We start from the raw sequence: 104,995 nt of genomic DNA on the forward strand, positions 1-104,995 counted from the left end.
TGAATCGCCCCAGGAATTGACGCCAAGGTATGCCGACGCGTACTCTCGGGCGCGTCACTGGTAAATGGTTTACATATTTTGCGTTGGCCACCGGACATGCCCTCTACTCATGGAGCCCACCGCCTTCGGGCGATGATGGTCGCCGCCGCCGCCGTCTTCGACACCTCAGTCCGACACTTTCGCGCCGGTGCACGAGATGCGTTACAGAAATGGAATAATTTATTTCTATCGACACGCGCCACACGCCGTTTAGCGGACCATTTCGGCGTCCTCTGGCGGACCAGACCTACGCTCGGTGTGTTTCTATTTCGCCGAAGCCCACACTTCGCTCCGGATACGTGTGTGCTTTGCATTCTTCCACTAGCTTTCTGGGACCTCCTCCTGCTGCTGCTGCTGCGGAACCTGAAACATTCTTACGCAAAGCCCCTGGAGTCCGGAACGGGACCGCTCAGAGGTGTTCTCGACTCGACTCGACGATGACTTCATACTTCCGCGCACCAGTTTTGAGGACTGTTTAGGCACACGGCAAGGAGGCCCCGTTCTGCTCTGCAATGACCTTTTGCCCACGCCCGAAGAACCTGAGAGAGGAGACACCGAACTGCCACCCTCCTAGATCCGGCCCCGGGCCCGACCTAGTTCTTCCGCCACTTCTAGTCCGCAAAAGGGCCGGCTGTGACTAAAGTTGGGAATTAGTTAAGGGGTCTTTTTGGGGATCGCCAACACACACCGGTCTGGACGTGGTACACGGCCATGAATTTCGCGTCCCAACCCTGGCAGCCGCTATTTGAGCGATGGCTGGGTTTCTGTCACCTCCAGCGGACCATGAACTAAGTAGGTGTCGGCGCGTCACGCCGCGCATAACTGTTGCCGACTCGCGGTGACTATGTAAATGGGCAAATAATTCATGATCGTTTCCGCCTATAAGCGACTCTCTGGCGGGATATCGGAATGTGGCAATTCGGAACTGTCATGTGTCATGTGGAGAATTCGCTGTGTCCACAAAACGCTCGGGCACGGGACGTGAAGCGGATGTGAAGTAAACGCTCGACGACGACGGCGGCGACGGGTCTCGACTGGGCAGACTCTTAAGGAAGTTGACCTCATCGGGTCGACGTGATGACGGCGACCCCCTTGAAGGGTGTGGTACACGTTTAATGAGCTCATTATTGGGGGTGAGATCTGGCCGGGCCGGAGTGGCCTCTAATCTGCCCCGGACGGTGCGTAGCTTTCTAACGCCAGATCGCTTAAACTGTACTTAAAGGTAATTTATTAAATTATGGTGATCGAACCATCGTGTGGTTTGATGGCATCCCTAAGAAGCCTAAGAGATCGACCAAAAACTGCCCGAAGGCTCGGGGTACCCGATCTGACATTAAAGCTTGCTGTTTCGCACTACACGGACTTTCGTTGTTCGCTAAGTGATTTTATAATCGCCCGTCCGCGGCTCCGGACAAGGCCGCGGGGCTCGCGATGTTTCGCAGCAAATAACAACAGGCGGGCGAATAAATGTGTTACGCATCATCATCATCATCATCACCGGCTGGGTTCGGATGGTAGCTTTCTTCCATTGGTAGCGAAAGTGTTTTACACGTGGCAGCGCTTTAGTGGGCAATTTGCAGATCCAATTGAATCGAGCTCAACTTAACATGAATGTAATTTTCTCGAAAAGAAGATGCAAAACGTGGCCTAGCTGAAATCGGTATCGGGGTGGGGTGTACCGGAAAATGGTGTCCGGTTTCATCGACATCCACTTTCAATCCGTTTTTGCCAGTTTATTCGATGCGTGTCGTATTTTACCATTTTAAATTTGAAAACGAATTATGCATGACAGAGAGAGAGTTTGCATAGCAAAAAAAAATCAAATGGCTAATGATGGCGATAATCGTTATTTAGGCTACTGCATTATGTAGGAATTTTTACGTTGAAGATGGTACAAAACGCTGAGAAAACTCATGAAAGTGACACGTATCGTGTAAACACTCGATGGTGAGTCATCCGAGCGTCCCGATCCGACGACGATCACCCCGATCGCCCCAAGAAAACACCAAGCAACACAATCTCACGCCATCTCAAGGGGTGGTAAGCACCGGGTGACCCAAACCGATGGGCCGGACGATGTCTGCCGATGCCGCACGCTCATCGGCCGCACGAATGGCCATAAGCGAAGAGCGGCCAAGAAACCCATTTTCGCAACCGTCTCGGCACGCACGGCTTCTTGGCGGCCCTTAAAAGGCATTCCGAGGGCAAACCACCTTTTTAAGACCCGCACCCTAACGAAGTGTTGTGGTGGCTGGCCGGCTGGGCCGGGGCAGACCTCGACCAACTTGGACGTCCGGTTCTGCCGGAGCCGAGCACCGTGACCTCTCCGAGGTTGGAAGAGTCCAATACGTCAACTCTCCGGCTGCTTCCGAGGCTGATCCGGGAGGGCCTACCATTTTCGGACGAAATTCTCCCGCCGGTCAGCGCTCCCTGGGACGTCAGACCCCAAGAAACCCGCCGACCTTCCAAGCGGGCAGATGGGCTTGATTACGAGGTGCGAGGTCTGTGGCGCTGAGCGAAATCAGAATAGCGCCAGCGCAAATGAAGGTCAGCAGAGCCAACCCAGGCAGAGCTTCTGCGTCCGGAAATGCGTCTCCGTCCGCCCGGGTGGCGAAAGAATTATTGCCGCGGTTGCCACATTCTCTGATGAGTTTTCTTCTTGCCACGGCTCTTGATTACAGATCTGCCCTACGAGTGTGCGCCCGGTGCCCGTTATCTGCACATCTGCATTGTGGTCCTTCGCCTTCGTCCTCGACACCGTCCACGGGTAAGTTATCGGCGGGAGCCGGCGCACTCTCTGTGTGATGTCAGGAAGTGCGGCGATTGAAGTACTACGTCCCTCGAACGAGCGAAGGGGCGCTTAAGTGGTTCGTGGGGTTAATTAGCTTGTCGCATGCCGGGGTAGGATGGATGATGAATCGGTTTCTGCGCACGGCAAGGCCGGCACGCAAAGGAAAAGTAACGCGGAAGCACCGGTAATCCATTCATTCAGTCATAAGCGATCATGTGACGAGGCTCTGAGGGAGGCTTCTGAATTTATCGTCCCGTTTCGATCATTTAATTTGAGTCATTTCATTTGAAGCATTTTCCAAAATTCACCTAGAATGGATTTCCAAGCATTGAATGCTTTTTCTTAGACAGTTTGCTAATTTGCATGTAAGCACATTGCTGCTAATCTTTTTCAACACGTTTTGTATATAGCTTATGTACTTTTTGCTTATTTCGTAATAATGTTTCTAGCCCGATTCAAATCTGTATTATACTTGTTATTTTATTTACCTTATTTCCCCATTTGCACAATCACACCACTTTAATGTTTAAGGTTCTAGGTGACACTTACGAAAAATCCGCACCTGTGAGTTTCGTAATTGATTGGTATTGCATCTGTTGATATTTTAGCTACTACGCTTTTAGTTCCAGCTTGTTTGTACTATTTTCTTTTTTTTGTAGTTTTCTACTTTTCTTTTGAATTTGTGCAAGCCAAGTTTTGTTTTTATTCGTTCATTTTTGTAGTACAACTATTTTTTTTTGTGTTTTCCACGTTGTTTTGGGCATTTTGGCCATAGGTGTTGTGTTTTTCTTTAAGTTTTATTACTACAAGCTTTTCACTTTCCTTTCGTAAGGAGAAGATTTGGCGAATTGAGCTACTGTTTCGGGTCTTGATATACAATCATTCGACGATTAATCAATGCCCGCCCGCCTATGACACAGTACATGCCCTTTGGTCGGGTTCTTACTTTTCCACTTTAATAATAATTGCTCCATGTTTCTCTCTTTCTCCTTCTCTCTTTCTCTCTCCCTATCTCTCTCTCTCTCGCTCACACGCACCCCATGTGTCTGATGTTCGTTCGTTCTATTTCTTTTCGCCTTTTTTCCTCTCTCTTCCTTTTTATATCGCACGCAGTGAACTTATGAACTAGCGAAGAGTTTAGGTTGATCGTTGGGCGCGATCGCGGGTGACGCAATCGTTCGATCGGTCTGTGTGTCCCGTGCGCCGGTGACAATGACCGGCGGTGGTCCCGATACCTACACCGCCGCCCGTTAGCGATAGTGCAGTTTCCTGGGCGTGAGAGTCTTGGGCCGAGATGTCGACGGCGGTTGCCGATGGCGAGCCGGCCACAGTAACCCCGGCCGGTAACGGCTCGGCGAGTGGACCCCGTGTCTCCTTCAACCGAGACGTCCATGTGAAGCGTATCGGTTAGTGACCTCTGACCTCATCATTTGCCTCAGCTCCTGTCAGCTATCTTTCTGTATCTTGTTCGTCTGCGTCCTGATGTGTGTACTTCAAACTAAAACGCCTGCGCGTGCTTTTCGTTCTCTGTCTGTGTGTGTGTCTGTGTTAACTATTGGGGTCATTGGAACGAGGTGATAACACAATCGGTATAGGCCAGGACGTGCGAAGAAGTTGAGTAACACACCCGGTGCATCTGGAATGGCGTCGCCATTCCCGCACCCAGCGACCTACTAATAGGCACCGTAATGCAATCCATGTCGGCCGCCGAGCCAGACAACCAGATCTAACACAATGTGCCCACACCCAACGCGCAACGTAACCAACACGATAACACACTTACCCTGTCCGTTGTAACCTGGCCTGGCCGAGTGGTCGATTGCGGAAGTGCGCAACGAAATGTCACACCTGCGCGTGATAGCTGCAGGGCGTTTCGGGTCGTACGTACTGAACCGGTCCCAGAGACCGCGGACTGTCAGCGGTGCACACCCTACGCACACCGGTTGCCAGTTAGAAGTTCTACTCCGTTCGGCCATGGGCTGACCGTGATCCGGACAAAACGAGAGCGCAGACTGTGGCGCCTACGCACGGGAAACCCAGAACCTCGTCCGGGATGAGTCCGTTTCCTTGTTCGATTCGGAGAGATGCTTCGGAGGTTACGCGTCCGGTGGCGTCATGCCTACGCGCTCCGCTCGGGGTGGCACCTACACACGTGACCGCGCAGCTACTTTGTCCGGTCCGGCGCAGGGCGCGATCTTCAGCGCGCGAGTGGGCGCCTAGCGGGATGGTGCTGTTTTCGGCACACTTTTGCAGAACCACGCTGGCGGGTGTCTGGATGATTCCGGTGAGACAGTGGGACACGGCCACCGTTTTGGGCAAATTGTTTATTCTACAACTCTTGTGTGACTCCAGTTTGTCAGTTTGATGACGGTGGACGTAACCAGGGTTGTGTATTTTATAGTGTTGAAATCAGAGAGCTGGCATTTTCCAGTTTTCGAACATATCTGTCGATCCAAGTGCCGAACTTTTAGTTGAATGTCTGCCATTTTATAAAATGAATCGCTCAGCAAAAAAATTACGTGTTAAAATTTTTAAAACATGCTACAAAAGGCACAAACTACATTTTTCATTTGGCGACTCATCATCGAAACATGACATAAATCAACGTTCATGTTATTCGTCAAGCTCGTGTTATTAGCTTTTCTAAAAGTTTAAATTCATTGTACTACACGAACATGGAGATGTTCAACTCGGAGTTAGAGTCGGAAAAGAATCGTATCTTGAAAACTATAAAAGGTCCGATTCGTGGCCAACATCCCACTGTATCGGTCGGCTATGCTTCCTCTTCAATGGCACTTCAATTTTGGTTTGCGATTCCGTTTGACAACGGGGCAATTTCCGAACTGAACTGGCATGGCGTGCTCCGCAAGGATGTGTAACCTTTTAATTTAAAATGAAGCTTTGTTGTGCCGTTAATAGCGGTAATCCTACGCATCGATTCGAAGAACATGGCCATCGGGCGCCCACCTTCTAACAGAGAGTCTGCTTCGACATCTGCTGACGGGCTTTCCTGTGGTGTGTACTAAATCGAAAATTAAGTCAGTCTCCATGCCCTTGACCGGTGCCTTAATTCGATTATCAAATGCACCTCTTGCCACAACCGCCGATGGTTCAACCTACATCACCTTTTCGTGCCCGTGTTCTAGATGGCCGACTTCGTTTCGATGCTCGCGAACGGAAACGGAAGCTCGCGCGGCCGAGCCGTCACCGTGCGTGCCGTTTTTTCGAAAGCTAGGGCTTTTCTCCCACGTACCCCCATACACGTGCGTGGGGTTTCTCTAGTCTCACCGTCAAGGGTACTCCACCTGCACGATTGAACGATTTAATTATCATAAGCGATGCGGACACAGATCGTCGTCACGTCGCGGTCACAGTCCAACACTTCAAGAAGCACAAACAACAGCAAACATGTGTTTCCGGTGACCTTTTGGTGGCGGTTCCAACCTACAGTTAAACAAACGGCTTCATTCCTGGTCGTGCCGAGTCGTGGTCGGCACCACACACAGATTCCGCGTGGCCATCGTCTAGGGATGACGTAGAAGACCCAAGTCGCACGAGTCGCCACCGAAGATCGGCCTCACGATAGGGCTAGAGTGTCTAGCAGTGGGCTCTGCGGTTCACGGAACGCTCGACTCGGGAGACGTAACCACGGATTACGCAAACCGCGCTCGCACTTATTCATCCAGAAATATTGTAATAGGCACTCCAATTGGCCCTTGTTCCGCCGTAGCCATGAGATTATTAACTGATCCCCGCACAGCCGGTCCCATTAGTCGCTGTCCTGACAGTCCATTACGCCCGGGAAGCTTCTGCCCTGCGACCAGGCAGTTGGGGTGGGGGTTCATTTTGTCACACACGCACCCCCGCATCCTCAGGACCTCCTCTGGGCCGTTGGGCATAATGGGCGGTAACGGCGTCACGGTCATCCGCGGGGCATCCCTTCGAAACCGGGGCTGCTCACCAACCTGTCACAGGAAGAGGCACGATCGAAGGCCGACGCCGCCGCCGCCGCAACAAAGTTGCAATCAGTGCCGCACCGATTCCATTTGTACCTGTCAGTTGCAAATTACAGTTGCCACGCCGAGCATCGAGGGCAACCGAGGGCTCAGGGGTTCGTTCTTTTTTCGGGGAGTAGAGGTGAAGGTCTGGAAGGTCTAGAGCTCTAGAAAGGGTTTGCCCTTGCGGTGGCGTGCCGTGAAGACCTTCGGTAACCTTGGGTGCACGTAATTCCGCACCCAGGGAGTCGGTTTCCACTCGGGTTCGGGCAGAGGTGATGATTGTATTGGTGGTGGTGGTACTTGCACTTGCACCAACCGCTGCACTGACAGCAAACGATCAGGCAAGCCGATTATTGTGTGAGAATTTCACGCAGCAAGTGTGCGGTGTAAATGTCCTCATTCTTGACAAGGAGCAGATTTTAAGGGAATTGGATAGGCATTGTTTGATTTATTTTAGCTGTTATCTGTTATCTTCTATTTTCGTATTCGTACTATGTCATAATTATCTTTTTTTACTATTGTATTTTATCTTGTAATTTGTGTAATGAGTTTTTCTGGTCTCATGATCTGATTATCTTATTAGAGTGTTGCCTCTGTTTTGTATCGCTTTCTATTTTTTCAACGTAAATTGTTTCAATTCAGTTTATCGTTTTATGTGTCTTGATTTGTACTTGATTCGTTCATGTTTATGTACATTTTGTTTTATCTGTTCTGTTCCGGTTTTGCTCACCATTACTATTCGATCATGTTTCCAATTCGTCTATTAGTATAAAAGGTTTATATTGTTTTACATAATTTAAAATTCAACTAGCGTTCTTAATGTAATATCCCCAAGAGCGAAATAGTGTAAGCGAGAAGCAAACAAATCGATCGTAATAGTGATCACCTCTACCACCCACATGATCACCACCGTTCAGCGGTGCCTGATTATGACGCCATCATTTGTTAGCCTTCCTGGCCCCCTGCTGAGCGTGTGTGTGGCAAACATGTGTCACAGGAGAACTAATCAACCCTTATCGATGCTCACGCAACCCGCTAATGCGCCTGGTGCTGCGCCGCGGCGCGCGATTGTGCCCCGAATGCGTAAAGTGGGCAAATAAACAATCGTTTCAACATCCGTCCGTCGTGCACAATAGACCGTGGAGTAGTAGGTAGTGCGCGGCATCGATCGCCACCAGCGACACCAACGGAACGCCGCGTGGACCGCGGTACACGATGTTTACAAATTTCGCTCCAACACAGGGCTCGTAAATTAGAGTCAAGTGCTGAGAGGGGTACGTGTGCACGCGGCCTTTGGCTCGGTACTCGGCACGTTCCTTGGGCCACGAAGGCGACGGCAGGTGGCACCGGAGCATAACGCGCAGCTCGCGCAGTCAGGCGAATAGGTTGTCCGGGCCATTGATTGACCGTGCCCCGCGAAAGGTTGTCCGCGGATTAAGCAGCATTAGCGCTGCGTGTAAGCTAGGATACCTGCGGGCTGTCTATGCGGGGTCGGTCGATCGCGGTTACGGCGGGAGCACCACATTTGCATAATAGCACAGCATAGGGGTGAAGCGCTGCAGTAGAAGCTGTACATCACGCAAAGGCGCTCGGCGTAATTTATGCGCAGGCCTCCCCGACGCAGACGCTTTGATGGACAAGACGGGATTTGTGTTTTCTCGCTTCTCAAGAGAGCGTCTCGCTGAGAGCCAAGAGCCAGATCCACGCGGTCCAAGAGTTTTTTGGCCCCACAGATATCGGCATTCCTGCCGTAGTTCCCGTTCCCGTGGCCGGCCACAGTGAAAGGCACCAGGCTCCGGTCCGTCGCAAGGTCGTCCACGACCGGCCGGCCGATGGCTTGCTTGTAGGGCACTCTAGGAAGTGTCCGAATGCGATCCGAGTACTGCGATCCGCGTGCAGCGTTTTATTCAACGCCCGGCGGTATTGGATGTGTAATTAATGGAACTAAATCGAGCCCGAAGTTTCCGCATTGTCTGTAGCTGTGTAAAGAGCCCTCTGCGGCACTCGGCTTAGACTAACTTCTGTTGATTGTTTTTTGTTTGTCTTCCCGATCATGGATTAACGATGTTATATTCCAATTAATAACAGTATGACCTTCACAGACCGGCACAGGGGCCCACGATGGAGTGGAAGCCGATAGCAAATGAACTGCAGCGCCCGATAAGTCCATCGGTCGATAAGTCACGGGTCTGCCACATAAATGTCAGTCAGTTGATCAGTTTTTGAAATTGTTGTCAGATTAACAGATCAGATCTTGTGTTCTGGTGAACACTAACCGTCTAACGACTGCACCCGGCGGTTTGTGTCACTCGGACATTTTTCGGCCAATTTGTCTATTTCGCACCCCTTCTTATGGATATCGATGGATCGATGGGTAGAACAGCTGATAGTGTGTTTTTATATAGAATCTTTAAAATGCCATAGTTCCAAAATTACTGCGGCGGAAGAGTATTTCACGACTCTGATGTGGAGTAGCATTTGACACCTCGAGCAGAAGAGTCTAAAACATCAAACTAAAATCTGTTATTGTGCAATGGGTGGCTCTAGCATCATGCATAATGTAATATCTTAGCACTCAATATACCACCTGTCATATGGAGTGAGATTCCAAATGAGAGATAATGGAGAGAGATTCCAAAATGCCTGGACACAGCTCTGTGGAAGGAATAGAGTTGTACAGTTTGTTGAAGTTAATTTTGTCACGCAAACTTATCGGCTTCATATTATTAGCTTAAGCATGTTTTCTTCTCTGTTTGGTACGGTATACCCTCTTGATAACAATCTGATCTGATATTTTGGAGCTGGCATTTCGATTACTAATTATGACGTAGACTCTGCGCCCAACTCTGTAGTAGGTAACGCAACGAAACGCATCTCTCATACTGTAACTGTAATGCTCTGTGGAAATGGTGGTGTCTATTCCTATAGACTCCCTCGGGCCTGGTGTAGTGGTGTCATTGAGTGCGCTTGATCGCTTCAGTTTCTGCAGCGCTTGGTTGCTTATTTCGTAGAACCGTACGACGTCGACGAACAAGCATCACAACAAGTCCAAGTCGCATCTCTTCGCATATAATCCCTAACACACTGGCCTACTGCTAAACCGTGTTCCCCGTTTGCTTTCGTTTTCTCCTTCTTTCTCTCTCCCGTCTCTCTCTCTCTGTCCTGGTTCCATCGTTCTTCCCGGTTGCAGGCCCCCGTACCGAGCCGACCCGTGTCCAGACCCCGAACGGCGCGGTCCGTAAGGAACTCCCGGAAAACCTCTCGCAGGAAGCGCTCCGCAAGGAGGCTGAGTTTGTGCTTGCCCAGGCCGACAGAATCGACCGTCGGACGCGCTCCAACAGTGCCGGAAGTCCACTGTCGTCGGGCGCACCAGCCGCCAACCTCAGTTCAGATCGCTTCAACTCGCTCCCGTCGCGCACGAAGTCTCGCACGAAGCGAGTGACCCGCTCGTCGAGTGACGCCGCGTCGAAGAAGCCACCGGCCAGCGGCAAGGGAGGTCTGTTGAATCTATTCGGCGGCCGGAAGTCGGCCGCTTCGGCACAGGATGAGCCACCGTTGAGCGCTCCACCACGCTCCACTACCAACCTTGGGCGGAGCAAGAGTGACGTCGGTAGTTCGGCTGGCGGCGTGAGACCACAGACGCCGGGTCGGGCACAGCAACGGACACGGGTGCCTCGCCGGGCCACGCAGGAGTTGGGTGAGTTGCGATCGATCGGCGGGAAAAGGCATGATCCACTGACACCGATCATCGAGGCCGCAACACCGCTGGAGAACGCACCCCAGGTCGATCCGCTTACGGCGTTCGTGCACCGTGCACGGGCCGTGTCCGAGGAACCTCAGGGCGCAGGGCGAAGGACCCTGGCCAATAACGCCTTCGCGCACCACGGCATGGAAGCCGGCTCGAGGTCCGTGGGGAACTTGCACAGCTCGCAGCTACCGCCGGAGAAGCCGCACCTCACGAAGGGCGTCACGGTCGAGAGTATCGTGAAGCGGTTGTCCAGCGAGCGGCATTCATCGCCCCCACCGGCCCAGATCGTCAGCGGAGGCTTCTCCTACACCCGGCACACGCCGGCACCAAGCGGCACCGAACCCGAGCCCTCGTGTCGGACCTTTACTACCTCCGAGCGAGAATCGGCCAAGATGAGACCCTCGACCGGGTTCCTGGATGCGACGCAGCGGCCCAGTCCGCCGCTGCCCAAGTACCGACTGGACGAGGCGGACCACTCGCCGCGCTCGTTGTTCCGCACCGTGCGCCACACCAACAGCGACGAAGACGAGGGGCTCGGCGGCATCGACTATAGCCGCCACGGCCATGGCCCAGTGCCGCGCTACAAATCCTCGGCCTACCTCAGCACCTCAGGGCCGGGCCTATCGCAGTCAGCCATACCGCCGCCACAGGAGCGTACGTCTCCGAAGGCGTTCTTCAGCGCCTCGGACGAGGATCATCTAATCACGCCCCATATCCGCTCGACGCCGGTATTCGGCGAGCGGGGCAGCTACACGACGAGCAGCTACACGATGCACTACCGCGGTCAGGCCGACGGCAAGGAGCACCTGCCGGAGTTCCACGAGCTGGCCCAGCGCCGCGAGATCCTCGAGTCCCGGATCCGGTCGCGGATCGGTTCCCGGGATCTGCTCGATCGGTTGTCGCCGGAACGGCCCGTACCTATCCAGCTCCAGACTGCCGGGAGCGCAGGAAACGGAGTACATTACCGGACCACGGTGGACCGGCTGCTGCAGCGTGAGTCGCCCCGCCGGACCTTATCGCCGACGTTCCGGGAGGTGGATACGGCCGCCCAGAATGGCCTGAGGGTAACGCGATCGTCGACCTCCAAGAACTCGTCGGCCGGCGGGTACATGGAAACGCACGTCACGAAGACGGTCGTCAACCGGGACGGGAAGCCGGTGTCGGAAGAGTATGTCGAGCGACGCAAGTACCCGGGCGAGGCGGTGGAAGCAGTCAGCACGTCGAAAACGATCTACGATCGCGACGGTTCGGCTGGGCGGACCGAGGTGAAGCGCTACAACCGTTACACGCCGGTGCCGGAGCAGCAAACCGGAGTGGGGGCCCGGCACGTCGCCGACAAGGGTGACTCAGGGATTGAGAACGACTTCCGGAAAGACTCGTTCAACCAGGAGTTTATGGTGGGGTAAGTCCGGGAAGTGCCCCGCGGTGTTCGGGGAGACCTGGAGTTCAAACTAACAATAGAGAAATGCTCCTCCACAGGAACAGGTTTACGCTGACGGAGAACGTTGGCGCCTGCGAGGACTTCCTGCGCATGGAGCGCACCCACACGAACAGCTGCATGCGCAAACCCCGAGCGAAGTACGCGTACCGGGAGCGAAGCATCGACGATGGATCGAGGTACGATCCACGTTTGGATGACATTTCGACCAGCCGCAGCTACACCCGCGATCCCGCGAAGCCTTCGCTGAAGGCCGAGAAGAAGACGGGCAGTCTGGCCAAGGTACGTGAGGTTTTTGGGGAAGTTCCTTCGCAAGTCGTAATCGTCCAACGCGCATCCAAAACAGGTTAAGCAGTTCGTCAGCTCAACGCGCAAGAAGTTGACACGCCTGGGCACCGAGGACAAGCGGGAGCCGCGTTCCGGGTCACGCTCCGGAAGTCTGCGCTCGGACAGTGATCCGTCACGCGTACCGGACATCGCCACTCGGCGGCGTCTCTCGACGCCCAAGTCCAGCCCGTCGTCCGCCAAGCGGTCACTTTCGTTCTCCCGGAGCTCCAAAGTGTCGACGGCCAATAGTGCGGCGACGTCGCCGGACGTGCAGAAGCCACCGTCCACGAAACCGGACTGGTTCAAGTCGTTCGATCGGCTGTCTCGCAAGAAGCTCCTGTCGAGCTCGAAGACGAACGTAAACGGCGGGGACACGAAGACACTTCCTTCGCCGGCCAAACAGACGAAGAGTTTGCGCTTCTTCGGTGACACCGACACGGAGTACGGCGAGCAGCCGTCCTACCGATCGGCACGGTAGGTCAAGATCCCAGGCCCAGGAGTTCGCCGATGATCAGTCTGACAGTCTTGGTGTCTTCCACAGGAGTAATCTTTCGAAAACCGACAAGAAATATCGCAGTGCCCACGATCTGGACGCAGCGCCTAGGATGCGCGAAGCTGCCCGCAACCGCTCGTCCTCGTTGCACAACCTGGACGAAGAGGATGAGCTGAATCTGCGGGTTAGTTCGGACTGAGGGGCCATCCCTATAAACGACCTCTCGCTAAACTGCTCCATGTCCTTCGCAGGGCCCAGGATACCGTACAATGGAACAGCACTCCAGCACCCTGATTCGCACGAGATCGCCATCGCCGCCACCGTTAGCCCCGTACAGTCGGCAGGAGCGGAGCATGTCGCGGAACCGGACACACCACCGGTCCCGTGAGACGAACATTGATGTGGTGGACACCGACCGACAGCGATCCCAGACACCGATGCGCCACGGCCGAACCAGCGAACACAAGAAGCCCCCGGTGGGACCACCGAAACCTGCGCGCACCTTCGAACGGCGGGACAGTTTGAACAGGTACAGCGTCGGGTCTGGGCCCTGCTCCTTTGAAAGTATGGCCTAGTAGATACTCAAGATCACCCCTTATTTTTCGACCGCAGGGACATTGATCGGATTTTGGACAGCTCGGGAACGGAGGGAGAATCTAGTCAGCAAAGTCAGCGCAGCGTAGTCTTTCTGCACGCCACAACTGGTAAGTGTGTCCGGTGTGCCGGTGGGTACTGTAGGCGGGCGGGCCACATTCTAATGTGTCCTTTTGGTTTTTCGGTCCAGTTGGAGATATTCCACATCCGCAGATCGCGAATGCCCGCCGGCGGGCGTATTCCCGCGAGTCCCTCAACCAGTCGGTTGCCTCGTCGAAGAAGGTTCAGCCTATGACGCGTACCGTGTCCCGCTCCATTTCGGTGCTGGCGCCCTGGAAGCCGAAGAACGTCCGCGAGGGCTATGAGATCGACTACCACAAGGAGCAGCAGACGAAACCGATCTCAACGCTGCCACGTCCGGGAACGTTGAACCGCGCGAATCGTGATCGCCGTCAGCCGGCCCGGGACGATCCGGACTCGGACAAGAGTTCGGCGTTCGAGCAATCGGCGGGACGCTCCAGTGTCGCCTCGGAGCAACGTCGGCCGATCGGTGGCGGATCGGGAGCCACACCGTACGCCTCGACCACGTTGCCTAGCTCGCGGCGCGTGAAGGACTCGATCGCCCACTACCCATCGCGTACCGGTGGCAGTGGGTCAAACCTCAAGTACCGTCGATAGTCGACCAGAGCACAACACTCAACGGAGGCGAATATACTTTATTGGATTTCACTGTGACGGCGTACTGGAGGATTACGGAAAGTAAAAAAACGACAAGAAGTTTGATGTAACCAATACGAAACGTAGAGCAGGCCGGTTCCGCCGTGTTCCGCTATCTTCAACTCCCGCACTGTGCCCCGTTTAACAGCACTTAAACAAACAAAGTCTAACTAGATATTGGTTTTCGCGCCACTTACGACTGACCCCTTAGCGAAGCGTACCCGAGATGGATAAAGTTTTCCTTTCTTTTTATTTTATTTCGTTCAGGATTCTAATAATCTAATAAAGAAATATGTATCGCGCGACCCGCAAACAATTATCCTGCGTTGATACTAGTGTTTGATTTCGAAAGAAGACCCTTCCCGAAAGGTGCAATGTGCAAACAGAATAATCGCAAAATTGTTCGTAACGTCCATTTTGAATGTTTCCAAAACGTACGCAGCCATTCGAACCCTGTTCAATAACGCAGCCACCGGCATCGAAACTGTCATTGATGTGCTGGGTCTTTGTTATTGTTTTGATTCGGTGAAATTCAGTGTTAATACGCGAAAATACGCGGCTAAAATAATGAATTCGCCAGAAAAAGTAACCGAAATCAGGCCGGTAGTGGATATGCTCTCGATACTAAGCATACTGCTCGTCGCTGTGATGTGGGGTGCCACCAATCCGTTCATAAAACGAGGCAGCATCGGGTACAACGAACTGAAATCGGACAGCAGATTGGGACAAGTTTGGTTGGAAATACGGTTTCTTATCACACGCTGGCAGGTACGGCCGCAGATGGGCGATTTGTTGGTGGGTTACCAATTTCTTTATATATTCGCTTCGAACTTTAATCATTGCAGTACATTTTGCCGCTGATTGTGAACCAACTTGGCAGTGTCGTGTACGTGCTTACCCTTCAGCGAACAGAGCTATCGCTCACCGTGCCGATGGCAAACTCGTTGACCTTCGTTATTACCGCCATCACGGCAAGGTTTCTGGAGGAACGACAGTCCGGCTGGAGTAAGTACCTTCATCCGCTACAATAATACCGGCAAAACTATAAAAGCGAGGATTATTGAAGTGAACCATTCTGCTTTGCAGAAATCTACGCAGGCATGACGCTTGTAATTCTGGGAACCATCATCTGCAGCTTAGATAAGATACTGTGATACGTAGCTTATAGTATGAATTTAAAAGCCAAACACAAACTAAACATTGACAAACTGGATTTTCCAGCCTTAGTTAGTGCAAACACGTTAAGGTGTACTGAATAAAATAATTGTTGAGTTACCTTGTAAATGGTACAAATAAGAAATTAGTATTAGTACAAACCAAGTTAAACATTTTTACCATACTCTGAGATGGGCGTTTAGTACTGAAAGAAATCGTTCAACGGAAACAATACTTTGGGTGTTGGAAACATTGAAAATCAAATGCTGTTTCTTTTAACGACCTTCCCATGTGAAATTTGTATTTTCCACACCTTTTTATTGTCTTCTATTAATTTTTCGCAATATTTGGAAAAAAATTACTTTGGGAACACTTGGGAAACAAGCACAGCGATCATAGGTTAACAAAATACAGTATTAGAAGGCTGCTGGGCGCATTTCTCATCTCATCTCAGAACTCATCGTGTTTGTTTCTCCTATTCCCTTTGCTCAACCTCAAAGCCCATTAGAGTCCAGGAAAGTCCTGCCTTACTATGTTACCCTTGCCATCGATGTTGGGTCAAAAGATTTATTGTTATAAACATTATAATAATATTGCTAAATAATTCAATATTGTGAAACAACAAACAGAACTGCAATTTTACGGAAGCAATTTAACAAATACAAAACTCTATTTGGCAGAATTTGGAAACGCCCCTGAGGCATTTTCTCCGGTTATTTCGCCAAACCAACCAAAAGTATGCAGAAGGCCTTCTGCATTATATTCAAATCACACATTGTCATACGCTTTAAAAACAAACGAATTCATCACCAGTGCAGAGTTCCACCGACCGAGGACTCGGTGGCGCTGAAATAAATTTGCCATCTCATCGCCCTGACCCAATTATGCGATGCGCCTGGCAGCGAACAGTTTTGCCAACATTGATTTGCAAGTTCTGCTACGCCCACTACACACAGGGCGCGCAGCAGCACAGCCAACCGCACTGTTCCGGAGGACTCGCATCCGCCGAGACTGTCAGGGACAGTCGGTCGGGAATGTCAGGGAGTCCGCTGAGCGCAGCACCCCGGAACCGGCCCGTGGAAACATGTATGGACTACGGCAGCGCTTAAAGGGAAGTAAAAGTTTTCTCCTCGAGAGAGGCCCACTTGCTGTTGCGGTGGCGGCTGCTACGCAGTGGAGCACTGCGCCACGGTGCCTACCGGTCTAAACTAGTTCATCGCTAGCGTTTGGCACCGCAAGACGGTGGCGGTCCTCTGCGAACGTCCCTCTGGACGGCGGTCTGGCCATGAATAAGAAATGAAATCGACGAATCGCTTTGCGGTGGGGCTGGCGAACTAGAACTCTAGTGCAGGGGTCGTCTATTTCAGAACGTTTCAAGTCAGCGCCAGAGAGTGTGGATACCACGGGCATGGCTTGTGCCTTCGCTTACAAGCGGTTCTCTAGTTATCATAATCGCCGTACCGATCCACCGGCGCTTTTCTTGACGAGGGTGAGTTCCGTTATTCATGAGGCTGGTTTTCTCGCCCTGGCGTGGCTGGTCGCCCCGCACCCATCGCGAGTCGAGTCACGGCCCCTCAACAATGATCTGCTTGTTTAGCTGTAAAATTGATGGTACGTGATTTTCTGGCCGCGCCGGATATTTAAATGAAACCGAGCTCCGAATTTTGAATTTAACTTTTAAATTTGTACACTCGAACGGTGCAAATGGGTTTTCGGAAGTTCTGTTGCTTTGGTTCGTCGAAGGCACGTCGCATTTGGTTACAGGCCAAGGACGCTCCGCTGCTCTAGCTTTACGTCTATTGTTGTTCCGTAGCCGCTCAACACACTTCTATCCCTAGAGCATTCGAACACGAGATGGATCCGAAAAGGATCGGTGCGTCCACGGTAATCGACACGTCGGCGAAGCGGAATGCCAATTCATCATTATCTTCATGACTGTTTTTGTAAGTGCGACCGCGTGATTGTGCCGAGCAAATAGAAGAAAAAGCTCCGACTTCAAATATTAGGTGTACGCTAAATTCTTGACGTTTCACATTCCATTGTCGCGTGATTCAGTTGTAATTCACTTAAAATCTGAAGTCTCCATGTCTAATTGGTCTCTCGTTAGGTTCCTCTGGTTTTGCTCTCTGCCGCAGTAGGCGAGGATGTTTTGGTGTTCAGCCACCACGGGAGGCAGCTCCGGAACCGGAATTGCGGTGCTAGGTGTTGATAGTGGGCTGGGCTGAGTATATCATAAAAAAAACAACGCCATACATACACATTCCATTTCGAAAACGATACCTTTGGGGCAACCGATTGGATACGTAGAGCCATCGCAATCTACACGAGATTGAGGCCTCCCGAAACTGGTGTGCGTGCGCAGTGTCCGACGCGTGCCGACGGTTTGTTTATGATCCGTTTCGGCCCCACTCCGGGCACCCGATTCCCACCCACCGTGCAGCCCATTGAATGATTCACAAACAACACATACACACACACACCCGGACAGGGTGGACCTCCATTTGGTTCGGATCATTTTGCGACGACTCGGTACCGGCACCGCTTCTTATGAATGAATCGAAGCACACCACGCACGCAAGGACTCGGCAGCGTGATGTGAGCGTGTGTGTGGCTAGTACCAGTACCTGCACTGGTATTGGTGCCAAGCGGAAGAAAGGCGACCGTGAAAAGCCCCAGTAGCGCGGAACAGATGGTATGCGACGACGACGACGATGATGATGACGACCGAATCACAGCCGCAGACCCACAACAACAACCGGAGCAGTTTCGGGAGCTTTCGGCTTCCGGAGGACGCACACTTCGGCAGCGTGTCGCAATCGGCAGCGGGGGCGCGCCTTTGTGTGTGTGAGGAAAACCGGCACGCCGAGTCGCCTTTTAATACGCACCGTTCTCCAGTGGTTCGCCTCACAACGAGTTCGAACGCCGAACGATTCGGTCGCCCCGGGAGAGAGAACTGTCTACTGTGGCCCGTGTGCCTGTCTATACTATCCGCGCCCATCCGCGATACGGTTGCTTGACGTGCGACGGCCCCGCGTTAGTTCGGTGTGCGGTTTTGGTCCGGAGTGCCGTGACTGCTCGGTGAAGTGCTGTCGCCCGACCGGAGGGGCCTTGTGCCACTTTGGACCACAGGAAGGTGTTGTGCGCTATTTTGTGTGGTGCCAACGGCTGCTGATTGAGCGCCTTTCCGGTGGCTCCGAGATCCTGCTCCGACTCGCACCTCCTCGCCTCCGGTAAGTGTCCGGGTTCCGGTTTGCAGAGTGTCAATCATTCTGCGGTGACCCTTTCGACGCGGTGTCCTCTTACGTACCCTAACCCTACCCCGTGCACAGTAAGCATTACGATCGTAATCATTATCTTTATCACTGGCGCTGCCGGACTCGGATCGTTATCGGTCGTAGGATGTGACCGGACGGCGTTTCGACGGAGATCCGTTTTTACAATTTGTGGCTCCACTCCGCGTCCTGAGCCGGGGGTCGAGGGATTCGCTTTTGGTGTCCTTCCGTGTCTTCTTTTAAAATTAAACATCTGAAGGCAAAAGGTTGATGGCAAAGTAAACACTAGACGGAGAGGCCTTTTGTGTTCTCACCAGTTTCATTAACAGAATGTATCTTTTGGGAAGGACCCAATCTGGGTCCATTACTTAAAGTAGCGATGGGCTCACTCTGCGTGTTTGTCTCCACTTCCCAACAAGCCGCTACTGTAATTAGAATACCGTACTCTTACAATTCCTCAAAAGGTCGAAAGGTCTAAGGTACAGACATAGTTTTTCGAGAAAATGATAGAATGAAATTGGTGTTTATAGAGATGTGGATAATTCGTCTGGTGTTTCTCCAGTAGTTTGTAGTGGAAGCCTCTGAGCCGAGCAACCTAGACCTTCTGGAACTTTCCTGGAATCCGAAATTGATCTACAAAATCACATTTGTGTGATCGCGATCAGCGAATGATAGCTCAAGTTGGCGTCATTTAATACCTCAAATGTACACTTCATAAACGGCAATACTGGATAAATTATTGAACTTATGCTCTAGATACGTCAAACTACGCCTCAAAACTAGAAAGATAGTTTATCATAAACATGAATATGAATATCTAAATTCCCGAAACAAAAATCCAGCTCCAAGTCAAGGACAAAAATTAAGACCAAACGTTTTTAGTATAATGTTTCAACAACTTCACTACTAACCCTGCTTTATTTGATACAGTTCCATGTTATCACAATGGTTATCGAACCATTCTTATACTAATGGTCTAGAGCAGAATGATAGTGTTATCCTCCATTGAGTGCCCCTGTCACTCGAGTGCGCAACAGTGGCAGCAACAAATGCTTTTCGCTCCACATTCCGTGACTGTTCGTTGCCGAATCACTGTCAGATTTCGTAAATTACCATTGAATAAACGAGTGTTTTCGTTCTGTTCTTCTTCCTGCTGCCGTGTAATTGGTCTGCCGAGCGACAAAAGAAACTACTCATCGGGTGGGGTAGCGGAAAAAAGAAAGCGCAAAATGCTTTTGCGAAAGCGTAAACAACTTCTGCCAAGACAACCGGCGGCCACACGGCCGATTGTCAGCAAATGGCTTCCACGACGACAGCCTGCTGTCGAAGCGAAATCATAGCATCCCCTACTAATAATCGGCCGAGCTTCGCGCGGGTCGATTTGAATTGGTCGTCTTTCATTAGTCATCGCCAGGGATGGAACCCGGCCTATGTGTGTGTCTGCGAGAGGCTCGCCATTTGTGCCACAGCTTAGCTTAGCCGGGGAGACAGACTGGTAGTCTGTCGTCCGCAGGAGCCCTTTCAAGATTACCCGGAAGCCGGTTGGCGACGGCGTGGAAATACACGGCCAACGTAAGCAGCAGCAAGGATAAACGGATCAGCCGTCAGGCGTCAGAGCGGAGCGTAGATGACGACGATAGTGAATGCGAAGCTTCGATTAGAATCGTCCTTTGTAGGAAGGTTATGCACGAAGATGATGATTTGAAGACCAACGACGATGGCCTAAACGCTACGGTTGTCGTTTGACCCACACCAATCGCTGGACTAATAACTGGATCCAACTGGACTCGGCGGCCAGACGGTAGATCCATTTCATTTGAATATTCACACCTAAATAATGTTGTTTTTGGTAAAAAAACCCAGAATGGTTCACCTCTTTCGACGGCTCCATTTATTTGTGCTAGCCAAGGTAAATAGCGCATAGCTGAAGGTAAGGTGGCGCATAAAGGATGGCAACATACGTGCTGATGCTGGTCGGGCGGACCAAGAGCACACGGTGCAGGTCCGGGGTCCGTCCGTAGTCCGGATCGATAATGTTCCTAATGGATGACGGTATCGCCTCGTGGTACGTGGCCAGCGAATTAGCAAGCAAACACACGGGGAAATCATGTTTTTCATTCCCCAATAAAACAATGGTTAATGGACGCAGGTACCATGTTCGGGACGGATGTGGCAGGTGTTAGCTGACTAATTACGGTTCTAATCCCAGGTATTGTCGGCCGGTTGATTTTTGTCCGGTCCGGGTATTGGTCACTTGATTGATTTGAATAGGGCGACCGATAAGTCGTGAATCTTACTGTAAGAGAGTCGGAAGAAATTGAAATTGTAATTGTAAGGGCTTAGTAATTGCTTACAAAGACAGATTTAAAATAACCCAGTTGGTTTACCGTGTTAAATAATACCGTCACTAATACCGTTTACCGTCATAAATAATAGTTGAAAATTCTGAAGAAAAGTCACAAAACCGGAGTCGAATGCAAGAGGAGACCATACCTCGCAAGCATTGCTTAGTTCATATTGCATACCTTTTGGCGTGCTTCTTCGAATGGAACACGAAACTGTTTGAAATTTTGATTATAATATTGATCGCTCCAGGAATAGCAACCGAAAAGCGACTGCGTGTTGCGTGGAACTGTTGGCACAAATGTGTCTGAATATTAAATTGAAACGATAGGCGGATGTTTTAGTGTACAAATTGGAAAAAACATGATCAACGTGTTTTTGGCTAACCGGCGGGGTCGTATTTCTTGACTTTTATCGATTCTCCTTTTACGTGTGTAATTCATGCGTAGAGTCTTTTTAGTACCCGTCATCAGATTCCTTGGGGCAATCAGACTTCTGGAGGCTATAAATATTTAAATTTACTCCGAAAGGCATGAACGTAACGGTGCGTTCCTGATAGTCTTTTTGGTTTTTACGATCAGAAACAATTTGTAAAATGCAAAAAGTATCTTCTTCTTCTTCTTATTTGGCTCTACAACCGCTGCGCGGTCTTGGCCTGCACCAGAGACAATGTTAATCTCTGGTGCTCTCTCTAACATTTCATTTTTACGGGCGGGATTGTTAGCCCCGCGCCAACCCCCCTGTCACGCCGGTATCGGGAATCGAAACCATGGCCGGTTGAGTGACAACCGATCCCGGGATTCGAAACCCAGGCCAGCTGCGTGACAGCGAAGAGCACTACCGACTGCTCTATCAGCGGGGAATGCAAAAAGTATGCAATGTTTTATTGAGTGAAAGCTTTAAAGTATCTAAAACAATGACTTATAGTTGAACGATCATGAAAAGCGCTCAAAGAGCGACCAACAACTCAATTTTGTTGATAGCTTTTGGAGTTGTTTAATACAATTTATTCCAAAAAGTTCCTCAACTTTACTTGGTGATGTTTTATTGCATTTCAACACTAGCTAAATTTGTAGAACATTGTATCCCACAAGTTGGAAAAATGTTCGCGTAGCATTACCGGATACATTTGATTTTCGGAATGTGCCTTCAATAATCATATCGAAACGAAACGTTCGGCGGACACAAAACAAATATTTTCCCTTTTAAATTGCTACCGAAGTGACGGTCTCTTTCGGTTGCATCTTGGCGGCATTCGCTTCACCGATCGATCGTTCGATTGATCGTTTGCTTATTTGGTTAATCAGAAATGTAAATTACTTCGCCGCGAAAATGCGCAAACCATCGGAAGGTTCGTAAACTAACCCGGATGGCCGAGCCGCCGAACCGTGCACCGCACCGTGGTTGAAAACACATTAAAAACTGCCAAAGCGCGTCCCGGAAATTCGGACAGCCAAACAACATAAATTCATCGATTGATCCGCCAACGATGGCAAACACATCTTCACTTCCGGTCGACGGTCAGAGAGTCGCTGGTCACTGTCAAACTTTTACCCCGCCTTTGGCCTTTGGTTCTGGTTCGACTCCATCAAAAAAGCTAGCCATTTGCCTAACGAACCGTTACATCTTAATTAAAACCCCAAACCCGGTGGGAGTTCCGTGTCACTCCGACCCGGCGTGTCATTTTCGTTGCCCTCCGCGGAAGGAATGTCTCTCCCTCTCGAGAGAAAGAGATGCTACAATGATCATTTTTGTGTCCGCTTCCCGGCTCGAGGATGAGTCACTCTTTCTTGGAACCGATTTGTTGTGCGAATTTGCAGCACAAGGCCGCCGGCCACGTTGGTGAAATGGTTGGCGTAAACAATCTGTTGGCGTTGGCCGGCCCCGACCAGCCCACTACTTTTGTGACAACGATACATATTGCATTACATTGGCCATATGGAATCAGATCGGATTGAGTGGAGCAAACGAAAAGCTATGGATCAGATAGAGACCCACCTTCCAGAGAGAGAGAGATTGGGAGAGATAGATACAGAAAGAGGACAACGTCAATTTAATGTTGAGATTCTCGTGTCTTGCTTAGAGTAGTGGTTGGCGTTGACTTAAAGTATGTCACAGGCCTGAGTCCGAATCTCATTTGAGTGTAAGTAAATTAATACAGATAGGATTAATAATAAAATCGGTTTGACAATAATTCGCCGTTGCAGAAAATTGAGACATTTCAAGATGTTCTTCTTTTCTATAATGTAGTAATTTATTGTTTGTGTAAAATATCGTCAAAGTAACTCTTTCAAAGTCTGTTTACACTCCAAATGGTTGATATTTTTCCATAACACATTTAACACTACGCAGAGCTGTTAGAAGCACATATTGATTTTACGAGGTGAAAGCCGCCAGCTCATGGCTGTGTTGAGGTTTCAACCACTTCTTTCCAACCGGCACCGGCATGTTAACAACTCCAGGTCCGAGACATCAGAATGCAACAACCATCAGCAGATTTGGTGGTCGTGCGCTCGGTGGTTGATTATTTATTTTTCGTCTTCCATTCCTGACTACGTGACTTCAGCGAAGCATCGAGATGATGGCATCGGCGATGTTTACGTCCAAATTCGAACGGCTTCGACAGAGACAGAGAGAGAGCGAACGAAAGAGAAAGGAGAAAGTTTTCCACCTTTTATGAAACCACGTGCGGGTGATATCGATTTTTCCCCAGAAACCGCCCCCAGAAACTCGAATTGCCGTCCACCGTTCTGTGATTAACATTCCGTGTGACCAACTGCGAAGCATTCGGCCTTCGTCGACATGTGGTCCGATTATTCTCTGTAGCACTGTGTAGGTCTTTCATCTTTTTTCCGAGCTCCAAAGAAAGCTGCAATTAGCCGCGCGTAAAAAAAACTCCGCAAAAAAACGTGTAACCGAAATCAGCAGCCGAGCAACGATGGCCATCTTTCAACGTTCGCGGCCGGTGGTTGCTGGGTATGCAAATTTATGATTTGTGGGAACGGATTTTTTTTCTCACCGCGGATGTAACCTCCGCAAATTCGTGAGAAAATCATGACGTAACCGGTCCATGGTACAAATTTTGTTTGCCGTTTCACGCGACCGCGCCAATTTGGCGGATTAATAAATTTCGGCCGGCCAATAAAACAAGCCGTTTCCGTTGGGTCATGTAGGTAAATATTTATGCGTGCCGGCCACCGTACGGGAAAGAGGCAATGTTTTGCTACCGGCATCGGGAGCATTGTTGCAGTGGGTTGAAGGGGGTGTTTTCAGGGTAGTTCCATTTCAAAATTTTTGATCTCTTCATACTACCGAACCAGCAGCAGCATATTCCTAATGATCTTCGAAGGGAAACAATTTTCATTTCAGTACCGCAATGTTTTGGGCTGGTTTGGGTTCGGGAAAAATCTGCTTACAGTGTGCCGTTTTTTCTCACTTTGTGAAGGTTCTGATTGTTTCCTGTCTCATTCAATCCCATTGTGCAACTCATTGCAATGTGGTTTCAGAAAAAAGGCGTAAAATGGTCTGTTCTTCTCTTCGTCGGCGTATGGGATGTATTCAGTACTTCAATACAATACTTCATACTGAGTCAAAAAAACTTTAAACTGTTTGTAAAGGTTCTATAGTGCGAAATCTATGTGCTAAAATACTTATCCAGTGATATTATGACTTCATAAAACACATGGGTTAATAATTCTCTGTACAGTCTTAATGGAAACATAGTTTTTATTCAAAATAGGTTTCATTTATCAGGATTATCAGGATGAAGGACACAGCTTACAGATATTTTCAAGGAGTCTCGTTGTGAAAGAAAATGAACATTTTGTCAAAATGAACCTTTCTGATGCAACTGTCTTCATTCGGTTGACATGGTCGATGGTCGCGTTGCCCGAATGTTGATCCATCGAACCAAGATGTTTGCTTCAGTGTCTCTCGTTCAGTCTCGCTCTGGTGGCTGCTGTGAGAACAACACGATCCTTTTTTTTCCTGTGCAAAATCAGCTTGATACGCACGTTTGTTTCCCACATCGCAAATCAATGGCAAAATCATAACGCCGCCGATTTTGCTTTAAAAATACTTCTCCACATAAGAAACTCCGGTTTATTGTTTCGGTTTCGTGTGGAAAGAAATTCTTCGTCTTGTTGCGCTCCAGTCGCTCGCGCGGGAATATTGGCGTGCCATTCTGTCACTATCATTACCCAACAATATACTTCGCGTATGTCCCCCGAGTGTCCTGGCCCGTCAGTGACCGTGTAGCACAGTCCTTCACTCAAGTGTGGCAGCTCTGGGACACTGTGGTATGTTGTCTTCCCGTGTTTATGGTTCGCTTTGGCCGATGCGTTCGTGTCTGGCGAGGAAACCGTTCCATTGCAGAGTTATCTCTGGCGAATGGCGATGGAGAAGAAGAAAAAAACAGGCCTCTTGTGTTTTCCTCTTAAGCGGACTTGAAGCTCGTTGAAGCCGGACCGACTGTCGGGGTTGGTAGAATTTTTTTTTGGGAAGTACTTTTGTGTTCTTCTCAGCGCAGTCTCCTCGACGAACGGCTGCGCCCTATGAATTATCGGCATATCGATTTTGCATCCCTCACAATTTAGCCTTGCGTCCATGTCGCGTGTCTTGGCCTAGCAGGTGGTCTCCTTCTGGTTTTCCGTTGACGTTATTCTAGAGCTGGGGAACAATGAACCGAATGGACATACTATTATGTTTAGAAACATATTGTTACTTCGGCAGCTTTGTGCTGAACATTCATTACCTGTCCCAGACACGGGATGTGACAATTAAACAAAATCGTTTCTTCGTGTAATATAGAATCCAGGTAACTCGAGTTAACATTTTCAAATCTTTGCAAAATAGTAACAGAGCATACCCGAAGAAAGACAACATTTCATTGCTTCTATTGCATGATATAAAGCGAATTTGGACAATGTTTATGTTTTGAGATACTGGGATTTGGTGTCATGATTGTGGTGCGCCTTAAGATATGCAACAGGAGTGCTCCCGATGTCATCCGGTTTCTTTTGTCTCAGTTAAGAGGTCACAACAAATCCCTTGCATGTTTAACTCGTTTGTCCGGTATATTAAAAAAGCTTATTTTATGTTTTTCTACAACTACTGATAATAAGCAGCCTATTTCTATGCGGATCTGAAAGGGCCTTGTACTAATACATCAACCAGAAACGTTCGCGCAAAGGCGCATTGGAAATCACCTACCTAGGCTCGCTCGGCTCGATTGTCCCCCCGAAGGAAGTGGCCCGTCCACCGTACGTACGTCATTGCTATGCATTAACGGAGGCGCTGTCAAGCAGTCACGACTCAGCACGCACTGCCGAAACTGCCTGCGAATGGCCTTCCGTATAGAACGGGCGAATTATGCTGGAAATAAAGTGAAACGCTTCGATTTTCTTGCCCTTCGCTGGTCGCACCTTATGCTGGCCGCTGCGGGCATAGTTTCGGCGAGAATGTGACGGCGAATACGCGACGTGAAGCAATATGCCGCTGCCGTTGGAAGTCCGCAGAGACCAACACTTTGGGGGCCGTTTTCATTACCGATAACTTTTTGCCTCGAGTTCTCGTCGAACGAAAATCCACATAAAGCTCTGGACGGCGGACGGCGAAACGGCTGCCGGATGCCGGGGACTGAACGATGGTCGAACGGAATTTCATTATCGCAACGCACCTTCGCTCCCTCTGGCGAGGCGTATGTTTATTTATTTTCTTTCCACCTCACTCGCCAGCCAGCCAGCCAGCCAACGAGCCAGCCAGGGACCGTCCGCTCCAGGTGGACGCCAGCAGCATAGGCTGGCGCCAGAGCTGGAAATTATGTGCAAAAATGGAGGCCACCGTTTTTTCGCTCTTGCCCGGCAACAGAAACTGCGAATAACCATATAAAATTTTTACGTCCTTCCCTCGAGGACGGCCGCGAGATATTGGTAATAAATTTCCAATTCGCCACTAGGGCCCCCCTGGAATCGTTTGAGGAGTGGTCTGAGTGGATTTTGGCACGTGCGTTCCTCCCAAAAACCGAGTAATTCCACCACTCGAAATGCGAAACATGTTCATTATGGGCCGCGAGGTGGATAAATTCCACGTAGCGCCGTGATAAGCTGCCATTGGGACTCGCGATTTGGCGACACCCGTTTGCCACTGCGTAATGGCCGGTCGTTACGGGCAAACGGCAAATTTGCGCCAAGGTGAATTATTGGCCGAGGCTTATTAATTTATTAATTTACGTGATTTTCATCGACCCGTGCAGAGGGTGCGAATTTTGAAGGACGGCGATTTTCCTCGGGCCAACACTAGAACACTGGGCAGGGTAACATAAACGATTAGCGTGCTGTTAATGATTGATTAGAAAGTTGTAGATTTTACGGTCTCGGTCTGCAGATAAACGATAACTGGACCAAAAGAATTCATGGCGGCACCACCATCAGTAGTATCTAGGGTCAAAGGTTAACACGAGGGGACTACCAGCTAACACGCCATTCTACAGCCTGAAGAAAGTATTTCGCTCAACGTATTCCAACGTTCCGAGAATCGATAAGATTATTTTTCGATCTATATTATTTTTAAAAGTTAATTAACATTTATCAATTGACACGTTTAATGGATAATTCGTTAACCGTTTCCAACGGTTTTAGTTTCTTCCAAATACAGTTTTACAGATTTTTTCATTGTTTTCAGAAAAGAAACATTTGTCAACGAAACAACATACATACATCTTTTGTAACATTTCTGATACCTTGGTTTATTTTACAAATCATACTCTACTCTACTATGCTTTTGGTAAATTAGAGTTAGTATTAAAAATAATAAATATAAAGTTTCGTTTGCTCTGGCTTTGTTTTGAAGATTTTCCATTCTTTGCATAACAGAAAATATGGCAGACATCATATTGAATTGGCGGACTATAATCGTTTTGTTGTCAGGTCTCAACACCTTTCACTTCAAAACAACTACATTATTTAAACATTCTTTAAACAGTCTTAATGCTTGTTAAAAGACGGTTGAGACTGGTGTTTGGTTGAAGGAACTACCTACATTACATTTTCCTCTCTCGTTAGCATCTGCTCAGTACCTTTCGCCAAATCAACAAATCAATCCTATCTATTGAAGCCATCCGCTTCCATCCGGCACACTCATGCTCATGAATAATACATTCTGCCAGCACACAACGCATCTGTCGCTTCTGCTCTCGTCGTGATTTCAGTTTCGCAGCTGCCGGTTTATTTTAATCATCATACTCGTACACGATAACGGTCACACGTGCAACATCTTTCAACACACACACACACACTCGCACATGTCGGTAAGGATCGTGGCGCGGCACCCAATCTTGGCACTTGGCGAAGTGAAATTGAACAAAGCACCAGGCGCCTCCATCGGCGGGTGACTTTCCGGGCACCAGGCGTCTCCACCGTGAGCAAATCTGAGCTCCGCGCCGTTGCATACACGGGTTTGGGGTTTTACTTCCCACTGCAACGCAAACGAGCACCTGCAACGTTGTGTGGCAGCAGTGTGCGAGTTCGTTAGTTTGTTAAACTACTGCCAGGACCTAGTGCCCGGCCAGTAGCTGCAGCAGTCCCGGGAAAGTGATTCAAATCAGGCGGATGACTTTTGGGACGAATGCCGGAATGTGCTCGCCGTCGTCGCTGAGAATGTAATGCCGAGCGATAGCACGAAATACGATGCGTCGAGGATGTGCTCGAGTTGAGTTTGTTAAATTTGATTGCCGCAGTTAGGAACCGGACCTGGTGCTTCGGTGCCTACCCGTAGACTATTAGAAACACATTTCACGCAAAACCATACACCGGAAGGAATCTGGTGCTTAACTGCACCAGAAGCACTTCTCGGAAGCGGCAGTACGGAAGCGTGTACCGTGTCGAAATTTATCAGCCTGACGGTAGCCGGCGAACGTTGGCTGCGTATGACTCGGAGCGAACAGCTTTTCAGCTCAGCCGAGCGTGTTTGATTCGTAATTCTGCAAAACACGGAGCTAATTTCACAATCACAGCGTGCGTCACTGTTCCGTGCGTTGTTACGGGCACACGCTACACATGTTGAAACAGGGCCCAATTATTGCAGGAGATAGGCGCCCACGGAAGGCTCTCGATTGGTTTCATTAAATGCGAACCGGGAGCTGACCTGGTTTCGGTCCAGAAGTAAACTCGGGCCGAGCCTAGCCGAGCCGAGCCTAGGGGATGGGTTTTATATTGATTTTTATGGCGTATTCCCTCGTGTTGGAGGTCAGTGTCATTGGTCGGTGTGCCATTTCTATTTCCACCCTCGGAACCGGCCCTACTTTGGTGCTACGCAGCTTTTATTCGTTTTTCTTTCTCGCTCCTTGTGGGACTTTTATTCTGAGCCCAACGTGCCGTGCGACACACGATCGAAGAGACTCGCGGGTACTCAGAAAACGATTAGACACGCGAGGCGTACTGATCGATTGAATTGATCCGACGGCTTCAGTGCATTAGAGTCTTTTTCTTCATTGATAGGGCTTTTCTTTATTAAGAATGGCAGTAAAGTATCATCTAGTGGTTAGGTTTATGGCGGTTTATTTATGAAAGGTTTTTGTTACTGTAAGGTTTATTGTGGGAAGACCGGAAAAGGCTGAATCCGATCCAAAAGAGCAACTCACGAATGCGAGTTAAAATGTCAAGTTGGTTAGGAACTTCATTAAACTTTTCTTATATTGTTCTATTTAGATAGGTTTAATTCAGCTGTCAACATAAATATTTAATGGTGTAAATTCAAACGAAACACCATAAAAATTGGATTGTGAAATAAACGTGAAATAAAAGGCTGATTGTTATCTGCTGCAAAGAATGGTTTATGATCCGTTCCATTACTCAATCGGATATTATTTAGGCATTACAATAACTGAGTGTACGCAAAACGATATCTCATCTGGTGTAGTCCTACAGTTCGCTTCATTCACTTCCTTCGATGGCTCAATTCTCGGGGTCACAATTAATCAAGTCACTCATCGGCTCGTTTTTCGGTTAATTGTATTACCGGGCAAGGGCCACCCTCGGCCGGGTGGGCCGAGTTTCTTCCTGCGCCGATGTGACGATGATTGATATGCAGGAAATAAAGATAGCGAGCTTCTTTGGCAGGAGGGGGCAGTGCAGAGAACGGGAAAACCATTCCACCACTCGATATGATTCAGCACCTAATGAGAACGACCTTTGGGGCCGCCGCCGCCTTCGTTTACTCAATTATGTCATACGAGCGCACCGACAGTGCTGTGCAAACTGTTCGCCGACAGTCAACAACTTTCCCGAAACAACCGAAAAGAAACGGGATTCCCAAATGGAATTGGTGTTTCGTGGGTTTGTTTGCGGGTTCCCATAATAGATGACAAAAATAATAATATAGGGTTTTCGCAGGCGTTACTCTGGTCTTTCGCCGGGTCTTGCGATGGTGATGTGTCCCCCGGGGTTGTTGCGTGTCCACAGCTCCAACCGGTCCGGTCCGGCATCTGACCGTCGATTGCGTTGAAAGGTCCGACTAATACCCTTGAGCCACAGTTGACAGGCTCCCGAGTTGTCCGACTTGACACCAGCGATTCAATTACCCAACCCGACGTGGGCCACCGTGGCGCCGATTATGAAAAATCACTTCCTTCCTTCCGGCCGGGCTCCGGGTTCGTCCGGCTAGCTTCCGGGCCCGGAACCTGGTTGTTGCATCGATTGGAATCAAAGCGGAACCATGCTTGGTTCGCCGTGCCGTGTGCAAATCTGTGCCGGGAGTAAAGAGTGCCGCCCCGAACAGGAATGTCAAGTCGGTGTGGATGGTTATCTGTCAACCTGGTCTGTCGTGTCTCGTACGCCGTGATCGGTTTCACTCGATAGAACACATCCATCATGCTAGAGTCTACCCATTTCGGGGAGGTGGCACTCTCTACGGCGCATGAGGTACTGCGAGGATCGAGGCTCGTTTACTCGAAAGATTGTACGCCTCTAGCCGTACACGACAGCGAGAAGACACGACCGTCACTGAAGCGTGACAGGAAGCGAGGCTTTTTATTGTTATTTCTGACTCTCCATCATTTCGTTTTGCCGCCCATTACTCAGCAACAATTGGACGGCGTTTTTGGGCATGAATCTATAGAAATTCGCAGAGGCCAGGGTTAGGAGCGCGACTAATGCTTTGCTCGGTGCCAATTGTTGCCACCCGCCAGTCAGTGATTTGCAGATAAATTAGATGCTAATTTCATGGACTAAATTAGAGCCTTCCGTAGGGTGGAGACGTCCACGCAGAATGGTATGCCAGTACGGGGATATCTTGGAATGCCCTTTTATCAACGAGCGAAGCGAATCTCAGCTGAAGAATATCCCGTTTTGTTCTTGGACAAAGTGAAAGTGTAGACAAAGTGAAGCGATGATTTCGCTCGTCATTGTTTCGAAGCATTGCTAATGTTTATTCCATTGTTGTTTTAAGTGCTGTAATGCCGTCCATGATAAGGTTTGGTTAAAAATATCGAAAAGTACTGTTATTGTACCAATTGCATAATTCTAGGCGAATCTGATTCACTCGGTAATTGGTGTAGAAATATCGAAAATCGAATTCAGAAAATGTGAACCAAAACGGCGTGAGACTCGTAGAGCCTTTTTGATAGTTTTTGATCCACAAAACAGCTTTAAAGAGAAAACGAGTAGAAGTGGCTTTCGTGAAGAAAATCACAAGCAAATTAGATCGATAAACTTATAAACCAGTCGCAGGGATACCGATGGCCAATTGTTACAGCATTATAATCAATCGTAATTAAATACTCTTGATCGTAAATAACCTAATGCCTCGGTTTGCAGGCTGAACAGGGAAGGGCGAAAGGAAAGGCAATAAATTGACTTATACCTTGCTACTGCATACATTCAGGCGTATTTGTAACTCGTTGGATTTCATTTCAGTTTCATTTCTTATTGTTGCCTAAGGTCGGCACATCAAAGGCCAATCTTTAAGTCATGACCAAATACATGATACGGTACTCCAAAAAGCTCGCGCTCTCTCTTTCCCAAAACGATGGTCGATAAAACTACGCTGGCAAACGGGAAAGCTGCATCACGTAGCGTATGGTTTCCATTAACACCTTGTTAGCTGGATAATTAACGCACGGTTCCACGGAACCAACTATAGTTGGGAAAGAGAGCTGAAGACGATGAAGCCATTTCTCACGCAGCCGAAGTTTTTCGCACTCTCAACGACAACGGCCCCCAGGAGAAGATTTATCGTAATGGTAATCAAAATTACGTTACTGGCCCGTTACCCTTATCGGCCGTATTGGTGAGCCCTCTCTCTTTTAGTTTTTGTTATTGCCCATCGCCGTGCTTCAGCTGAAATCCTAAACCCCCGACGGGGCGGCCGAAGTTGGCGAATCGATGAAAATAAATCATGTCTCCGCCTCCGCCCCGTGGCTTCCGTGGCAGCGCGACTCCGGTCGCTGCCCGGTTCAAAAGTAATCGATGGATCATCAATTACAGCCAATCCTGATCCTACCGTTTTTTTGTTCGCACTGCGCTAGGATCGACCGGAAGCGACCGGTCCTAACGCTAGATTCTTGCTCTTCTATGAACGGAAGCGAAACGAAATGGGTGCAAAAAATCAAACGATGATCATTTAAGAATTCTAACGAACACTTATGTCGCGCCGTGCGCCATGCAGCATCGTCCACTCATAAATTTGTCACCGTACCTCTCTTGTGTGAAGTGATTTTCACGCGCAAGCTTTCGTCATCACACCACATGGCTGAGGCCATTTGCTGGACCTCCGGTTCTGCTATGGGTGCTAAAGTTTTAGAGCTCGGTGGCCGTTTTTATGATTTGCACTGGTCCCAGGCCACGGGATTTGTTCGCCGCGCTGTCGGTGGGATCAGCACTTTTGCACCATAAAACCTGCGCTTCCAGAGAGACAGAGAGAGAGAGAGAGAAAGCGACCTGCTGTGCAGGGAACGGTACTTCATAGCCAGACCAGAACCTCCGGGCTTTTGAAGGGAATCATTTTTGTGGAAAATCCCGTTCCGTTCGTCCTCTTCTTCGTCCTAGACCCCCCAGCTCTCGGTAGCCTGCAGTGTGCAAGCTGTAGCAGTTAGCATTCTGTTGACTTATGCTGCCCACCCGGCGATGATGGGTGCGCAGTGCAATGCCTTTGATAGTCTTTCGCTGGCCGAGCCGAGCAACGGGCAAATAAAAACATAAATCTTACATGCATTTTACTGTGCAGTTTTCCAGCATGGCGGTAGGTTTCTGCTTCGTTCTCGTGTCGCGTGTCAGGTAGGGAACAAATTTATTTGCACCACTGCGCCACCACAACGGTGCTTCTGCCGCTCTCACTTCCGCTTCCGGTTTACCGGATGGCGTGAGGACGTGTCCCTTTTTTCGAATAGAACGATGTGTGGGAAAATCCTTTTAGTCCGTAGTTGACTCCGAGCAGCGTCCCGTATTCGCAGTCACCACACGGGATGGATGTTTGCTGTCTTTTTCTTCGTTTTTTTCCACGGTGGACAACCTTGGAAAAATGCACCGTGGTCGCCTCCTGTCTTTTATTCTTCACTTTTGCTCCATACCACACATTTTGAAACAATTTTACGACAGCGCTTTCTGCGTGCTCGTCGACATGTCGCAGTGCTTCATGCGACAATTTGCTCACATCTTCGGAAAGAACGGGGAGTTTCGGCATATTTGTGGGAGCTTTCCCGGAAGGACAGCACAATATTTGGTTCCCTCGTTTTTCGGTGGACAAATAAAATATTGACACACACAGTGACGCGCAAATGATAATCCTTTTCTGCTTCACCGGCAAAAGTGCACGCGAATCGGCACGGCTTTTCGTGGAAAAACAGCAAACGGACCGAGGGTAGTGAAATGTACGGCACCGGGGTACTTAAACCGGCCGTAGAAACGTCGACCGTCGGAGTTTCGGCGAAGAAAGCGATCATTTTCCCGTTTATCAGTGGCCGCTTTCGTTAAGCTCATTACGGGATTTATGATGCGCACCGGACGCGGCCGCTCCGTACCGGAGCGCATTTTCTTTCCGAGCCAGAGGAATGTGAAAACTTTTAACAATGCCAGAACAGTTCGCGTCCCCGTTTGTCCGGGATGGGAACTTATCGCGGTGCCACTGTCGTCGGCGCCCATTTTCCGTGCGATCGGCAGACTTTCCTTTTACGCCACACCGGTAAAAGCGTATCTTAGTTTGACGGAAGGAAGTTCTGCGCGCGGGGAAGTTACGGGCTTTACGGTTAAAATTGTCGTCAAATTGAATTTTATGCTGCAAAGAAATGGTTCACGGTGGTTTTTGGGTGGGTATTATAAGTGATTGTATTTAGCTGGTTTTACGGTACATGAAATGAAAATTGTGTCTGCCTATCGCTGATCGGGGTACCTGACACCTTGGAACACTCAACGGACGCTCATGGTGACAAGGGACAAGCTCTTGCCTGGTATCTTTATATTTTTTGGAAGGTTAAAATAGTTTGGCATCACGGGACTCAGCTAATTCGTAACTTACTTGAATGCAGTTTGTCGTTCTTCTACCCCACAAAAATACTGAAAAGTATGTAAGGGTAATGGAGAAAATTCTCTCTAATAACTATAATCATCTACAACTGTTACAATCATCTCGTTTTCCTTAAAGACTTAATCCTCTTATACTGTTTATACATGATGTCCTGGTTTTATTGGTTTGGCATGATGAGTAGAGTCTGCAATAAGCTGATTGCGAAGCGGCGACACATTTTTATCATGTAAAACATTTCTATGGTCAGGTGCTGGTCGCTTCTAAAATGTGTAATTGGAGCAAAATGATGCTTTCACCGGACACCCACCCATATCAGCGCCAAGTACTCGTAATGCAGTTTGGTGCCAGTCCGCCCAGTTGGTTTCCAGGGATTCTTATCGGCCCATTTGCTCCAGCCCATTCCACATGTCACATGGACTTTCATTAAAAATGGGTCCCACCCATCCCGGTGCTGCACAACCTGCTCGGAGTACATTAATGCTCCAGGTGTGCTGAATGATACGTTTGCCAGCGGTGCACTAGAAACATGTTCACACCGTACCACATCCGCCAGGAAATTCTACCGAAACGTGAGGCACAGTTGAATGCGCTTTACGCGCGTCAACCACACCGAGGTGTTGCAGTTCTACTCGAAATGAATTGCCGCACCCCATTAGCAGCGACACACACAGCGCGGTCTAGTAACGGTGTGGCCCGTAAACTGGCAAAATGATAAATGACGGTATACGCCTCTTGCTAACTGTCACCAACTTCCCCGCCACCAGTTCGGCCTCCTGTGCTAGGGAAATCGTATCGCTTTTGCCGCTTGCACGAAAGGCCTCAGTCGTCCTGAGACGGAAATGAGTCAGAAATTTTGCACACGGCAGCGTTGGTTCGCGAAGTTGGCACGCGAATTCGAGCTGCTCCCAAAAGTAATTGACACAATTGACAGTGGAATGCCACAAGTGGAATGCTGGTCCCAAATGGAAGGCCCACTTCGGAGGCTTCGAGAGCCCGGCACGAGCTGTTGCACGGACACTCCTTGGGTGGAGCGCTGGTGTTCCCGCTGGCTCTGCCCGCGATGTTGCCGTTCCTGCTGACCTAATTGACACCATGTAGCGAGTCGGTTGCGTGACTGAAATTGAAATCCGTTACACCCACTGAAGCGTGCGGCCACTTGGGTGCTTCTCGTGCACTCCTCAATGACACGAGAGCAACAGGATGACGGAGACGGACGGGGAAACCGTAAAACGTTCCTCCGTCGCAATGCCCCCGGTTGCCAATTGCCCGAGTGTCCGGCGTGAGGAAGGTAATAAAAAAGCATGTCCTTCGTGTAGCGTGACGCTGGGGAATGTGAGGATCTAACGTTAAACGGTTCTGTTGAAAGATTTTATTGCCTAACAAACATGGTTTCCGTTGTTTGAAAGTGGTAATAATTTTGCTGGCTGCAAGTGGAACATTCAGTTTGTTGTACAGTCATAATCGTTACGCCTTAACGTGCAGCCCATCTGTTTTCGAATGTCTTACAGCTTTTCGATTAGCTGTGCTGACCGGATTCGGTATCCGATTTTGCTCTGAAAATAACACGAGTATAAAAGTGATAGAAGACCGCGCTACGGCGTAGAGATAATTTTTTGGAACTAGTTGCTTGCTTTGTGGCGCATAAAGAAAAAATTGCTAATCATGTTCCTACAAATGCAATCGAAATTTTATTTGGACCTGTTAATTTCGAAACGCCTAATAGTATGCAATAGCGACCTACCGACCCAACTTAAGTCCTTTTGTTCGTATAGAAGATATTAGACACTGAGTACTAACCGATTTCAAATAATTAATGGTTCAACAACCTACCAAACACAATGAGTTCAACTCAACTTTCACCTCCCCTTGGCGCGACCCGACCAATTAATTGATGACCCCCCTTTTTCCGGTTCGACAGACTGGCCCCTGGCCCACAGTATATTTGATTCACTCTCACGCAGCGAACGCTGCTGGTGCACTGCAGCTCAATTAACTGACAATCACGGCCATTTTGTTCATTTCCACACACAAGAACCAGAACGGCTGAACAGCAATCGGCAACGGCCGGTTCCCGGTTGACTGCCAACGGAGTCTGCCCGAAATTAATGTTGAATGAACGTGTCGATAAAAGGCTTAGCGTTGTGTTGTGGGCGAAACAGCGCGGCAAACAGATGGAAACTGTGGGTCGAACGTTGGCAGCACCCACAAAGGACATCCCAAACACATGCACACACACGCACGCACATACACACACGGTTTTGACGCACTTTTCGCAGAGCCAGCGCTTTGGTGGAGGTCGCTACCGTAGCTGATGAAGCGTGCCCGAGGGCGCTTGATACCTCTGTGACACTGGCGAAACTTGAGTTCGGTAATGATGGAGCGTGCGAATTGATAGGTTCCGTGATGTGTAACCCCGAACGTTTTGGAGTTGTATGAAAATATTAAATTGATTCAATTTCTCGTAAATAGAAGATGATTTGACTTTACATTGAACATAGAAACGGTCAAATGAAATACCTGACACATAGTGCGTTAACAAGTAAAACTTACTTTGGGTTAAGTGTTTCGTAATTTCGTATTGTTCGTATATTCAGAGTACACTGCTTCAATCGGTTATCGAGCCGGTCGAATTAAACTTGAATCGGTTCTCAACTGAATCTCAACCCCCATCAATTCTGAACCGGTTCTAGTTACTTGGTTGTTCATTAAGTTTCGACGTTTGATACCATAGGACGCTGCTACAAGCCTAATTTAGTTTTGGTATATTGGTACACTCTTCAAATGAACGTATGTGAAGTTTCATTTCAATCGGTCACTTAATTTTTTTTACAAGTATCGACGTGTCACAGTATTTTTGAAGTATTTTTCTGATATTGAAAACTGTTCCACAACTTTTCTACTCAAACTTCCTTTCAGACACTTATCGATTTGCTCATTAGGCGAAGAGGTAGCGCCAGCGCCTCCGTTCCTCCGTGTCGACGGCGTCATTCCGCACACGGACGGGCGATCCAGATTGAGTTGGGTCATTGAAAACTGTCAAAATCTCCGAAATGAAAACATACGTTGTAATTAAACTTTGTTGCCCTTTCGGATTATGTTTGCCACACACACACATACAATCGCCAGGGGAGAGAGCGCCCTTCAGCGTGGTCTACTTCTGTTAGATGTGATAACAGCTTCAAGCAGGGTATGTTGAAGACTCGACCAGTGTAATCTTGGCCAATAATTGGGTTTCATCATCGGTTTTGTCCTCCGCTCGGATCCGCTACTGCAAAGCGTGGCACTTTGATTACTGTACATTACGGACGTAAGTGGGCACTATTTGATTTTATCTCCTGCTGGTACTGTGTCCAATGCGGAGGGCCACCCTGGCACTGATTACAATCGACTGTTTAATCACTTCCGCAATACAAATTCGGTTTCTAGCTTCGTGTGCCAAATGGCAATGAGGCGGTGCTGCCATTAAAAATGGGGCGAGCTTTTGATTGCTCTTCGACGGTTCAATCGTCATCGTCCGGATGTTCTTGAACGGTGTGCCCTTAACAACCTTCTCTCCGGTTGGATCACGATTTCGTTTATAAGCTTTTACGATCGGTAATTGGTTTTGGAAAGTATCGAATTAACATTTTATATATGATCGTGGCCTCCGAGTGACCGTAATTATGAGTGACGCCGGTGAACAATCTCAAGCCTTGGCTCGGGGCACACATTAAACCAAAGGCAAACAATTAATTTCACTTAAACACTTCCGCAAGCATACTAGCGGCCCGAACGGCGGCCGCGACCCGAGCGAGCGTCCTGCCGCGTTTGAAGTTGCAATTCGTTTCCTTGCCATCAGAACGTAGCGTAGTGGCGTAATAAAACGCGTAATTTGTCGGGCTCCCAAACCTCGGTCGAGCGGGTGCGGGCTCGTCTGTAATAAAACATTTCGCATGAAAAATCACGCGCTCCAACCAGCGCGGCCTTGGGTCGCCCGAAACTCGAGAGCCGGGTCGGCTGGGCAACAATATTTTATGATTAAATTTTATCACAGCGACGTCTGGGCGGCTCGACTTTCGAATTTCACTCCCAACGTACGCGAGCGCGCGCGCGAGTCCTTCGTTGCCGATTCCGAGGCTCCGGTGTTGCTGAAAGGGCTCTTCAAAAGGGGTCGGAAAAAGACGAAAATAGGCCGCGTGCGCACGCAAGACGAACGTCGGACGACGGAACGTGCTTCAAATAATATTCTGACGGTTCCGAGTTGTGCGTCTTGGGCGTACAAACAAACAGAATATATGAGAAATGGTAATCGAAAGGGATCCTAGAACAAATAACTCATCAGTACAAGTGTCTACAGCTGGCCGCCGTGAACGATTTGAAGAACGCTTTCAGAAGAAACGTTACCAATTGTCAAATTCTAAAGCAATCGCGAGGAAATGCTTTAACTTCTTTAGTTAAAGCGTGAAGTAGATAAAGTTCTTAAGGACACTTCTTAGCCGCTTCCAACGTCAAGCTTCCATACTCATTTTCAATTGCTTAATGAATACATAGCCTTAAACTACGCATGACTATCCTTTTTTGTAAATAAAAAAGTGAACCAAATCACTAATAAATTTAAATTGCCAAGTTCAATGTTTGTACCTTCGTGGCCCACCTTTGGGCCGTAGTGATATTATGTGTAAAATACTCCAAGATGTTTGATAACCATATTTTTACACTTTATTTGTTGTTGCTTTATATAAATCTCTTTAAAAGCACTATTGTTTAAAAAACTAAAAAATCGTTGAGTGCGCCTATGATGGGATTCAGAAAATCAGAAACATTACTAGGAATAAATACTCACAAACTCTAACTAACAAACGCCAACATGAACATTTAAAAGTTTTCTAACGTATCCTCGGACTGTCAAAAGATGATCAAGAAACGATGACGAGCAATAAACATTACAAATCAATTATAATGTTTTAAATTACAAAAACTATTATAATTAATGTTTTCGATGCACTCTCTTTTTTCTCAGTTCTGGCCATAAAACCTTTGAGTTTATCGTTTGATCGACTTTCGCACAGAATGCTGATTGCGAGGTGTTGTCCGTTCCGTTGATTTTGATTCCAGCTTTACGAAATGTCGTAAAAGTAGGAAAGGAAAGTTTCCAGCCCCTTGTTGGCCAGGTGGTGCACGGGTTGAGCGGAAGGCGAACGAAATTTAGCGGAAAATTTGACGACCGACAAATAAATCTTTCCCCGGGCTGTGCGCGAAACGTTATTTGCATATTTCGCACAACAAAACGATCCGGATGGCTTGCTGTCCTGCAGTGAGGATGGCACCATTTCCGTATCCGGTTCGTCCTGCTGGTCAGTGAAAATCACAGATATTTGTAGTTGTATGCTGTCGACATCGGAAAAGAATAGCATTTTTTATTACGTTCCCGGCCCGAGCAATCTGTCCCGCGAGACGGACTTAACTATGGTGCTCTGAGTAGATGATGGTGTGCTGTGCGAATCCTTCCGTTTCTGTTCTTCTGCTGGACCCCGGCCATGAATCCTGAAGCTAAATTGTCCCGGGAAATGGAGAACTTTATCGTTCGACCAGCCCGACACCGGACTCCGTGAGTGGGGTTTTTGCGGTTTACCTATTAAAACTTTGGCCATGATCTGTAGCTTTTCACAGAACGCGAACAGCTTACTTTCCCAGTTTTCCGAGAAGTACGTTGTACGGATTCTACGTTCGCGCGTTGGCCATGGACATCATCTTCTTCATTGCGGTGTTAATGTTAAGTTATCGTATTCACTCATCTCTTCCGAAGCTAATCATCAAACAAATGGACCGAGTGTGGCTTGCAGTTTACTTATGTTTCCGATGTTTTTGTATTATGCTATTTACCGTCAATGGAAACAGTAAAAGATAACCCTTTGTTATTTTTGTAACAATCCTACTAGAAACAAGAAACAAGAAAACTAGAAACAACACAAGAAAATACTAAAAAATTGAATGTAGAAAGATGATGAAAGATTTTATAGTTATTGGCAAGGCAAGGAGGTATTTATCAAGAAGTTTAATAGGTAGTTTAATTTACGAAAAGTGTTTCAATTTCAAAACGAATTATTGAATTCGATGAGCTTTATTGAAAATTTATGGCTTGCGATAGCCACCATCCCACTAAACAAACCTTTACGGCACGACTCAACAAAACCATGTCCTCCTGTTGTTGCCCTGAACTCGTTTAATTCATTCGTTCGCCCTAATCCGGTTTACATTGGAGCACGCTGCGGCCGTTCTGTGTTTGATTAAATTATCGGCCTAACACAATACGAGGAAACGCTCTGGCTTTGGTTTCGTTTTTTCCCATTTTACAACGAGCAAGTGCTTGCTTCGACATAGTAGAAGTGGCCGTAAGCCGTAAGCTCTCTGTGCGTGGATCGAATCACTTTACCGCTTTCGCGAGGCAGCCTACGTGTGAGTCTACTAGCGCGCGAGGGAGACAGAGAAAAACAATTACAATTTGCCGGACGGAAAGGTAAAAATAAACTTACCTTTCGCAAGGCCCAATCGATCCCACAGACCGCCTGGTCCCTTGTCTTACCGGCGGGACGGAATTTCTTTCTCCTTTTGGGACCATCACGTTTCATTAGAGAGTTACTACGTGCCACCGAATACCCAACCGGTGAACACTTTCCCTTCGGCGGGCACCCGCCATCATCGAGAGCGCCAATGGAGCGAAAGGAAAATCTAATTAAATAGTTAATTTTCCCGTTTTCCGGGCCCACCCCGCTCATTCGGCGCACATTTGAGACCAAACGCTACTGAATGGGAAATCTACAACCCAAGTTCTGCATGCAGCGCATACTTTCTAGTGCTGTTCCGTTCCATTCTTGCATCTTCTTCTTTTTTTATGGAGCTACGCTACCCGGAGGTTGTTTGTGAATGGTACGGAACTGGATTCACTTCTGGTTGGCCGCCTGAGCCGGCTAATTTTGGGATTTTTCACAAACAAAAAACGGTTATCAAGGGTTTCTGAGAAATACTGAGCAGCAACTATGTGTGAATTTCAAGGCCCAAAGAAGGACTTTTTGTCATTCCAATTATGCTTTCCCTTAAAAATCTAAAAAAGAACTTGTTGTGCACGGTCTGTTGAAAAAAATTAATTTGATTTAATCTTTTAAGTTAGACTATACTCAGGGCGACTATTTTTGTGACCAAAGTCGAAATTATTGAAATAATACATCGAGCACCAGAACCTCGATAGCAGCTCGTTTTTCGAAAAAGAAGACAACCAAAATTTCATGGCCACCATCAAGTTCGGAAGAATCAATTTCACAGCTCAGCGAACAATGGAGTGAGTAGGATCCGGCTCTCATGGGCTCACAGGCTTCGGTGAAACATTCCAGGAAGCGTTTGCAGCGCTACCGGAGCTCGGAAGTACCCGAAACGGATTCTGTCACGAACGCATGGCACGAGATTGATAACAGCCGACGCCGATGCTCAGCAGACGCACGCATCACATAAAGCCCTCAATTGGTTGGTATCCGGTCGGCGCCCGATGCTTCGATGCTCGCCAAAGCCGGACAAACTGCACGAGAAAAACAAAACGGTTCTCCGAAGTGTTGGCATACTAGTGGAAATTTGTTTTTAAATCGTTTTACATTTCCGTATACTAAAATCGAACTCAGTTTAAATATAACAGGAAATTCTTGGAACATTTTAGAACAGTAGAACATTTTTAAACACGTGCCCCATACTTAATGCCTCAACGTATGCGCTGAGGCACGGCTACACAAAGTTGAGAGTCCTGTGCCCTTAAGTCATCCTGTTTCTTTTGGGAAAGCTAACCTCAAGCTGATAAATTGAAAACTTTACGTTGATCGAGTTTCTCTGTCAACAATGTGCCATAAATTGAGTTCACCGAAACATTTATCACCAGCATGGCTGCTGACTTCCCATTCCCGCTTGACATTCTGTGTTCCGAAAAGTCACTCCGTTTGAAGGGCAAAAAACATGTACGCCCGCTGCACGTAAGAAACCTTTCCGAACTGTGTGCACGGTTTTTTGTGCCGTGCTGTGGCGATAAAACTGGCACGTTCATCATTCATCAAATGTAAATCACACCACCGAAGCGTTTCGAGCTGGGCACCGGTGACAGTATCTAGAGCGGACCCATTCAAAAATCATCCACCGTGCTTGCGCGGAACGAATCTACGCCACTCTCAATGCCACCATTTCCATTCGTCTCCCTTTGAACTCGAACGACGTTTCGAAACCGAACGACTCCGCTGCGTAGAGAGTGGATTGGCTGGGAAGATTCAGAACAAACCCGGCACATCCAAGGTCCCTAGATGTGGATGTTCGATTTTCTTGTTGCGATGCCAACCGATGCCCTGTCTCCACGTGCGACGCCGTAGTCGGATAGTTTGTTTTTTTCCTATTTCGGAGACCATTTTCGCAATACCCAGTAGTCAATATTGGTATAATTGATGGGGCACCGGAAAGGTATTGGACACTCGATGAGCTGTCGATAAAAATTGATAGCCACCATTAGCGGAACAGGTCGGTCCGCGACACCGCGGCCTGCGTTGGTCGTTAACGCGTTAGACTGACGCTCACGTGGACCGTGTGAGTCACCGGCGCCTCCATCATCGGCAGGGTCTCCATTTTTCTTGGCCTCGTTTTTATGGACAGCTTTCGCTACCGTTACATTCTTGGCCCTTATGGTGGTCCGTTGATTGAAATCAACGTATTTATTTTTCACCACCAGGTTCTGCGATCTTTATAAATGGCGTACATTTGTTGTTCGTCCAACGATCGGGACGTAACGATTGTTCACCGGCCCTGTTCGCTGCTGGTTCTAATGTTGGACACACGAAACGTTGTTTTTATCATAGCCAGTCATAGCCATAGCCATAAGTTGTTATGTTATAGCCACTGGTCTTCCTTTAAACAACAAGAGAACAAGAATATTATTAACATATATTTTGTTTAGACTTTTAGAATTAGGTTAGGCTTTTTCTAAGGTTTAATTTGCTCATCTACGAAACTAAATACTTTACTAAATACTTTTTGTATATCCCCAATCTGTATGCAAGTTTTACGAATTTTTTCATACATTTTAAGTACTATTTAAATAATTTTGTAACTTTATTTTGAAATTGCTTGTTCGCTCTAGTATTGGCACAGTAATTAATGCATTAAAGTTTGCGTTGCTTCCAACGGGCCGAAAAGATAAGATTTTTAGACAGACACTAAACACTTTAATAAAAATATCAAGGCTATCCACTAATGGAGAAAATGACACAAATACAATCTTGTTAAGTAACATTAAGTTGCCTATAAAATTGAAATTTAATAAATGGGGCCCAGTCATTTCTTCTAAGATTAAAAAAAAATATTTGATGCACAGTTTATGCTATCAAAATTAATTTGTTAGCAATCACCTGATGGAGGCTGTAACAATTAACTCGTTGAGATTTGTCTTACTATGAAAGAAGAAATTAAATATGATTCTTACGAACTACTACAACATCGTCATCGATTAATTGTGAGTCCGGCACTCTGTGTTAACATTCCACGATCCATAATTGGATGTCACTCCAGATGTGCGCTTTCCCGTCTCATCACACTGATGTAGAAGGAAATTGAACGTAAACCCATTACAACCATCGTTCCGTTGTCACCTGGTGGCCATCGACGATGGGTTGACCCTATTGGGTGTCGGTCATATTTCGTGAAGGAACGTGAAACTGTCGAGAAGAGATGTTACAGTGACTCCGAGCCTGCGGGTAGCTTGTTTGCTGACCGCCTAAAACCCCTAAATTGCAGTTTCGCCATGCACTGCAGAGCATCAACGCTGCTAGCTCACTGTGTGTCACCAAGAAGAACGTGAACATCAGGCGATCAGGACCAAGGTTTTTCTTAAGGTTCCCCAACGGTAGACGATTTGGTGCTTTACACCATCGCCCTGGGCTGCAACAAGTGCCGAACAAGGGCAAAGGCATAGGGTTGGAAATGACTGGACACTGAGAATGGATTTCGAATCACGCCAGGTTCCGCCGGCTGATGCTTCGGTCGCCTTGGTCGTCGCTAGCGTTTTCTCTCGATCTATTTCAACGCAGAAGCGCCATTCACTGACGAGAGAAGACGAAGCTGTCAGTACATCATCAGCAGGGTAGCAATCAATTAGCGGCGCAGTCAATTTGATGTCAGGCCGGTTGAAAGTAGCTTTTCTGGTGAGACCTGGGTTGATGGATGTGAGGCGGTGTGAACCGTTGGGATTTGGATACGATCAGGAAAATGAATGTCGCTTTGCCAAATCAAATCCCTTTTCTCTCTAATTTTAGAAACACAGATTCGAAAAGCTTTCTGCATAAATTGTAATTTTTAGAATACAATATTCTGCTCATTATTGCATACTTTTAGGCGTACTTGACAGTTGATCTTGGGTGTTTGCATTTGTAAAAATGTAGACTAAGCCCGATTTACGGTACTCAATATGGAAATAAATCAATATTTAAAAACAATATCTCTTGATTGATATGTTCACTTATTGTTTTTGGAAACTTGTGTCACCGTAAGCGCACGGAGCGCAGCATAAACCCCACTAAAGGCATATTAAGCTAGAAACAAAATCAAATTCTTTAAACGACATTAAACAGCCGCCGCCTCAGGTTGTGAAGCACCCAGGTGGCTAGCCGTTTTTCCTCGGGCCCTCGGCATGTCGTGTGACAACTTGTCGTTTCGTTGGTCTCCCTTGGGACCCGAACAGGTGTTTGTGATGTACACAGTTTAGTGCCAACGGTTCTGGAAAATCACGATGGTTCCATAAAACCATTTCCGACCCCGAGGGACTTGGGTAATCCTTTCGATCGAACCTGCCGGACCGGTTGCGAAACAAAAAAAGTCACGGCACGGCCTTCGCTCCGTCTTCCAAGAACGGTGGGGGCCTACAAAGTCACGCAGTCGGTTTACCTGGTAATTTAATCAATTGCTCCAACAACCCCGGAAAAGGAACGAAAACTCAACCACGCCCAAACGCTGCCACCGTCCGCTCGTCGATAGTCCAAAAATAACGTCTTCCTCCGGTGCGTTTCCGGTTTCGCGCGCCCTGTAGCGCTTCCGGTGTCCTGCACCGCACGCAAGTTACACAACGTAAGGATAAATTCCGCCGAAAATTGTGGCAGAAGTAAACGTCCACGGAGTGAACGATTCCGGACCACACGGCCCCAGTTCGTGGGCGATTGTGAGCCTGACAGGTCAGGTGCCTGTCAGCTTCCGTTAACGTCCCGATGCCGCCGGTTCCAGGGAGTGCGACGCCCCGAGCGGTCGATTAGTGGGATTTATTTGGTTCCGTAAATTTACGCCGCTAAGCCGCAGCCGCTGAATGCAATGCTTCAGCGTCGTAGCGTGGATAGAAACCGCGGCCGACAGCCGCGCTTTGTCTTAAATTGCTTCCACCGACGCTGTCGCCAGAAAGATTTGGCACCAGGCCAACGCAAATACGGCACAGAATATGGCAGCCAGAAAGCGGTGGCGTCTAACGCAGTGCCACGGAAAACAACCAACGAACGTGAATTTATTGTACTTTGGCTAGGATTCGGTTTATTTTGTTCCGCTTTTTCCAAACATCGAATGAGTGCCGCGGTTTTATGTGAATTTTGGTGGCAAGAGGGCCTTGTACACGATGCTGCGTGGCGATAAACTTCGGCTCCGATGGGCAGCGATGTTCCCGGGGTGACCTTGACACATGCTGGAAGTATGTCTTTCTAAAGATCCTAGGCCTTCATGACATTTTTTGTCTGGTTTTTTGTCTGTTAAAGAGCCTTTCGACTGTTGACAACCTGAATGTATTTTATTTCTGCTCCGTCCGAACGGCTTGATTCGGTTAAGTCTGGCTTCTTTTTTCCTTTCATTTTAGTTTGCAATTAATAACTGTTTCTTTAAGGTTTGAAATTGTCTCCTCTTTGTTTGGCACCTTTTGCTTTATATAGCGGCCTTGGAAAAACTCAGCAAGAAAGATTAACTTCACTGTTGGCTTGTTTCTTTTCATCTTCGTCAAAATGGCCTGATTTACTTTCATTCTTCTCTGATTTTTCTTTTCACTTTCAATTACTACCCATGTTTGCTGTTTCTGCATTCGTTTTATTTACGGTTTTATGTTAACTATAGTTTTTTGCATTTCATGAAGTGTTTTTTCTAGATTTAATCACTGGTTTTATTAGTTCTTTGGGCCACTCTTATAGAAAAGCTGTTTCCAGTTTATTAATTTATTTTGTTTCCCACAACTTGCAAACATTCGTAAGGTATTTCTCATAAAGCGTTACGCTCGGTTCAGATTTTTTAGCCCGCAGATACGTCGTGTTCTAAAAACCCCTTAAATCATTATTTCATTTACCTAATGCTGTCGCATGCCCACAAGGTCTCTACGGAGCCCGGAAGCCGTTTTAAGATTCATTGATACCGTCGCCTCGTAGGAAAGGTGGCCGGCGCAAGGCAGCATTTTTCGTTTCATTGGATAATCTACGTCCCGTTCCGTTCCGTGAGTGTTGAAGTAAATTGGTCACCCTTTGGCGGGTATCGTCTTGGAACGGGTTGCCCGAGGGGCCGACACACTGGCCGCTGTTCGCTGCCAACCACGGTCGTAACCTTTTTAGATAATTTTCCGAAACGATTAGGACCCTACATATTTATCTATTTATGATCGGTCCGTACCCTCAGTTCCTCGGGGTCTCTATTTCGGTTTCTGTCTTCCTTTTTTTACTGTTTTCATCTATATAAATAAAATATTCGCTGGCCTCTGTAAGGGCACAACACTCGGGCACGGGACATTCCAGCCAAAAAGGCAACCCGAATATCGCTTCCTGGCGGTCGGTCTGGGTGCCCCCAAGGGGCATGCGAGACGCCCACTCCGGAGACTCCGATTCACTTCAATTACATCCTTCCACGCTTGCCGCGTGGGATGATTTTATTTCACGAAACATAAATCCCCGCGTCGGCCCACGAAAAGGGTTACACGATCGGAAAGGGGCCCGATGGTTCCAACCCGCTCCCGAAGGGGCCAACCCAAGGGTCAGGAAGGTTCCGAAGTGGTTGATTTTTATTAGTGTTTTCGCATTCCACTTCGAATTCAAAGTTCCGTGAATGTTACGACGCCCGTCGCCATCGGCCGTTTAGCATCTTGACACATTTTCGTGGAATCGGGATGCCTTAAATGGATTCGATGAAATCTTCCGTGACCCAAGCACGGGTTCGGTTGCAGTAGGACAAAAGGTATTGCACATCACAGCACGATTCTAAAGCAACATTGAAGGAATATTAGAAAAGGACGAAATGAACTAGACAACTTCTTCGATTATCTTAATAGCATCAATAAATCCAGTAAAATCAACGGCATTCTCAGGCCTTCTTGAAACTTTTGTTCGTCGCTAATGGACCTGCCATGGCTACGAAAAAGTGAGACAAAAATAAAACATTTATAACCAAGTTTGGAACTTTTTATGGAATTGCTTTAGAAAGGGAAGTAATTTAAATAGTTCTGTAGTGGAAGAGATACCACTGTAGTTGAAGTCGTGAGTTTTTATTAAACTAATAAATTCCAGCTTATCACTTCCACGTCACGTCAAATACCTACTTATACATACTTATACATCACTAAGAACAAATATTAATCTCCGTTTGAATTCGATTATTCCACTTACAGCTTAAGCATGTTTATCAGCCTCAAACATCTTACCTAGTCTGACACAAAGTAAACAGGACTTTTTCAATAGGGTCATTTCTGGTGGCACCATCTTGATGTGGGTATATTTGTTTGATAGGTACATCCTTTCCTGACTTCCAGTCAAAATTTCATTAAATTTGGTCTACTAGAAAAAAAGTTATTGTGCCTAAAGTGACAGTATGTTTGTGGTGTCGGTACAAGCCTTCTGAATGGCCATAACTGGCCAAAAATGTCAGCATAAAGTTTTTTTTTTTATTGGCAAATGAAGTTTCCCGAATAGATAAAAGTCACAGCGTACCAAATCAGGTGAATACGGGGAATGATTTATCGATAAAATACGATTTTTGATCAAAAAATCAGTGATCAGTGATCAGAATTCTGATCAATTTTTGGTCATCAATGAATTTGTGTGGCATAAAGTGAGCACACTCCTTCCGATAACCCAATTGTTCGGTCAAAATGCGATGAATCGAATCTCTGGACATTCACAATTCCATTTCCATAAAAAGGAAAGACGATTTCGAGTCAGTTTTGAGAAAATTACGCCCTTTTCCGATGCTTCCTGGTGCGTAATCAAGAACTTGGCTTGGCCAACACGAAGATTGTCGTTGAAATCTTCACGACCGTTTTTGAAACGCGTATACCACTCATAAATTCTGTCACGGGATAAACAATCATCACCATAAACTTTTTGCATCAATCTAAACGTTTCGGTAAACGTTTTAGCGAGTTTAAAACAACACTTAATATTGGCTCGTGTTCATTCTTGTACCGACAACAGAGACATACTGTCACTTTAGGCACAATAACTTTTTTTCTAGTAGACCAAATTTAATGAAATTTTGACTAGAAGTCAGGAAAGGATGTACCTATCAAACAAATATACCCACATCAAGATGGCGCCACCAGAAATGACCCTATTGAAAAAGTCCTGTTTACTTTGTGTCAGACTAGGTAGCTCAATGAAAAAAAAAACAGATCGTACAAACCTATCAAACTAATGATTTCTGCTTCTCGAAAACGGCATGTTAGCCCGTGGACCGCTCTTGTCAACTTCTACATCACCAAGAGTACTAATAGTAAATTGCCCTCGAACAGTGATATCGAAAGCTATAAATTTCCATCTCCTCAATATTCATGTTAAGCCTGTAGGCTGCGAAGGCTGTATTAAACACGCTCAACGCCAAAGCACCAGGTGCTCCAGACGGTGCTTGGAGGTTGGACACCGAACCTACGGTTATGTCTCATAGGGCCTTCCCGGGGATCGGATTTCATCGACTCGATATGCATGCTGAGTGCTGGTGCTAAGGTGCAGCACACAATGCTGTGTGGTACGACGCCACAAATCATTTACTTACGTCAGCAACTGACCACTGACCGGTCTTGGGGCGCCCCAAAGACACCGATGCAGCTGCAGCATCGATTGTGGAAGGAATTGATTGTTGTTCACCTAATCCTTGCAGTCCTTTGCGAGCGAGCAATGGAGCGAACAGTGCAGCGATTTCTGGAGCGTGCGTGGGTTGGAACGCCCAATGCAGTGGCCAACTGTGGCCCATGCTCTAGCTGCACAATTGCAGGTTCGGTCGGTGCTTTGCAACCCCTCCCAGGCGGGTCTCCAGTGGGAGAACGCAATCATGATTGTAGAGCGACTGCGGCTTGCCCGACGACCTTCGGCAAAGCATTAGTTTGCTCCGTTGGCTTATCGCCAACTCGGAACCCGTCCATTGTGTCCCGCTCTGCATGTATTTGCATGACTTCGGAAACAAACAGAAAACAGCAAGCAATTCGATGTTGTGCCGGAGTAGTTTGTGAGTGAAAGAAATGATCGTTATCGGAAGATAAAATCCCATTCCATACCAATTTATTTATGACAATGTGTTTGAAATGTCTTAAACATTTAGAAAACATTCAACCGTCTAAGGGCAGTTGTTTTGGATATTTCGTTATTGTTCATCAAATTTTTTGAGCATTAAGTATTAGGACTTCTTCTAAGATTAAAAACAACATATTAGGACTTGGAATTGGTTTATGCGGTTTTACAATAAATGACATTACTCACACACTCACAAATGACAATGTCAAACTATGTTTGAAAATGAGCAGGAGGTGCCCACACAACAGTTTCGCATAGCCTAAGTGAAATGGAAATGATTAGAAAAATGTCAATATTTTCAGTCAAGTATTGTTTATGACGAATATATGAATAATATTTGTAAAACCCAAACACAAAAAACAAACACCAAACATAGAAGAGATATGTTTTGAAATACTCTACATGTTCCATTTAAACCCATAAAACAAGGTTACTTTGAAGACGCATTTAATAAGTCCACTGAAGTCTCGTGCCGTGCCATGGAAAGTGCAACATAATTCATGTACCACCCACAGCATACCGTCAGCATCATTGGCACAGCATTAGGCTGATGTGATTCCGCTTTCATCGTTATGCTGCAACAATAATGTGCCCTTCGCAACGTGCCTTCGAGCGTACGGATCCTGCCATTCCGGGTGCAACGCGAGTGCGCCGCGCATTTGGGTTTTGTTTCTTGTTTTGAATTCGAAATCACACAACACTCTACATAACACTGCGCATCGCCCGCCGGTTGCCTCAGCCAGTGCCGGTGTGTTTCTTTCGGTGCGGTCCCGACTGGAACCACTCTCGTCGACACTTTTGCGTCCCCATTTGAGGCCTTGCGATGCACGGTGCGTTTTGATGTTGGACTCCAAAAGTCCGTATTTCGGCCTGTACTGTGAGAGTACATTCTCGAAGCCACAATGCACCGGATTAGCATCAAACGCTCAACAACACTCTCGGTACTTTTTCTACAGCGTCGGTCCGCCCCGAAATAGTGCAGATCTGCGCGCCTGATGCACAAAAGCCGTCGTCATGGCCACGGTCGCTATCAGCCCTCGGCCTCCGTCTCGAGATATCCTCGGCACGAAGACATAAATTCACAAAACTAGCCCTTAAACTGCCTCGAGTGGGCGAGAGGCGTTGAAGAGCGATATCTAAATCAACTGGAAGCTACACACTGTGCTTACGAAGCACTATCCATTACGGCGCTGAGGCCATGTTCATTGTCAGGGCTGTAGACCGCTGCAGAGTGGCATCAGCCACGGCACGGATCGACGATGATTGCAATCGAAAACGGCCAAATGTGGGATGTTGTTTTCGGGAAGCATAAATTATCATTTCCATTAGGGTTTTGCTATGCGCACGAAACTAGTGCTGGATGGCCTGGCTGGATCTCTTGGCTCATGGTACACTGCTGAACTGATGGAAAATAATTTCGAGCCAATTTATGTTGGGAACCGAGCAAAACTGTTTTCAAATGCTTTTGTCTTTCGATCGCTACCAACGAATAAATTTTAAATTTTTTGAGTAGATGATCAGATTTATTGGCAAACTTTCAGTTTATTTTCGTATTTTTTTTAACTCTTAATTAATTAACCATGAAAAACTTTTCGCTCCGGTCAATCTTTCCCGAATGCATTTAACCCCAATTGTCACATATTTTCATTGGAATGACTTAACATTATTACAATTATCGTCAATTTCGGTCAATCTTAACTTATATTAACTATAAACAAATCTATAACTATAAAATAATCTAAATAACTATAACTAATCTAAACAACTATCTAATCTAAAACTAATCTAATAACTATAACCAACCAAAATTGGTTGTATGAAAAGTAAGAATATAAGCAGAACAAACACAGTTTAGTAGGCCTGGTCTGGATGAGAAACATTGTTACAGGACCTCCTTTAATCATTAAAACGTTCATCAAGTTTTGTCTACCTTGTAAAAATGAAACCCATTTTATTCCGGATGACCCATTCAGTCGCCTAGATGTAGGCAATACTTATTAGCTTATACAAAATAGAGAAAAACCCGTTTTTTTATTGAACGAACCCTTCATCACTTTCAATGCTAAATGAAACTACAAAAATTCACATGAAAATCAACATGCTCAACAGTGAGCATCCATTGAACGTGTCCGGTATGTGGTGGCGTACCAGTGTAGCGGTAATGGATTCATAATTGAGAATGGACGAACGCTACGCTTTGCCAACTCCAACCAGCCGAGAGCAAATGATGAGCAGCGTGTTGCATATGACTGCATATTGCATATGATGATGACTCTCCATTCATGTTTTCAGTTAATCCTTTTTACTGTTTCACTGAATGTTTATCAATGCCGGAATGCCGGTCCCAGAATTAAGTTGTAGAATCTTCGTGGGACTCTGATGGCAACAAAATTTAATATGAACGAGGAAACCAAAACCAATTACGGCCACTATGCCTTCCAAAAAGGCCAATCTTTCCCTCCTAGCTGGAAGATCACTCACAGAACCAAGCTAGAAGCCCGGCCTTCACAAGCCCGGATTAAAATGTACGTCCGAAAGGTTCGATACATTCCACACCGCTCTAAACTCGGGCCGTGGTGTTCTGTATGGCGTGACAATTTCCCATTGACCATTCACTGCCCGTAAAATGCATCCCCTGTCCCAAAAAGGTCAAACAAAAGAATCGAACTCACTTGCCACCAATCTCGTTCGCTTCCGTCGCCGGTTGCGCCAACGAGGCTGAGGTTGATCCAAAGATGTTGTCCACTGCGTCGTGCTGATCCAAACGCTTTACTGTAAAACGATAAAGGGTCGTGCTGAAAGCTCCTGTCAGCCTCTGCAGTCATGGCATTGCGACACTGCAGCTAACCAAGCGTGGAAAATCGGAAGGTTCGCCAGTGTAATCGTGCAGGGTCATCCCGGTGACTTCCGGTGGTCCTGGGCAACTTCGATAGTTGATCGGAAACACATCGTACCTAAGGGCGCATCGTCACGCCAACCGACTGAGGCACCGGAACTTTTTCGGCTTCGAATTCGAATTGAACATCCATCGTACATCCTTCCGGTCAGGGGCCTTTCTTAGGTTAGGTTCAGAAGTGTGTAAAACAAATAAAACGCACGACATTTGGTAGCTTCCTTGAACCCAAGCGTGTTTAAATGTTGCGATCAAAAATTAATTGGAATAAAAAAAATTAATTTGAAGTGGGCTAAAATAAAATAAGACAACGTTAAGTCAAAAAACTCCATACTACTATCCAAAATTTAAAAAAAGTCTTACTTTAGTTACCAGACGTTTTTCTGCTATCTTCAAAAAGCATCAACTGTACCAACACCATGTACTTCGCCTGTCTTTTGAAAGTCTATAAGGACTTTCGGCATTGCTCAAACATGGCGTAAATATTCCCAAAACTGAATTTTGCTCAAAACTTCAAATGTTCAAACAACAACTATGAAAATGTAAAATCTGTACGATAACGTTTCTATCTGCCATTTACTACTAAATAGTTTTGGGCTTTTTCTGTGAAAAAAGTGAAGCCACTTACCCGTCAACTTATCAACAAAGAATTCAAAGGAGTTTCGTATGATAAAACGCGCTGCCTTCTGCTACGCGGCTACGATCAGTCGAGCATCGTAGACGGTCGGCTCAAGCTGTTTTCGCATTTAATCTGGAAACCTTTTTCGTAATATGGCTAGAATAGTTGACTAGTTGCGCTATTAGTTCTAAATTCCTTCTATAAGTTGTTTCTGCATTTTTTGGCCATTATGTTCAGTTGAGAAATATAAAATATTGTTTCCACGGGCAATGGGCAGAGAATGTAAACAAATGTGGAAAAGTAGCCGAAACTGTGCGAGAAACATGAGCATGAATGTTAAATATGATAAGCAAGGATTATAAGCTCACTGCAATGCTCATGCACTGCAAGGCATGCCGCATCTACCGCAAACATATCGCAGACAACATCTTTTCCCCCAAAAAAAAATGCCAGACTCTGCCAAAGAACGACCGCCAAACGGTGGCTTACGCGTACCACTGAAAATACTGATGAATAAGTTTACATTTTGCATAGCCCAATCTACACTGCACATCGCCCAATCGAGCGCAGCTTCCGTCGGCCAGGAGCAACGCGTCGTCCACCAAACCGTTCGCCACTCGTTCGGTGGCCAACTTGCCAGTCTCCGTCCGGGGGTGTAATTAGAAAAGTTTCGCCAGTCTTTTACTTACCACTTGGGCGGTTCGATCGGGCTACACTAGAACGGAGATAAAACCCCAGCCCGTGCGCCGTGCATCGTTGTCGGCGTCTTCAACGTGTGGTCACGGTGACCGAGTTGAGGTGGCGGCCATGAAGTCGCGCAGTGCGGGTTGAGTTTCACTTACGGCCATGGCACCCGCTTGATTGGGCCGCTTCTTCGCCGGTTCGGTGTGAAATTTCAGTCACGTTTCGGAAGCTGCCCCCGAGAGGGGGTGTGCCGTCCTCTCGGACACATGCCACCGACCCGACCGACACCTGGTCCCGTTTTCCACCGGTGGTGACGTATCGCTTGGGCTCGTCAAAACGCGCATAAAAGGCAGTGTCGTTAAAGTTGTGTGCCGTGTAGCAGTGCGAACATCACTTTACGGAGCGACCGGGTAATGTTTCCTTCGAATTTGGGCACTTAATTTAGGCCGTTAATTACGCGACTCGGTCTTGGTTATTATCTTTCCACGGATCGGCCGGCCGACGTTGGCCTTTCGACGGAATATAGTTTAACTGAAATTAAAGCATTATATTTTCGGATGGACTTTTCATATGAATCAATACCCGAGGAAGTTCGTAACAATCAGAGATGAGTTAGCAGATGCTGGATCAGCTTCCGAATTCAGCAAAACTAAGAAGAGAACGTACTACGAAAGGGTCACATGCTACCGACATACATTAAGCATACTTTTAGGCGCATTAATATGAGGGCCTCGGAAGCCTATAACAATTACGACTGAAAAAAAAACTCTACATTCATACGTAACATGGTCCAATTTGAAATGTCAAACAGGCTAGTTAATACCAAAACAAACCTTCAGCATGTTTCGCTGTTGCTTGCAATTTTTAATTTCAATTGAAAAACGGTTCCATTTGGCTAGTACTTACCTAAGGTCAACATGTTGGGTTTCGGAAGCCCTGATCAAACATCAAATTCTACCCGTGAAGTGCAAACACTCACACCACCTCGGCACTAGAAACCACAATTTAAATGTGGGCCATGGAGATTAGCAAATACACTTTCCTTCCTCTGCTCCAGGTGTCACCAGGAAACGAGGAGTGTTGTTCTCCGGTGCTACCCCGACTAACTGCCCAGACCACTGAAAACTTGTTGAATCGCTCTGAAAACAGTGTGAAAGCACCACGAAAGCTGTCACCCGTAATGAGCTTTCATCGTCGACCCAAACATCCTCTCGACTCCTTCTCCGCTCAGCTAATCCGACAACTGGAGCAACGTGAAAGTTTGGCCAAAAGTTGACTACTCACTCACCTGTATGCACCGCCAGAGTCAGACTCCGAGAACTTCATCGTCCGCTCGGGCGTCTAATTATGATACGGAAACCTTGCAAAAGCCAGCCCCAAGAACCAAAGGCAGGCAGAACTGGTCAAAAGGAAGATTGTTAATCACCATAAGTGGGTACATCAATTATACAGCACTCGCTTCTTGCCTTGGCACGGGCATGGGAATTGTGGTGGTTCACACTGGTTCACAAATATCAGCGAAATGTTAATACCCACAGAAACGTTACCGATGTTGCCGTCAGTTCCCAACAGGGACACATTTTTTCACAAGCTTTGTAGGCCATACGTAAGGAAATACGAGTAAGTGGAATTGTAAATATATATGTAACGATACAAGAAAATAATATTTAAATGGTGTACAATGGGAGTGTTTATTCCTACCGTTAATTATTCCGAATTTCCAAAACTGTTGCAAAAAAGGTACGCGAATATTTCATTTGAGCTTGTTCGTGATTCCGATAGACTGACCAATGTTTCTATTTTAAAGTTGGCAACACTGTCACCAACATCTGTGTCAAATTTTTCAGAATGCCTTTGGTGACCAAGCTCTATCGAAAACAAGAGTTTATAAGAGGTACAAAGTGTTCAAAGAGCGTCGAGAAAACGTTGAAAACGAGGCACGCCAGGACAACTATCAACATGAGCTACACATCAATAAAATCGAAGAATTTAGACTCCAAAAACGTCGGTTGACCGAGTCCGACTTCTTACTGATCTTTTTGGAATATCGACAGGATCAGTGGAATCCATTTTGAGTGACCGTTTGTGCCTCAGAAAAGTAAACTGTCGATTTGTGCCAAAAACGTGATGGTTTTGTGTCACATTTTCGTGATCATTGCGACGCAAACTCGACCAACATCGTATTCGTCGGACTTAACACCATGTGACATCTGGCTATTTGTTACACTCAAGAATCCGCGGAAATAATTGTGAATCGATAAAAAAGATAGAAACCGAAACGAAAACCGCATTCAAGGCTATGCTGGAAGAAGATTACCGTTATTTCTTAGCCACAACCGTATTTTACTTTATTACCCTTGTTTACTTCATCAGCTTTCAAGTAAATAAAAGCTCAAAGGGATGAACTAATACACTTGATACTTCAATTATCCACAAAATCGTACGTGTTCTATGAAGTGCTAATGCTTGTTGGGAAAATAGGACAAAATCACTCGCAAAACCATTCGCTAAATGGTGGCTAAGATGGTGCTTGTTGAAACATTCTAATTGAGACTTTGTTGAACAACTCTGCTAAAAATTATTTGTGCACTCTTTCATAATTAGGCCAAGTTCTTTTGTTTTGTGATTTCCATATACCTAAGGGGCATCTAAAATGCGACAGTATGTAGTATGTAGTAGATTCCTTTCAAACTACTTTTTTACATGCAAATCTACTTCCACGAACACGGAGCAGACAGCGGACCGGCTGATTGGTTGGTATTGTGTTCAAAGCACAACAAAAAAGAGCGGAAGTTGGTTCGTGTTTCTTTCGTTGTTTACTTAATCGACTTCATTCGGTCGCTTCAGAATCCAGACCATTAGCAGCAGCCGACTCAACTGGGTTCGACTCAGCCGAAAGCGACTCAACTGGGTTCGCGGATCCGTACAATGACGGGTGGGCGGCCGGTTCTGGGTGCTTACAAGTTCATTTGCAAAATTAACTTTTTATTGGTTTCACCCGAGGCAACCCGAGACGGCATAAAGCAAACCTCCCGCCGAAGGTCACTAATCAACGATAGTGAAAAAGTTTCCCACAATTACTTTCCGGCCCAAAAGTCAACCTCTGCCGGCGTGGGACGAGAAAAAAGTTCTTTGATGTCTCTGCCGACGGCTAGAGCCAGTGATCCTCCCGCGGGTACGTGGTGTACGCGCACTAGAGCAAACTGCTCGATAACGGAAGTGGACCAATATTTGCCGAACCTATTGAAGCACTCTCGAGTGGCTCCACTCCGGGGCCGTTTGATCGTGAGTTGGTGCTATCGAAAGTGGTTCGGAAAAAGCAAAACTTAACACGACACCCATGTTCATTCCGCCTTTCGTGTCCCGCTAGAATATGTCTATGTGTCTAGTGCTCTGTAATTCATTTATTGGCGTCCAAACTGCACACTATCAGTGGCTGAAAATCAATCTACAAAACTGACAACAAATAGAATGGTCCGAAAGCGGGTGGAAAAAAGGCCCCAGAGGGTGGAAAAAAGTCTGGTTCGGTAACCAGATATACTCTGGCGCCTGCCGAGGTCATCTCGGGCTGGAAAAACAATCTCTTGCGAGTAAACAGTGCGACATAAGAAGCAGCAGCAGCTCCGTGTGTTGTGAGTGGCCATGGCCAACAACCATTTAGCTCCCCGAGCCCCCCCGGGGCGGGCACCTCGGCCTGGAGTTTGGCTCGACCTAGGATGGTTTGCTTAGTCCGCCTCGCGCCACCTCGAACAAATACGAAGATCCCCGTGCTTCGGCCTTGACAAGCCAATATCTTAGCGCGGGATTTACGAGGGATACATGTCGTTTGTTTGCTGTGCCCCCTGGTTGGTGTGTTTGTAAAAACACAAACACTGACGACTGCTCACCGCCAGGGGTCCAGTCTCCCGAGGTCCGAGATTGGAACGGCGAACTGCTGCACTGTGGGGTTCGTGGGAGGCTCCTACAGCAGCACCGTGACAGCGACTGTCCGTTTGATTGCCAGCTTCCTCTTATCTAAGCTTTTACTTCGCTTGTTTTCCAATTTCTCGCTACCAGAACCCGGCAGCAGGCCCAGCATCCCGGGTGCGCACTTTGAAGTAAACCCAGAGGACCGGCAACGGTCACGGCAGGCGAAAACATGGACCAGGCTGCAAACAACAAGGTACATCTCGAGAAGGCTCAGAACTTTATGCGCCAGTACCGGGACCCCGAATCGCGCGAGCTGAAGAAGCTGTCCGCCAACCAGTTCATGGACGTCTGGAGCCACTACGACCGGGACGGTGAGTACCAGCTGCGTGCGTCTGTGTGTGCGTTTGGTGCGGGATTGTTTACCCATAAGATAAAAACATACAATAGTTAGTCATGATCCCACTGACATCCGCTTTTTTTCGCGGTTTCCGGAGGGACTCCGGTCTGCCGTAGCTCGCTCTACTTCTACTGCTCGAGGTACCGAGCTTAGGTCGGTTCCGGGCGTCCGTGAGGAGTACTTTATTTTATGATCTTCATTTTTTTGGCAAAGCATCAGACCGACCGTTCGGTAGGCCAAAGCAGTCCATTTCGTGAAATTACCCGCACTTTATGCTGCGGCTGGTTGGATTCCGCATCGGATGGCTGGAATTCCTTTTTTTTCATATTTTGATTACCTTAGAGAGCCTATCCTAGAGCCTAGAAATATTTTCTAGCCTTCAAATCGTATCCTTCGAAGCTGCTTTTTTCGGCCCCATATTTTGCCGTTTGGTTTGGCACAACTGGAAGAAAGTTTGACGCCACACAATGAACCGTACGGGGGCGCCGCTATTTGGCGATCATTCTTTTTCTTGTCTACTGTTCCCGAATCACTGGGCCGTGAATTGGTGCACAAACGCTTTTTGCTATCCTTTTCAATTTCTCAAGCCCCCTCCAGTTTGTGAATCTGAATCTGCAGACCGTTTTTGTTGCATTTTTGTCCGTCCGTCCATCCGGTCCATCCGGTTTCCGGTGGAAAGTTTTGTGACCCGTTTTTACCGTCGCCAAACACTTTGGCAACTTTTCGGGTGTCGAAAGATCAAATGTTTGATTGCTGCGATTTTGTGCCGCGATTGCCAAGCGGTTTCATTGCTTTCGGAGCGCTGCTTCTGACCATGCTGCGTGCTTAGAACGGCTATTGTTTTTAGCAAATTGATAATAACGTATACTAGGCTAAATAGCGTTACCCTTCGATGGTATTAAATCAATTGATCAGTAGAAGCAACTGGAACATGCAAGGATATCATAGATATCACATAAGTTAAGTACTTGTTTCATTGAAATATTAATTTTAAACTGTTTTCAACTCATGTCAAATGCCATTGCCCAACGATGTCAATAGGTCTTTGAGTGTTTTATAATAAAACACTTCATTATTTTAATTGGTGTTTTTTATGTATACTGCTACCGACAAGACGTGTCAGAGACCGCGGAATAATTTAACATAAACCTTCCAAGCCGTTCCGAAGCTCACTTTAAAGCCATCCGAAATCCGTGTTACCTTGGGCTTGAAATCTCTCTCCGGGTTAACTCAATTATTAGACCATTGTGGTGGTCGGCCGCACAATGCACACCGTACAGATGGGTTTTGAGCGTGCCAACCACCTCAAAGAGCTCGGTGGCTGCTGTCGGTTTTTTTGTAATGGACCCATAAGACGGTTAGTGAGCTTGGTTTATGGTTTTGTGGAACATCCGGATGAGGCGAAAGCGTGATGTGTGATTAAAATGGTTTGCGAAACATGTCACGTCCGGTAGTGCGTTGGCAGTGAATTCCGCACACAACGGAAGCTCGCCGGAAGCTGGCTAATTGCCGCAGCAGTGGTTAATTGTTTAATGCTCATTAAACACAGCACAATAGCGTTTCAAAATTTGACGAAAGTTTTGAGCATATTTGGTATATTTCTACACACGCAACAGACTGGAGGCTGGTCTGAATTTGGGATATGTTATAACAATAATTATTCGGTGCCGTATTTGAAACATACCAGGCGCCTCCATTATTTACTATTATTGATGTGTGTGCCTGAACGCTATCTAAAGGTTACAAGTGCCTTATATGTTTGTAACAAAACGCCGTTTATAATACCGGTTATACCCTCCATAATATCGTTTCATATTTTGTATTCACGAAATCCTATGAATGGGATTTAGAAGTTAAAAAATGTTAAATGAGAAGCAACAATTGAGACATACATAATGCAAATTCATAATGAACTATCTATATAAATCAAGTTAATTCATCGTTCATGGTACAGTTGAAATGTGGGATAAATTTTTTGAAATAGTTTTAATGTTTCGTAGTCATTGTTTTAATTTCACCAATTACTATTAGAATCAAAACGTTGTCTTTTGATTGCGCTACTACCGACATCAATGGAAGCACGGTCAGCGCTGGCAAAGTGAATCATTAAATAGTCTGGCCTCTACTAAAGTTATTGATTTTTATAAATTCCCCCGTTTCCCGCAGGTAATGGTTACATTGAGGGTTCGGAGCTGGACGGCTTCTTGAAGGAGTTCGTCTCGAGTGCCAACGCCACAGACATAAGTCCGGAGGTAAGATCATTACTTATTTGCGCGGTGGCTTCGCCAATCCTAACGTCTTCCATCATCTTCGTTGTTCCCTAAGAAGTTTGTGTCAGCGTGTGTCTGTGCCTCCGTGAATGTGACCGTATGTGCGTTGAGTATGTACAAGAGTGTGTGAGTGTGAACTTTAGAGCCTTTTCGATGAAGTCCCCCGTTATTCTAGCAAAACGTGCCCTCCACCTTCACCCACCTCAAATAAGCATTAACCTCACGACTGACGTCTGTTTTTCTCCCGTTTCGGTTCTCTCGTTCCCGAACTCCGCAAAACCGTTTTCTTTATTTCGGTCCCCACTCAGCAAAAAGCGGTTAGTATGCGTAGCGCCCACTGAAGCGAAAGTGTGTGACGAACGCGTGTTGTGGCTAAGCTTAGGCAACCCAAAGCTAATTTAATAAAACCAAAAAGTCCTCAACCAGAGACGAAAAAAAAAACAAAACAAAATGAACGCTAACACCAAACACTGTTCTGCCAAGTGCCTTCCTCCGCTAGGACGGATTGATTGGAACGCAAAAATTAGCCAAACGCTTGCGTCAACGTCACGATTAGCGTTAGAACTCACCAACTCACAACGGAACAGGGTGCATCCCAAAACTTAACATAATGAAGGACGCAAAGAATAAAGTTCTGGCACAAAAACACAGCACCGAAACTGTCTGCCTGAAGTCACGACGAAACTTTCCCGTTTCGTTTCCGTTGCATACTGCTGCTACCACCTGCTGTAGTGTTTATTCTTTTTTCTTTGCTCAACAACACATATTAAACTTTTTCCAATCAAAAAACTTTCTTCAAAAAATAATTTTCTAATACAAAAAATATGAAACAAAACGCGGACAACCTGCACAAAAACTAAATAACGCTTGAAGGATGCAAGGACGATCGTGCCTCCGTGCACCGGAAATCGCTGGCGTCAGTCTGCGCTCCGGGATTGATTGCTTGACAGGTCGCCCACTTCGCGGCCCGATTTCGAGTCATAGGTCGCTTTTCGTGCACTAAAGTATTCTTATCGAATGACAAGGCACTTGGTTGATTGAAACCCATCCTAGCTCTCATTTGGCGCACACCGCTCCCTATCACGATCAAGGGGGCCTCGAAAGCAAACGAAGTCAGCATTTTAAAGCAGCAAGTTATTGGTGGCCCACGCCAGTTTGCTTCACCTTTTTTTTTGGGAATTGCGTTCCGGCGATCGATTTTCTTGCCGTTCGCATTCCATTAATAACGGATTTTGATTCATTTTTTATCGGTCTGTGGAGCCGTCTGTGGCTGTATGTTTGAAAATTATTTGCTTCACCGACGTTCGAAGCTCACCTGTGAAGATGGGAAGTTCTTGTTATTTTGCTCCGTTATCATCGGTTCCTGAAACGCACACCTATTATTGCTAAGTCAGGTGAGCATAATTGAAATTTTATTCCTCTACGCTCCAGATGGCCAGCACGGAGTTTCCTTCGACAGTAGAGCTGCTCGTTCCTCGGCGAGCCGTCGATAATGGGAGAACGAAATTACTTTTTCTATACCGGTGCCTCAGCTGGTGGCGGCTACTAGGACGGGCCACGTTTTTGGCTAGGATCTGATTTATGATTCTGCGTCCTGTGCGTCCTGTGTTCGGGGAGCGATAGAAAACCGTGCTGTGAATCATGTCCTTCTGACGTGCCTGCCGTGTGCTGCCGTGGTGAAATCGAAACATCTGTGGCTCTATTAAATTAAAGGCTAGAATTCAATAAGTGTGGATTTGGTCATCCATGCCATTGTTGAAATGTCGCTCTGAATGACTTTAAACCGAAACCACTAAAGATTGCTGATTGTTTCTAAACACTTCCCCACCTTTTACTTTCTGCACAATAACGGTTTGTGGTTTGGTAGAAACATTTCTCCTCACATTTGCAGCAGCCCGTTCTTTGCACCACCACCCGACCCTCTTATCGCACCGTACACTGCTTCGAAACACCTATTAGCCCGTCTCTGTCGACTGTCTGCCCGCACACCGAATGACTGAACGTTTCCAACCGTCCGTCCTTAACTGCCCCATTAGCGAAAGCAAATAGAAGGGAACGAGACCCCGATTCTAGCGATTCGGTTAGCGATAATGTAGCGAGCTTTCGTGTGATTGTTGCTTAACCGTTTGCCCAGCTCCCTCGGTGATTCAGATCAGTCAAAGTAATTTTCCGTTCCGTCGCTTCTCTTCCGATCCTGCTGAATACTGGGAAATCATTCACCCGATGGCGCGCGGCAATGCAGTCGCTCACTGATGAGATGTTGGTCGAGCTGAAGTCCTGTTTCATGGAAGCGTACGACGATAATCAGGATGGCAAGATCGACATCAGAGAGGTAAGACTGTGACCGTTCGATCATCAGTATCAGGTTCGACGCGGATATTACAAACATAACAAGAAAACATTCGTAATATTGCACCGTTACAATCGCATACCTTCAGGGTCCTTGTTTTCTGTCCTCTCTTTTTAACCCTCGAAGTTCAATATCCGTTGTCCAATCGCAGCTTTGAACTTTTTCGCGCAGTTTTGCTAAAATTTTAACAAAACTCGAAATAGGATATTTGTTTAATTGCTTCAACGCGCTGTGTAAATCGTTTTGATTTTGAGATATTCGAATTTGGTACCAACACATTGTATAGTACATTCTTTTAAAGCCCTTCTTAGTCGGTTTTCTTTCTACACTTGAAGAGGCTTCGTTTTTCGTTACACAGCACTATTGGTACATATTATTCAAATTATACAATACCAGCCCAAGCGCTGTGCGCCGACATCAGAAGGAATAATCTCGTTTGTAAACTTTATAAAACCACCCTCATCGCAAAGCCGTTAAATCCAACTGTTTATAGAGATTAGCCTGCAGTCCTTGGTACGCAAAAGAACGAAGCGAAAACATGCCGAACCACCACGGCTGCATGCGCAATGGCATAGGGCTGCTCCTTTTCTGCCACGGACAAGCAAAAGAATCCTTTTTTTTGCAGCGAGAGCAACCGACGCCCATTAGATAAAGCCTTCAATCGCAAACCGAACCACGAATGCAGTCGGTTTCAGTGGCTCTGCTCGTTCGCCGTTCTTGAGAAATTCCTATGCCCAAAGTCCATGTTGGCAGTGTGTCAAAATACCGCCCATCGGAATCCGCGAGTGCACCGAGTGCTTAGGCCCCCGTTTAGTATGCACCGCACGTCCTCGCCCGCAAGGACACTTTGCCAACAAAAGAAGGTTGGCCAGCGCTCTATTGCCCCTGCCTCGGGCAACAGAATAAAAAAAGCTCTTCGCGATCGAGAGGCTGCATAAATGTATGCAAAATCATTTTACCATAAATCCCATTTCCTGCTCGACGGCGGAACTGGCCTGGAACCCACCGCCGACTCGGAATGTACGGATTTCTACCACCCCCGGCGGACTCGGACCCTTGCGCCCTACAGTATGACGCAGCATAACGACGGGCGTCTTGCATGATGTTGCTTTGACACTGACAACTTTGTGTTTGCCGAGGCGCCAGTCGAGACAGTGGCCGGCTTGGCGTTTCGGTGTGCCTATTTTTAAACCAAAAATGACAAGGTTTCTTCTGCCTTTTTTTTCATAGTCATCTTTTCTGACATGGCCGACTGGTGGGTGACCGATCCGTCGCCGAAAATGTGTTTAATGGTGGGCACTGTGCCGCAAAACTGCCCCGTCATTAGCTCGCGACAATATGAGAAGAAGACTTCTTTATGTTTGCTGCAAGAATCCTGTCCTTAGGTGCTTTGTTGAGTTATCGTCTGCTGTAATGGGCTGTCGCGCTGAACCGACTATGGTCGTACGTTGGTTGGTGCCGAATCCAAAACGAAGGATCCAATTTTATTGAAGTGCTGTTTGAGTTTTGGAAGCGATGAAGTTTCCAAAAGAAGGATTAGCTGAAACGTTACACGGATTCATTGTGTTGCTTAAATTTTTTAAGAAATAGACCCAATAATGCAATAGACCCAATGCAGCAAAGTAATGATTTTTTTCTCTGCAAGAGGTTGTAGAGCTCAATATAAAATTATCCCTAAGGATTCCACCATTTGACCACAACGATTGTCGTAGTTCATCCCACTGTGTCCATCAACAGCCAAAGCGGGCGCCCGTTTACTCTAACAAACGGACTCTTCCTTCCCAAATGGACTCGCTTCGATGACGGAGAACGGATTTCTATTATATTTGGCCAATTGAGTGGAAACGACTTCTGAATTGGCCGTTATTAAAACTAATTTCAGCATAATTATGGCGATGGGCCATATTGCAAAAATTTCAACCGCCACAGCTCGGCGCGGCTGAAGTAGGGGACGAGGGACCGGACTTAATCGTTTTATTTCTCCAATATCGAGCGTAATAATTTTATGGTCGGTAGTATATCGTTTCGCCCGGTGATTCGATCTTTTGGGGTTAAGTTTCAAGACCGTCATCATCGTCGCACTATCAACCGCAAGCTGAAATTCTCACTTTCTGTGTTCTGCTACTTTGCCAGCTCGCTCAACTGTTGCCGATGGAGGAGAACTTTCTGCTGCTTTTCCGGTTCGACAACCCGCTCGAGTCGAGTGTTGAGTTTATGAAGGTACGTCTAGCGAAGAGGACGACGTGGCGAGTTAACGGTGTTTGGAGAGCTTATTGAAAACGACTTTAATCGACCACTTCCTCAACAGATCTGGCGTGAGTATGACTCCGACAACAGCGGCTACATCGAGGCGGACGAGTTGAAGGTATGTCCATTATGATACTAACATTCCATCAAACACTAAGCCAATCTACACCTACGAAACTACTTTCACAACCTACCACCGCCATATGCCGTGTGATGAACTGGAAACATATTGACAATTGACATCTGACAGTCCATGCTTTTAATGACCGCCTATCGTCGCAGTCACATAATTAACCAAATCGACGCGAAAAGATCACCGACGCCTTTTGGTTAAAATCTTCGATGGATGCTCCCCGAGCCCGAACGATGATGATGGATCGAAAGTTAATTTGTGGGACACGCCACGCCACCGTGTGTCAATTTTTCGCGTACGACGACGAACCACAACGTGCCCCGGAACGTCAAGAAACTTTTGACACCCGTGACAAATAGCGTTAGCGGGCGACCACATTCCGTAGAGGCGCATCTCGGAGAAGGGTGTCGGCCTTTGCCACCTTCCTTAATTAGTTACATCGGCACGCGTCGACTATCACCTCAATCCGCGGCTCAAAACTCCCGCGCGGAAACCTAGAATGACATCAATCAGTAGAATCACTCGAGGCGTTGTGCTGACTTGCTCTAATGGGCAGCCCACTGTCTCGCTCTCTCTTTTTCCCTTTATCGTGTTTTGTAGAACTTTCTGCGCGATCTACTGAAGGAGGCGAAGAAGATAAACGACGTGTCGGAGGACAAACTGATCGAGTACACCGATACGATGGTAAGCTAGACATCGTGGCACCGTGACAAGTTGACTGATAACCGAATGCACGACGTCCGTTGGATCTCTCTCTCTCTTTCTCTCTTTCTCTCTTCACAGCTACGAGTTTTCGATGCAAACAAAGATGGACGACTGCAGCTTTCGGAGATGGCAAAGTGAGTGTAAGGGTCCTAGGAGGGCTTTTAATGGCGCACATTAGTATGCTCGGAACGACTTCACGTGGCTAAACGAGGGATCTTTGGAAACAATTATTTTTAATCCTGTCTTTATCTGTTTCGGGCCTGTCTCGTGACTTGAAACTTGTCATTTGAATAATGCAATGGCTTTACTGATTTCCGGCACCTTTAAAGGGGGGTTTGAGAGCTCCAAGCGTGAGAAATATTTATAACCTCAAAATGTCGACCACATTGCTATTTGGGAATTCTATAAAACCTTACCATTCCTTCTTTATTCTTCCAAATCAGCATTCCGTTTTTTTTAAAGTGATTCCTATCCGACGCCTTCAGCTCAGTTGCCGTTATCTTTTTTTTTTTTTTTTTAGTAGAACGGACCGGGCCGTATTTATGCCGTTATCTATCACGACTCAAAACGTTGCCCCAAGAGCGATCCTTCCGATGTAGCAACAACATCAGTAAGGTCTCTGTAACTGTCAATGGATGATTTTTTGGCTCAATTATTTGCATTGACCGACGAGTCTTCAAATGTTTCTTGACTTGCGGTTTTGATGGGGTTCTGTTAACTTAACTAGTTCTTCAGCGACATCCGAACCAAATCGGGGAACATCCATAATAGGGATCCAAATTGGGAGATGTTGTGATATTCAACAAATATTCTAGAGACGATCCGGTACCTATAATACATGCAAGGCATAATACTTTTAGTACTTTTAAATTATTGCGAACAACTTAATTGGGCTCGTTGAACTCGCTAAGTGGGAATAATCTATTTTTGCTTTCTCTCATTCGAATTGCCCATTTTCAACGGCGTGAACACGTGCCATCGCAACTCACGTGGCACAGTCTTCGATGCCTTCAGGGGCGGTAATTAAAAAGTTAAATTTGTTGCCCGAAAACGTGTTTGGCACGTGTGCATCGCAGAAATATAAATAAAACAACAAAACTTTATCCTTCCTTTCTTCTCGTTGAAAGTCTTCCGAAGCACGCGAAAAGGCGGCCGCGGGATTTAGGTTACCCTATTGTACTAACGAAACTTTTTTTCTATATCTCCCACCAAAACGCAGACTGCTTCCAGTGAAGGAAAACTTCCTCTGCCGGCAAGTTTTTAAGGTAGGTGTCAATAAGACGACCTGGAGTGGAGTTTCGTACCACAGCGCGCCCGTGCGTCGGTCTCGAATCTGGATAGAAAGGATAAATTTAGGTTCATTTTTCTTTCTTATTATTTCATCACAAACACACTATACACCGCTTTCCGGAACGGTTTTCCGAACGTGGGTTTAAGGTTGCATTCGGCCGCACGACATGACGACATGACCATCAAGGGGTTACGATTTTATTTGGCGTGACGCGACCTAAACCATAAACCGCTGGTTAGATGATAGTGTGATAGAAATGGGACACCCGGCGGGTGATAGAACCCTTCCTGGTTGAACAGTTTCCCGGCCACAGCATAAAACCCAGTATTATTAGCAATTAATTAGCGGTTAATGCTAGAGAAGGAACCCTCGTGATGGCCGCTCGGGCCGATTGTAGAAGTTTCTGTCATAAAAATCACCCGAAACCCTACAGCAAACGACCTCGGTAGCATTTGGTCTGTTTTATTGTTTTTTTTTTGTTTTTGTAGGGTAATCTTTTCGTCGTGGGGGTTTACGAGGTGATTTCAGGTGCTGATGATAGGCTACAGATTGTACACTTAAAAAACTTTATAATCATAAACCGTAACTTAATTTCGAATTATTCACCATCACACCTCCTAGGCTTAGTTCCAAGTTATAGCACCAATCTCACCGATAATAGTGTTTTATATAGCTAGTGTTTCATTCTCTGATTGACAACACATTCGTCATATCTCGCTTCCGACTTGCCGACACTATCCGCTGGAGGCACACAATCAACCAATGATCACCTCTTCCGTTTGTAATGCTTCCATCATTTCATCTCCTTTTAGAATTTATTTTATGATCCCACAATGGCGCTTCCGTAGCGCGTTCGGTGGACGTCGGCTACCAAATCGTAGCGTAACGATAAACTCTCCATAGACCCATCAGACAGAGGCAAAGAAATGATGTCGAAACTTTAAACATCCGTCAGAAAAGTTGGGGCAGATTTTCGCTTCGCACTGGCCTTCGCGAGAAAGAACGGAATGATAACTTCTAGACTTACGGGCTGCCAAGCTGCTGGCGCTCTGCTGGTGCGGAGGCGGAGTTTCCGCCCGAGTTTTCCCGCCTTTTCACCGTATCAGTTTTCCTGTCACGATCCCCGAAATGGGCTCCGCTACATATTAGGCTAATTTCGACCGACTTCGGCCACCGTCCGAAAGGACCAAGTTGTAGGACCTCGCCGGCTCGCCGAGGGATCCGATTTCTTGCTTCGAGAGCTCGTTGAAAACAAAAAAAAAAATTAAGGGCAAACAACAAGGAAAATGTCCTGATGATGGGTGCGCCGAAACTTTCGCCAACTTCTTTGCCACTGTAAGGGGAATCTCAGCTCGGAGAAAATGCTACGCTTTTCTTTGAATGCCCTCGTGATCGACCCGGTGTCTCGTGAAAAGGATCTCCTTCCGACACACCGGTCGGGGTCGCCGGGGGGGCCTGTTCCGAAAACGGGACTTTCGGCACACAAAACTGCTGACTGCTGGTGGTTGATTTTGTGCACCGCAAAACCGTGGTTGCGTTTTCGGTCTCACTGGCCGGGTGTGCATCGCCCATTTTGCTCTGTTCTGTTACGCCCTTTCGCTGTGTGCGGTTTTTGGAAACTTTTATCTACCTCGAATGGAAATGTGCAGAACAAGAATGTCGTGTTCTCGGTGCAAAGTTTTTCACGTTTCACAAGCCGCTCGCTAGCCGAGACCGGCTTTTGCCGGAGCTTCTTCGGTGCTGCCGGTGCTGAGCTTGGGCTGGATTGGGACAGTTTGGTGTGTATCGTACCGCTTCCCGTGTGCACATTAAATCGTAATTACAATTCCATTACCGAAAGCTGTGCCACCTAAATTGCGGAATTAGTGATTTCCTGGCTGGAGTCGACGCTTTTTCCGTTTTGTTTTCTTTTGTTTATTGTTTCGCTATCTTGTTTTCAACGGAAAATGCTACCGATGTTTTCATTCCGATTATTTGTCATTTACGAAAATATTGATTTATTTTACCTTTACACCTTTCTTACATTTTAGTCTAGTCTACTGTCTCAATTGATCAAACAATTAATTGTTTCGCAAATATCTTTATGAATCTACCTTTTCTAACGAAGATTAAACTCTGATAGTAATCCTCTTCATTGAATACTTGTTCAGTTTGTTTTCTTAATCTTCTACTCTATTTCCCACATTTATAGTTTCATGCACGTTTATTCTTTTCATATTCTTAAGCCGATAGAAAGTGGTTTCATGCGTATAATTTATTCCCAATTTCCCCAATTCCCCAACTTTATTTATTAAAACGAATTGAACACATTCATGCAACATGTAAAAGAAAACCTTAATATTCACTTTTATCGTTTGCACAAAATGCCAATAATTAAAAATTCATCAATGAATCGCAAACGCTCGCCACCTGTAAATACTTACACGCTATTCACCTTAATAATGTCACTCTTTTTTTCCTCCAACTTGTACTTCTCTGTCTATCTTTCTATGCACACAACAACACCTGTCTAATTGTCTCTGTCGGCAAACAAACCGAACCTGAATTAAACAAACAATCAAAAAATCCTCGAATACTAAACCAAACACCGGCCACCCGGGCGGTCCACGGACCCAACCAACATACAAACAACATAAACTACAACGCCACACCTGCACACCGGAATCGGTCGACCGGCCGGTCGGAACAACCGGCAAACCGAAACTTTATCACTGGCACAACAATAAACAAACAATAAACGGGGTCCGTTAAACGGAATATAAACATTTAAAAACCGCATAAAACCTATCCGTCCGTGTACGTGTGTGCGTGCTTGTGTGTGTGGCCAATATGTGAAACATAATACCCACCGAACCCACCTCCCCACCCTCGAAACGCTTGCCCCCGCCACCGCCACACAATGTCGGGGAATACCAATCGAAAACTGTAACAATGGTAACCCACCGAAACAATCCACCAACAAAACCCACCGACGAAAATCCCCGAAAACAAAAACACTTTAGGAAGGGAAAATAGATGAAGAAGTGAGTACCACGGCCACCTCCTGGCTTCCCCAAAAATCGTCGAACGTCGGTATTGTTTTAGTTCGTTCGTTGTTTTGGGTTGTGCTCCGATCGCACCTCCCCATAGAGGTTTCATGTTGTTAGTGGTTTTGCTTCCGACCATATCCTCGTCCAACTGTCTGTGTGTGTGTATGTGTGTGTGTGAGTGCAACCCGAGCATTGAGTTGTGTTCCGTTAGTGTTTCGGTGTTGTAGTTGTTTTTGACCGCCGCTGCCGGCGGCGGACGGTTTATTTTACTGCTCGATTTTTTTGCGAGTTTTTATTATCGTCATCATCATCGTTATGCCAAATAAGCGCTCAGAAGTGCAGCGGAATCCGAGATCCGGTTCGCCGGCCGGCCTTCGTTGGAAAAGTTTAAAATTTAATTAAAGTTTTTAAACTCCGTTTGATGGCCTGATTTGAAGGGTTGGCTGTTTTTGTGAAGTTTGTTTCGATCGAATTGCCTCTACAATCAATTCAATTGCAATTGATTCGAGAATTGTTTTATTATTTCTATCGACTATGATCACATTTTTATATTTTCTCTACAATTGGTAAATCATTTAATTTACAATTTGTGCTCCGAGCCCCACCGGAGACCGGAACACAGAAACACCTGTCACTTATGCTCCGTATAACGAGGCATCAGCATAAACTTCCACACACAAAAAGCTGAAATACCCGATCCGGTTCGAACCCGGATCGGGGAGCAGGTGTGACCACATGCAGTCCGAGACCAATGAGAACCACCCACGGGGGGTAGGAGGGTCCACTCGTTACGGTTCGCGGGCGCCAGGTTGCATTAAATATGGTTTCAATTCGAACGCGCCGAGGCGCTGAAATTGAGAAATGACAAATGACCGTACAAAAAACCGCAAACCGCCGAACCGGCCACAGCGAAATGTGATTGTTTATTGTCACACCTGCACCTCGAGAGAGAGAGAGAGAGAGAGAGAGAGAGAGAATGAGTGAATGCGATGAAATGCACAACGGAAATATAAAAACTGTTAATTTATGCTGCATGTGTGAACTGCATGTGTTTAACCTGTAGCCGAAGCAATTAATTGCATGAGTTTAACAGTTGCTGCGTTCGTCTGTTGCATCGTGCGTAGTCATTTGCACATTTAGTGTAGTTGAATAATTGTGATTAAATGTAAGATAAATTACTAATACCTAAAACATACGTTTCCGTCGAACTGAAAAGGTTTCATTTAGAGAATATTGTTGATCTACCAAATTTTTGATGAAATTCCTAAAGAAACACAATTTGCTTCCTAAACTTTCAACTAAATGGGATTTTAAATTCAAATTTACGGATGCTGTTAGTCGTTAAATACAGTTTCTCCAAAAGTAGATTCTGTAAAACACATTAAAAGCAAAATAACAACCTTTTACGAAATCCATATACAACAAAACGAACAGAAAACAATCAGTTTATGGAAAGAAGATTGAACTATTAGCTTCAAACTAGTTATAATACTTCTCTGGTTCATATTTGCTGAAATCTCTGTGAGCGATCATGGTCTTACCATTATTGGTGTGCTATATTTGCTCATTGATGGCCATCTTGGTAAGGTATCGCCCACATTCAACAGTGATGTGCCGAACCCTTCTCAGTCTGCTCTCGTTGTCCAGCGCAAAATATACCAGCATTCTCAGATGAGATCATATACTCTGCCTTCTCATTTCCATACGACCAACTTTAGGGCACCTTTCCGAATTCCCCCGACGAGACCGATTCGAAACCCATTTCCTATGCCAACCTGCCTGGAAGAGGGTTTGGCTGTCGAAGCAGAGGTGTCGGACGGATATAAGACAACGTAAATCTACTCGCTGAGGCGGTGTCAGAAAAAAAGGGCCAGCCCTGCTGACACGGAGGTCTGTTGAACGTGAGATGAGTGTCATTCTGGAGCAACGATTTCAATTACCGTCGGCCATGCCCGTGCCTTTGATGGAGTGGATCCTTTACCGTGATCCGGTTATTGGCCCCCCCACCGGCCCAACGCCCGGCAAGAGTTCCTTCCCCGGCGGCACCGGATGTGGCAGAGGCGTATGAAACTCGATAAGAGCTTCCCCTAATGATTTCTCCTGCCAACTGACCGGAGTAGCTCCTGTTCGAGCTTGTCAAACTATCGAGCTTTGCCAATTTTCCACCGCCCGAGAAGAGGCCTGAAGTGAGCTGTTTGCTGAATCAATATACCGACAGACTCAAATTGCAACGAATCGCAATTTTGTGCCGCCGAATTTTAAAGGCCGGCCGGCGAAGTGGAAAGCTCGAACCGAACCGTCGTTTCCGGACGTGCTGACAACTCTGACATAGGGCCCCAAGAGCGTCCCCGATTCTTGGAAACGGGCAGAGTGTCTCGGGTCCAACACAGTGAACATAATGGGAAGTTTCTCGGGGTATTTTTAATATGTTTGAAACTTTTGTTGGTTCCCAATCGAAATCCAAGTCAGAGTTTCGGTTCCCAAGTAACTATGAATCATAAATTCATAGTTCACGATCACGGAGATAAAAATGTGTTTATTTTTAGTTGATGTTCCTTACTATAAGCCGAGGAATTCTATTCACATTTGCGACATTTTCGCACTCAATCTGACGTAATTTCTGGAACGTATAGCAACATTTTCCGCTCCGCATGATCCACTTGCTTAGAGCTTCTACTTTTCTAACTTATCCGATATTGAAACGACGCATAACGCAATACGTGTCGTGGTCAAGAAACCATTTCTGCTACGAATAGCGAAGTGGAATCAAAATGAAAAAAAGACCGTCTCCATTTTAGCCGACTTTTCGAGCGTTATTATCGAACCGTCGCTCCGATAAAGTAGCACGGTGTTACTTAAAACAGTTGATTCGTGTACCGCTCAGCATAGCTTCCCTTCCAGAAGATGCTTCGATAAAGGAAATCGTCTGCCAATAAACAATTGCTAATAATCACGGATGCCATCTTGCTACGCCACGCGCTCCTTCGCTTAAGATGCTTTCTTTCTAGAGTCCATTGTTTGGTGGAGTATATGGTTTTGCTGCCGTCAGTTTCATTGCATCCCTGTCGGCATCAGCCTCGGGTCTAGTATTAGATCCAGTAGCTCGCCGCGGACGCTATCAGAACTTGTCGCAATGTCCGGAAACGATTATTATACGCTGAAGCATACGGCACGGCGGACCGTCTTCGTAGAAAGGCTCCGTAAGAAAAATGTGTGCCCCAGAGATTGGACTCCACTGCCGGGATGCCGGGACCCGGCGAAGGACAGTATCTTGCCCGCCATTTGTAAGGATTCCGCCTCCTTCAGCAGCAGAACGGTGCGCTTCATCTTCAACAGTGTGTGGTCCAATCCACCTAAAAAAGCTCCCGGGAAAAAAAACGGAATCAGCCACTACAGGGTCGTTCAGTGTGGGATCACCATTAAGATGATTGTTTTACTGGCAACTGCCAAGGACGCACCAGATGCAACAATGCGGTGATGGCGGTCTGTGTTGGCGTCTTTTATGTCCCCACAGCATACTGCCCCATTCAAATAAACTCTCCGAATTGTCATCCAGAGACCGCGGGCAGTGATCATAAATAGTGGCTGAGGTGGACTCCAAACTCTTTAAGAATACCGAAGCAGAGAATCTTTAAGGCAGCTTGAAACTGGCATTGAATTAAATACGATATAATTTTATGAACCATTGTTACTTTATTTTTGCAGCGTACCGTAGGCTTTCAAGTCCACGCGTGGTTTCTAGTTCTTCAAAATTTCCTGTAATTGGTGTGTAGCAGTTCTTGTAGAGGTTTGTTTATCAAACAACAAAGTACTTAAACGAAAAAAGCGGGTGAATTCGGTTATTCGATACATTCAAAGCTCTGCATTTCAAACTCTGTGCTGTCCAGTGCCTTTCATGACGGCTTTGCTTAGTTGTTTAGGCTCTGTGTTGGTTCCATCGTTCCGTTTCTAAAATAAATACACACTAAAAGCGGCCGAACACTGCGCAGTTCACTTTTGATTGGTAGAAAGTTGGTCGTTACTTTTTGCTTTCTGGTTTTGAGTGTTTGCGTTTGTAAGCCGTGGTTCCATGCAACGATTCGTTGCCACTGCAGAGTTTGTTTTGTCGAAAGTGAGATGTTAACACGCTTCCCGAACATCCTATCTTCCACTAAAGGGTGCCGCCAAGCTTACGAAGGAGGACATCGAGAAAGTGTTCTCGCTTTACGACAGAGTAAGAAGACAGAGAGAAAGAGAGAGCGAAGATACTCGATATTCTGAAGCGGGGTGGTCTTCTGTCTACTTCCAGGACAATAATGGTTCGATTGAGAACGAAGAGCTGCGCGGTTTCCTAAAGGACTTGCTCGAGTTGGTCAAGAAGGTGCCGTAAACAGTAAGACTATTGTAGGAAGTATATACTAATTTTAAAATTTTGATTCTGACCAGGACTACGACGCACAGGACCTGATCGAGTTTGAAGAAACGATCTTGCGGGGCGTCGGCTACGACAAGGACGGCAAGATTTCGCGCAAGGAGCTCACCATGATCCTGCTGGCGCTGGCGAAGCTGCCGCCGGACGAGGACCAGTAATTGATGGCGTCGGCCGTCTGCATCGACACTACTAGTAGCAGCCAGCCCTGTAGCAGTAGCGGTAGCAGCAGCCAAGACGCGATCAGCAAGGACCTCTTTCCGCCCATCGCCAGCGTGCAGGACGGCATCCGGGATCTGTATCGTAAGTTTCGGCGAAAGATTCACAAAAAAGAGTAGTAGCAGCAGCAGCACGCAAACGAAGGGGCTCGACCGGAAGCGGGAACGCAACCGGCGAAAAGCTTGCTAGGCTAGGTTAGTCTGCCCTAATACACACACACACACACAAACGCTTGTCCACGCTCCAAAGCGATACCAGAGTGCCAGAGATAGCGAGAGGGAAAAAGAGAAAGAGAGAGTGAGAGAGGGAGAGTTTCAGCTCGAACAGATTTAGTACACCAAAAGAAGATAACAGATCGATCATTACACGAACACACATACACACACACAGGTACACACGAAAAGATAAACGTCAATCCATGGCGCATATGTCAACACGCTTAACAGGAACACTCCCCATACATTGGCAAATACTCAAATGAATGGAAATTGGGTGGATTCGAGTCCGCTTGGGCCGCCTCGTGGACCGCGAGCTAATTGTTGTTAACCACACACACACACACCTTTTTAACCGCATATCCAATTCCAGTTGAAAGTGTATCCTATTTAAAGCATCCCGCGATCGGAGGGCTTCCACCACGCGGAGGATGAAAGATGGCCGCCGGTGCACTGTGTTTACCCTTTATCGGCCCTACTCTACTCTACTAACTATAAATGTTTCACATTTTTGCAACTTGCTTGCTTTAGGCAGAAAGAGTATTTATATGAAGAAAAGAAAGGCGAGAGCAAAGAAACTATTTACTGCACGGTCCGAGCTGGGCAGGTTTGGCAGGGTATCTTCCCAATTGTGTTTTATTTCCAGTCCTCGAAAAATCATTTCGTACCAACGTTATCCAATCCTCCGATGTGTTCCTGCTTTTTTCAATTTGTCGGAGTGTGTGAATTTGAACTGTTCATTTTTATATTTCAAAAATTAACTTCGCTCACGTTAATGCCACAAGTTCAAATGAACGCAACGCCAATAAACAACGGTCCTCACAAACAATAGTAAACGTTAAGTTTGAAAACGGAAGAAACACGAGTAACGCCATTGACGTTTGTTAGGTCAGGAGGGATGAAAGATGTGAGAAACAAAACGGTAACTAAACAATACTAAAACCAAAGGTTATATTAATACTCAGGCGCGAAAACGAAAAAAACGGCTTCAGATTACGTATCCTGAAAACCCGATAGTCAAACCTAAAAAAAAATTAATTACATTTTTTTTTGGGTTTTTGGGGATTGGAAAAAAAATTATTTAACAAGATGTGTAAGTGACCGTTTAACGGCGAAGGAACGATGATAGAGCGAAGGTGGTGAAAATGCATTAAAAATGGATTGAAAAATTAATGTTAAAAGCTTGGTGGCCTAATCACTACCAAATTTGAGCGTTGAGTGAAACCGAGTGAAGGCAAAAGAATACAAATATGATACGCAGACAGCAAAAAATGTTAAAAACCAACTTTCAAACCTCCGAACTTTCGTTTCGATTTATGATGGCAACCTTCTGGAGCCCCAAAGGTCTATTCAACACAGTACTAGGGGAACAGGTTTCAAACAGTGGTTCGCGACAAGGTATCCGAGCGTGGTATCCGGGTATCGAATCGTAATGCGCCGAATAATTTTAAAATTGTAACCTCAACACCACGAAGCATACGTTGGAAAACTTTACTGAAATAAAGCATTCTTCAGCGAATGGTTAACAGCCCAAAAGATGGGCGCAAATATCGGTAAAGGTAATTAACAAAACCAAAGAACGAAAAGGCTTTTCGAGAGAAATAGAAGAAGGACACTTTGGGCTCGCGCTCATGCATGGTTGTTGATGGTGGTGTCGGCCCCGCCTGGAGTCCTCTCCCGGGTCCCAGAATTCAATTTTAAGCCTTCCAGTGAAACAGAACTTTCTCTTAACCGCGACTCTGCGTCGGCGTATGTTAGAGTCTAATGTTATCTGTGTGTGCTACCCTCTATGTATCTCCGTTACTACTCGCATTATCCGCCGATCATCTCCTAATGTTTGCTATTTTCAAAGTCGAGTTTCAAAATAATTGGGGAAACCATTGAATGAAATGAGAAACAGATAAGAAAAGGACGACGAAAGGAATGATAATGGCAATGTCTGTGTTACGCAAAGCTCTTACCGCAAACGCTAACTGAAATCTGCTTATCTATCTAATCTCTAAATGTTTCCCGACAACGTTGTTCCGATCGAGCGAGAGAAAAGAATGTAAAACTTAGCGATCAGCGAGTGAGAATGGAATCGGGAGGCTGTTGTAGCGCCGTTGTAGCTTTACGTGTTGGGTGTGAATGTGTGTGTACTACGTCGGAGGATTGACGAAGTGAAAGTGTGGGAATAATTTACAAGAATCGGATAAGTTTCGGTTCGATGAGTGTATGGAGCCTCCCGGAAGCCCCATTGAGGAAGGTGTGGAGTGGCTTACGCCGGGTTTTTTGCTCTTATTCGCTCGTTCCAAACGTCGTATTAATGGCCAAACCGCCAAACGCGTGTGTGTCCCAAAACAGTCGCTCAAACCTTAAATGGCAACGAAATTTCGCAAAATAAATGTTCTATCCTCACACGAAAACACAACCACACATACACTATCACACACACGCGCACATAGACACAGACACGAACACGTTCTTCACTCTTTAAAACCGCGCGACCGCGTGGTAGGGCGAAAATAAACGCAACGCAGAACGCGAACGAAATGCCGAAGCCGATATAGACGCGAATATGTAGAAATGCCTTTTTTGTTACTTAGACTCCAGCAGCAGATTTTTACTGCACCCATCAAGTGCGATATTACTGTTAAAAATAAAAGAAAAGATAAACAAAAACCAAAACCGTGTGAAGCGAGTTTTTGTCAGGGTGGGGTGTAATGTGGGTAATAATTTTCTGGTTATTTGTAACCGTAAGTTTATCCTAAAGTTTAAAAACAGAATGTTACGGACAAATGCATAATCTGTTTGTTTTAAATAGTGTTCTGCTGAAGGGTCATGAGAAGTTCATCCTCAAAATTCGCTAGATCAAGTGAATATATTAAATTAACTAAGGAAAAATAATTACATTTATTTCTAGTTTTTTAAACCAAAAAAAATGTGTTTTATTAAGTGAATGAGTGAGAGTTGTGTTTTGGAATTTGTGTTTTTCGATTTCAGATTATCTTGTTCAGGATAAGATTCACATCATCATGAAGGGGGGTCTATTCAGTTTATATAGACTTTGAGCTGCAATAGCTTAACATTTGTCTCTTCACATCATCATAAAGCAAATGAAATTTCTTATACTCATTACCTAGCCTTCACTCTTTGGTTTGTGTGCCTCATACGCTACGGAAACCGTTATGCAACTTCCAGTGACGAATGTTGCGACAACTTCCGTCTGACGAGTCTGTGATGTCATTGGTTAAACGAATGAGTAAAATCTCGCTTGTAAAACTAACGATTAGTCTTTCGTTACCATTGGCAAATGTAAAGGCAAACGCCTTTACATTCACAGTTGCAATCGTAACACACATTACAACGACAAACCGCTACCAAAATAGATTTTAAATTCAAAAGGCATTGCATACAACCTTCTGTGCTAGTGAAAGTTAGCAACACCGGTCGCGAGAGGACGCTAGCTTTCACGCGAGTCGTTGTCCTTAAGGATTTTTGTAGCTCATTCGAAAGGATTTGATATTTGGGCAAAGCTGTCACTTCTTGATGCAATCCAAGGAAAAGAATAGAACAAAAAGAGAGCGTTTGCGAAGATTTCTTTTCTCATTTCGTAAGTACCGTTCGGCGCATGGCACATTAAAGCAAAACGACCGTAAGATTCGATGTGCGCTGATTTCGCCAGCACCATGACGCAACATACCGTAAACATGTCTCAATGATAATGTCCTTCCTAAACAGTTTGTATCAGTTTTCTATATCACACATTCATCTCTATTTTTCTTGTTTGTTTCAAGGATTTTTTTCTTGTTCAAACCATCCATTTAGCATTTATAACAACTTCCTTTGTTATCGTTTCTTTATAAAGTAATATTTCAATAGTTGTTGTATTTTGTAGTTGCGAAAAAGAGAGCGCAGATTGACAAACAGATAATACATTTTCCGCGCGACCGTGCCAGCCTTCACTCTTCGTAACCATGCAAAATAAGGGCCACGAGGGATGTTGAACAACGCCTAACTTAAGCTTCGAAAGAAGATATCCTTTCCGCAAGGCAACGCAAGGCGTGCTGAGAATGAGCACAACCACAACACAGTGCAACGCCCCTGTCTGTGTGTGTGTGTGCCAATGTCCTGTGACTGGGTTGTTTTGATTCGCGCTTTTTGTGAGGCCGATTCCGATGAGCTGCCGATAAACGTCATCAAAACCTGGGCACACGTGTGTGTACACGCGAGAAGCATGCGCAGACAAGGTTTTCCACCCAAAACCATGAAGGCGATCTTAGGGGTCTTTTGAAAAAAGAAGGAAGCATTTATCTTAAGAAATTACTTCCTCCTTTTTTCTTGATTCCTTCACTACCTACCGAACTTGAGCCCGGTTAAGCGAGCCACAGTGTTTCTGCCTACCAACACCACCGATACACGCATTTTTGATTGCGTGGTGCGTAGCTGGAGGTGAGTTGCGTGGAGAATGTGAAAATGCGCACGCGTCCACGAAGCTCAGAAGGGCTCAGCTCGTAGAGCGAAACCCATTCTCAGTACACGCGAATGACGTATTTTTGCGTTCGTGGCGGCTGCAACGAAGGCTTGGAATTGGCTTGCCAAGAAAAATAAAGAAAATGAAGTAATAAAAAGAATAAATCAGAATGTTTGTAAAATAGGTAATTTCTAATAGAATTGCATGCGGAAGGTTAGAGTACGAGTACAAGAAATTCAAAAGCATGAAAACGTTCTTCAGAACCTTCAGGTTGGACAGTTAAAAATTAGTATTTGAACTTGTAAAGCAGGAAAAAGGAAAATAAATTAGATCACACTACCAATACATTGACATAGGGGAGATAGGTAGTTTTATTTTTTCACCGGCTGTGCCCTTCGGTTATCGATTTTATTTCACTTGCGCACAACACCTTACGCCGCTCGTGCGCAGGGAACGCCATGTAGGGGTGCGGCAGCATAAAAAATGCACCACCATCCTATCGGACCCGGCCCGCAGTGCCCCGGTGTATTTAGATGTTTCGCTCTGGGTAAACAATAATTCAGATATTTTGTACAATGAACTTCACGAAGACGAATTCCCTTCGACGACTATTTCTTAGACATATATTAAATCCATATAAAATTACTAAGTTCGAAAAATGTCTACCAACTAATTTTACATTTCTTTAAATGTCCTAAGCCAGTTTTAGCTACACCATGCCCATTCCAGTTCCGAAGGTTGTGAACCAGATCGGTGATTTATCATGAGACGATTTGAAGCAAACCCATACGGCAAGTAGTACCAATGCGCAAAGTAACGCGAGGCGCAGAAAAACGCTAAATATCGAGGGGTGAAACACGCTCAGTCGTCCCCCGTTAGGGGTGATTCCGACTCACCCGACATCGACAACTCCGAAACCTGTCGGCTCCCTGGTTTTTGCCTAAGTTTGAGTTTTGATCGTGATACGCTTAAACCGGGAGAGCTCACTCGCGAAGCCTTACGATTTCCTAGCCCTTTAGAGGGGTTCGACCGAACGCCCAAGCCAGATGGACTTAAATTCAGGGATTCGGGGTAATAAAACGGCGTTTGTTGTTAGGGGAGTTCAGCTCTGAATGCAAAACGATAATAAAGGGAACCGACAACCCTGGTGCGAATATTTTGTACGCATTTCGGGGAGGTGTGTGGTCGCATGATGCTCGCTCTGTCAGGCTTTCTTTGCACGTTATCGACTTAATTCATTTGGTCCTTCTTACTTTGCCGTTCGTTGTTTCAACTAAAAATATCGAGCAATGATCCATTTATTTATTAAAATTTACCAAAAAAATCTTAAATTTAATTCGGCGGTTAACACCCCTTTGCTGTCTCAAAAGCCGTTCTTTCGTTCTCTTTCACCCATAACATTTAAAGCAGTCTATCTATTGCAACAATAACATTAATTCAAAATGTAGGTCATTAGGAAAAAAGAAGCAGAATATAAATCACTGGAGAAAATCTTGAATTTGTGGGCTTAAATCCATCCAGGAATTTGTGGTCCATCTAGGATTTTTTAGTTTTTTAGGAACCATACCTTGTTATTGAAGACAAATTAAGATTTAAATAAATTCAGACCACTACTTTAATGTGGAACTAAAGTTCTTAAGAAATACCAAAACTAAAGCGTCATATAAAAACGTAATGTAACAGATTTAATTAACTGTAAAATGGACGGATTAACATGTTCAATTGGATAAATTTGAATCTATACAATGAATGAAATAAAATTGGGTGAAAAATTGTAATAGTGCATATGCAAAAGAGCATATCACAGATGTCGCTTCGATAAACAGATTGGCGCATGATAGCAACACCACGGCCTAAAGTGTAACCTGAGCGTATCGATGAAGCATTCGCAAGGCAAAGGTCCTGCACCACAGGTCCTGCACTTTTTGCTCAACGCGTTTATCGATCGAGACTCAGACCGTGCAGGACATTCTTCTTCCGCTTCCCGTGGCCGTGCTGAACCGTAATTTTAGTTTTCCTTTTTCCTCGGTTTTCTGCCATTTCCATCTCACTCTCGCACGGTCTCGGGCGTGCACTCTCTTTTTCTCTCTTGCGTGCGCGCGAGTTTGCGTCTCTCTTCTCGCCGCGAGCTAAACGCTGCAGTCGAAAACGCCGCTCAGCAGCACGCAGCAGACCGCTTCGATTATGCTTAGCTCGGAAAAGGTGCGGAAAGGAGCTTTTCCGTGGCCCCGTACGAGAGCACTGGACCCCTTTCGCTCTCTCTCTCTCTCTCTTTCTGCGTCTTCTCTCTTTAGGCCGCGTGTGGCGTGTTTTGGTTTCCGTCTCGCAAGGGGTGGCCCAGCCAGCAAGGGGTGGCTAATGGCCGCTCAGTCTGCGGCTGAACCGTTCGGGCTGAACGCGGTCTCCGAACGACGGCAGGACTCGCTTTACTAGGTTCAGTTAGTTTGTGTCGTCGCTCTCGGAAGGATCCTTATTTTGCGTGCTCGTGGCTCATACGCAGCCTGGTGCTGTCCTTTTCTAACCCGATTCGATTTGATTCACGCTCATCGAATTTAGCTCCTTTCTACGCCGCGCCAGTGAACGGCATTTTCGGAACTCCGCTGGATGCAGTGTGCAGTGCGGTCCTAAACTGTGCATTGGTGATTGTGATAAGAAAGTGAAAATAGTCCCCCCGAAGGGCGCGGCGTCACCACGAAAAGCGCTCGACTTTGTGCGGGTATCGATTTTTCTCTTGTCGCCTGCGGTGCGCAAGCGAAACGCAACGCAGAAAAACGTACATTAGCCAGTCGGCGTTTCTGTCCCGGTTCCGCGGGGCTCGCGGTGGGCTCGGTGTTGGGGCGCCAACAAGATGACTTCATCGATGTCTTCGGCGTCTGGCGCCGAGGGTGGAAGTGGTGGTGGAGCGATTAAAACGAGCAATCGGCTCAGCCTGAAGCGACGCTCCCAAGGCGATGCCGTCGATGTGGGTTCGCGCGAAACCTGGATCTCGACGAACAAGATCCTCAACAGTAGCTACAGTGGCCGGCGCATCAACAGCCGCAATCCGAACTTTGACTACGAGGAAACGAAGCTGCTGATCTCGCTGTGGGGCGACCCGCAGGTCCAGAAGACGCTCATCACCACGCACAAGAAGCACCCGGTGATTGCGGAGTTGGCCCGCAAGATGCGAGAACAGAACTACAACCGGTCGACGGAGGAGATCAACACGCGTATCAAGAACCTGAAGTGTTTCTACAACCGCATCAAGAAGGACATGGCGGCCGGGATCATCAACCAAACGACCTGGCGGCACTACGCCGATATGGATGAGATCATTAGCCGGCCGGTGTTTGGGAATGCGCAGCGGACGCACTTGATGCAGCAGCTCAAGGGGCAGCATGACGAGGACTCGAGCAAGCAGCAGCCGGAGCAGGACTCGCCGGATCAGTTGCACCGCTTTCCGGTGAAGCTGGAGCTGATGAGTGACGACGACGACGATGCGACCGAGATACGGGCGGAGGATCTGCTTACGATCGATGCTAACTTCCCCGAGGATACCGGCGGTGGTGCTGCGAAGACTGCCTCCGGAAGTTCCCGCAATTTGGTGGCCGTTCGCGGTGCGAATGGCCGAAACGGTGGTGGTCGGGCTGCAAATGGGAGAAAGCGGCAGCACGACGATGACGACGATGAAGATTCAATGGATGAAGATTCGGAGGGAGATGACGATGAGGGAAGCGATTTCGACGTGGAAAAGTAAGTGCGTGGCTCACACGCTTGATGCCTGCATGACGCTTTGATTTTCATTGAAGCCTAGCCAATAATAATCACATTTTTATATTATCATTGATAATGTTCGTTTACTTCCCGTCCACAGTGAGTTTAACGACGGACTGGATGAGATTCTGCAGAAAGCGCAAGAGAAAACCAACGGACCGGTACCGAAAGCGTGCAGCAGCAGCAGCATCACCGTGCCTCCGTGCAATCCGGTTACGGGCAAAACACCGAACCCAAGTGGGTTGGTCATCGAAACCGTCAGCTCCGGTAGCGGAAACACCATCACGGCCAGCTCATCGAACGGGCCGACACCGGGCAAAATTTCGGTCGTTCCTACAAACCTCCTGCTCAAGACACCGACCGCCCCTTCCAGCCTGAACACTCCGATTCAGATCTTCACACAACCCACGGTCAGCATAGCGGCCGGTGGCACGGGAAAGGCCACGATGAACATTGCCACCACGGCCGCCGGATCGTCGGGCGCTCCGATGAAGCTGCTGCTGGTGAACACTGTCGGTAAGGACGGCACCACGAAGCAAATCCTGACACCCGCCTCGGAAGTACCGACGATGCCAAAGCTTCTGCCCGCTCCGCTTCAGCAAGCGAAAGGTCCCATCTCGATCACACAGAAAGCGCCCATCGTCAGCATACCGGCGGTGAACGTGCCGAAGAAACCGACGACGGTGATAGGCGGGTTGCCAGGATTCCTAAAGGCTGGAGGTCTCTCAGGTTGCGTCGGTGGCAGCGAACGCAGATCCGGCGGCGGTTTCAAGACGCTCCTTACGCAGCTCGTTACGATTCAGCGCGAAAATCTTGCCCTCAACCGGGAGCGGTTGGCACTGGAGAAGGAGCGGCTCGAGTTTGAAACCAAGTTCGGTGGGTCGTTCGTCAGCATGGTCCAGAACATGAGCTCGTTTTTCTCCGGCATGCTGAAGCACCAGCGCCAGGATCAGCAAACTACTACGGCAACGTGCAACCAGCTGGCAGCAAAGCCTCAGCCGCACGGTGAGCCTCCGCTGCGAACCAAATCGTCGGAGACGGTCAACGATTGCTCGCCGGATGTGCGCGAACTCCTATCGTCTCCTTCGCCGGCTTCCAACTCGCCAGCGCTAGTCGCAGTCAGCCGCCAGTTGGCCGAGGAAGTGCCGAAGGAGAAGCCGCCACCCATCACCACCACCACGACCACGCAAGTTTCTGCGCCACCGCCAATGAAACATCCGGAGAATTCGGGACCACCAGCAATGACTCCGTCTCCGCTGATGAAACTGAACGCTGAGCTTGCCGAAGACAGCATTACGCTGCCAAAGAAGCGCCGCATGATGACCCGCAACTCGTCGCAGAATTCCACGGGGCCGCCAAAGTTGACGCCGGCCACGAGCACCACCACGGATGAGGCACTCAAGGCCGAGCTCATTAGCGACAACGACGATCATTAGGCTCCCGGAGTGTATCCCGGTGCAGTACGCAGCGTTTGTGTTGTGCCATTTTTATTATTTATGATGTTTAACTTATTTGTTCACTATTTATCATGCTTATTTATCACATTCCCCGTTTTCACCAAGCCAGTGAAAGACCTTAGATGATGGATTATATCTTGAAGTTGCGAAATAAAGCACTAAAAGTAAAAGCAAAGATTCCGGAAGCCTTTTTCCCGCTAAATGCAGTTCTGATACACGTTGTTCATCAGTTCCATGTCACGTATTTCCATGATGTCCGTTTTCAGGATCTGCTTGATTATCTCGCGCAGTATGTCGTCTCGATCCTTTTCGTCCAGAATGCCCATCCGGTACAGGGAATCGTCCGTGATGCGAAGCAACGCTCTCCCGGTGATTTCGTGCTGCCGGTTCGAGAAGGAATGCCGTCAATTTTGGCTATGTGATCGGAAGGGGCCACTTACGCGCTGAAACAGTTCCTGATATTGGGCGCACCGTTCGCTGCAGTGCCGCCGGAGCCACTTCAACGTATCTGCCACAGTCCACATGTACACCGGCTTTGGACGGGCCATCTTCGTCTAGAGGAAACGGAACGTAAGCCATTGCCCGATGAAAACGATTCGAATTGTGCGATACGTACCTTCGTTTTCGCAACCGGAGCAGTTTCGGGATTTACTTCCTCTACCATTTTCCTTGCAACGTTTGGGTGTTTTCAGTCAGGAAGCTATAAAAAAATTTACTTCTGAAAACGCAAATGTTTACGTTTTTTGTGTTGCGAATTGGTGAGCTGTCAGAATTTGTTTACGTTCGCTGCTTCGTCGACCGGCCGCTAGATGGCTGGAAAATGAAAGTGCGCTGAGCGAGACGGAGATAGTACAAAAAATGCAAGGCAAGGATTTCTGATTATTTAAAAAATAAATTAGTCCGTCCTGAAGACAAACTCACCGAAAGTAAGTTAAACCCTTTGTAAAACAAAGTGTTTGAATAACCAAAGAAACAACCATTGTCCGGTGTCCGATTTAAGCGTCCGACATTTCACAATTGCTAAAACTGGCTTTATTGCTTCGATGATAATTTAATGGACTTAGGAACTAATTATGATTTAATGGGCTTTTGGGATGAATCACAAATCAATTTAACCGCTTATGTGGCGCCCATTACTAAGTCGAGAGCAACCGATTGTTAGGAATCCTGCAACTCCATGGTAACGAAACACGACGACCAACGGCAATTGCGACGCAGTGTTTCCTTGTAGGAACTTGTAGGCTTTCTCAATGCTTAAGCATAAAACAATGAGATAAGCTACAGATAGTTATAACATAACATTAAGTAATGACAGCCGCCCAAATAAGAAACAAGAATTGCCAAGCCACAAAAGACCATATTTTTTAGCCGAAACGAGCCGAGTGTCCTTTCCACAGGATCTATTTGCTGGCAATTTTTTTTTTTTTTTCTATCACAACCCCAGTTCGCTCTCATTCTCTCTTTAAGCCTTTTCCCGCGGCATGTACAGAGTGCTCTCGTGCCCACGCACATGCGCAGACACACGCAGAACACGCAACTTCTACTACGCATGCCCTAGTCTCGCGTAACCCGCGTAGTTGTCCCTTCCGAGTGACGCGTTCGCAGACCCACGGACCCAACTCTTTACCACGGCCAAAAAGGTCCGGCCACAAGTGCAGCACACTTCTCTCGCCGACGACGATGTCCACGGCAACCCTCCAGGGCTAGAACGAGGCGCATGCGTGGCTTGCGCACCGAGTTTACCGCCGCAGACCGGAAGAACCCTCGCGCGATACGAACAGTGCCTGCGAGGGAGCGAAACCCACGGCCATGGACCACCCCTGGGCGAGGGACACAGTATAGTCACCGTACGCACGCAAACCGAGTCGAACGCATCGAGCGGAGGGCAGCGAATCCGTGTCTAGAGCAAGGACTATATCCACCGAGGGGCGGAGGGGTATCGATTTTTCTCTCACCAGCGGCCAGGACAGTGGGCGCAAAAAGGACCGCACGCGACATCTGGCTGATGGTGAAGCTGGGGCACCGTATCCTGTGGAAAAGGAATCAAGGAACGGTTGAATTGTCCGAGAAGTGAAAACGCAAAGTGAACTGAGCCGGGAAAGCCCCTGTGTGTGTGTATGTGTGTCTGTGTTTGTAGTGTGGTTTAGCTGGACCTCCGTATTTGGATGCCTCCTCCGCGTGGCGCGGGGCTACGGTTGCGCTTGGGGCACACGATTCTAGCGCAAAGGCGAATCCAACGACTGCGCCTAGCGAAACAGCAGCAGCAACAGCCGCCGTCTGGCGCGCTATCGGCCAGACCCGAAAGCCAGCGAGTGGGATCTGCGAGGGCCACCTACAACATGTGGGTTTCGACGAACAAGGTGTGTTCATCATTCCCTTATTTTAATTCACATTCAGAGCTGCCAAAGCTGGTGAAATCAGCGAATCGTTGTGTGAAGTATGTTTGCCATAAGATAACATGAGCAACTCGGTCTCTATTCTAAGGTGCTGATCGGGTCGGTCGGTGGTCTGAAGAAGACGCACTGCCGGAACCCAAACTTTGACTCCGAGGAGACGAAGCTCCTGATTTCACTGTGGGGTGACCCACAGGTCCAGCGGACGCTCATTACCACGCACAAGAAGCACCCGGTAATCGCAAAGCTGGCGGAGAAGATGCGCGAGTATGGCTACAACCGGTCGACCGAGGAGATCAACACGCGTATCAAGAACTTGAAGTGCTTCTATAACCGCATCAAGAAGGACCTGGAGACGGGCGTTGTATCGGAGACGTCGTGGAAACATTTCGGTTAGTAAAGGGTTTACAATCATTGGCTTGTTCCTCGCTATCAGTAGAGTAGCTCCATGATCCTTGCTACTCTATGGATAGCCTATGTTTATTTGAAATTGAATTAATCTCTCATTTTTGTGTTGAGAGTCCTTTGGAATGTTTTAAATATTCTACCAAATCTACACCATCGTAGCTGCCATGGATGACATACTGACGCGCCCGATTTTCGGCAACAACCATCTGAACAACGCAGCGGCCAGTGCCGCGAGTCGGTCACGGCCACGTGACCGGCGCCACTCGGATGGTTCCAGCGACGTGCCGGAACTGCCCGAGGATCAGATCGACGTAAAGATGGAGCTGGTGAGCGACGACGAGAAGGAGCTGCGGGCCGAGGAACTGCTGAAAAACGCGGAACAGGTCGGAACAATTTTTCGTCGACAATTAGCGTTCTCTCTAGACGGCTTTTGATTATCTTTCGCTGTGCAGGTGGAGTTGCGGGAACCGAACCTGCTCATCCCAAAGGACGAACCGCTGGACGAGGACGAGGACGATCCGAACGATCCGGACTTTGAGCACGACGGTGGCTCAGAAACGGATGACGAAAGTTCCGGCATGGACGAAGCGGACGAAAAGTACGTATTCTCTATTTTACGCCCGTCTGCGCGTTGCATGATAGATGCATAGGCAGAACTGAGTGCCATTTTCCCGACCCAGAGGCGCGAAAAACCCTTCCAGACGGAGGAAAACGTTTCGGGTCGTCTCTTTGCGTCGACGCCGAAAATCACGTGCCGCCACTCACCGGCACTCACCGGCTTGCCACGTGCTTTTCTCTTAGGTCAGGGATTGCGTGCGCGTAAACAACAGGTGGTTCCAGTGGATGCGAGCGACTTTTCCGACGACGCTGCAATGTTTGTTTTTCCGCTTTCCCGTTTCTCTCTTCCCAGCGACCGATCGACGCGACTGAGACGTCGCACGAAGCGGGTTCACAAGTCGAAAAAGTCAACCGCAGCCGGGGGAGGACCATCGACGACCGTTGCCAGTGGTAACGCCGGATCACCGCTGGCCACTCCAGCGCCGACGTCCAGTGTTCCTGGAACGATTAAGATAATCAACTATACGGGCACCGGTGGCAACATAAAGCTGTCCACCGGCATACCCGCATCGGCCGCCTCCACCATCAGCATAACGACGTTGGCCGGTAATTCGGGAGCCGCCGCAACCACCACCACGCAGAGCAAAATATCGCTCGTGCCGACGAACTTCCTGCTGAAGCCGCAGGCGTCCAGCAACCTCGGCTTCAAGCAACCGATCCAGCTCTACACCAAGCCGACCGTTTCGATCGCAGGCAGCAAGCCAACCAATACGCAGCCCCCCATCGTGTCGGTCGGTGCGGCTACATCCGGCGCCGGCAACCAACCGATGAAAGTGTTCTTGGTCAACACGCGCCCCAAGGATGGGTCCGCCCCGCAACAGCAGCTGCTTGCATCGAAAGCTCCGCAGCTGTTCAGCTCTACGTCGGCCGTCTCGATGGCGACCGGTGTTTCGGGGCTCCCGAAAATCAGCATCCAGCCAAAGCTCGTCACCAGCGGCGGAGTCACCCCGCTGGGTGCGGCGAAGATACTCCAGACAGCACCGGCCACTTCTGCGCGAGTGATCGCCACCACCCCCTGTGGGCTACGGGGACCATCGAAGGCCGTCGGATTCAAAACCTTGCTCAGTCAGCTGGTCGGAGTATCTCGCGAAAATCTGGGCATCACCAAAACACGGCTAGTGGCGGAGAGGGAACGGTTCAGCAACGAGAAATCGGTGGCCAATGCGGTGCTTAAGGCGCTTGACGAACTGAACGCACTGCTGGCGGAAGTGAACGCCGCCAGTGCACCGGAACCGGAGGACCAGCAGCAGCAGGAACAGCGCATTCGAATCACGGACGTGCGGCACGACGCAACCCATCGGCGGCGATCCCTGGCCGGAAGGCCGGCCAGTGACGATGAACACCTGAAAACGGAAGTCATCAGTGACTCCGAGGAAGGATAGACCAATGATAGAGGGGGAAAGAGAAGGGGAAAGGTTTGAAACACAATAAATGGAATTTCTCATCAAACAACACACCCGTAACTAAACGGAAAACGGAATTCAAATCTCACATCACACGGTACAGTGGCGCCACCTGTATGTGATTCACAGTGCTTCGAGCCCTCAACACTGAATTGTAGACGCTACTATCTATCTTTCCCCCCCTCCCCTTTTCTTGTTCGGGATTTTCGTAGGTTGACTCGTTTTTTTTCGGGATTTTCGTAGGTTGACTCGGGTGTCAGGTTTGTCATCAAAGTTAGGTTCGTAGTGTCTAAGTTAGCTTCAAAAATCGGTCGATTTCATAAAAACAACTTCATAAAAATTTTGACGTTTCGTTGAACAAAACAAAACAAAACAAAAGTTAAGATAGAATATTTTATTAGAGATAATAGTTAGTATATAAAAGAGACGAATGTTAAGCTATTGCAGCTCAAAGTCTATAATTGAATATTTTACACTCTCCCCGTGTTTTTACACTCTGTGAACGCGAAAGGCAATCTGGCAAGTCCAGTTCCCTGGTGTGCCGCGCGATCGGAATCCGGCGACAACTGGCCAAATATGCTTACCCCGCGAAGAACCGTAAACTGCTGTCTGGCGGTGGCACAACATTAGACGCAGAGAGTTCCTTTTTCACATAAGGCAGCTAACCCGTGGACCGAAAGGGTAAGCAAATCGTCGTGTGTTGTTTTGTCCATGAAGTGCACTTTACCTCAAAACGGCGGTGACCCCTGGCGGCAGTACACGGAATAGCAACAACTGGCAGTGTGATGGTGTGAAAATCGGAACAAACGAGAAACAGATCGATTTGTCGTTTCCGTTGCCAGTTCCGGAGCTCAGCTCAGGGAATCTCTGCCCACGTCTTACGTCACGAAACCCCCCAGCAGGCTGCTGTGTCCCAGGGGTGCAGAGGGGTGTGTTTTTCCCACTTCGGCGAAAAAGAAGGTGGCAAACAGGAGTTGACCCCACAAAGTGCAGTTCCCCGCGCGCCACACAGATTGGCAGATTGGAAAAAGCCTCCGAAAGCCTCATGTTTCAGGTGACTTAGCAGTGTGCTCCTGAAGTGCATTTTGTAGTTGGTGGAAATTGTTCAAAAGTGCTGCCAATGTCCTGAAAAAATAACGAGGACCCAGCCGACGACATATTGTAGAGGATATTAGAAGAGAGTTGACTGAAAGTGTATTGTTTAGTTTTTGCGTTTGTGTGTGCTCGGCCATATGATTCGTTTTCCTTTCCAATATGTTGCGTGTGTATCTGTGTGTGTGTGTCTGTGTGTGTGTGTGTGTGTGTGTGTGTGTGTGTGTGTCCTGAGGTGAAAAGCTGGAATGGAGAAAAACTGCTGGTTGTCGGAAGGAAATAGTCACCAGAGGCAACGTGGCTAAACTTTGTCCGTTCTTTGCCCCCCAAAAGTTGGTGATTACTTTTCATTAAATTGGAGCCAATGGCCCCATTTTGCATGAGAAAATGTCACCGGATCTTCTTCTACGGCCGCCGTGGCTTATGCGCTTTGCGTAACATCCCACGCTAGCCTGCCCGAGATTCGTTCCGTGCGGGGCCCTCTTCATCGTCACTTAAAAGGTCAAAAGGCAAACCCTTGGCGAGCTGATTTCCTACGCCGTGGCCCGGAATGGTTGCTTCCATTAACTTCTCTTTTCCGGGAAAATCGGGTGGCATATTGTACCTCTACCCTATATTTGTCATCGGAACAATTCGCACTAATAATCTACTGCATTCCCATGTTTTAATTGAGTTCTGGTTAAGTGTGTTTGGTAGGTCCGGACCATCCGGCAGCTTAATGGTACAATGATATCTTAAATGTACGATTATGTCGATTGAGTTATTTTATTTTTAAAGTATGTTAGTAGTTAGTACTTACTTGTTGCTAGTACTGCAAGCCATGGCGCTGATCTTTTCTAAAGATCAAAGTTTGCCTTGATGGCTCCAAGCTGTTGCATTTTCTTTGGTTGTAAAAACAGTAAACTTTGATTGAGCTTCCGGTGATTACGGAAGAACCGCCTCAGATGGCACGTTGCAGGATATTTTTGCCTATTCATAACGCGCCATTGCCAAAGCGCCATGATTCGTTTCTGCTACATGAATCTCGGTTAAAAAGCTCGAAATTCTACCCACAGTTAATGTGGGAAGCTCCTCGGGCCAAACGAGGAGATGAATTTGACCAAAACATTCCGCCTCCAGCGGAGCGGATGGTGAGCGGAGTCATAAATAACACCGAGCCAGCCGGGCAAGCCACGAGACGGCGGTCCCAACAGATGATGATGGGGGCAATTGAAGAACATTGTGTTGGGCTTCTCCAAGAGCCGCGACGACGACGGCGACGGACCACAAGACACCCCAAGCGCGTCGACCGTCAAAGTTTCTTTCACCTTCATCGAAGGTGACGATGACGGGGCAGGCAGCAACGATGGTGGAAAGCGGGTCGGCGAGGAGTTCTTGACCGAGCCGCCGGCTCGCCATGACCGCGTGGGATAAAACCTGTGCACCGCGGCCCCCCTTCCTTCAAACCGCCTGCTGGGAAACGTGGCCCACAGACCCCCCCAGCCGCATCTACCAACCTCGTTTATTTGTACTTCCCGAGGCCCGGACATGGGTCAAAAATCCAGCCGCGTTCCTTGGGCCTGTGAGAAGCCTCTCTATAAGACGGAGAGAAACCGAAAGCAAAACCCCGAGAATTCCTCTCGACGACGACGACCATCGACCCGTAGCCACGATCCGGTGGGAATTCTACTCGAAGTCTCCTGGCTCGCCGTACAGAGATAGAGAGAAAGAGAGAAAGATGCTGGTGGTATTGCCGTATTTTGAATGTGATGTTGTTTGTTGTTTGCTGTCCGTCCCGAATCGGACCGAAAACAGACATCATCCACACATTGCCTACAGCAGCACCCGGAGTACGGAACAGAAGAATCAAAAGAAGAACGATAAAGGAAACGACAAGCAGAAGGTGGTGGGCTTCTAAGCACCCATCGGGATCTTCCCGGGCCCCGAGACCGCCCCGCATAGAAACGGTCAAGAACGAACGAAGGGAGCAAGAGATGCTGAGAAAGAGAGAGAGATAGAGGAGGAGGAGCGCGGGAAAGGGGCCCATAATCTGTAATTAACATTTGTCGTGGGAAAATTTTCGAATCGTGAGAAAGTTCAAAATCCGCCTCGCTCGCTTCCCGAGGTCCTTTGAGCCGGCGGGAATCTGGCGGGTTCCGGTTTCGATGGGATCGCGAGTATCGATCTCCGCGTGGTCCCCGCGAGCGTGAGAGATGGAGCCGTAGCGCGGCGACAACAACAACAACCACGGACACTGGTTGCGAGGCGTAGGCGTGGCGAGAGAGAGGGGCACGGCACTGGGAACCGGTTCCGTTCGGTGGACACAATATGGGCCCCGGGAGGCGAACGTGAGGCAGAACGAGCGACAGAAAACGGATCATTCTCGGAAGTCCCAGTCCGCCAGTGGTCGCCGAGAGCCACAACGAGAGTACTCGGAGGGTTTTGTTATTGCGAACACTTTGCGCCGGAGGATCGCGTAACCATTCACACATCCACGTCTACCCGCGTTCATAAACAACGTAATCGTTATGATCATCTTCCAGCGAACGATCGCTGACCGCAGCGGAATTTCGCAGGAGGCTGCGGTGGGAGTTGTGCCCCCGGGCGGGTCGTTTTACAGTCGCAACGCGACAGGAGGTGTTCCCTTTAGCATTGTTTTCAACTGATCCCAGTTTCTTCTGCTTTCCTTCTTCGATAGGTCCCGCCGGGGCCGAGTTTGCGTTTGTGACCCAAGCGACCCATTAACTCAACGAAACCAGGAACACGCGCGCGGTAGTGAAAGCGAAAGCGAAGGACCCATTACTCGACTGTAAAACAAAGTACAGGAACGCACAGACTCACCATGGCCATGTCTAAAGGATTCCGTGTGCTGGAGAAATCGAAACCACCGTCGCCGCACAGTGTCCTGCTGGAGCATCGGAACAAACCCGAAACGCTGCTGTTCGAGTCGCAGGCCGTCGCCGTCCTGTGTAAGTATCCTTCAGGCCCGGACAAAAGAACCCTATTCCGAACCCGATTCCGAGTGGGGGCATTATCAGATGAAGAGCCCTTCCGAAGCCGTTGGTCCGGTGACCCTTCACGGTCTGCTTGAACTGGCTGTAGGGCCCACCTTGGCGCCCACACCATCCTGCGTTCATGAACCCACTTTCGGAAACGGTCGGATACAGTTGATCGCGGCCGCCGGTTCAAGGATATGGGACCTACCATTGACCGTTTGGTGCTATATCTATCAAGGGATATTTTAAGAACACAAACCAATGAGGGGCCAATCACTGGTGATCGATATTTCTAAGCGACGCTAATTAAAACTGAAATTGCTTTGAATTGGTTTTTTTTCGAACCATATTCGTGAGACGATGGGATGTTTATGATATTCCAAAATGGACCCTAATCAACGGCGTCCGACGCATTTGCCCTTCTTATCGAAGACAGGAATGTTTTCACACTCTTTCCTCCGTGGGATAGTTCATGGACGCCCACAAAAAGCGGACGGTGGGGCGGACACACACGGAACGATATCATCGAGGACACGATTTATCGATTGACGTGAATGAGGAAGTCCACCATTGCACTATCGGCCGACCACTGGCGGAGTGTTTCTGGACTGAACCAACCACAGTGATTAATGAGTTGTAAGCAGAGATTCTGCAACCGGATCCGCAACGGAATCGGATCGATTTGGCAGTAGATATGCAAAGAGGGCAATCAACCTGCCGATGGTAGTGCCGTAGTCTACAGCAGTTTGTAACTTTAAATTGATTAAATTGTGATTGTATTCATTAAATTTCGTTCTATTTGTTCCGATGGTGCAATCCGGCTTTACGATCTGGATTTTCTGTAGGATAATCGAATTTTCTTGAACGATTTTAAGCATTTTGTCGGCTTTGGGGAAAGTTTAAGAGCAATTTAACTTTCGATCAAGCAAACTAGGAAACGGAACACGCAAGATCGATGAGAGTATCTCGATTGATTGGGCTGGATATCTTATCGAGTAATTGTAACAGTTAAAGGGTAGCTTAGAGTTGAAAGACCGATGATATGATGACCGATTGTACTGAAGAACCTGGCGACAAAGGGGGAACGATTTCCGTCCTCCACTCGATGCTAATGGTACCTTTTCTTTTCAAATAGCGGCCCAGGAAACGGAAATCGTCCGTAAACAGTACACCAAAGTGTTGGACGCGTACGGGTGCCTCGGGGTGCTGCAGCTGAACGCGGGCGATACCTCGCTGCTGTACCTGGTGATGGTGACCGGGTGCTTTTCGGTGGGCAAAATACTCGACAGCGAAATCTTTCGCATCACCCAAACGCAGTTCGTCTCGCTACAGTATCAACCGACGAACGAGGACAAGGTGGCCGAAATACGGAAGGTGCTGAACTCGGGCACGTTCTACTTTTCCTTCGCGAACCCGGCCACGGCCCAACCAGCGTACGGGTTCGACATAACGCTCTCGGCCCAGCGGCGGCGCCGCACGAATGAGACGGACAATCGGTTCTTCTGGAACCGGATGCTGTTCATCCATCTGCTGCGTTTCGGTGTAGAGTGCAACTTTTGGCTGCTCCGGGCGATGTGTGGCTCGGTGGAGATCCGCACGGTGTACGCCGGCAGTAAGCAAGCGCGCGCGGCCATCATCTCGCGGTTGAGCTGCGAGCGGGCCGGAACACGGTTCAACGTGCGCGGTACCAACGACGAAGGGTGCGTGGCCAACTTTGTCGAGACGGAGCAGTGCATCTATCTGGACAATGAGATTACGTCGTACGTGCAGACCCGTGGCAGTGTGCCCCTGTTTTGGGAACAACCGGGCGTGCAGGTCGGATCGCACAAGGTGAAGCTGTCGCGCGGCTTCGAATCGTCCCGCGCGGCTTTCGATCGGCACATGTGCACGATGAAGGCCCGGTACGGCCAGCAGGCGATCGTCAATTTGCTCGGTACGAGCCTGATCGGCAGCAAGGAGGGTGAAGCGATGCTGAGCAACGAGTTTCAGCGGCACCACCGCGAATCGGATCACAACGACGTGCCGCACCTGGTGTTCGATTACCACCAGGAGTGTCGCAGCGGCAACACGAGCGCGTTGGCCAAGCTAAAGCAACGCATCGATGCGACGTGCCCCGACTTTGGCATGTTTTACGCCATCGGGGACACGGTGTACCGCGAGCAACGGGGAGCGGTTCGGACGAACTGCCTCGATTGTCTCGACCGTACGAACTGCGTCCAGACGTACGTCGGGCTGGAGATGTTGGGCGAACAGATTCACCAGATGAGCGCACTGTCGGACAAGAAGCAACAGATGGCGTCCCGGTTCGAGGAGGTGTTCCGGCAGATGTGGATCAACAACGGGAACGAGGTGAGCAAGATCTACGCCGGAACCGGCGCAATACAGGGTGGTTCGAAGCTGATGGACGGAGCACGGTCGGCCGCCCGAACTATTCAGAACAATCTGCTCGACAACTCGAAGCAGGAAGCGATCGATGTACTGCTGGTCGGTTCGACACTCAGCTCGGAGCTGGCCGACCGGGCCAGGATACTGCTTCCCTCCAACATGCTACACGGTGAGTGATTTTTGTGCCCACGGGACGATACTTGATTCTCATCCCAACCACTTCTTCGGCAGCTCCAACACCCGTCCTGAGGGAAATGTGTAAACGATACGAAGAGTATGTGAATCCGGTCGGTGTAAGGATTGCGTGCGGAACGTACAACGTGAACGGTGGCAAACACTTCCGGAGTGTCGCCTACAAGGACGTTTCACTGGCGGACTGGCTGCTGGATTGTCATCGATTGGCACGATCACGATGTACGGGCGCTTCGGAAAGCAATGCTGACGATGAGTTGACTAACAGTTGTTCCCATCTTCTTCGCAGCGCTCGTCGATTTCAGTCACGCGGAAGACACCAACGAACCGCCGGTGGACGTATTCGCTATCGGATTTCAGGAGATTGTGGATCTGAATGCGTCCAACATTGTTGCGGCGAGGTAAGTTAGAGGTGCTGGTGGAGCTTTCTCTCATCGTTGATTGGATTTCAATTTCTTTCTTTTAGTTCCGATAATGCGAAAGCGTGGGCCGAAGAGCTGCAGAAAGTAGTGAGCCGGGACGAGGAGTACGTGCTGTTGACCTACCAACAGCTCGTTGGCGTTTGCCTGTACATCTACATCCGACCGCAACACGCGCCATACATCCGCGACGTGGCAATCGATTGTGTGAAAACGGGCCTTGGTGGAGCGACCGGCAACAAGGGTGCGGCGGCCATACGCTTCGTGCTTCACGGCACTTCACTGTGCTTCGTGTGCGCGCACTTTGCCGCCGGTCAATCGCAGGTGACCGAACGGAACGCGGACTACGCCGAGATAACGCGCAAGATCGCATTCCCGATGGGCCGTTCGCTGAAGTCGCACGATTACATCTTCTGGTGTGGCGATTTCAACTATCGCATCGACATGGAAAAGGACGAACTACGCGAGATGCTGCGTGTCGGTGGGGCATCGACCGATCTGAGCGTGATCCTGCCGTACGATCAGCTGCGCATTCAACAGAATGCGGGCAGCGTGTTCAACGAGTTTCTCGAGGGCGAAATCACGTTCCCACCGACGTATAAGTACGATCTGTTTAGCGATGACTACGATACAAGCGAAAAGGCACGGGCACCGGCTTGGACTGATCGAGTGCTGTGGCGACGGCGTAAGCAGAGCCCAGACGCGGACCGGCACCCAGGGTGGAACCCGGGCCGGCTGGTACACTACGGACGAGCGGAGCTGAAGCAGAGCGATCACCGACCGGTGCTGGCGTTGATCGACATCGAAGTGCAGCGAATCGATCCGGCACGCCGAACCACCGTGTTTGGCGATGTTATTCGCGACCTGGGACCACCGGACGGTACGATCTTAATACAGGCCAACACGGGTACCGGTGGTGGTGGTGGTGGTGGTGTCGGTGGCGGACCGTACGCCGATTCTGGGGACGAAGACGAGGGCAGCATCTACGATGAGAACCTGATGGCGGCACTGATACAGGAATTGACGCAGATCGGTGAGGTAACGCTCGTACGCTTCGTGGGCGACACGATGTGGGTTACGTTCCGCGATGGACAATCGGCACTGACCGCCGCCCAGAAGCGCTCCGTGCAGGTGTGCGGGGTAGCGCTCTCCATCAAACTGAAAACGGACAATTGGGTGGAGCAAGTCGAGAAGGAAATTCTGCTCTGCACCCCGAACACGGTCAGTTTCTGCGATGTTCCTGCGGCCGGAGACTACAACAGTCTCGGCATACCGGAAATGCCGGCCAACCGCCCGAAAAGTCCGCCGACGACCGGACGGATGGGGCCCCCGAGTCGTCCGCCGTTACCAAAGTCACCACAAGCATCACCAAAGCATCAACCATCGCCGCACCATCAGCATCCGCATCCGCTGCCCCACCAGCACCATCATCCGCGGGCCGGCGTTATTAGCCTGGGCCCGGAAGTGTTGCTCGCATCGAAACTACCACAAAAGCCGTTCGTGCCAGCGGGACCCCCGCAGCGACCGACGCCTCCGGTGGAAGAGTACGCCAGCAGCTCGCCCCTTCCTGGTTCCCCGCTTCACGCTGCGGCCGCTGCCTCCCAGCAGCAGCAAGCAGACTCATGTGCAATCTACGAAGAAATTAACGACGATTTCGTAAGTTTACCTACCTACATTAAGCATTGGAATGTATAACCTAGCTTTTGGCCACTCGCTCCCGCATTCATTGTAGATTCCGGAACAACCCCGCGGACCACCACCGCCGCCACCACCCCGAAGCGATGTCTACGATCTTGATGTGGTGAGCAACAGCAGCAAATCGACGAACAAATCCTCTCCTCCTGGGACCTCGGGTAGCTCGGGAGCTGGTTCTCCTCAGTCTGCGGGAAATGCGGCGTCGCTCGGCGCTGCAGGGCCTCCGAAGGGTATTCCGCCGCCACTCCCGGTGCGGCGCGGTGGACCTCCACCGATACCGAACCGTAGCGGTGGTCCTCCACCACTTCCGGCACGTCCCAATGTTCCGTAAATCGCATTCTCGCGCAACCCACCATTTTTCAACTCAACTTCTCCATTCTCTGGGAAACATTCTGTCCTCCTGAACCTGCGCCACAAGCAAAGCGCCACTAATCAAACTAACTAATCCAATGTGCAATAGAGTTGACCTTAGCTGGACAACTAGGAATCAATAGCGCATCGCATTGCTGACACACTTTATCTTAAGGGTGAGGGATCATTTCGTTAGCACTGGTAGCCTGGTAGGTAAATCAGCCGGTGATCCGTGGATCGCGCTCATATAACAGTCGTACACTCTATCCGTAGTCGTTGCGCTTCTTCGCCGAAGAAGGTATAATCAGCCGAGTCCGAGGTTGACACTAGGCGGCTTGTTCTCCCTCTACTCTCCGGTTTTTATTGCCGAGCTTATAACATTCCAGTAGCCGCTAAAACAGATCTCTATTTTCCGTCTTGTCTTGCTTCTTCTTCATCCTTACGTATGAGATTAGGTTGTCGGACCGGCTTTACGGAAAATATTAATTTTACCCTGCTTGTTGTGTGTAAGTGGTAACGGGAATAGAATTCGGGTTTTGCGGAGAGTAGCTTAATGACGCAATGTGATGAAGGTTTACTAAGTTTTGGTCGTATTTCCCATTCCGTTTCCCCTTTTCCTCAGAGCGTTTGTTATTTATTATTAAAAAAGTTTGTGCACTGGAGGAAATAGCTGCGGAAAGTCTGTGGCGGGATCGAGGAAGAAAGGATTGCCAGGCCGAGCTGACTGCAAGACCAATTATTGGAACGTGTCGCAAAAGCATACCATCCCACAATTGCCCGTCGGTGGTAGCTCGGCGGCCCCGCAATTCCCAGCCAGCGTTCGCAGTCGCTCGGATCGATCCGACCATCCGACCATAAGTACATTATATATACATAAATATGCGCTTGCATACAGCTCTCTGCACGCGAGCACCGTGTTTATATAGCGAAACGTATCGAATATATACATACATAAATGAAGCAAACCGTTACTACAATTAGCTGGTTAACAAAAGTTGAAATAGCTTCGTAGCGTTGGTAGCAGAGTACCGTAATTGATATAGAGCGAAGGGTTTTGTTGTTACGTTGAACAATGCCGTGCTGGTTAGCAATAGTTCATTTCATTCCAAATACACCCTCTGGACCGGTGCTGGAGACGTGTATTGGCTATGGCGAATGCAGGTAACCATTTCTGTGTGTATGTAACGTGTGAGTTCGTGATTTGTGCGTGAATTGTTGTTTCGTTTGTATGGAAAACTTGCGAAAATATTTATCGGATTGATAGGTAAGGACCAGTGCGCGAAAGCTACGTAGTCGATTAACACACCGCATCCAATGTATCATGTTACACATTGAACTATTATTATCATGAAACGAACGAATAAAGACCACGGTAAAACAATAAAAATCACTATCTCTTTTGCTTCAATGTTGCCTCAAAAAGAATGGCGCTTTCGACCAATTTTCCTTGTTCAAAGTATTGCCCTTTTCTGAAGAATACATTCATTTGCTAGAACTGGATTGCGACTTTCAGGATCAGTCTCTAATCGCCATAGTTAAATAAATTCCGTTAACAATTTAATAAATCCCTATCTCACCCTTTCATACCTAATTCGCGCAGTAGCCGTTTGAACTGCTCGACTTCCGCGACCGCGCGAATAAGTGTCATCTTGGGCTGTCAGTTGCGATGTTTGTTTACACAGCTGGCCGGCGTCGTTTGTTTCGACTTTTGGGAAAAATGATGGGGGATAAAGTGGTGAAGGAATGTTGCCTTGTCCCGTTGTCCGGCGCGCACCCATCGATCGTCATCAAATCGGAACAGATGATGGTCGGTCGCAGCCCGCAAACGTTAATTCAGGATCCGAACTGTTCACGTAACCAAGGTAAGTAACCAAGGTCCCATGAGGAACGGTGTATGAGCAGGAATAAGGGTTTCACTTTTGATGCACCTCCGTAAGTTTGTTTGAGAGCCTACGCTGAAGATGCTTACGTGCTGGTGAAAACGCTCGGCCTCAATCCATCGGTGCTGAACGGCAAGTCACTGGAAAGGAACATCGGCTACGAAGCGTACGAAGGCGACGTGATTGAGCTGCTGCCCGGGGCTCATAAGTACAAATTTGTGTTCAAATACGAAGAAGCTCACAAACGGGTCGATTCGGGAAAGGTGGAGCAGAAAGCACAAAGTGTCACCAGCACCGATACTTTGGATAAGGAACGCAAAACCACCGGATCTGTTAGCAAGCGGCCACGCGAAGAACGATCACCACAGGAAGCAACTAGTGACGGACACGGCGACCAAGCGTCAAAGAAGCGCACCAAGGAGGACAAACCGTCGCCCGAGGAATCGTACGGATCGCTAAAACCCGCGACGAGCGGTGTTTGGGAATCGTTGGACAAGAAACAGCTGCACGTCTATACGAGCGCCGGTGTCGTGGCATCGACGAAAATTGCCGCCTACGACATGGACGGGACCCTGATCAAAACCAAATCCGGCAACGTGTTCCCGAAATCGATAGACGATTGGCAGATCGCTTTCCCGGAGGTACCCGGCAAGCTGAAATCGCTCAACGCGTCCGGCTTCAAGCTAGTTATCTTAACCAACCAGGCGGGGATCGGCAAGGGCAAGCTCCGTATCGAGGACTTTCGTCAGAAGATTGAATCCCTGATTCGCAAACTGGGCGTTCCGATGCAGGTGTTCATCTCGACCGGCTCCGGGATGTACCGGAAGCCGAGGATCGGCATGTGGCAAACCCTTTGCGAGCAAAAGAACGACGGTGTCACCGTTGACAAGGGACGTAGCTTCTACGTCGGTGATGCTGCCGGTCGGCCTGAGGTTAAAAAGCCCGTCAAGCGAAAGAAAGATCACTCCAGTGCAGATCGGCTGTTGGCCCTTAACGTGGGCGTTCCTTTTTTGACACCCGAACTCCATTTCCAGAACATGCCTGAGGCCCCATGGACCAAGCCGGAGTTTGACCCGAAGGAAGCTTGTGAAGCTGGGGCTGGTTCGGCTCTGCTCTGGCCACCTGCCGCTAAGCTAACCAGTACGACTCAGGAAGCTATCATTATGGTCGGGTTCCCGGGGTCGGGAAAAAGCCACTTTGTTCGCCATCAACTCGTACCCCACGGGTATGAGCTGATCAACCGTGACACGCTGGGTTCGTGGCAGAAGTGCGTGGCAAGTATGGTGGCTGCGCTGAAACAGGGAAAGCGCGTCGTGATCGACAATACGAACCCGGATGCGGAGAGTCGCAAGCGATACGTGGAGGTAGCGGCGCGGGCGAACGTACCCGTGCGGTGCTTCATGATGGACGTGGGATACCGACACGCACGCCACAATAACGAATTCCGTGAGCTAACCGATCGCTCGCACTCGTCGATATCGGACATGGTGTTCAATTCGTACAAGTAAGGGGCCGTTGCAGGATGTGCGTTAACAAATAGTAATCGTTTCTTCCTCTCTTTTCGCAGGTCCAAATTTAAAGAACCATCACTCCAGGAAGGCTTCAAAGAAGTCGTTAAAGTTAAATTCATCCCAGAGTTTTCCTCCGCGGATGACGAAAAGCTTTACCGAATGTTTCTTCTGGAAAAATAATGCTGGAATTTTGTTGGAAGTTGTTTGTAAAATCATGTAAGATCTGTAAGTATGATATTGTAATAAATTCTCCTGTTTGCGTACAAATACATATAATTTGGCCCTTAATTGCGATCAATCTTCGAAAAGGTGTCCCACGCCTTGCACCATACACTGTGAAGACGCCAACGAGCGAGAGAGCTGGAGTTTGATTCCGAGAGAAACACACATTTTCTATCCCGCTTTTGCAAGTGCACATGGTCACGAGTGAAAGGGACCGACTTACGGTTGCCATAGCAGCGCTCTTTCTTCGCTCCCAAAGCTCGCAAAGCTCCCGAGTAGTTTGGGATTCGGATTTGATTCGTGTGGAGGCGATGTTATTTGAACTCTCTTTTCGTTACTTGGACCGTGGCGATGTTATGCTAGCAACTGAACTTTGGATGGGATCGTGGTGATGGCGATGTTATTCGCTCATTCTCTTTCGTCGCGAGTAGTTGGTTTTTGTTGTTCGTCTGGCATTAATTCGGTTCGTGGTTCACTCGTCCCAAGAAGGTACTGTGTTGTTTCCGGTGTGGGCGGCAATATAACTCTGGCACAAGTGTGGGCGGTCGCTGTCAGTGATTCCGTTTCCGCCGCACGCACGGTCCAAGATCAGCTGACGCAAAAGGGTTGCCTGCAGTTGGTTGTGTTTTCGTTGTTTACGTCGATCGCAGAGTGTGTAACGCCTTTTGTCAACATCACTCCCATCAGCCGGCAGCAGTTGGCCGAAAGGAGCGAAAATCTCGCAAAAATAGTGTTGCTTTTCAGACTCCAGTAGGTGACCTTGATTGTGCGTCGACGAAGATTGAGACTCGGAACGGACCACTTGTTTCATATTCTCTGGTCACGGTCTGGCCTGCCAATCACGACGTTCCTCCCGGCCGTTTCCCGGTTCCATCTCAAAGTGAGATCAAAGTCCGCAAACAATTGGCAGCCGGTGCGTGAGTGTGTGTGTGTGTGTATGCTTACATTCGCATTATTGCAAATTACTGCTGCGTGTCGTTCTTTGGGGGAATGATCGAAAACGAGTGAGACGAGGCAAACGAGTTCTTGTGGCGCAGCCTCCGGGAGTATCCTTGCTTGTTTGTTTGTATGTTTTTACCCTCCACAACACAGGTTGCACTTCAGTTGCGTTTTTTAGAAAGCACGAAAGTTGTCCCAATTGAATTCTGCACGTCGGATAACCCACCTGAGTGTGTTGACCCTGTTCTCCAGCATCCTTCATCGCCAGCACGGTCGATCTTTGGTTTCGCAGCGGATTGCGGTCGATCCGGTGAAGGGTGAATGGCGAATGGTGATAAAGTTCAACCTGTTGATGGAATGATAATTCGCTGAAAGACCTCACGCTTGCGATCGCGAGAGAGATTTTCTATTCGAGCGTAGAAGACATGTGTTAGATAGGAAGGTGCCAAAAAGAGGTACGAAACCGGAAAAAAGCCAAAATCCCAAAGCAACGTAAATCAAATAAGCAAACAGCGGGCCTGGGTGCGTGCGGGTGAGGGAGAAAGAACGAGCGCTGATCGATTCGATCGTAGTAACACTTGGTAACGCCGACGGTGCGTTACTGTCGGCACACGCGTTGTGCACGAAAAACAAGTTTTCCAGCTACGGGAAACGGCGGGGGCCCAGACGATGTGAAGCAAATGCGATCGGATTGACGGGTAAAGTAAGCCAAACCAAAGTGTAACCGCACGGCGGCCACCAACCTCCCGCGTCCCACGAGCATGTAACACCATTTCAACTGACCACCACCACTACCACCACCAGCAACCCATCTCCAACAGTAGGCGGGAAATTTGGTTGAGCCGCGCGCAACGCGCGCAAAGTAAAAGTAGTGTAGTGAGCAATAGCAATAGAGGCGCCAGAGTGCTGTGCTGAACAACCACACTAGGCAAAATAGCCAAACGGCTCTAGCATCGAGCGAGAGTGTGTGTGTGTACACGGTTTGGGTGTATGGGTGTGCGATCGTAAGTGTGCACAGTGTGCGGTGTGCGATGGGTGGATGTGCAAACAGCAAATGAAAATAGAAGTACAAAAAGTGGCGGTGAAGAAAGAGCAACAACGCGCATAAAGGGAGAAACGGCGAAGCAAGGTAAAGTGAAAGCAAATGACGGAAAAAGGAGTGCTGCTCGGTGAGTGAACCAACGTGAAGCGATAGTTAACGCGGCGGCAACAGCAGGCAGCAGCCACAACAACAACGGCGCAACATTTGAAAAACGCTTAGAAAATCGCAAAAAAGGTAAGAAGCGTAAACATAACGACTAGACACGATATCCCAACATGAAAACAACAATTACTGTAGACAAAACAGCTATGTCTTCAGCAAAATAGTCATCCTCTAAATCGTTCGAAGTAGACACAAAAGAGAAAGCACAGAAAAACAGTTAGTAAATCATGAAAACAAGAACATGTAAATTGAAGAAAGAAAAACTTTGAAATTAAATTGAATTTTT

At 47.7% G+C, this 104,995-nt stretch overlaps 9 protein-coding genes across 11 annotated transcripts in view; 8 read left to right on the top strand and 1 right to left on the bottom strand.

Annotated features, from left to right (window-relative positions):
* Window positions 1-2,730: 2,730 nt before the first annotated feature.
* Window positions 2,731-14,462, top strand: LOC128269137 (serine/arginine repetitive matrix protein 2). The gene is made up of 9 exons (XM_053006513.1): window positions 2,731-2,806; window positions 3,944-4,236; window positions 10,019-11,978; window positions 12,056-12,296; window positions 12,361-12,815; window positions 12,883-13,018; window positions 13,086-13,363; window positions 13,447-13,538; window positions 13,619-14,462. Exons 2-9 carry the CDS (start codon window positions 4,125-4,127, stop codon window positions 14,104-14,106), a joined length of 3,762 nt encoding a protein of 1,253 aa, XP_052862473.1. The 5' UTR covers window positions 2,731-2,806; window positions 3,944-4,124; the 3' UTR covers window positions 14,107-14,462.
* A 233-nt stretch (window positions 14,463-14,695) lies between these two features.
* On the top strand, window positions 14,696-15,429 carry LOC128267840 (transmembrane protein 234 homolog). Its single transcript, XM_053004787.1, has 3 exons — window positions 14,696-14,913; window positions 14,991-15,150; window positions 15,232-15,429. Exons 1-3 carry the CDS (start codon window positions 14,713-14,715, stop codon window positions 15,297-15,299), a joined length of 429 nt encoding a protein of 142 aa, XP_052860747.1. The 5' UTR covers window positions 14,696-14,712; the 3' UTR covers window positions 15,300-15,429.
* A 2,923-nt stretch (window positions 15,430-18,352) lies between these two features.
* On the top strand, window positions 18,353-78,009 carry LOC128269124 (calbindin-32). Of its 2 annotated transcripts, XM_053006495.1 has the most exons (13): window positions 18,353-18,530; window positions 58,243-58,466; window positions 60,659-60,744; window positions 63,005-63,094; window positions 65,246-65,332; window positions 65,421-65,477; window positions 66,093-66,176; window positions 66,276-66,331; window positions 67,417-67,462; window positions 70,491-70,511; window positions 74,674-74,730; window positions 74,806-74,877; window positions 74,943-78,009. In XM_053006495.1, the coding sequence occupies exons 2-13, from the start codon at window positions 58,325-58,327 to the stop codon at window positions 75,084-75,086; spliced, it is 942 nt and encodes a 313-aa protein (XP_052862455.1). In that variant the 5' UTR covers window positions 18,353-18,530; window positions 58,243-58,324; the 3' UTR covers window positions 75,087-78,009. The 2 variants fall into 2 exon arrangements, with proteins under 2 accessions (XP_052862455.1, XP_052862456.1); XM_053006496.1 differs by lacking the exon at window positions 70,491-70,511.
* A 4,602-nt stretch (window positions 78,010-82,611) lies between these two features.
* Window positions 82,612-85,144, top strand: LOC128267353 (uncharacterized). The gene is made up of 2 exons (XM_053004168.1): window positions 82,612-83,544; window positions 83,666-85,144. The coding sequence occupies exons 1-2, from the start codon at window positions 82,661-82,663 to the stop codon at window positions 84,999-85,001; spliced, it is 2,220 nt and encodes a 739-aa protein (XP_052860128.1). The 5' UTR covers window positions 82,612-82,660; the 3' UTR covers window positions 85,002-85,144.
* On the bottom strand, window positions 85,039-85,758 carry LOC128267354 (protein aveugle). 2 transcript variants are annotated; one of them, XM_053004169.1, is made up of 3 exons: window positions 85,639-85,758; window positions 85,463-85,576; window positions 85,039-85,402 (listed from the first exon to the last, which is right to left on the bottom strand). In XM_053004169.1, the coding sequence occupies exons 1-3, from the start codon at window positions 85,684-85,686 to the stop codon at window positions 85,220-85,222; spliced, it is 345 nt and encodes a 114-aa protein (XP_052860129.1). In that variant the 5' UTR covers window positions 85,687-85,758; the 3' UTR covers window positions 85,039-85,219. The 2 variants fall into 2 exon arrangements, with proteins under 2 accessions (XP_052860129.1, XP_052860131.1); XM_053004171.1 differs by having other exon boundaries at window positions 85,463-85,570; window positions 85,639-85,686.
* Window positions 85,759-87,174: 1,416 nt separating this feature from the next.
* Window positions 87,175-89,823, top strand: LOC128267991 (uncharacterized). The gene is made up of 5 exons (XM_053004974.1): window positions 87,175-87,382; window positions 87,507-87,807; window positions 87,983-88,206; window positions 88,276-88,421; window positions 88,734-89,823. Exons 1-5 carry the CDS (start codon window positions 87,188-87,190, stop codon window positions 89,821-89,823), a joined length of 1,956 nt encoding a protein of 651 aa, XP_052860934.1. The 5' UTR covers window positions 87,175-87,187.
* Window positions 89,824-93,757: 3,934 nt separating this feature from the next.
* Window positions 93,758-100,293, top strand: LOC128277573 (synaptojanin-1). The gene is made up of 6 exons (XM_053016050.1): window positions 93,758-93,884; window positions 95,047-96,465; window positions 96,528-96,710; window positions 96,778-96,889; window positions 96,955-98,563; window positions 98,640-100,293. Exons 1-6 carry the CDS (start codon window positions 93,758-93,760, stop codon window positions 98,931-98,933), a joined length of 3,744 nt encoding a protein of 1,247 aa, XP_052872010.1. The 3' UTR covers window positions 98,934-100,293.
* A 377-nt stretch (window positions 100,294-100,670) lies between these two features.
* Window positions 100,671-102,556, top strand: LOC128278726 (uncharacterized protein F21D5.5). The gene is made up of 3 exons (XM_053017455.1): window positions 100,671-100,815; window positions 100,891-102,337; window positions 102,401-102,556. The coding sequence occupies exons 1-3, from the start codon at window positions 100,671-100,673 to the stop codon at window positions 102,522-102,524; spliced, it is 1,716 nt and encodes a 571-aa protein (XP_052873415.1). The 3' UTR covers window positions 102,525-102,556.
* Window positions 102,557-104,519: 1,963 nt separating this feature from the next.
* LOC128268853 (diacylglycerol lipase-beta-like) overlaps window positions 104,520-104,995 on the top strand; it is a 30,050-nt gene continuing 29,574 nt past the window's right edge. The window contains exon 1 of the mRNA XM_053006128.1: window positions 104,520-104,781. The gene's annotated coding sequence lies outside the window, so the exon portion shown is untranslated. The remainder of the gene's footprint in view (window positions 104,782-104,995) is intronic.

This window comes from Anopheles cruzii, chromosome 2, assembly GCF_943734635.1.
Source record: "Anopheles cruzii chromosome 2, idAnoCruzAS_RS32_06, whole genome shotgun sequence".
In the NCBI taxonomy this organism is placed as follows: Eukaryota; Metazoa; Arthropoda; class Insecta; order Diptera; family Culicidae; genus Anopheles; species Anopheles cruzii.

Bases quoted from the DNA above. Each gene is read 5' to 3' on its own strand.
- LOC128269137 (XM_053006513.1), top strand. From the start codon at position 4,125: ATGTCGACGGCGGTTGCCGATGGCGAGCCGGCCACAGTAACCCCGGCC. The intron at 12,297-12,360 runs GTACGTGAGGTT...CATCCAAAACAG, and splicing joins AGACGGGCAGTCTGGCCAAG to GTTAAGCAGTTCGTCAGCTC. The intron at 13,364-13,446 runs GTACAGCGTCGG...TTTCGACCGCAG, and splicing joins CGGCGGGACAGTTTGAACAG to GGACATTGATCGGATTTTGG.
- LOC128267840 (XM_053004787.1), top strand. From the start codon at position 14,713: ATGAATTCGCCAGAAAAAGTAACCGAAATCAGGCCGGTAGTGGATATG. The intron at 14,914-14,990 runs GTACGGCCGCAG...TAATCATTGCAG, and splicing joins TTCTTATCACACGCTGGCAG to TACATTTTGCCGCTGATTGT. The intron at 15,151-15,231 runs GTAAGTACCTTC...TCTGCTTTGCAG, and splicing joins GGAACGACAGTCCGGCTGGA to AAATCTACGCAGGCATGACG.
- LOC128269124 (XM_053006495.1), top strand. From the start codon at position 58,325: ATGGACCAGGCTGCAAACAACAAGGTACATCTCGAGAAGGCTCAGAAC. The intron at 63,095-65,245 runs GTAAGACTGTGA...CTACTTTGCCAG, and splicing joins GCAAGATCGACATCAGAGAG to CTCGCTCAACTGTTGCCGAT. The intron at 65,333-65,420 runs GTACGTCTAGCG...CTTCCTCAACAG, and splicing joins CGAGTGTTGAGTTTATGAAG to ATCTGGCGTGAGTATGACTC.
- LOC128267353 (XM_053004168.1), top strand. From the start codon at position 82,661: ATGACTTCATCGATGTCTTCGGCGTCTGGCGCCGAGGGTGGAAGTGGT. The intron at 83,545-83,665 runs GTAAGTGCGTGG...TCCCGTCCACAG, and splicing joins AGCGATTTCGACGTGGAAAA to TGAGTTTAACGACGGACTGG.
- LOC128267354 (XM_053004169.1), bottom strand. From the start codon at position 85,686: ATGGTAGAGGAAGTAAATCCCGAAACTGCTCCGGTTGCGAAAACGAAG. The intron at 85,577-85,638 runs GTACGTATCGCA...CGTTTCCTCTAG, and splicing joins CTCCGGTTGCGAAAACGAAG to ACGAAGATGGCCCGTCCAAA. The intron at 85,403-85,462 runs GTAAGTGGCCCC...TCGAACCGGCAG, and splicing joins ATCAGGAACTGTTTCAGCGC to CACGAAATCACCGGGAGAGC.
- LOC128267991 (XM_053004974.1), top strand. From the start codon at position 87,188: ATGCCTCCTCCGCGTGGCGCGGGGCTACGGTTGCGCTTGGGGCACACG. The intron at 88,207-88,275 runs GTCGGAACAATT...TTCGCTGTGCAG, and splicing joins TGCTGAAAAACGCGGAACAG to GTGGAGTTGCGGGAACCGAA. The intron at 88,422-88,733 runs GTACGTATTCTC...CTCTCTTCCCAG, and splicing joins ATGGACGAAGCGGACGAAAA to CGACCGATCGACGCGACTGA.
- LOC128277573 (XM_053016050.1), top strand. From the start codon at position 93,758: ATGGCCATGTCTAAAGGATTCCGTGTGCTGGAGAAATCGAAACCACCG. The intron at 93,885-95,046 runs GTAAGTATCCTT...CTTTTCAAATAG, and splicing joins GCAGGCCGTCGCCGTCCTGT to CGGCCCAGGAAACGGAAATC. The intron at 96,711-96,777 runs GTACGGGCGCTT...TCTTCTTCGCAG, and splicing joins TCGATTGGCACGATCACGAT to CGCTCGTCGATTTCAGTCAC.
- LOC128278726 (XM_053017455.1), top strand. From the start codon at position 100,671: ATGATGGGGGATAAAGTGGTGAAGGAATGTTGCCTTGTCCCGTTGTCC. The intron at 100,816-100,890 runs GTAAGTAACCAA...CACCTCCGTAAG, and splicing joins GAACTGTTCACGTAACCAAG to TTTGTTTGAGAGCCTACGCT. The intron at 102,338-102,400 runs GTAAGGGGCCGT...CTCTTTTCGCAG, and splicing joins ATGGTGTTCAATTCGTACAA to GTCCAAATTTAAAGAACCAT.